Here is a 144179-nt window from a genome sequence, read left to right as displayed (position 1 = left end):
AAACATAGACTGATGCCAGCATTATTAGAAATGTTTAAGGAATCTTTTCTCAATGGAATCCTTCCAACATCTTTAAGGGGAGCACTAATTACTTTGTTGCCAAAACCGGGCAAACTGAATGACAAATGTGAAAACTTTACGCCAATTAGTCTTCTAAATGTGGATTTAAAAATTTGAGTACAATAATAGCCAGAAGACTGGAGAAAATAATACCGAATATTATTGACAAAGATCAAAATGGCTTTGTACAAGGTAGGCAAGGCTTCCATATTGTTAGGAGAATTCTAAATATATTATTTGAGGAAAGAGCAGCAGCAGATACAGCATTACTGTCACTAGACCCTGAAAAAGCTTTCGACAGAGTGGAATGGCTCTATTTATTTGAAATCCTCACGTTTTGGCTTTGGAGAAAACTTTAATGAATGGATAAAAATACTTTACACAGAACCTGTTGAAATCATGACTAACCACAATATATCCAAAACTATTAAGATACGAAGAGGATGTAGACAAGGGGATCCCCTATCCCCCCTGCTGTTCATTATTGCTATAGAACCACTGGCAATAGGGGTAAGAACACACCGAAATATAACAGGCATATCAATCGGACAACAAGAACACCGTCTTGCTCTATTTGCGGATGATATAATAATGTTTCTTAAGGAAGGTAGCTTAAGTTGAGATGTAAGGACCAGTTGTAGTACAGGAGCGACAAAATCATGCCAGATTGTGCACAAACACCCACACTTTAAGTGGTGAAATTTCCGATTTCCACGTAGCACTGTGAATGCCTCACAGTGTCCGCTGGCAATGGTGTCCGGTTCTGCTGGCTCACCTGCTGGACCCAGCACACAGGTGAGAAAAGTAAGGTTGGGAAATCGTGATAAATATCAAAATGAGAGGTCGTTTTGTGTTTTTTGTTCTGTAGCCAGTGTTCGTTTACCATTAACATAGCAACTGTTGCTAGGGTTCTTGTTTGTTGGCATCAAGCTTAATTCTTAATTCTATGCTTAACCTCTAGCTTTGACAATTCACCACTTAAAAAATGTCAGAAACATTGTATGTTGTTACAAAACGACCTCTCATTTTGATATTTATCACGATTTCCCAACCTTACTTTTCTCACCTGTGTGCTGGGTCCAGCAGGTGAGCCAGCAGAACCGGACACCATTGCCAGCGGACACTGCGAGGCATTCAGAGTGCTACGTGGAAATCGGACATTTCACTACTTAAAGTGTGGGTGTCTGTGCACAATCTGGCGTGATTTTGTCGCTCCTGTACTACAACTGGTCCTCAGTGTTGTCTAAAACAGCTTCCACATCTCACATGTAATCAGCCTTGGGAATTAAAACAGTTTTAGCCGTGCAGGATATTCGTGCATGGTGTGCTAATGGAAGTTTGTCACTGACAGCAGTTCTTTCACTGCCAATCATGTGCCGTAGCCGAATCGTTTTAGATCCTACGTCCCCTGAAGGCAACATGATAGGGGAAGGTCTGTAGCCTTTTGGTTAAATGTCTGTCATGATGCCACACCCCTCTCAGTTGATGCCCACACTAGATCAGGGTCAAAAGTCTGTAACTGAAAAAAAGATCTGAAACTGTAAAAAAACTAAGATCTGAATCTGAAAAGATAAAACATCCAAGTGAAAGAAATAGGATCCCAAATATCAAAACAAAGTGAAAAATGAAAATAAATGATTTATTCAAAATAATTACCAGAGTTGATCATAATTATTTTTAACCTGAAAAAACTTTTTGTACATTTATTTTTATTTTGAATGCGTTGATGTATTTTTCAAAATTCAAGATCAAAACTTGAAATTTCAGTTTCAAATTTTACTTTTTCAAGTACAAAACATGTGACCCCGATTTAGCTCCATATAGGAAAACATTAAAAATATATATCATTCAGATTGTTTCCTGTGGAGGAAACTAGATTAATATGAATGCTGAACACTGAACTGACCAGTGCTTCATCATGTATTCATCCATAAAGCCTGGCCCACACTGTTGCAGTGTCACAGGCTTCAAGGCCGGGATGAGCTCAAGCACATCATCAAAAAAGGCCAGAAGAAGCTGTTTGGTCCAACCCGGTGCAGACTTGAACGTGGGTCTGATCTGCATCAAGGATAATTCCTGGATACTAATCTTCATCATATCTGATCATGCACCACTGCCCTGAGCACCTCTGGATCTCCCTTCTGGACTTGTCTCCTTCTGTGGCACAGCATTTGGAAACTTTCTGTTAAAGCTGAAGCGCTGTGTGTTGAAGCACTTGTAATCTATTTACAGCTGACATCCTGGTAGACTCTCTCTCCTGGAGCAGGGGTAACCATCTGATGTAGCTTCACTGTTGATGGGACTGTGGGTTACAGACTCCTTTTGTAAAACCCTTTTAAAAAGTGACAATAATTAATCTGGATTATAATAGACCTCATTTGGGTAAGGGTCCCTTTAGGGGGTCATAACATTGAATCTGTCTTTGAGGGGGGGTCTCCAATTTTTGTTGTGTAACCAGTTTATCAGTGAGAGTTAACAAAATATTTAACACATCCAGTATAACTGAGTTCAGCAGTACAACAAACACCCTCCAAAAGGCTGTTGAGACCGCACCCCTCTGAAACAGCTTCAACAAAACTAAACAAGAGAACCTTTTTCATAAACTGTGACTGTTGTGTTAGACTGCATTAGATTTAACCAGGTGGCCATGATGAAGTACACCTGTAAGAAAAGAAATGTAACTGTGGGGTCAATGTGACTGCGTGTGTCTGAAAAAGGTAAAATGATCACTTTTTCATTGCCTTTTGTTAATTAATATTAAAGAAACATTTTAAATGAAAGACACAGGTACCAGCTGCACTGCCATTTTTAATTTAAAAGTTATGGTACATATACATTTTAAAATCCAAATGTATTGGCATGTCCATTCGTTAAGTCCAGATTTTGATAACAAATACATATAAAATTCATTTTGTTTTGGTTTGACCAAGAGAACGATTTTTTAAAAAAATTATTCAAAGAGATTTCACCACATTTGGACTAGTCTCAGACAGTAACAAGGGGAAATTAACAACATTAAACATCCAACAAATTTATAATATTTATACAAATTTATACATTTTTAATACTCATATTTGTTATTTATTGTTTGTAAATAAAAATACCAAACTGTTCATACTTACACTGTTCATATTGTAAATTCTAAGTTCATATTGTAAATACTAAGTTCATATTGTAAATACTATGTATATACGAGTTAATTCTATTTCTTATTATATTGTTTATTTTTTACTTTTTATTATTGTTTAGTGTGACACTGTCCTTTGGCTGCTGTGACTAAGAAATTTCCCCATTTGCGGGACAAATAAAGGAATTCTGATTCTGATACTGATTTAAAGATATTCAAATATAAACATTAACTTTTAAAAGGAATTTGAATGAGAGTGCAGCTGGTGTCAGTGCTGGATGGTGGACGTCTGTCAGTGGGTAGCCATCTCTTCAGTTTGATCCAGATGTTCCTGTATTCAAAAGAGAGACAAGGAGGAGAGAAAGGAAAAAAGGGGTCGAGTTGGGTTGTGACAACAGTTTCAACAGGAGGGAAATGTATCAGGTGAGCTTTTAATACTTTCTGTGTAGAAATGGGATGTTTGAGATGTGAACTCCTCTGTTCTCTATACACCTGCACTCATAAGATAGACTGTACTGAGGCTGTGATGTAACTGACCTAAAGCTGTCATGCTACAATACAGAGACAGGTAAGAAATAAAGACAAAGGCTAAATAAAGAAATTGAAAAATACTCGTTTGGCCAGGTACATACCAGCTACAGACGCCTCAGCCGTCTAGCGATCCAGAGCCTCAGAGCCTTGGTCATCCGGCGTCCCAGAGCCTTGGTCGCCCAGGATACCAGAACACCAGCTTCATTGCTCCCTAGAACCTCAGATGCATAGCTCCTCATAGCCTCAGCCACCTGGTTTACCAGAGCCTCAGCTGCATAGCTCACCAGAACCTCAACCACCCAGTGTATTGGTGACACTAATACACAGAGAGCCTGTCGACCACGTCCTCTGCCATCTCTGTTGGCCACATTCACTCTGAAATACAGACAGTAGGGAGTCAGTTAAGAGGACTGAAGGGTGATAATCCATGGTAGTTTAGACTGACATGATAGATGAAGAAATCTTCCACAATAAAACACTGTGATAAAATGATGATGAAATGTTAATAAATGGGATAGAAAAGGTTGATGACCTGCAGACTGTCAGCACTGAGTTTATAGAGACACACTGTATCAGTCAGGGACCTTCATCAAGCATCAAAGTTAGGATGATTAAAAAAAAAAAAAAATAATCAGAATGAGAAACAACATGAAACATCTTTGTACCAATCTACAGGGAACCAAACCGATCCAAAAATTACACCAAATATTGATTCAACATTGGTCAACAGGATGGAAGAAAAGAAATTATTGTAAAATATACGTCAAAATGGGAAAAATAAGCCATTTTTATCTCCCCGAAAATGATAAAAGGTTGAGGTTGAGTGAATATCTTAACAAATCATACATCTATTAATGGAGAGAAGGCCAATGGAATCAACTTTGATTCAGAAATATCAAGTAGATACTGTATATAACGTGAAATATCCAGGCGTTTTTAAATGAAAACTTTCAAGGAAATAGTCTGGTCAAATGTAAAAATAGGCACCACGAACAATTCATTAAAAAAAAAGAAAGAAAATTAAAACACTATGAGGCCATGATGGTTTTCAAAGATGAAAATAAATGTAAAATATCAGAACAGCACCATTTTTTAATTATTTTTTTTAAATATCAAGTGCTGACAGAGTGCAGACATTCAGTCATGAGTCCAGCCACGATATCACTTCTGTGGTAGGTTCTGTTACCATGTCCTGTCCCCAGAAACACATTTTACCATGATTCACAAGGTGAGAACATCACCAGCTGACGCCGTCTCAGCTGGTAAAAACTCCTGTTAGCATAAAACCCTGCTGCAGACCTGAAGCAGAGCTGGGCTGCTGTGTTTTCTTACTGTGGCAGAGTTCAGTACTCCTGCTTACTCTTACTCAGGCAGGGTCAGCACAGTTTGCTGGACAGATGAAATTAACTCTTTCCCTTCTCATTACTTGCTGCGCAACATTATTAATAAGCCACAGCCATGTTTTCTTTATGTGTGTAGTTTGGTGCCACTGGTCAGCAGGTGGCTCCTGAGACTGGCCCTACACCACAGACCAGTCTGAACTCTGTCAGACCGACCCCTGGTATAAATTATATAACTCTGAGTTTCACATTTAATGGGATAAAACGGACTAAAATACCAAAGTACACTAAATTGTACTTTATTAATAAACTGCAAATGACTGTAATACACTGTTCTGTGCTGATAATGTGTTGCTTTTGGGGTTATCTGTGAGTACTGTGGAGCTCATGTCTACACTGTGAAGTATGAACTAACACTGATATTACCTGGGGACAGGTGGGGCCTCATCTCCAGGCTGCTGGTTCCCATCCTGGGGTCAGGAGCACAACAGAGGACAGCAAGACAAATCAGAGGGGTTATTAGATATTAATTACATAATCCTTTAATTATTCCCCCTTTTTCTGAGGAGTTACTGATCATTTCCTTCAGGACTCAGACATGAAACAAACTAACAAAGTTTAGACTGAACTGTAAACATCCAGTTACAAGGCTTTAACACACTTTAATGGAATAGTTCACTCTAGAACAAAATTCAGTCATTATCGACTCACCCTCATGCTGATGAGAAGTCCGGTGTAGTTTCTTGTTACTCAAAGTGCAGCTGGAGACCCACAGGGGTACCTCCTGCAGCAAAAATCCATATAACGGGCGTCAGTGGTGTCCGAGGCGAAAAGGTCCAAAACTACACAAAAACTTTGTAATATTCCTCCATACTGCTCGTCCGCTGCAATCCAAGTGTCCTGAAGTGGCGACATCCAGAGTTTACTTGAAACAACGTCATTTAGTACATTTTTAAAACCTAAACAGTCACAATGCTATATCTGCCTGGAGGCACGCTCCACATTCATGCGAGTCTCGCTGCGCCAGACAAGATCAACGAAAACTCGTGATAGACACACACCGGTATTTACATCCTGCTGTGAGCGACCGAGCAATACATTTTTCAAATCACTAGTGCAGGCAGATCCCTCTTGTGTTTGTGTGTCACTTGTCGCTCACAGCTGGATGTAAATACCGGTGTATTTACACGCAAGCGTGCCTCTAGGCAGATATAGCATAGTGACTGTTTAGGCTGTAAAAATTTACTAAATGACGTCGTTTCGAGTAAACTCTGGATGTCGCCACTTCAGGACACTTGGATTGCAGCAGACGAGCAGTATGGAGGAATATTACAAAGTTTTCGTGTAGTTTTATGGACCTTTTCTTCTCGGACACTTTTTACGCTCGTTATATGGATTTTTGCTGCAGGACGGTACCCACGTGGGTCAGTCTGATGACTGAATTTCGTTCTAGAGTGAACTATTCCTTTAATGGACTTTTCCATTCCATCTGAACCAGTGGGATTATTCTCACTCTGGACCAAGGAAAGGAATGACAATAAGCACAGATATGTACTTTTAAAATGTAAAACTGCAGGAAACTGTTTTTAAGTAGTAAAAATAATTGGGAGGGTTAGAGGGGCTCCCTGAATAATGATATCACAACAGTCTAATCTTAATATAGACGTCTTTATAGTCACTAATTTACCGATAATATTACTGAATGTTCTCTGGTATATTCATAGGAAAGAAGCAGAAGAAGAGAGCACGAGGCTAACAGGACAGGGAGAGAGGACAGGGAGAGAGGACGAGGCTAACAGGACAGGGAGAGAGGACAGGGAGAGAGGACGAGGCTAACAGGACAGGGAGAGAGGACAGGGAGAGAGGACGAGGCTAACAGGACAGGGAGAGGGGACAGGGAGAGAGGACGAGGCTAACAGGACAGGGAGAGGGGACAGGGAGAGAGGACGAGGCTAACAGGACAGGGAGAGAGGACAGGGAGAGAGGACGAGGCTAACAGGACAGGGAGAGGGGACAGGGGGAGAGAGCACCAGGCTAACAGGACAGGGAGAGGGGACGAGGCTAACAGGACAGGGAGAGGGGACAGGGAGAGAGGACGAGGCTAACAGGACAGGGAGAGGGGACAGGGGGAGAGAGCACCAGGCTAACAGGACAGGGAGAGGGGACGAGGCTAACAGGACAGGGAGAGGGGACAGGGAGAGAGGACGAGGCTAACAGGACAGGGAGAGAGGACGAGGCTAACAGGACAGGGAGAGAGGACGAGGCTAACAGGATAGGGAGAGAGGACGAGGCTAACAGGACAGGGAGAGGGGACAGGGAGAGAGGACGAGGCTAACAGGACAGGGAGAGGGGACAGGGAGAGAGGACCAGGCTAACAGGACAGGGAGAGAGGACGAGGCTAACAGGACAGGGACAGGGGACAGGGAGAGAGGACGAGGCTAACAGGACAGGGAGAGGGGACGAGGCTAACAGGACAGGGAGAGGGGACAGGGAGAGAGGACGAGGCTAACAGGACAGGGAGAGGGGACAGGGAGAGAGGACGAGGCTAACAGGACAGGGAGAGAGGACAGGGAGAGAGCACCAGGCTAACAGGACAGGGAGAGAGGACGAGGCTAACAGGACAGGGAGAGGGGACAGGGAGAGAGGACGAGGCTAACAGGACAGGGAGAGGGGACAGGGGGAGAGAGCACCAGGCTAACAGGACAGGGAGAGGGGATGAGGCTAACAGGACAGGGAGAGGGGACAGGGAGAGAGGACAAGGCTAACAGGATAGGGAGAGAGGACGAGGCTAACAGGACAGGGAGAGGGGACAGGGAGAGAGGACCAGGCTAACAGGACAGGGAGAGAGGACGAGGCTAACAGGACAGGGACAGGGGACAGGGAGAGAGGACGAGGCTAACAGGACAGGGAGAGGGGACAGGGAGAGAGGACGAGGCTAACAGGATAGGGAGAGAGGACGAGGCTAACAGGACAGGGAGAGGGGACAAGGAGAGAGGACGAGGCTAACAGGACAGGGAGAGAGGACGAGGCTAACAGGACACAGAGAGAGGACAGGGAGAGAGCACCAGGCTAACAGGACAGGGAGAGAGGACGAGGCTAACAGGACAGGGAGAGGGGACAGGGAGAGAGGACGAGGCTAACAGGACAGGGAGAGGGGACAGGGGGAGAGAGCACCAGGCTAACAGGACAGGGAGAGAGGACGAGGCTAACAGGACAGGGAGAGGGGACAGGGAGAGAGGACGAGGCTAACAGGATAGGGAGAGAGGACGAGGCTAACAGGACAGGGAGAGGGGACAGGGAGAGAGGACCAGGCTAACAGGACAGGGAGAGAGGACAGGGAGAGAGGACCAGGCTAACAGGACAGGGAGAGAGGACGAGGCTAACAGGACAGGGAGAGGGGACAGGGAGAGAGGACCAGGCTAACAGGACAGGGAGAGAGGACAGGGAGAGAGGACCAGGCTAACAGGACAGGGAGAGGGGACAGGGAGAGAGGACAGGGAGAGAGGACCAGGCTAACAGGACAGGGAGAGAGGACGAGGCTAACAGGACAGGGACAGGGGACAGGGAGAGAGGACCAGGCTAACAGGACAGGGAGAGAGGACGAGGCTAACAGGACAGGGACAGGGGACAGGGAGAGAGGACGAGGCTAACAGGACAGGGAGAGGGGACGAGGCTAACAGGACAGGGAGAGGGGACAGGGAGAGAGGACGAGGCTAACAGGACAGGGAGAGGGGACAGGGAGAGAGGACGAGGCTAACAGGACAGGGAGAGAGGACAGGGAGAGAGGACGAGGCTAACAGGACAGGGAGAGGGGACAGGGAGAGAGGACGAGGCTAACAGGACAGGGAGAGGGGACAGGGAGAGAGGACGAGGCTAACAGGACAGGGAGAGGGGACAGGGGGAGAGAGCACCAGGCTAACAGGACAGGGAGAGGGGATGAGGCTAACAGGACAGGGAGAGGGGACAGGGAGAGAGGACAAGGCTAACAGGATAGGGAGAGAGGACGAGGCTAACAGGACAGGGAGAGGGGACAGGGAGAGAGGACCAGGCTAACAGGACAGGGAGAGAGGACGAGGCTAACAGGACAGGGACAGGGGACAGGGAGAGAGGACGAGGCTAACAGGACAGGGAGAGGGGACAGGGAGAGAGGACGAGGCTAACAGGATAGGGAGAGAGGACGAGGCTAACAGGACAGGGAGAGGGGACAAGGAGAGAGGACGAGGCTAACAGGACAGGGAGAGAGGACGAGGCTAACAGGACAGGGAGAGAGGACGAGGCTAACAGGACACAGAGAGAGGACAGGGAGAGAGCACCAGGCTAACAGGACAGGGAGAGAGGACGAGGCTAACAGGACAGGGAGAGGGGACAGGGAGAGAGGACGAGGCTAACAGGACAGGGAGAGGGGACAGGGGGAGAGAGCACCAGGCTAACAGGACAGGGAGAGAGGACGAGGCTAACAGGACAGGGAGAGGGGACAGGGAGAGAGGACGAGGCTAACAGGATAGGGAGAGAGGACGAGGCTAACAGGACAGGGAGAGGGGACAGGGAGAGAGGACCAGGCTAACAGGACAGGGAGAGAGGACGAGGCTAACAGGACAGGGAGAGAGGACAGGGAGAGAGGACCAGGCTAACAGGACAGGGAGAGAGGACAGGGAGAGAGGACAGGGAGAGAGGACCAGGCTAACAGGACAGGGAGAGAGGACAGGGAGAGAGGACCAGGCTAACAGGACAGGGAGAGAGGACAGGGAGAGAGGACAGGGAGAGAGGACCAGGCTAACAGGACAGAGAGAGAGGACGAACCCTCTCTGCCTGCATACAACAACTGTTGCCCGGGTTCATTGAGACCAATGGTGCATCTACTAAATACTGACCTGAAGGGGTAGAATTCTTATGCAGTCACTTATCTTACATTATGTATTTTCAATTAATTGACATTACTTTGGAAATTTATTTATTCTTTTTGGTGTCAATTGTGTCAAAAAAGTCAAATTATATTGATCATGATTTAATTTATCAAAGCAATAAAAGGGGAGAGCATCCAAGGGGGTGAATACTTTTTATAGGCACTGTATATTATTTTTTACAACAACATCATGAACTTTTAACCATCTGCCTGTCCTGAGCGAGCTACCATGACACCCGTCTCCCTCAAATCCTTGATCCCTCAATGCACTGCTTGAGAACCCACCCTGACAGTCACCTTTTGAAAATACTTGCCAGGCCAGGTACATACCAGTCTACGGAGCCAGAGACTCAGTTGCTCGGTCACCCACCCTCCCAGAGCCTTGGTCGCCCAGGATACCAGAACACCAGCTGTATCGCTCCCCAGAGCCGCAGCTGCATAGCTCCTCATAGCCTCAGCCACCTGGTTTATCAGAGCCACAGCTGCATAGCTCCTCATAGCCTCAGTCACCTGGTTTATCAGAGCCTCAGCTGCATAGCTCACCAGAGCCTCAGCCACCCAGCGTATTAGTGACACTAATACATGGAGAGCCTGTCCACGACGTCCTCTGCCATCTCTGTTGGCCCCGTTCACTCTTAAATACAGATAGTAGGGAGTCAGTTAAGAGAACTGAAGAAAGTCTCTTTCCCTTCTCATTACTTGCTGCACAACATTATTAATAAGCCACAGCCATGTTTTCTTTATGTGTGTAGTTTGGTGCCACTGGTCAGCAGGTGGCTCCTGAGACTGGCCCTACACCACAGACCAGTCTGAACTCTGTCAGACCGACCCCTGGTATAAGTGATATAACTCTGAGTTTCACATTTAATGGGATAAAACAGACTAAAATACCAAAGTACACTAAATTGTACTTTATTAATAAACTGCAAATGACTGTAATACACTGTACTGTGCTGATAATGTGTTGCTTTTGGGGTTATCTGTGAGTACTGTGGAGCTCATGTCTACACTGTGAAGTATGAACTAACACTGATATTACCTGGGGACAGGTGGGGCCTCATCTCCAGGCTGCTGGTTCCCATCCTGGGGTCAGGAGCACAACAGAGGACAGCAAGACAAATCAGAGGGGTTATTAGATATTAATTACATAATCCTTTAATTATTCCCCCTTTTTCTGAGGAATTACTGATCATTTCCTTCAGGACTCAGACATGAAACAAACTAACAAAGTTTAGACTGAACTGTAAACATCCAGTTACAAGGCTTTAACACACTTTAATGGACTTTTCTCAGTTATCAGCCGTCACTAACTGAAAAGGCTGGGCTACACTGCTCTGCTCTGAGTAACTGTAAAATAAATAACAGCGGACATCTTTAGGTCCAGTGGATGTTCATCTCAGTGTGCAAGTACTTACAGAAGGTATGAGATAGATTGCATCATCATGAAGTCCATCTGAACCAGTGGGATTATTCTCAGTCTGGATCTAGGAAGGGGATGACAATGAGCAGAGAGCAGGTGAATACTTTTATTTTATTCTAATGAAATTTAAATAATCAATATTTCATGGTTCAATATTAGATTTGTAATGTCAAAGACATTTGGACTGGTGTGTGTTTGAAACTGAAACAGTGTAGTGTCACTATACAACATATTTTTTTCATGTTTCAAAGATCTGAAGGAAGGAGAGAAAGACCTGCTTTCATTCTGGGCAGCGAGACTTTGTCTGAATTGTTCTTGTTTTATCTGATTTTACAATGATTCTCACTTCTGCTTGTCCTTTATGAACAACATGTAAAACTGAGGGAAACTGTTTTTAAGTTGTAAAAATAATTGGGAAAAATGACAGAATCAGACTGAATAATGACACAACAGTCTAATCTTAATATAGACTATGTATGAACATCTTTATAGTCACTAATTTACTGATAATATTACTGAATGAATCCTCTGGTATATTCAGAGTAAAGACACAGAAGAAGAGAGCACGAGGCTGACGGACAGGGAGCTAGCACATGGCTAACAGGTATCATCGGTAACAACGGAGATTAAACTATGTACAAAGCTCAGTCATCAATTGTTACACCAGTCAAGTACTGTACAGGTAAAGACAAAAAAGACATCACCTACCATTTTATTGGTGTTTCAGCCTATTCAAAAGCTATTCAACTTTTACTGTTAGGCTAGCTTATCTTTTGCTGACCGGGAATCTAAATGGCGGTTAATAAGGAAATGGCCGGTGTATGGCGCCACTACGTGACGTTACGTACACCAAACTAAACCATATTCAAACACACAAGTTTAAGTTTTTTCAAGGTACCAAATAATAATAATAATAATAATAATAATAATAATAATAACACATTTATTTCAAGGGACTCAAATAAATCAAACTTTTGCATTCGTTCAGACAGAGAACCAAAGCTCATTCAGAAGCTGACATCAACATGTAAATTCACAGCTATCTGCCTGTACCATGATTCACTAGAGGCAGTTTATTTGTGGCAACATAAGTCATTTCTGCTCAGATTCTTTGAGATATTTGTCCATGAATACATTGACTGTACTTCAAGGTACCTCTTAACCCTCCTGTTGCCTTTATATCGCAGCCACACCCCTTGTCTTTTGGGGGTGAGAGAGGAGAGGAGAGGACAGGAGAGAGGAGGGAGGAGAGAGAAGAAGGGAGGGGCGGGCATGTGCAGCACGGGGCAGGATCAGACTGACTCACGGAGGCAACGGGAGGGTTAATAAATAAAACCAGTCAGTAAACAATGTCAGCTTACCTGTGATGTTTGGTTGTCTCCTCTTCTTTTGTTTCAAAGTGATTGGAAATACATGGCTGTGTAAAAAGGATGTCCATGCCATGTTTTGTTCAATCTCCTTGTTAGTTGCTTCCACAGAAACCAAAAAGACTTCACTGGTTAAGTGAGATCCTAATTGTATGATCCTACATTAGTTAAAGAGGCAGAACTGACACAGCTGAGTGCAGTTGTGGTGTTACTGGCAGTAAAATGCTTACAAGCCAGAACCAACCTACATACAAATATAGACTAAAAACATGTAAATCTATAGGGGATGCCCAATGTCCACTACTTGGACAATAAACCAATAAACAGATGCCTCTTCAGGGATAATCAATCTGAAATGTGCTCCTACAAGCCCCAGTGAAATAAAATGTCCAAACTGAAGGTGTATATAAGGTTTTGGGTTTCAAGGGGTTCAAGAATGAACAGAGATTCCCTCACAAGATTGACATGAGGCAGCCAAGAAAACACAACAGGGCCTAAACAGACCAGAGTTTCTGGCTGGCAAGCTAATGGGACGAGGTGCTCAGTGAGTCAGGGACAGATTCAGAAGGATTGTGAGCCCCACCTGGTGCCTCTACCTAATTTTAGCCTTCACAAAAGGGCGACGTCACACCATAATTGACTGGGAGGGGAATGCCCCAAGCTGCTTCCTCTCCTCAATCATGAGTCAGTCTCACCCTGCACACAGGTGATCTGAATCCACTGCAATTAGTCCAGAAGGATTTTAAAAATCAGCCCAAAACAATGAAAGATAGCAAGTCTTCAACAATGGGACTGCTACAAAGTCAAGTCCTGAGGAGTCGAACTGCAGAAGAATTGTAGTATCCACATTTGTAGTCCAAACGGGTCCCTTGTCTGTAAGAAATTGAAGAAAATATTATTTCAGTGTGACTGAGAAGAATAAAGTTAATCTGCTTTCAAGATGACCTGACCCAGTCGACTGTCTGTGCTTGATTAACACTGACTCATGTATTGAAATACTTTTGTCTGTTGCTCATGAATGTGACTGTTCGAGGACACTATCTGTACACAATCTCCACTGAAGCAGCAGCTTTACAGATATGTGACAATTAGTTTCAGTGTTACCTCAGTGTAACAGAGCATTAATTACTATTTATCCAGTTTATTTCTCACAATACATATTAATAAACATGCCAGCCCAAGAGCTAGTTTTATAATGTAGCATCAAAATACACGGAAGACAACCACCAGTAAAAAACTCTAGGGTAAAATCACTGCTATCCAATGCTGATGAATCTGAACTGTCAGCTATTCACTAGAGATGAATTGTTCACTTCTTTGTATCCTAGCTTCTAAAATCACAAATAACACTCAGCAAAAACTTAAACATATGATTAATATATGGCCCCTTCAAAATATAAAATGATTTACCTCAAAGAGAAATCCTGTTCCCATCAGTGTCTGTCCTTTCTGGACTCAGGTGTGGCACAATCAGGGAAGGTATCTGCAGCACAGATTTCCGTGTCAGTTTCCTGCATCTATCAGGTGGGTTGGACCAATTTAACCACCAGTGCTATACAAATCTAAGTTGAACCAGTTCAGAGTTTGTTCTGTTTGTATTGTTTAAATTACTTTACATTTTGTCTGATCTCTCTCTTTGTCTCATTGAGCCTGGGCTGTTACACAGAATCCTTGTTAGGTGCAATATGTAAGAATTTTAGTTCAAAACAATACAAAAGAAAAAAAAAAACTATTGAGTGAAGGTGAAGAAATAACACTTTTGACATGTTGTTGTGGTGCAGCTCCCTGCCAGCATTCCCCGCTGGGTAATACCTGTCCCAGACCTGAACACCTTCTGCTCCTGGTGGTACAAAGCTCCCCTGTTTGCAGTATAAACAACACTAACACTCACTCAGTGCTGCTGGCTCACAGTACTGACTTCTAGCTGCACTGCTAACTGAGCTAACTTGCTGAAGGTAGCTACAGTAGTAGCAGTAGTTAGTGGTTACTCTGTTACCCCCTGTTTGTTTGGAGCCCCCGCAAACAGCAGAGCCTTTCCCACCAAGTTAGATTTGGATTTGCTAACATTTTGAAGTTCCCAGATAAACATCATAAAACAAGGATCAGTTGGTCTACAGTCTTATTCAGTGGTTTTATTGAAGCCGTATAAGTTGAGGATGCTTTGACCCACTCTCCAAATGATCACTGATACCTTCAGTACCTTCATCACATGCTCAACAATCAATATGCCTGGCCTTATCAATTCACTGTGTTGCAGCAGTGTTTCCCCCTCACGACAAGAACTAACAACAAAGTATTCTTCATCCTCCTCTCTAGATAAAACACCTCTACCTGCATTACGACAGTTTGACAAGAGAATGTCTGAGCACTCAGTTTTCATATCATGGTAGAAAAAAAATCAGCATTTTAATTGCTGTTTAAACACAATACCGAGAACATCTGGAACATGGAAGCTTATGGCTGAGATGTTACAAAGTGGACTAAAATGAAAACTGACATCTGAGATTGAGTTGACTCTTACTGTATCTTGTCATATCAGTGTCTATCGTGTTTGTAACTGTCTAGAATGGCTGAACATTCTGCTCCATCATCATCCACGACTATAATGCATTGCATGGCGCACCCAAACCAGTTGATGCCCTTTGTCTGCTCGAGGTCAGTTGCCTATGCACACATCCAGCAGAAAAAGGGCATCATGAGAACTCATCTGATGAATATAAGTTCATAAAAATAGTTTATATGAGGATTTTCAATCAGGTTTTAGAGCACATCATAGCACAGAGACGGCACTGGTGAAAGTTACAAATGACCTCCTAATCGCTTCTGACAAAGGACTTGTCTCTGTCCTGGTCTTACTAGATCTTAGTGCTGCATTTGATACCATTGATCATCACATTCTACTACAGAGACTGGAACACTTAATTGGCATTAAAGGACCCGCATTAAACTGGTTTAAGTCCTATTTATCGGATCGATTTCAGTTTGTACATGTTAATGATGAGTCATCCCTGTATACCAAGGTTAGTCATGGTGTTCCTCAAGGCTCCGTGCTTGGACCCATACTATTCACCTTATATATGCTCCCTCTAGGAAATATAATTCGGAAACACTCCATAAACTTTCATTGTTATGCAGATGATACACAGTTATACCTATCAATAAAGCCAAATGAAACTAATCAGCTTACTAAACTCCATGCATGTCTCAAGGACATTAAGACCTGGATGACCTGCAATTTTCTGCTGTTAAACTCAGATAAAACCGAAGTTATAGTACTTGGTCCTAAACACCTTAGAGATGCATTATCTAATGATATAGCGAGTTTGGATGGCATTAACTTGGCCTCCAGCACCACCGTCAGGAATCTGGGAGTTATCTTTGATCAAGATATGTCCTTAAACTCCCACATAAAACAAATTTCAAGGTCTGCATTTTTTCATCTACGTAACATTGCAAAAATCAGGCCCATCCTGTCTCAAAAAGACGCAGAAAAGCTAGTCCATGCATTTGTCACTTCCAGACTGGACTATTGTAATTCTCTATTATCAGGCTGCCCTAACAAGTCTCTAAAGAGTCTCCAGCTGGTCCAGAATGCTGCAGCACGTGTACTGACAGGAACTAAGAAAAGAGATCATATTACTCCTGTACTGGCCTCTCTGCACTGGCTCCCTGTAAAATCAAGAATAGAGTTTAAAATCCTTCTCCTCACTTACAAAGCTGTCAATGGTCAGGCACCATCATATCTCCAGGAGCTCATATTACCCTATCACCCAACTAGAGCATTACGCTCCCAGAACGCAGGATTACTTGTAGTTCCTAAAGTCTCCAAAAGTAGAATGGGAGCCAGAGCCTTCAGTTATCAAGCTCCTCTTCTGTGGAACCATCTTCCTGTTTTGGTCCGGGAGGCGGACACCCTCTCTACCTTTAAGAGTAGACTTAAGACCCTTCCTCTTCGATAGAGCTTATAGTTAGGGCTGGGCCAGGACAGGCCCAGGCCTGTCCTGGCCCAGCTCTTAGTTATGCTGCTATAGGCCTAGTCCGGGGGACAATGACACACTGAGCTTCTCTCTCCTCCCCTCTCCTCTCCTCTCCATCTGTATACATTATGCCTGTATACATGCCCCATCTCTGCATGTCACTGACTTACTTCTTCCCCGGAGTCCTTGTGCTTTCTAGTCCTACAGGCTCCCTTGGATCCTGGCCGCGCCCGGGTCGTGGATCATGGATGCGCCCACTGCTATGGCCCTGCCTGATCGTGGATGCGCCCACTGCTATGGCCCTGCCTGATCGTGGATGCGCCTACTGCTATGGCCCTGCCTGATCGTGGATGCACCTACTGCCATGACCCTGCCTGACACCCACCACTACTGTCGCTAATATTAGTCACATCTCTGTTACATACGTTCCACTACTATTATCGTACTGCATTGCTACATACCATCCTTGCCATTGATCACTACTACTGTTATCACTAGTAATCACATTTCCATGTGCATTTCATCATTATTGCTGTAATACATCTTTGTGTACTTTCACTCCTGTCAACCATCGCTTATAATTGAATACATTGTGATCTCGTTGATCTGCTCTGTACATGCGACATCTATTGCACGTCTGTCCGTCCTGGGAGAGGGATCCCTCCTCTGTGGCTCTCCCTGAGGTTTCTTCCGCATTTTTTTTCCCTGTTAAAAGGGCTTTTTTTTTGGGGCAAGTTTTTCCTCACTCGAATCGAGGGTCGAAGGACAGAGGGTGTCGTCTCTGTACAGATTGTAAAGCCCTCTGAGGCAAACTGTGATTTGTGAATTTGGGCTATACAAATAAAATTTGATTTGATTTGATTTAGTATTTACTCTTCTTTTAGCTGTGGTTTGATCACCATTAAAAATGTCTGGCTCTTCAGCTGATATATGATCCACTGTTACATTAGCTTTGTACTAAACTGGTCCGTCTGCTGTCGGTGGGAATAGTGTACAGTAGGACAACCAGGGGCGTTTCCTCATTTGGGCAATATGGGCAGTCACCCAGTGCGGCATTTGTGGAGGGGCGGCATGAGCACCCACAAAAACAAAAAAAGAAAAGAGCGGACAGTCGCCCACAGCAACCAGCTCTTTGGCAGCCACCTCTGGGCTTATCTCGTCATCTCGGCGGATCGGCCCCGGTGCCAACCCATACCGGCTGCCTTAAACTTGTTTGCATTCATTTCATCTGGTTTTTGTATCGCTCATTTACACGTCAAGTCAATGATGTCGTGTTGCTGTGTGGGGAGTGGGCGGCTGGGCGCCCTCTGTTGTGTCAAGGTGCGTCTGCTGCTGCTGAGAAAGTCTCACATACAGAGGTTGTGGAAGAGGAGTAGGTTCACCTACTGAAGGTGAGGTTCGCCCAGGGTGTCTTGCAAGCTAGGACCGCCACTGAGGACAACTGAGTGTTGACGATTTCAACAGTTAAGCTGACGTGTCTGATGAAATAGATTTAGTCTGTTTTATATGCCACTAGTATAACCTCAGAGTGGTAGAGTGAACCTGAGTGAAACCTTAAACCTGTTGCCTAATTTGCCTGATATCTGAATACTGACTGCACGCTCTCCTGCCTCCTTTGCATGACACAAGGATGTAGCTTATCAGACAAGGTTAGTCTACATCAAAGCAATACAGAACAAAGGGGAGATGAGTCATAAACTCATCTTTCATGAGCTAAAGCATGAACTGTACCTCTGTTCATCAAACCATTCATTATTTATTTTATATAGCTATTTTGCTGAAGTGCAGTGGCGCCACCAGAGACTTTGGGCCCCACGAAACAATATCACATTTGGCCCCATCACCGTAGGCCACATGAACCCTGTGCAACTGCTGTGACCACGTCTCCAGGACCCAATCGACCCATTCAGAGCTCTACATAACTCTACCTTTGCAACTGTCTTGTCTCTTGTAGTCCAATACTGACAGTATGATGTTTACTGTGCAACTATAACACTCTGCAGATACACATGCAACAGTCTGCATACAGTGGATCCACTATTTGATGCAAGACTAATACGCTCTATTAAATATCTGCTAAAGGCCATCTGCAGCAGTCTGAACGTAATTTTTGTTGTAAAATTATTGAATGGATATCACTGTTTGTTTTGTGTTCAACAAGCTGCTCAATCAAATGGCCCCTGATGGGATTAATAAAGTCTATATCTGTAGATGTCATTAAACTTCAGTCTGCATCAAAGCATCTGAAGGTTATTACTTTAGTATTGGCTGTAACTTCAGTACAGACTGAGTCACTTAATGCTTCACTGTCAGCATCCAGTACAGACTGTAGGCTGCTTTGTTTCATATAATTATCAATATGTGGAAAAATAATTAGTTTGTTTACTTTTTTTCATAATAGTAAAAGAGCAATAATTCCCACAGACCCCCACAATGATGCTAACTGACATGTCATTCAACACAGTGTTGCTCACCTGGCTGAGATGGTTCACTGGGTTGGGGTCTGTTGTTGAGTCTGGTAGGAGGGCCGGGGACAACTGACTGAGTGAAATGTAGCTTATTTCCCTGTGGACATCAAGCATTAAAACTGAACAAACCTTCAGAGGAGGAGAGAAGAAGAAACAGTCTTTTCATACATTAAACTAAAATTTAGATTTATCTAATTTCTGTTCAATCAATCAGTTCTCACAGTTTGTCAACAATCAAATTATAATTATTAAAGTAGAACTCAAATATTTGATGACGTCCGGAGGCCAGGTTTAGAAGTGAATCCAGAGTCAATACAAAAGGTTTGAATCAGGAGCTGGTCTGATGTACGGAGGACTGAATCTAACAACATCACAGATCAACTGTAGCAGTCCCACTGAGTAAGACTGGCTATCTCTCTGTGTTTGGGCCAGAAACTCTGGTCTGTTTAGGCTCTTATTGAGATTTCTTTGCTGCCCCGTCTCATTCTAGTGAGGGAAACTGTGTTTATTCTCAAGCTCCCTGCATCAGGCTGTCTTTATTTGTACAAGTGTTTCTTTGCCTTGCAAACAGCCAGACGCCTGCAGGTTTTCTTTTCTTTCTTTATATCTGGTTGATCTTAACTGAACCCTTTGAAACCCCGGCCCCCCTGTACACCTTCAGTTTTTAACATTTTATTTCACTTGTAAAAACACAGCACAGTTTGATTGTTACCTGAACAGGATTTGTTCATTATCCAAGTAGTTGACACTGGGCTTTCTCTGTAGATGTACACATTTTGTTGATATTTTTACGTAGGTCGTGGCGGGTTTGTAAGCATTTTACTGCCAGAACCGCCACAACATGAACAAACATATCAATCAATCAATCAATAAATGTTGTAAAAGGCAAAAAAAGTGTGCGTCATGAAGAGAAACAGGAGTTAAATAATTCATATCAAATGTGATATGAGTTGATTTTTCTGTTTGAATCAGAGTTTTTGTCTGACTGTTTGTTTATTAAACTAAATAATGAAACCAATCTGGCTGTTTGTTTGTTTGTTTGTTTGCAATGAGCGAGCAATGAACCGACAGACAAAGTTTGATCGACGTGATTTTAAAGTCACGTTACACTGTAACCTCATGACCTCCACACACACACTTCCTGTGGACCATGAACTTTACCCAAGCTGCTGTGTCCCAATTCAGGGGCTGCATCCTTCGAAGGGCGCATTTGAAGGCCAATTACGTCACAACGCCGCGCAAAGGCTGTCCCAATTCGAAGGCTTCTCCAAATGCACCCCACAAATGCGGCCTTCTTTTCCTTCTTTTTGGAGGATGCACCGCTACTATCCTTCACGGCCTCCCATATCCCAAGATCCTTTGCGTGCTCAAAAAAGAAGAAAGGTGGACAGAGTACACAACTTCACTACTTGAGTTAAGTACAGATACTCCTTGTCAAATATTACTCCAATACAAGTAAAAGTAGCTTAGTCAAAATATTACTTAAGTAAAAGTACTAAAGTATTTGCTTAAAAAATTACTTAAGTGAAAGTATTTAAAAATATCTCAGGAAATACAGGAAAGGAAAGTAGCTTAATGTCATCACTGATGCGATTCTGCTACAGACATGTTTATAGCTCAAAAATAAAAAATAAAGGCAAGAAGCCTCAGAACACAGACTGAGCTGCATTCATCAACAAGTGAAATATATACTATACTCACTCTATGCTACTCTCTCTCACACACACCCTCTCTCTCTCTCTCAATTCAATTCAATTCAATGCAATTCAATTTTCTTTATTTGCATGAATAAACACCCTCTCTCTCTCTCACACACACACACACACACACACACACTCTCTCTCTCTCTCTCTCACACACACACACACACACATCCACTCACTCTCTATCACACAAACACACACACACACACACACACACACACACACACACACTCTCTCTCTATCTCTCTAACACACACACACACACACACACACATCCACTCACTCTCTATCACACAAACACACACACACACACACACACACACTCTCTCTCTATCTCTCTAACACACACACACACACACACACACATCCACTCACTCTCTATCTATCACACAAACACACACACACACACACACACACACACACTCTCTCTCTCTATCTCTCTAACACACACACACACACACACACATGCACACACACACACCCACACACACACACACACACACACACACCTAACCCCAGCCTTGGACTCTTTGATATGAATTGTATAAAAAACATGAACAGAAAGTCAACTCAACCATTCAACTGCACTGCAACAGTTGCCATATTTTTAAACCGTTTAAAAATGGCAACTATGATACTACAAACACATACAATTACGTTTAAAATGTTCATCTGCAATTTAACCAACATTAAGCTAGCTAACGTCAGTAACAACTTTACATACCGCGACGTGCTTTTTCAGGTTGGAAGACGAGTTTTTGTCGGCCGTGATATAATTTGTTCGCGGTAAACACAACAAACATGTAAACTGAAACTAATCAAACATGGGTTTGAGATAAGGCCACGGGTGCTCGGTGGGAGTTTCCCCCGTGTTTTTTTTTTTTTTTTTTTAACAATTTTATTGAACAATTTCAGTGTACAAAAATACAAGGTATACAATAACACACAGCACATAGGTTACAAACAGTAAATAAAACAAAGACAGTACAAATATATATATCTATATAAAATAATAATAATAAATAAATAGTTCAGGCAGGGGTTTCAGGAAAAAACTTTTCATAATGACTCAGTAAGGTATTACTTTTTTTTGTTATTTAACAAAATCAGGGATTTGAGCAAAGAGCTCAGTTCCAGGAGAAAAGGAGCAAATCTAGGTAACGATTTTGCAAATTTTTGTTTGTGAATGAAAAATTTTGCATATAGAATAACAAAGTTCATCAAGTGTTCAAGAGCATTGTCTTTTGGGTTAACATAGTAGCAAATAACATCTTTAAGGGTAAGAGTGTAGACAGAATTGGCAGCATCAAAAAAGTGAGATTCAAGATCACTCCAAAACCTTTTAGATATATCACAATAAAAAAACAAATGTGAAATTGTTTCCGTATTATGATTACAAAAAGTACAGGAATCATCAACATCTATAAATTTAGCAATAATACTACTAACTGGGTATATCTTATGCAGTATTTTAAAATGCACTTCTTTAGCTTTGTTAGATATGCAATATTTGTGGGGTAGAAGCCAAGCTTTTCTCCAATTTATGTTCTCTATTTGGGATCTCCAGTAAAACTTGCCTCTAGGCACAACTCTGTTCATTCTTTGAAAACACTGGCGAATATGTTTATTATTACACTTTCTATCTGTTAGTTCTATTCCACTCAACATCAGTACAGGTTGCCTTGTTTTATAGTCACAGTAAGTCAAATGGCTTTTTATAAGTTGAATTAACTCTGTTGGTATAGCACGAGTTACAGATATAAATTCTCTGGAGGGAACAGGAAAACTGTGTACAGACATAAAACGTTCATAAGACAAAATATTACCAGCATTATCAAAAAGATCGAGGATATGGATGATACCTCTTTCAAACCATTTTGGCAAGAATAATGATTTGTTTCTTATAAGAATATTGCTATTGTTCCAGAGAAAAGCTTTGTGGGGTGAGAAATTGTGGACAAAAGCCAGCTTCCACGCTAGAAGGGTTTATTGATGAAATTTTGATAGTTTGAATGGTAATCTATTAGGTAAATAATTACATTTTAAAAGAAAGGAAAGACCTCCAATTTTATTAAAGATGTGGTTTGGGATGAAGAACCAGATAGAGTCAGGGTTTCTGAGACACTTTCTCAACCACTTAACCTTAAAGGTATTGACAGTGTCACTAAAATCTAGGACTTCAAGACCTCCTTCTGCCTTACTGTTGGAGAGTACACATTTCTTAAGTTTATGCGATTTATTTTTCCAGATGAAATCTAAGAAAATTTTATTGATTTGTGTGGTTGTTGGTTCACTTACAAATAGGGACAATGCTGGATATACGAAGCGAGACAAGCCTTCTGCTTTGGAGAGAAGAACTCTACCTAGGACAGACAAGTCCCTTTGAAGCCAAAGGTTAAAAATAGATTTGGTCTTTTTTAGTCTGTTTGAGAAATTTAAATGTTGCCTAGCTGTAAGATCTTTAGTTATGAATATTCCTAAATATTTGATAGAAGTCTTTACTGGGATATTTTCAATAGTAGAATCACTGAAATCATGCAAAGACAAAATGTCACATTTGGACATATTAAGTCTTAGACCTGAGGCGTTAGAAAATTGGTTAATTAGAGTTATAGCATTAGAGAGTTGATTCTTGTCTTTTAGAAAAAGTGTAGTGTCATCTGCCAGTTGGGAGATTTTTAATTCTCTGCCAAAAATTGAGATACCCTCAAATTTCTCATTATTTACTATATTGATTGACAATAATTCAGTGACTAAAAGAAATAAAAAGGGAGATATAGGGCAGCCTTGTCGGACACCTCTGTTAATTTGAAATCTCTTAGACGTGTTCAAATTGATTATCACAGAGCTGTTAATGTCTTTATAGAACATACTGACTATATCAATAAAGTTATTTCCAAAACCGAAAACTTTGAGGGACTGAAAAAGAAAGTTGTGTTCAATCGTATCAAAGGCCTTGTAAAAGTCTAAGAACAAAATAAGAGCCTCGGTGTTAACTTCATTAGCATAGTCCAATAAATCTAAAATGAGTCTAATGTTATTGCTAATGTGTCGATTTTTCATAAAACCTGTTTGAGTTTCTGCAATAATCATGTCTAGCCCTACTTTTAATCTGTTGGCATAGACTAAGGCCAGTATTTTATAATCAATTGTTAGGAGAGTAATAGGACGCCAATTCTCTATTATTAAGGGGTCTTTATCCGGCTTGGGAATAAGAGATATAATACCCTGTTTCATTGTAGCCGTCATCTCTCCTTGACTGATGCATTCTGTGTACATACATAATAGTGAGTTTTGTATAGATTCCCAAAAGTGAGTATAGAATTCGACAGATAGGCCGTCAATACCTGGTGACTTTCCTTTCTTCATTGAGAATAATGCATTTTTGAGTTCAGTAATTGATAGGTCAGAGTCACATGTAGATTTGAAATCTTCAGTAATTAAGGGAATATTAGTCTGAATTTTCCTTAGAAAACATGCACAATCCTTAGCATTAAAGTTAGAATTATACAATTTTCCGTAAAAGTCAGAAACAAACTCATTTATCAAATTTGGATCTTTCGAGGGTACTCCATTAATATTAAGGGCAGTTAATGACTTTCTTTTCACATTTCTTTTTTCTAGAGCAAAAAAGTAATTAGTATTCCTTTCTCCCTCCTCTAGCCATTTTGCCCTTGATCTAACAAATGCACCTTTTGCCAAATCTAGATAAAATTGATCCAGTTGTAACTGGATGTTCTTTACTTCGAGCTCTTCTTCCAAAGAAATATGTTCTTTACTAAGTAAAAGGCTAAGATTGCACATCAGATCTGTTTCTAGCTTGTGTTTTTCATTCTTTAATTCTTTACTTCTTTTGATAGCAATATACCTGACTTTATATTTAAAGAACTCCCATTTTTTCCTATAATTATCATTAAGGCCATCTTTAAGAATATCTTGTACAAGTTTTTTAATAGCATTATTGAAAGACACATCTTTTAGAAGAGAATTATTGAATTTCCAATAACCTCGCATACCAAAGGTTTCCTGATTAGAAGCTAGCTTCAGAATGATTTGCTTATGATCTGATAAGGGGGCATATAGATGGCTAACATCTTTTACATATTGGAGGGAAGAGGATGAAATTAGGAATAAGTCAATTCTAGATTTTAAGGATAGTCCTCTATTACACCAAGTGAAATCTTTTATAGAGGGATTAAAAAAACGCCACACATCAGTCAAGGAGAGGTTGGAACAAAGTAGTGAAATGAGGTTATTATTCTGAGAAGTTTGGTTTAATCTAGGTGGGTATCTATCTATCATAACATCTGGACATTCATTAAAGTCACCACACAAAATTATATGTGAACCAGTGTATTTCCTTTGTAATTCTGTCAGTTTTGCTATTATTTCATTAAATAAGATCTTGTTGGAGGCATGAGAATTAAACCCATATATATTGCAAACGATGAAGATAGCATTGTCTTGTTTAATTATTAGAGCAATCCATCTACCATTATCAGAAGGCACTGCTTCAAGAACATCCCCTTTAAATTTGTGTAGAAAAATTAGCACCCCTGCTGAGTGATTAGTGCCATGACTAAAGTGAACTACGTTACCCCATTGTATTTTCCAAAACTTCGTATCTGACTTGCAAGAATGTGTTTCTTGAAGTAAAATTAAGTCAGCCTCAGTTCTCCTGCAAAGCAAAAAAATCGCTTTCCTCTTAGTGATGTCCCTAATACCCCTGACATTTAACGACATGACATTAAGAGAGTTAAACTTAAAGTCCATAAGACAGAAAAATAGGAGAGAAAGAAAAAAAAGAGTACCTTTAAACAATTAAACACTGAAAAAAACCTTGGAATGTGCTGAAGAAAAACCACCAGAAGTGAGGTGGTGATTAACAACCGTATAAACAGGCCAACGCCAAGAAGTAAAGTCATTCTGTAGCATTAACTATCATGAACTTGAGATTAGAGTAAATCAAGTTTCAACATAGGCAGAATCTATAAGCATATAGGATTCTTAACATTATGAAATATATTAAATGTAACAGTGGAAAAGTTTCCCCCGTGTTTCTCCAGTTTCTTCGTATGGCATGACGTAGTACAGGTACGGCAATACGACTAAGACAAACCATACGCAAATCAGCAGAAACAGTTTATTTTCTCAGAATTTTGCAAAAAAAAAAAAAAAAACATCAGCTGACGTAAGCTCAAAAGTAGCGAGTAACGAGAGCATCAATAGAAATGTAGTGGAGTAAAAAGTACAATATTTGTCCTTCAAATGTAAGTATCCCCCCAAAATAATACTCAAGTAAAGTACAGATACTCAAAAACTGTACTTACAGTTTTTCTCGATTGTTTACACACATTTTCTGAAAGCATGCCTCATACTCTCAGAACTCTACACACAAATCAAAAAACACACACACAATGAACCCCTCACTTCTCCTGCAAAATGAAACTTTACATTCAAAACAATGTTATTTCTTCTCAAAATGATATTTTGTTTTCAAATGACACACACAAACCATCATATGAATAGACATTTATAAGAACCAGTTGAACTCTGGTGTGCTCAATGTAAAACACTATGATGAATGGAAAACACTTCTTCTCCATTCATCATTCACCTTTTTTGTTCAGTGTTACACTTACTACAGACAGTGCATACATAAGTGTGTTGTAAAATATTTTAGAATATTGTTTTTATACTCAGAACACACAAATACACAGTAACAAATATATTTTATTTTTCCCACAAAAACAATGTACATCCCAACCAACACAAAGTTGCACACACAGTGGTCGACATACAAAACAACAGAAGAATTTGCAGTTACAGTAAAAAAAAAAAAAACTATGCTGCATCCTCTCTTCTGTTTCGGTCGGGCCACAGCACCTCATCCACATTGCATCATCATGTTGCCCTTTTATGCTAAAGCTCTGATTGCTAATTGTAAAACTGTGTGACAGGTGTTTGCCCATGTGATGAGTCAGTGTGCATAGTAGGGCAATTAACTTTAGAATTTTGAATAACAGTGTGTTCCTTGTGAAAACAAGAGATTTTCTTCATGGAAATTGTGCCAAATGCAGAGAATTGTGCGTAGTGTTCTGAAAAAGTGTGTTTTAGAACTGCAATTTGAGTGTAAAGCAGGAATTGTGCTTGTAGTTTAGCAGAATTGGTTCAGGGGGTTGGTGCACAAGTTTCATGTTGAGGTCATTGTGTCCCAAGTACCAGAAATTGTGTGTAAACAATTGAGAAAAACTGTAAGTACAGTACTCAAGTAAATTTACTTTGTTACTGTCCACCACTGCATAAGGGTAAGGGGTGGGAACATCTGGTGACGCAACCAGGAAATGCTCCGAAGGCTAGACTGTCCCATTTAACAACGGTGGACGCGGCTTTCTAAGGTACCTCTGAAGGACTCGCCTTCGGAGGAGGCGCAAAGGCCGCGTCCTTCTAAGGATGCAGCCCCTGAATTGAGACATGTGTCAGCTGTGGTCAGTGGTAGAGGAAATGACACATGAGGTAACAGACAACATTATACATTTTATTAACGCTACTTTCATTCTTGGAAACGTATCTAAATATTCTATTCACTAGAGTGATACAAATACTGTAGTCTGCAAATACATCCAACCCCCTCCTCCTCTCCTGTCATTCTGCCCTCTCCTCCCTTGACATTCAGGCACCTCCTCTTCTTCTCCTGTCATTCAGTGTACTCCTCCTCTCTTTTCATTCAGCCTCCTCCTCCTCCTCTGACCTCCACACACACACACACACACACACACACACACACACACACACACACACACAGTATATCAGGTGTTTCTGCAGTCAAACTTTTATCTGCACATGAATTCAAACTGTTTGTTTGTGCCTGAAGTCAGTCAGTGGTCATGTGTGTCGGTCCAGTGTCAGCATGTGTGTGTTGTGTTGTTGGACATCAGGTGCAGTGAACAGCTCAGTGGGTAACACATCCTGACACATGTTCACTGATCAACAAGTTGTGAGTTTGATGCCCACATTGAGCTGTTGTGCTGTCGGATCAGAAGCTGCACAGACTCTGGCTCACAGCTGTGACGTGTTTCAATAGGCTCGTTCGAGATGAGCAAGGCCTGCGCAGAATCGATCACCGGCGACCACCGCACAATGCATGCCGGTTAGATTTGTGTCCGACTTGATCCCGACTTGCTGTGACTTCATGGACGCGCCTGCAACGATAACCTCGCGAGATCAAGGCGGCCGCAGTTGTTAGAGCCAGGCACCGCAGTTGCTCTCCACCAACTGCAAGACCTCAGGGCATGATGGGAAACGCCTGGCTGTCACCTGATCAAAGAGCTGATTGGCTCTAAGTTAGGACGACAAATACAACGTTTTGTTGACAATCCTTATTTTCTGTGTAATGGTTATATTTAATGCTAGATTATATGAATCTCATGTGCAATGAAGGTTTAATCTGTTAACAAACATATTTTGTGTGGTTGATATACTGTATATAATTACAAATATAAATAGCCTACATCAATAAATAAAGATCATAAGAAACCTTTGCTGCTTGTCCTCCCCATGTGTAGCCTATATATGTAGCTGTGAGAACGTTTGGACTGTTAATTCAGTAGCCTAGTTCAATTTCTGGGGATTTAGGGATTGTATGATTCATAAATGACAGTGCCTTTACATAAATCTACTTTGTAGGCAATTCTTATTCAATAAATATTACTTCCGAGGGCTGACATCTGCCCAGTCGTTATGATTCTCACCTCAATCATAACAGTGGCATCGTTAAACAAATAAAAAGTTGGCAAATTTAGACCACAGTGAAAAGTAGTTATCATTTTAGAAAAATCCACTTTGTATGAGCTCAAAACCGTGAACCTAAAAAGTATGATCAATGCATTGGTACAACGTTTGTATTTCTATTTGTTACATTTGTGAGATTAAATAGTAAAAATCACACCACATCCCATCTGCCCACTAAGAGGATTAACAAAGGGGAATTTATGTGCAAAGTGGAAAAGTAGGGGGATCTCTTCTGCTTCAATTTCATCAGCGATCAAGAACGCATGCGCAATTTCTTCAGCCATAGCTATCCGAACATGTTCTGCAAACTACAGGTAGCCTACAGATGGATCTAACAGGACGGACATATTTCTGTGACTTCCTGTATATTCTTTGACGGCGGCTGGACACTGTCCGACTGGACTGCAGCTTTTTGTCACTGCCCCCTGCTGCTGCCGCCTGGTCTCGTCCGCCTTCCAGGCGAGGCGCAGTTCATCTCGAACGAGCCTATTAATGATGACTGTGATGTGGAGCTTCTACTAGAGTGCCCTCTGGTGGTGCTTCAGCTGTACTGCAGCAGAGTCTCTACATGCTGACAGACACATGAAGGAGTTCGTGTGTCAGCTGTGGTCAGTGGTAGATGAGGTAACAGACGACATTATACATTTTATTAACGCTAATCTCATTTTTGGAAACGTATGTAAATATTGTATTTACTAGACTAATACACATACTGTAGTCTGCAAATACATCCAACCCCCTCCTCCTCCTCTCTTTTCATTCAGCCTCACATATTGATGGATCTGAATAGTCATAACCTGGGCTCTGCCGGATCATTGCTCATATATGTACTTCTGTAAAATGTGATGCCTCTTCACTCTGATCTCTCTGTTTTACTGCTAATCATCTAGTGTGTATTGCCCTCTTCCAGCTCACCACAGTGGAGAGGAGATTGTGTGGCTCGGGCACCACTTGGTGATGTCTCGTCCTGCTCAGTCGTCTCCTGGATCCACACTTTACATATATTATAATTCGTATCAGATATTCTGTCAATGCAAACTGTAAACTGTGATTGTGTTGTTCTTTTCTGCACATGCGATATCTATTACATGTCTGTCCGTCCTGGGAGAGGGATCCTCCTCTGTGGCTCCTCCTGAGGTTTCTAACATCTTTTCTTTCCCCTGTTACTTTTTTTTTTTCTCAACATGGCAAGTTTTTCCTCACTTGAATCGAGGGTCTAAGGACAGAGGATGTTGTTCATTGTACAGATTGTAAAGCTCACTGAGGCAATGTGATTGTGATTTTGGTCTATATCAAATTGATTTAATTCTTATCATGTATATGTCCCTTGTTTCAAATCACTTATTCCAATTAGAAATATGATTTGATGATCCACACTGTTTGACCACCAGAGCCTGTCAGCACTACTCTATGATACAATTTTTAATAAATATATGCATTAAAATAAGAAAATGGTAATAATTTCATGTTATAGTGATTACACATTCTACACAACACTGAACAACAATAAATTACATTTTTATTTTTGTTAACAGTTTATCCATAAAAATGTATATGTGTGTTGAACACAGTGTGATGGGGTTGAACATGATAACAGGGTTGAAGGGACATCAGTATTTCAATATGTCATTGATTTGTTTACTCTTAACCACTGACACATTGTATTAAAACTCATTATTTAACAGTCAATAAAGAAAATGGACATTCAATTTAGTTGAAATGAGGTTTATTAAAACTGATAATGAGCTGTAGAAAACAAGCCGAACATACTGAAGCGTTCATTATCAGAATAGGCTTCATATTTTTTAATTAAAAAAATGAACAAATTTATCAGAAACACCAATGAACTGATTTTTGAAAATATGGAAAACATTAAAGAAATATATACTTCAGATTGTTTCCTGTGGAGGAAACTAGATCAATACGAATGCTGAACACTGAACTCTACGAATGCTTCATCATGTATTCATCCATAAAGCCTGGCCCACACTTCTTTTTGTATTTCTAAATGTTGCAGTGTCACAGGCTTCAAGGCCGGATGAGCTCAAGCACATCATCAAAACAATACCACAGTACGTCCTCACGAGCAGGCCAGAAGAAGCTGTTTGGTCCAACCCGGTGCAGACATTTTAATTAAACCTGGTCTTATCTGCAGCACGGATAATTCCTGGATACTAATCTTCATCATATCTGATCATGCACCACTGCCCGAGCACCTCTGGATCTCCCTTCTGGACTTGTGTCTCCTTCTGTGGCACAGCATTTGGAAACTTTCTGTTAAAGCTGAAGCGCTGTGTGTTGAAGCACTTGTAATCCATTTACAGCTGACATCCTGATAGACTCTCTCTCCTGGAGCAGGGGTAACCATCTGATGTAGCTTCACTGTTGATGGGACTGCTGGATTGTTTGATGGTATTCTTTCAGATTCAAGCTCCACTGCTTCTGAGTCACAAAAAACAACTTCACGGTTGTGTTGGTCTCCACCAGGGCCTTGAAGAGTCCATGTGCATCTGGGATGTCCTGGTCTCTGCTTACAAGCATGTCTGCAGTCCTCTTCAAGGCTGCTCCAACACCATCGGGTGCCCCCTCACCATGACTGTCCTAAAAAAAACAATTCCAACAACCTGAAGCTCTTTTCTCCAGCTCAGAGCTAAAAAGGAAAAGAAAAATCCCCTTTTGTTTATACTGGGTTCAAGGCCCGTCACTGAAAAAGTATATCACAGAGACTTCTGGGTGTGTCGCTGGCAGGTAGTCCAGCACAGGCTTCAGGTGTTCCCATATTGCTGCCGGACTTTTGTTCTTCGATTGGGATATCGTGCTGAAGCAGGTTGGTTCTTGGTTCCCACCCACATACAGAACCCCTGTATGGAGTGTAGCTGGTGACAAGATCCAAAGTGCACTGCCTGTCATGTTACAGGGTTGTACACAAACTGGGGGATCCAACTTGCACATGCACGTCTCTCGATCAGACATGGAGGGGTGCACAACCCAAGCACCCACCCTCAGAGGACACCATGCAGTTCAGCTCCTGCATGATGACATTCCAACATATGACCACTTGATGTCAGTGTTACCCAAGGATTACAAAAAAGCAGCAGGCATTAAATTTGCCTTTTCATCCTTTAACACATACTCACTCACACACAGTGTCCAGTCAAGTGTCTGCTGTTTACATATTGTATTTTGTGTGCGAGACTAATTGGCTCTCCAGCCAGTCTCTGGTTCAACAAGTCATGCAAACTGGATCCCAAATTAATTTTCAGACTGACTGAATTATTTAATCTGTGTCTGTGCATACTGTGCCCACCCAAAGAGTGGCAGCCTCTCGAAGCAAATGTAATACAGATAACACTTAAGTTGATTACCTGTCTGTCTTTTAAAGAGCTGAGGATTTAAATTTGAAAGGGCCCTCTAAACCACACAACAGTTGGGGTTAGAGAAAGAAACCTTTTTTTCCCCACCTTGTTATACAGAAGAACACGTTGTATGTTTAAGGCGGATGAAAGGTGTAATAGCAGTCAGTGAAATGATGAGGTATTTGCATACCGTGACATTTCAGAACTGGGTTAGTGTGTGTAGAGGCTGCAGCCTTCATGGCAACCTGTCAAGAACCTGAAGGCTGTGGGGTGACTCCCTACATGGAAAACTAAAGTCACCCCTTCACTGTGACTTGGCTGTGCCTTTGTCTCTCCTTCATTTTTCTCATTAAAGGCTGTTTCTTTCAGCAAATCGAGAACATTTACATTTTCATTCAGAGTCTGCCTTGTCAGAGGTTTGATGAGCTAAGTGGCTGAAGTTGTATTCATAAAGCGAACTGGTGTTGAGGAGAGTGAGTTTTACTGATTTCTTTTGTTGCTTCTGTCAGTTTTCACTGAGATCTTAACTATGAATGATGCAGTCCGATGGTTATGAATACATACTAAAGGTTTAAAGAAACACAACACGTTTGTACTGTAAGATTAATTGATCTTCACAAGTCATCAGGTTGTTTCAGACCTTGAAAATCTGGGACTGAAATCCCTCCACTTGTATTCAGTGCAATACTTGAGCAGTTTCCCAGAAGTGAGTATGATTTATTTGGAACAAGACAGAATAAGGACTTGTTCTCTGACTGAGCTGATTCAGTATAGTCTGTTCAGTTCAAACATCCATAGTTACAGATGCGTCTCTACGTGTACTAAGCTCCTCTACAGCATCAGATACTATTGTATATTGTACAGTGCGCTAACAAACTATGACAGGCACACTGTGATAAAGACAGATGAACTATGAACTACTGTATTAAATACTAAGAATACAGAAAACTACAGATAAGACAGAACTGTCTGAACTGAACAGCTTCAGTCTTGGAGAGAGTCAGAACTCTTCTGTCTGCTCTTCGACACTCTGCTTGTGTCTGTCTTCGTCTTACCTCTAACTTTTCCATCTTCTCCAAATTCTCCTCGTCTTTTCTTCGCTCATGATCCTTCACTCTCTTCATTTCTTTCTAATTTTTCTGCCTCAATCTTCTATGCTTTCTGAACTTCATTGATTTTACTCTCTGAATTTACCCATCTCACCCTCTTCTTCTCCACCCCACACAATTTAAGAACTGCATTCTCTGATTTTAATGAAACATATAAGATTGAGCCTGTCCTCATGCGACAAAAGAGCTAATAGTATATATATTTAAATTTGTTGGTAGGCGGTGTACTCTAGTGGTTGTACTAAAAAGTCTGTATAGAGTGGAGGTCGGAGATGGTTGATTGTGTTCAGTTGAGACTGCTGTTCATGTCCAGTGTGAAACCAGTGTCATAACTTACTAACGTAGTGACGCAATGTCATGTACATAACCTAACATGAATTACTTTGGTAACATACAGTAGGTACATTTGTAACTAAAGTTACAGAAGTAACCGAGTGATTTAAATCTAACACAATGTTTTCCTAACCCTAACCAAGTAGTTTTCTAACCAAACAGTGAGCGTACAATGGAGGTCCGGTACATCTGCCACTGGTATGCTGCATTGGTCAGGTTGTTTTGGGACACGCTAACACTATACATAATTAATGAAGATGTGTTGATGAAATTTAATGGAGAAAATAATTCAGTGAGTTTCCTGATGTCAGGCAGCTTTACTTTTTCCCAAAGTAAGCTATTTAGCTCAGTTAGCAATGCAACTGATGGAAAAACTGACCGAATGACACTTCATGCCAACATTCATAAAGCCTCCATCATGACAGATGTCACCTCCTGGTTATGTTAGAGTCATGTCAGTCTTGTGCATGTCGCTTCCAATAAAGTGTTACTTAATTTAGTGTTAGCTACACTGTTATTATAAAAGTGTGAACCTAGTGTCTTTTATTTCACCAAACCAAGATATTGTAGCATTCAAGCCCAAATTTGAACCACCCTGATCTTATAACATCATTGAGTTGACTTCCAGATGATTCTGCTGCACGTTATTTCTGTGTGATAGGAGAGTGTCTCACAGTACAATCCTGATGTCAGTGATGAATGAGGGGGCAGTCTGTGAATGATGCTGCTGTGTGGGAATGTGTCACTTTACCTGCAAGGTGAGGCCCATCTATGATGACTATATTCTTGAAATAGTCTAACCTATAATAAGAGAGAAGTCCTGCAGAGAGGAATGACAGATGAGCTGCTCTGCTATCCTCTGGGGGCTGGGAAGGACCACAGCTCCCTGAGGAGGAGCAGGTCTGCTGCAGACTGATCTACTGTTCCCTCTGGGAGGATGTGAGGCAGGTGAAGAGCTTTGGAGCACTGGTTTTATCACTGCTGTTTATCAACCGTTTGTTGTGCTCATGACAAGATACATTTAAGAAAAAGAAAGAGTGGCCTAATTATAATAATAAAATGATAATAGATGGACAGCAATTGTAGCCATTTGGTAGCCAAACCAACAGTTTGATGATACTGTAGTAAACTTTGCTGAGGGATATTTCACCTGGCTCTAAAACAAAATCAGTGAGATTGAGGATTACATTATGGATGTAACACCAAATTGAATTTTGCGATATCGTGTTGATACCATCGTGGGACTGTAACACTAGGGTGCAATCATACTGTTCAAGAAGACAGACTCCCTTTAATATAGGTCCCACCTGAGTTCTCATAAGACTCACCCCACTCCGCCTCTGATTGGTTGGCTTTGTTGGTGCGTTCTCAAAGCTTGACTCAAACTGTAAACGCCCACAGCTGCTCTGGTAATGTCTGTTTTCATGTTTCATGATGTAGTTTTGTTTTTGTTCTTGTTTGTCTCTTTAGGATGAGTTGCAGATTGGAAAGCTGTTCTTTTACTCTATCAAACACATTCTGAAGGTATGCAAAAGCCTTAGCAGGGGTGTCTGCAAAGGAGTAAACAACAGTGTCATCAGCATAAAAATTAAATGCTGAGTAAGGAATATTCTGTCTAAGAAAATGTATGTATAATGCTGAGCCTTGGGGGACCCCCTTGTGGACTTGCCCTCCTTCACTGAAACTAAATGCTTCTTCCACAAAACAAATAGCTATTAGATGTCCCATTAAAGTCTTGTGGTCAGCGGTATCAAAGGCCTTAGAAAGGTTTATAATTCTAAGTCTATAACTATGGAGAGCTTCAGTATATCATTTATTACCTTCATGGCAGCAGTAATAGGTCTGTGGTTTGTGCAAAAATCCTGACTGACATGTAGACAGTGCAGTGTTGGTCGCCAGATATAGTATTTTCCTTGTTCACCGACCAGAGATTTAAGCACCTCGCCAAAACAAGAGAGTTTAGAAATTGGTCTACAATTATTTATTGGTCTTATTGGTTATTGGTCTACCTTTCAAGAGGGAAATAAGAAAGGCATGTTTCCAGTCGATGGGGAATTCATTTGTTGACAGGGTAAGATTAAAACTGTGATGCAATGTTTCCACGATAAATTCTAATGCTAAGGCTCTAAATTATCTGGACCAACTGGTTTTCTAGGGTGCTGTGGTAGAGGGATTGAAATGAAAAACCTGAATTTGCCATTAGCTCTAAAAAAATCTGAAAATTAAGAGTTAAACAAATAAACCAGAGGAAATAAAATTCATATTGAATTGGATGAATCAACATATCAGTTATATCAGTGACCCTGAGACCAACAATGCAAATACTGTGTGGAAGATTAAGTTACTAATAAATAACGATTTGATGGTCTTGATTTTTGATGCTTGCCCTGTTTGTGGACAAGTAAAACTCTGAGAAGAGTACATTTATTTCTTAATTACCTAAAGCGGAGCCAGTCAGCCTGTGTTCCTGACTCCATGCTCTTGCCCATGCATAGTTAATTTCAAGAAGCAGTTATGACAGTTCGGTGGGGGGCATGTTTGTTTACAATCGCAATTACATTTTTATGGAAGTAATCTAGTAAGCTAGCTCAACGCAGTCGAAATAAATAATATAATCTTTTCCACTTAAAATAATCACAACTGTTATCACACAATGATCAGTGGTGGACAGTAACGAAGTAAATTTACTTGAGTACTGTACTTAAGTACAGTTTTTGAGTATCTGTACTTTACTTGAGTATTATTTTGGGGGGATACTTTTACTTTCACTCCACTACATTTGAAGGACAAATATTGTACTTTTTACTCCACTACATTTCTATTAATGCTCTCGTTACTCGCTACTTTTGATCTTACGTCAGCTGATGATTTTTTTTTTTTTTTGCAAAATTCAGAGAAAATAAACTGTTTCTGCTGATTCGCGTATGGTTTGTCTTAGCCGTATTGCCGTACCTGTACAACGTCATGAGCACCCGTGGCCTTATTTCAAACCCATGTTTGAGATTTATGTCACAAAAACTGATTCGTTTCAGTTTAAATGTTGGTTGTGCTTACCGCGGACCAATTATATCACGGACTACAAAGACTCGTCTTCCAACCTGAAAAAGCACGTCGGTATGTAAAGTAGCTACTAACGTTAGCTAGCTTAATGTTTGTGAAAGAGAGAGTGTGTGTGTGTGTCTGTGTGTCTGTGTGTGTGTGTGTGCGCGCGCATGTGTGTGTGTGTGTGTGTGTGTGTGTGTGTCTGTGTGTGAGAGAGAGAGAGAGTGGATGTGCACGCGTTAGTGAGGTGCGGCTGTCTTTGATGTGGGTTATCCGGCTCATTTTTGGCTATGATGTATGATATAAGTAAAGTAAACTAGCCAATAAGTTGTTTATCTGTAAATGTCAATATCAGTTCTTGTAGTGCCTGCATCTACATCTTTTTTATGTAGAGAAAGCATGGATGTCAGATGCAAAAATATACTGAACTGACCGCAGCTGTCTGCAATATATTTCATGTGTTGATGAATGCAGCTGAGTCTGTGTTCTGAGGCTTCTTGCCTTTATTTGCTTATTTTTGAGCTATAAACACGTCTGTAGCAGAATCGCATCAGTGTATTGTATAATGACATTAAGCTACTTTCCTTTCCTGTATTTCCTGAGATATTTTTTAAATACTTTTACTTAAGTAATTTTTTAAACAAATACTTTAGTACTTTTACTTAAGTAATATTTTGACTAAGCTACTTTTACTTGTATTGGAGTAATATTTGACAAGGAGTATCTGTACTTTTACTCAAGTAGTGAAGTTGTGTACTCTGTCCACCTCTGACAATGATCAACCACATCATTTGGGAAAACACCTGATGCAACAAATTTAACAGACGTATTTACAATGAGCCAATTTTGGGAAACACCTGTCAGCCCATTTTTATTCCTATAAGAGGTAGAATCATATCTCAGTGGAGTATTCATTTTGTTTTTGTAATACCGTGATATAATAAAAAGGAAATACTGTAAAATAAATTCATATCACCCAACCTTAAGTCCATCCCCTTTATGTCGATGAGTGTTGATATAATATTTCACACCTCTCAGTTTAACTGGGTTCAGCAGCACCACAAACTGAATCCTCCAATAGGCAGTTCAATCAGCACCTCTCCACAACAGCTTCAACAGCCAACCTTTTTATAACCTTTATTTCAGGACCGTTTGTATGCGACTGCATTCAATTGAGCCAGGTGAAAATAACAAAGTGGAAAATAAGGTTTCATTCATTGAAAAGTTACATGTTGTATGTTAAAAGGAAAGCTGGTAAGGACAGAAATGTATCTGTTAATGCCAGAAGTGAGAACAAATAAAACAAAAAACGATCATCCAAATGTTGGTTGATCCAGCTCCATTCACATATAGTAGCATTTACTTCTCCAAATTAAAAGTATATGACTGCAATTTGTAGGAGACATGGTGAGCTGTGATGAGTTTCAGTGCAAATAATATGCAGTGTAGTGTCTTTTCTGCACAGACTGCAGGCTTTATAATCAGCGTCTTTCAACAGTCATCACCCTCCATTAATAAGTGACTTGATGCATGAAAAACTGAAAAACATTCATTTTCCCTGACTTTGGATTAGGGTAGTGAGAAAACCAGGCAGGTGGTCAAACAGTTGGTGAAGCATTCAGTCTCCCTTAAGGATGTAATTTTCGATAACTGGTGAGATATGAAGCAGAAAAGTGGAGGTGGGAGGGCAGGAATGAGTCTGCTGATAAGAAGGATACAAACTGAGAGACTCCAGAGATCGCAATTGCTTTAGAGGTCAAAAGCTGGTGCCTCGAGCGCCGAGGGAAAAGGCCAGTGTACATCATCCCAATGATCTCTCTCATTACACACACTGTCTCGCTTGCCTGCTCGCTGTGGGAATAAATATGACAATATGTCTGCTGCGCTGTGGATGCGACATCTCGGCCGCTGAAAGTGACCAGGGCTGAAAGAAATAATAAAAATGTTTCAGGATTGCATGTCTCAACAGCCAACTGAGATGAGAGATGGAAATGAGGCTTTGAAAAAGCTATACTTGAATTTATTGACAGTGGTCTGATTGTACATATACAGCTGGATGATGAACAGTCTTGATGAAACTGCATGAAATTCCCTCTGCGGGATGGGAAATAGAGAGATGATGCAGAGAGGAAGCGCAGCGGGACAGTCTGAAATTACATTACAATCTGTTTTGTGGTATATGATTCAAGCTGTTTTCAGTGAGCAGAGATTAAAGTCTTTAGAACTGTCAATTATTTAAATTCTGCACAGGCTGCACTGGAACTCACTTCCACATTTATTGTTGGTAATGTTCACCTTCAGTCACAGGTACTCTTAACCAGCAGCAACACACTACCCACCTGGGGCTGATTCATAAAGCTTCCTAGTAAGTTGATCCTAGTGAACATGCTCAGAATTATTAAACATTTTAAAAAAACAGTTGGAAAAAACAGAGGAGAAATATTCTCCTAATGCTGAATGACGATGAGTTAATGGAAAGCTATAGTTTAGATTGCGCAGGGATCGTCTTTGTGGTCGATCTCATTTCAGATGGCATATTTGGCAATGGGAAAATTTCAGTGCACTTCTGCTTTTTGCACTCTGGTTAGACTGAATTGCATTGCAATGACGATAAAGTTGGATAATTATTATTATATTATATATAGCTACATATATATATATACAGTATATACACACATATATTTATTATTATTAAACTATATATCTGTTTTTTTTAGTAAAATGTAACATCCAGTGGTCACATACAGTATACTTCTCTTCTCTCTTCAGATGCACAAATATTTCACCACCACCACCAGTGACACAGCATCAGGTGCTCCTGTCCTCTACCTCAGCACAGCAGAGTGACAATATTCTTTAATATGTTTGTGGAATACCTTATTTGTATTGTATTTTTAATTTATCACTTGTTTCTTTCTTCAGTTTTTATTTGGTGTGATATTTTTGACTTAAAAGAAATAAAATATTGAATACATACATGCAGTTGTGAGTGTATGAAAATTGATTGCGATGTAAGAGGGCGCCAGCTAAAATCTTGCCTAGGGCACCAAATTGGTAAGTGCTGGCACTGGTTGGTTATGTGGTCATGTGGCTTCAGGCCCATCATTGTCAAAGACTGACAGAGAGGTGAGGGAAGTGTCCAGTACAATGTTATCAAATGTCCTTTATTGAAGCAACTGACAGACTGAGAAGACTGCAGCACCCAACCAAAGCTGAGTGAACTATCTTCAGCCTACTGTACTGCTGGAGCATCAGTACAAACAGTGCACTCCAGGGTCTGAGAGATGAAGCTCTCGGCCCACAGTCTGTGCGGTACCGCCCACAGTCCTCCAACCTTCCAGCACATTGCTCTTTGATGCTTAGCTGCACAGTTCCACCGCTTCCTGTTTTACCACCAAACATGAGGGGATTCTTTGCATCTTTACTTGCTGTTGGACAGTAGAATGGAGAAAGCAACAGATTATCAACAGATTTGATCCTTTTTGAGCCTAACTGGCATTAGTGTTGTATTATTGATCATGCAGAGCTGATGGTGTGCTCAAAAGCTAAAAAAGCCTTTACAGACAGAGAGAAGAATCCTTAATTTGTCCTGTCAAACAAACAATAAATAAAAGTGGTGCTGACAGAGTCAAAGCTTAACAGCTTTTTTGCCATGAGTGGGTCTGTGTATTGATCGGTGCCCAGAGAAGCCTCATTGATCGCTCACAGGAAAAACCTCAAAGTTTCCTTTTTGTCACTGTTAAATGGAGGGAATATGCTCAGACAGACATTCTGGATCATATTAGCCATCTTCTCACTGGTGTTGTCTCAGAGGGTTAGAGCAGTCAAGGTTCTGCTTGTTGCGGGCTGTGGTGGTAGTGTGTGAGATTGTATGGCCACAGGGACACAGCTGAACAACCAGCCGGGTCACCCAAGGGTTCCTTGTCTGTGTACCTGTGAGCCACATAGTGCCAGGCATTAATTAGAGGAAGCTGTGTGTACTCCAAACTCTGTGAGAAATTGTGCTTTCATTGAACAAACAAAAGTCTTGACCAGTGCACATATTCTGCTGTGTTCGTCATAGGTTCTGAACTACAGGACAATGAACAACAAAAAAAGGGGATTGAGGTCAGGCCCAACAGTCCCCTTTAATTCAATCAAACCTAGCCCAGTATCAAACTCCATAGTCCTGTATCACCAACTTGTCTTGGTTTTATGATAAAAGGCAAGAACCCAAAATGGTTTTGTGTTATTAAAAGTTCTCTGATCTCATCTTGATGATAACTACTGGGCACTTCCAGAAATGATGCTGGAGGGGTAAATACAGCATCAAAGTAAAAAGCGCAGGGCGACTGATCAGACTGCTGTATTTGAGCTGTTGGGTCGAGAACTGGCTGCCAAAGTCAGGAGGAACTGAACGTGATCATAACATGTCATGACACACAAGCAACTTTTAACCTGATGATGAAGTGATGAAAAAATAATTAAATACCCTAACCCTAACCCATTTAATATCCACAGTGAATGCATCTGCTACTCCAGTGTCATTGCCTCCATACAGTCAACATAATGTCACATAATGCTTAACAAGCAGATAACTGCAGCAGGCATGTCTTTAATGTTTGTTGATGTCACGTATGCACATCTTTCTTTCATGTCCTTCTATCAGCCTGAGGGCACTTTCTGCTGTGAAGTTCTTATTTATCTCATCATTGGTCCCAAGGAAACACAATACAAAGGCTTAGAAGACAATGTCATTAAAGTGACATTGATTTCTGGGGCCTCCAGACAATTTTTCAGCAGCCATAGTGGAACACATCAGGACCACTGCATTATGAATGGAAATAGCTTTACCAATCAGGCGTTTTCCTCAAATCGAGGCCTCAGATTGCTTCATCATCTCGTCTTGTCTGCCATTTCCTGACGAGCAAACACCAACCAGATTACTCTCTTGCACTGGGTGTTTCTCTGGCAAAGCATGAATGAACAGACTGCACAGTAACAGTACATCTCACACAACACAGACCTCAGCGCTTCCTGTCTGAATTTAGTGCATTTAGACTGAGCTTCATTAACTGCAGTCTTTCATGTAATTCTCTGCCTAATTACCCCAGAAATGCTTTTGATGGCTCATATTAAAGAGCCATGTCAAAATAATCTATTTAATTTAGAATGGGACAATAATGAATCTCTAACACAGAGCGGGGTCAGAGAGAAGAATCACTGGGTGATGTCATTTTTGTGTTTTGAGAGTGTCTAACACACTCTGACAAATGTCATCCATCAGTAAGGTAATTCACTCGTTCAGACGATCCACGAACAAAGAATTTAAAAGACAAATAAAAACAATAATAAAAGATGTAAAAAGATTGACAGTGGCAGAAGTGAGGGATATAATTACATTTAATCATGAATCAAATTCAGATTAGTTTTACTTCACCTTGGCTGGAACTGACTTCATCACATTCTTGGTGACTAAGATGATTATTATAGTTTGGAAAAGTTTCAGGATATTCCAGGAATTCCAGGACAGAAAACAACATTTAATTTGAATATCTTTTACGTGTTACATATTTTGGAGACATACCAAACAATGCACTGTCACTAGACATCAACTCAAGTAGAAATGTGATTGTTTAAACTTTTTGGCGCTCTTTATACGCTAAAAGTATCATTTAAGTAGGGAAAACTATAACACACTGGACTATCACTTGGGTAGAGATAGGGGAACATTGTGTTTTGGATTTATTTAAACAAGAGCACATTCCTTTAATCACTGTGGTGTTGGACTGAGCTGAACCCTGTTGTCCTGAGTTATGTGTGTGTGCTACCGCAAAGTTAACTCCAAATGTTCCGTTCACTAGAGGGTGAGTGTGGCTGTGTGGGTTAGTAGAGAGGAGAGACGGAGGCAGAGAGAGAAAAGGACAGAGAGGGACATAATCATCGCTCTTCTATCACTCAGAGGAAGGTGAAGAACCTTGGGCTCGATCACCTTCCTCTGGTCCTTGTTCCAAGTGGAAATACGGCTTGTTGTGCGCTCACATGGCGGTACAGCTAACACGGTTGATGGCTTTGAAAATGAATAGCTCTATTTTGAGTTTTGATTTTCTCCACTGTTGTCTGTCTTCCTACAAAGTCTGTTGACAGAAAGACAAGTTTCTATAACATGTGTTTTTTTATTGCTCATTTCTGTTGAATTTTCAGCAAAAATCTACCCCCCCAAGAAAAGGCTGCATGGAACGGACTGAGAGAGGCCGAAGCTGCAGTGACACATTTTCCGAGGCTGTTGTGTTTGCCTCTGGGGGCCTACATTAGGCTCTCAGCTATAGACAGTCAATATCTCTTCCTTATTCTCTTCCTGTTTTTTTGGCAGGGGCAGGACTGCTGAGCTATGGCCACTGTGTCCACAGGGGCCAACAGACCAGGCAGCAGTAATGAGCAGCACAGCCTCTCTGCTCTCCGTTCCAAATTACCCCACTGAGGCTGGAGAAGGGGATGGGCGGGAGGAGGAAGACCCAGAGGCAGCGTTATGCTTGTTGAACCCCTCAATCACCTCACATTAACATCTTAAAACTCGGTGCTAGCCTCTGGCGATCTCCCTGCAAATGCTGCTACTCAGCAATTAAAGCCATACTTGTGGAGAGCTGACAAACTGCTACCTCTTCACTGATTTACTTGCAGTCCTACTTGCTGTTTGTACCCTGATTCCCTGGCCAGTCACTCTTGCTCACTCGACTTAAAAATCACCACATGTCTATATGGGCCTACTGTTGGGCCTTATTTGTCTTTCAACAGTATGTTATCTACATATTAATGATTAACCTTTATGTAACTAGGAGTGAAGTGTCACTGAGATCTATGTTCAGGAGAGTCCTGGTCCTGACAGGCAGCAGCACAGTTACATGACTGCATATAAACAAACATATAACAATTACAGCAAAGACAAAGACCAAGCTGTAAAATATGAATGAGCCTTCAGAACATCTTCAGTTAGACGTCCTCACTTCCAAGTCACTTTTCTTATTAATGCATTCACAGTGAGACAAGCTCACAAAGACTCAGCAGATGATTACAAGCTGCAGGAGCAGCATACTTATTCCATTATTAGTTCAGCAGAGACTTCAGGGACAGTTACCCCCAGATTCCACTGCGCCTGTCTGCATCGTGTTACATCAGCTCACTGCTCTGCTCTGCGAGAATACGCACCAACCGAAGCTGCGTCAATCTGCACAGAGCGGATGGAGAAAGGAAGTCAAACAGCAGAACGGCATAGCACATCTGGTTAATTTTCAAAATAAAACACCCAGGGTCAATAGCACAACAAAGTCTGGAATATTAACAATAAACACACGTAAATCAGACAAATAACTAAATGATTTAACTACGTGGCCTATTCAACCACAGGGGAAGCACAAAAACAAGAAGGAATGATGAAATAGAGTCTGAGCAAGTCAACAACATCAGGCATGTGGAGACGCCAGCGGAGACAGGCCCAGTGGAATCAAGGGGTTAGAGGAAATAAGCCCTTCGAGCAAAGACAATGACTTCCTGTAACTTTTTTAAGGACGTAGTTCTGTAGATAAGGTGGAAGACACAATCAAACTTATAACATGCTATCTCTATTGTCTCTGCCCAGACAAGCCTCATCCACCTCGTTAATCCAACGTGATCCTCTGGGTGGGATGAGCGCTGTAGCGTCCTCACTCAGTTAGTGGAGGTGGACTGGCTGAGTATTGCTGCTACCATAGCACATCAGAAAATGTACCTACTATACCCCACACTAACTGAAATATACCTTAAACTGTACATTGAATGAAAGTGTTTTGAAATTACTCCTGAAAAAAAAAAAGAAAAGAAAACTTTTGTTAAATTTTGCACTTCATTAAAGGACCAGGGCATACTCCTGGTGAGGTAGCATGTCTTAAGCAAAGCAAGAGAAAGATACTCTAAAACGAAACTCCAGATCAGGGTCAGAATATTTCCTCAGCCTCGTGAGAGAGCAGCCTGTACAGGATTACAGGAAATGATTACCTCAATGTTGAAAAATGTTCCTGGAGGGTTCTCATACATCTCTCTCATCGCGTCTCTCTTTACAAGATATTGTAAATGCACTTTAATAGTCTTATCCTACGTTGTAGCAGGAAAAGGTCAGGAGTAAAATTCTGCCTGACACTGAAGGTTTTTGTGGGATAATTTAAAGACATGTCAAGAGAGACCTTTTGCCTGGTGAGCAGAGAAACGTTCCATATTTATGACACTCCTGTTTGAAGGGTATTAGAGGAATAGGTATGAGGGTGCTCACTGAGTTGAAAAAGAAACAGGATGTGCTTATTCCTCAGAGGCTCAGGAGGAGCTCAGGATCATGAAACTAGAGAGGATCCTGAATCACACACTGACAGGAGCTCAGTATGGAAGACAAGTTGAAAATGTGTATAAACAAGACAGATCTCCATCATGACCCCTCCGCTGTCAACACCACACTGAGATATGAGCTCCTCTGCTGTAAGTGAATTTCAGATTGACTCTGCTTTGACATGTTGGTGAGCTCTGTTTTCTAAAAGGAAGTGTTTTCTGTAGCTGTCTGTGTCAGCCTGAGCACATCCTCGCTTTGCTATCTGAAGAAACTACACATTTATTTAGGGTTGAGCTCCTCATGTTCTCAAATACAGATGGACCAAAAGTAAAAAATAAAAACATGATATATGTTTAGGGACTTACACTTACACTGACTACACAGTCAGGATTTAAAGGTCTTCTATCGAGCTCATTCTTAGCCTCATACTTTCATTTCTTGTCTGTGTCTCGTCTTGTTTACAGGCTTTAATCTCAACGCTCTGCTTTAGTGCCTGTCTTATTAAAGCACAATCCTCAAAAATCTTGGTCTGCTCTGATTGGTCAGCTCCGACAGGCCTGCACGGTCAGGCGGGGGTATGGCTGAGGGCGGTGACTGTATATTTGTGACTTCATAACCCGACAGGAGTGCTGATGGCTCGCTTGAAGGCACAGTTTCTGAATATGGACTCTGCGTTTATCTTTGGATTGAGTGTTTTGATATTTTAGTATTTATCTAGCACATAGACCTGTGTCACTGCCATTAGCTAGTTAGCTCAGTTAGCCGTGCAGCTAGCAGCACAGACTGAGAGTTCGGTGCACCAGGGGAGTGTTGATGTTCACACCACTATCACAGGAGCACTGGACTGGTATGGGTCGAGGCTAGCTGGTTAGCATGCTAGCATGACTTGACATGACTTCAACTGCGGTCCCTTCCTTCATTCTGCTGATAATTATAGTTATTTTTGAATGTTTTGAACTAAAAATTCTTACATGGTTCAGCTGAACGCTCGCTCGTTTTTACACAGCGATCAGATCCATCTCAGCTCACAGCTGCTTTTGTTCAGCTCAGCCAGTCAGGTGCGAAGTGACTGCAACAGTCCTGGAGCTCTTCTGATTTTTAACGTTTGAGCTAGATCGCAGCAACATCAAACTATTGTCTTCCTTTTTTCTCCCTGATTTTATCTTCAAAAACACTTTTCCTCAGTGCTGCAAAAGAGCAAAACTGCCTGAAGCAGCTGAAAAAATAAAACACAGCTTAGAAAGTAAAATTGAGGTGTGAGCAACAAAGCATGAGTCTGTCTGAGCACAGAGTAACTGAGGCTCTAATCAGACCACCAGATCCCACAATGACAGATTTGGAGGAGCAAAATAAGTTTTAATGGTCCCATATTGTGGAAAGTGAGATTTTTTTTTGTCTTTTTAGATTATTGGCAGCAGTTAACGGTTATTCTTTTTTCATATACATTCAGTGGCAGTTAATTCTTCCATAGTGCACCCTTATTTATTTTCAGTAGTTATTTATTTCCAACAAGTGGTGTGATTCAGAAACCAGTCCTCTGGCTGTTATAATACTGAATCTGCCAGTCACACACCACACCACCAACCACTATAAGTAAATTCTCTTAGACTGTAATCTGCCTTGATTCGTTTTTTTTTATTAGCATTTCTCTATTTGCACAGCATATGTTCTCCTTCTCTATTTGAAAGTAATCTAAAAGTAAAGATTTCAGGGAAAAGTTATCTTAATATTCAGGGAAATCTGGCAGAATTATTACGCAAACACCACCAGTTATTATTCCACCAAAATAAATGCCTGGTCCACCTGATAATATCAACTGTTCTTCAGGCCTGTTGATGCACAGATTTATTTTGGAAAATAAAATTATTTTGAATTCAGTACATGGAGAACGGTAAGATGGTAGTGGGAGGAACATGGTGGACTCTGAGGCTCTGCTCCCTCTGTGGATATAAAAGGCTCGTTCTAAGGTAACACATTTAAACATGATTATTAGTTTCAAGTGATACACTAATTAAAACATAATAATGAATGTTATATTCCATTTTAGACCCTTAATCACACACACTGCACCTGAAAATGTAAAAAATGGGCTTCGAATCCCAAACTGTTGTTTGCTGGATAGCTCTTTAACAGTTGCCAGTTGATGGCAAGCAGGGCTAATGTTAGCTTTAAATGTGCTGTTGATGAGGCAGCCTAGAGTTTTTGCAGCGCTCGCCTCTGCCTCCCCCCTTCCCTCCCTGCCTGCCTCCCCTGTGATGGAAGCATCCTGACAGGCCTCGGGGCTCTGCCGCAGCACTGCTGACCCCTCTGCAAATGCTGCTCTTTTTTTTTGCGAGGATGTTTTGTCCACGGTCTGACAATAACACATCCGTTCCCCGAGCCTCGTCTTCACACATCTGAAGGAAAAAGCCATTTGATTTATGCTCGGCTCCCTGCGCTGCTCGTCCAGCTATTATTTTTAGATGTAATTTTTCTATAGTCCAACTCCTGAGTGCTGCTGCCCACATATTGATTGACTGTTGAGCTTACCACGGGGGAGTTGCATGAGGTAGATGAGTTGAGTTATGAAAATATGCGGTATGTGGACTTTGGATGGAGTTTAGTCATGGACAGCAGTCACTCTCTGTCAGGAGTTGGGTTAGATATTGTCTCAGTCCTAGAGGTCTTGCATGAAAACTGCTTTTAAAATGTGTGATTCATTAAATTAGATTTTTACAAAGTGAGTTTAATTACATAGTATATGCAGACATTTGTCCTGTTAAGTATTAAAAAGTATGATAGTGGCATGTGGTAAAATACATTTCAAATTGATATTCAAACCTTCACACAACTTTTCATTCAACTCAGAGTCTTCAAAAAAGATTAGTTGGATGCAGCTGATTGAATGAATGAGTATTTTCATCAGTCAAAGAAAGCAGAATCTCCTCTTAAATGACTGCATTTGAAATCTGCTATTTGACCTTGTATTTAATTTAACTTTATTAAAATTAGAATAATCTCAGTCTTATTCTAACAGCCTCACACAGAAATTCTAAATATGCCTTATACTCATTCTTAGATTAAATCTAACCTAAAAAATTATGTAACATTTCAATTTCTGAAATGCAAATTTGGGTTAACCAAATGTTGCAATGGTACATTCCGGGGGATGGGCCATTGTCACCTGCAGTGCACCTGATCAGACCACCTGTTATCCCCTGTATAGCTGATCTTCTCCCACACAGCCAGTCTTTGTCCCTCAGCATGGTGTGTGTACATGTTTACGTGAGAAATGTCATGACTTGGTGATCTTTGATGTGATGTTTACTGTAGGTTTGTGCACATTATGGGAACTGGTGTTGGGTTTGTTGATCACATAAGTTGGGATGTTGGTTCACAGGGTGCTCCGTTTGTTTAATGATAATTATGGTCACCTATGATGTGCAAAAGCTGGACAATTCAACCATTTATCATTCACCTTAATTCTTTATTTAACAGTTCAACCATTACTTTTAGTTAATTATTTCAATTATTTATCCAATTAGTACCATTGGTGTATAGGTTTAAAAGCCAGTTTAGACCAAAAATAACTAATAGCTGCTCCCTGTTTAGTGGCTGGTAGTTTGCTTCTCTTAACCCTCTCTGGGACATTTTCGATTCCAATAATATCCTTCCTGAACATTTTTCCCTGCTGTAACACAGCACCTGAGGTCATGGTGAAAGAACATGTCAGTATGAAGTCTTGCTCTGTCGCTCTTGTCTCCTCTTTATTCCCATACACCAAGAGAGAAAAACAACAGCATCACGCCAGAGGAGGCAGCAGAAAGGACGGTGGGAGATGTTAGCCACTCAGCATGCAAACATCTGATTTACAGCTTGGTGTGTCTGCACTGCACCTTGATCAAGTGCTATTGACTGAGTCATGAATGAAGCTGAATCAATGACCAGAGACCCTCAGCAGGACCTGATGTTAATAAATGTGTTGGAGCAGTGGGTGGCCAAGGTTCAGCTCTCTGCAGGTCATGTCCCTTCTCTCACTACTCTTTGTTCTCTTGCTTTTAATTCTACTTAACCTTCTCCCACCCTTGCTCCATGTATATGAGCGTGTAGGTGGCAGGAAAAAAGAAAGGTAGTGGGTGTTCACAATGTCACGGTGTAGGCGTTTCTCTTTTAGAGCGAAGGAAATAAAGGAAGAAATACAGCGTTACCCTGCAGAACAGACATGAATGTATTTTTACAGCTTTGGTTTTGCTTTATAGAATGCTACACTATTTTGAAGAGTTAACATCTAATTAATGCAGCTGACTGTACCTCACACACTGACAGGGACAGTGGAAATACATGTTAGATTTCATTTCTCAGCTCTAATTAACTTACTCACAGGGTAAAAACCTTTCTGCACCGTAGTGATTTGTTTCCATTCCCAAACTTCAGTCTAAAATACAGCTCGACCAGGCACCAGATTGGTACTGTAGGCCAGCGGAACAGCACTGAGTGCTGCAGCTATTGGTGTACGTGAGATTAGAATAATGCAAAGTCACTGTCCTGGATTGAGGACCAGTTAATGTGATCTGCTAATGTCTGTAGGGAACATAACCTGTGAGGAGTTCTCTGGTTTCGTCTAGTGCTTTGACGACGATAAGATGCACGTCACAATCAATTCTGTCGCATAAAGGGAGCCAGTGGAGAGATTTTATAATGGGGTGACATGTTTTTGTGAGGTCCTGGCTGCAGACTTTGGAACCAATTGTAGATCTTTGAACAAGTGCTTATTGAGAATTACATTAATCAAGCTGACAGTAAAAACAAACACGGTGTAAATGAGTTATAAAGCTGTGAACTTGGCAATGATCTTGGTGACGTTCTGAATGTGTCAAGATTTACACTCAACAAAAATATAAGTGCAGCGCTTTTTTATGCTCCCATTTTTTACAAGTAGCAGTAAAGATTTAAGACGTTTTTATGCACACAAAATAATTATTCCTCAGATTGTGAGAACAAATTTATTACAATCTATATGAGTGACCACTTCTTGACAAAGATAATCCCTCCACCTGACAGGTGTAACATATCAAAATGGTGATTAAACAGCATGCTCAGTGCACAGGTGTGCTTTGGACTGTCACAATAAAAGGCTAATGTGCAGCTTTATCTTAAAGAAGGCACTGAATTATGGACTTCACATGTCTAATGTTACAGATATGCTGTCAGTATCTGGTGTGACCACCATGTGTCTCATGCAGTATGACACATCTGTTACACACCTGTCAGGTGTCACTAACACAAACTAATTTGTGCTCGAGATCTGAAGGTCTTGGTCCTGTTCCCTAACAGCAAAAACACCTATATTTCTTATTCAAATCTCTCTTTTTTGGCCAACCCCATCACTGATTTCTGAAATGCAATGTGCAGGGTTGTGAACAGGGCTCTTGTTATTAGGTAAGCAAGACAAACAGATGCCATATCGAGGATGAGTTTGTGTCATACACAATCAATTCTGTCTGAACAATGAAGAACATTTCATGAGCATCACAGACACTCCAAAACTATTCTTTGTACAATCACAATTTAAGTCATCGGTTCTGACAGAAAAAACTGAATATTATGTTTGTAAAATGTGTGCAGTGCTAAGCCAGGGAGGAACACTAATGCACATTGTCTCTTGGCCCAGAAATGCCAATAGTTCTTAATACCAATACAGCAAAATATTTGAATTGTCACTCCAAAACAGCTGATATGAGTGCTTTCCAGCCCTGTTGGCAGGCGGACGACCTCTCTGTGCCTTTCAAAAGTGAACCAAATGACTGTGACAATGGTTCAAATGACCATTTTCCGATCTGCCACGTCTATGGTAATTAAATTCTTTCAACTTGAGTTTATTTATAGTGCACATCACCAAAAGAGTCTCTGGGCACTTTACAGGTTCAAGGTCAATATATGACACAACTGCTAGAACTTACTTTTACACATACGCAAAGATGGTGGTCAGGGTTAAAAGCATCAGCGTCAACACGCTCACATACAGATTCCAGATGTCAAAAGTCCAAATAAACTATCATTGTGATTTTTTTTCTTAAAAATGTAACTAAGAAGTTCAAGCCTGGAGTTGATTAGCTTAGCTCATCTCTGGCTCTGTCCATACAGTAGTTGAAAAACACATGAATAACTCATACTTAACACATTTGGTGATAATATTGTTCTTATTTCACTCATAGCAGGAACGTGAATAAGCATATTTCCTAAAATGTCAAAACATTGTAATTAAATGTCATAACAACAAGATGCAGGAAACAGTCCATTGAAAAATCAAAGTTAGATGTGGTGAATGTTAACTGCTGGTAGGAGACAGGATGTGACAACTGAACTCAAACGTAGACACTTTGCTCGTCCAACCCCTGCGAGGCTTTGTAATGCTGCAGTGACATGCCCTTGTGAGAGAGGACATCACTTGTTGGTAAATGTAGACATAAGCTTTCAGAATTTGAACAAATTGCTAATATTGTCGTGCTTCTGGTGAGGACAGGTATATGCGCATGCCTGTGGAACTTATTCAGGACCAAATGATCAGTGTCTCACTTGCAGCTGTGAGCAGCTCTTCTCTCCACTCTGATATCTTTACATGGCTGCTCTATTTTTGCCCGCAAAGCTCAAGTCTCTGAAGCATGAAATTGTACTTGTGAATGTATATAACTGTCTTTATTTAATGAACATTGACACTTAATATTTAATTATGCATTTTATTTATTATTGACTGTGTCTTTATTGCGTATAGCAAAATTATTTTTTTTATTTCATTGGGACATCAATCGTAAATGGGCTACAGCAAATTCAATATGCTATAGAATAACTGTTTAACTGATTTACAGCACATGTAGCAACATATACTCAGTTAAATAAGGGAACTGAATTTGGGAGTCTCTTTTTTTATTGGTAAAGTTTCAGCTCTTTGGCTGTTCACAGAAGTTGTTGAAGGCTCTAATAGGCCTTCTGTCTCGTCAGTGGAGACTGTACTTGGACAACTATGACCTGCAAGGTGAGGTCCATGTTGACCAATGCTAATAGGCAAGTAAGCTACTTTTTTTAGTAGCCTTGCTAGCGAGGGGAAACAATGAGATGCATGCATTTTAACATTAGTAATACTCTTTAAGGCAAAGAGAAAATCACAGGAATGCTGTTCACCTGCTGCATTATTCACCTCTACTTAGTTTTGTCAAATTGCGTCAAATGTCACAGTTTAGGGTTTTTTGTTGGTTATTTCCTGTTTTATTGTGTAGTTTATATCCTCATGTGTTACATTTCACTCTCCGTTTCCTCACTTAGTTTGGTTGCCCGCCATTTTTCTGTGTTCACCTGTGTCTCAGTAGTTAATCACCCCGTGTCAGTGTTTTCCCCTTACTCTTCATTGGTTCATCTGTCTTACCCTTGTGTTTCCTGTGTTCCTGTCTTTTCATCAGGTTTTCATGCATTCTCTTCCCAATTCCTTGTGTTATTTCTTGTTTGCACTTTGTTTTGCTCTTGGATTAGTCCTGTTTTGTTGTCTGCCTTTTATTGCTTTTATTTTGGGTTTTGGCATTTTGGATGTTCAGCTTTCATTAAAGCTTGCTTATTGTTGTGAATCTGCCTGCCTCTGTGTCTGCATTTGAGTCCAGTTTTTGTTGAACCCGACCGCAAAAACTTTATTAACTTTATTTTCCAGTTGGATCCTCCCTCTACTTTTTCTGTACTATGTTTTTATATTTGACATCAGTCTCTATCACTGTAGGTTTTTACTATTATGTTTTATTTGTCATTATTTAACACACAGTTGCATAACAACATGAAAGTTAGTAAACTGAACATACATACCCAGGAATTACCCAGGAAGTCATTCTGTTCATTTATTTATTTTTTTACATTTAAGTCAGATTGAATGTAAACAGCAGCAACAAAATGATAATATGGTCAGCAGCTTCACATTAATGTTTGACAATCACTGTCCATCAACTTTGACTCTATGTGAGCACCAAGCATCAATGATGTAAACACACAGTCCACAACTCCTCATCCTGCTGTAGTCCTGCACTCTGTCAGCTCGGAACGCAGAGTCTCCCATCTCTTCAACACACATTGCCGGGGCAGAAGGGTTCATAAGAAAGAAAATATATTTACATAGAAGGCTGCATTTGGTACCTTTTAAAATGTAAAGATTCAGTGTTGTTTCTCTACTGCTGCAGATGATGAGTTCTGTTTACACGATTGTCTCTTTCCCAGCTGATAATATCTTTCCAGCCACATATGAAAACCACTCACCAAATAGTAAACGAGTAAAACAAAGCTGAAGCTGTGCCAGGCAACAAAGAACTTACTGCTGTGATCAGTCCAACAGTCCTCACAGCTGCCTCTCCAGAACTTTCTGACAGCACTCCATTGTTTTTTTGCTCCGTTTTTATTTGCCAGCCTCCTTACTTGTCAAGCCAACATTTGCTTTGAAAGAGCTTGAAGGGAAATCAAAGCCAAACTCAAACCTCATTCACCGTTGTTCAAGAACATCTGTTATAGCAATTTTCAGGGAAGCCTATTATCGACTCAAGTGACTGAGATATTGTTGAAAAAGTGAAGGTCAAAGAAAACTCTCTTTTCAAAGCTATACATGTATTGTGTCAAACATGGATGCCACTTGTCCAAACCTCCCACAAGTCTAACTTTGATTTCGAGAAACAGAGCATATTTCTTTGTTCGTGCACAGTTACAGAACAGCAGTCTAACTTACCAACCAGATTTTAGAAGACAGGAATCTTGAGACACACTTTATCTGCTGGGGCATTATCCCAAAGAGCTGAAGCGACAGTATTGTTCCCCCAACTGTGTCTCAAGGCAGAGTTTTTGCATGTTTTAACATTAATGAGATCCATGGAAGGATAGAGACGCTCAAAAGAGGAACTTCAGGCCAAAAAAGTGATTTGCTTCCTGTAACGCTTCCTTTTTTTTATTGAGGAAGATCACCTTCAAAACTGATATGCTGCAGCAGCACATTTGACAATTAAAAGGATGGCATCGGAGGTACAATAGTATGTAGCAGACAAAAGAGGGTGATTAAAGGACATATTTTCTCCATCGCTGTGACATTAAGAACAGGGGATTTTGTTGTCCATTAATGTCATTTACACTGGGGATGCTGGAGATATGTTTCCACCACTTTTGAAAAGAGTCATTTGTTAAAAAAGGTTCTGAAAACTAAGGCTAAGCAACATGAATGTAATATGGACTAGCCAGATTAGCTTATATAGCTACATTATAACAGGGGAAGTCCAAAATAAATGTGTAATTCACCCCGGTAGATGTGAAAATGTCTGGAGAGGAGCAAGAGTCAGACATCAGAGGAGCCGCATGTACTGTAGAAAAAGTGTAGAGGCAGAATATTTTCAGGTCAAACTTGTTTTTGTTGGAACAGTAGAAAGTGAGCTAAGGTGGTTCCGCTGAGAACCCTTTTACATTCAAAGGGTTTCATCTAGAAATTACCGAGGTTCTACCTTGAACAATCTTATATTCTTATGTTTAAATTGAGAAAACATTCACACACTTTTTAATCTCCAACAGTCCAGTCCAACATTTATTTAAAAATCTTGGAACAATGACGAATAAGAAGGGGGGACTCTGAGGATGAGCCAACAGAACAGGAGAGGCTGTGTAGGACTCACAGTCTTCAGCAGCTGAACTCATCTGTTCTCTATCGTATTGAGACTATCTTTCCACCCAACTACATATTCCACATGTACGGGGAATGCCCTCACCTAACAGATGATGTGGATATTTATTTAAGACACACCAGGTGGATTAGCACGCACAGGTATATAAGGCCCTGGTTTGTGGATCACTCTGATTTGAAAGATCTCCACTAAGCAGTTCAGATGTACATTTCAGTAGAGAAGAAAGAAAGAAAAAACAATCTACTGACAGGTTATACAGTCATTTAAATCCACAGATGAGAGCTGGCTCCTCTCTGGATTTCTGTTGTCTCGTTTTTTTAGATTTTTCAGGGTTTTTCTTGCAGTCCACGCACACTGGTGGCATATTGTGTGGCGGGCCCACTGATGCACCCAGGTGAATCGGGCATTGTCTGTGTGAAGCAGCGGAGCGTGCTGAGCCTGCCAGGGTTGATAAGTGCACCATAAGGACGTATGGCGTGGCTGTACCCGCTACCACATCCTGTAATCCTGGGGCAGAAAATGTCGTCTTTTATATCATTAAAAACAATACCGTGTTGTATAAAGATGTTTCATTTACACTAGCTATCTTAAATTAAAATAGAGCAAAACTGGCTAATAATGCTAGATAATGAAGCTATGTTAGCCGCTAAGCATGTTTATGAATCATCTGAATGTCAAGCATGTTATCTTATTTGGTTAACTGTTGCTGCTGTTCAGTGTTCCTCCTCCTATCTAGAATGTTTGACATTGTGATGAAATCCGCTGACCAATATGGACAAATAATTACCTGTATTGTTGGGCATGTGTAACTATTGAATTGTAGTGCAACCTCTTTTTTTACTAATGCATAATCACAAGGAGGTAATAATTTGTTAAGTTGAACCACTGGTGTAGTAGTAGTGTGCAGGCTGCAGCAGTTCGTTTAGCTACATGTTTTTGCTTGTACAGTAATAATCAGGCTAATCTACTCTATAACTGTCCAGATGCACTCAGGCCAAGCCTCCAACAGCTGCTGGAGAAGGGCCTTCTAATCTGTCATCTACACCACTCTCTGAAGCATGTAAATTCAGAAAATTATTTGTGGTCTCTGATACACTGCTGTGTTATTATTATTTTAATTATTACTGAATGTTACAGTTAAACATTGTTACTAATTAAATGCAGGTCTTAGTCAAATTAAATAAAGTTCATTTGTACAGTGCCTACTTTATATGAAGTAGAATGACACAGCAGACTTAATGCAGCGGTGCAACAGAATGGATGTACTACTGTATGTTTGAATGCAACTGCAGGTCAGGCAACAAGCAGCAGCACCACCACATCCAGCAAAACACAGCCTAGAGCAGGTGAGTTCTGTTAATTGCATGTTACTGTGGGCATTGTCTACTGTGCTGTTTTATTCAGTGTTTTTGTTTGAGAAGTATTTTAACTGTTGATCGGATGTTTCTGATAGCTGTTGTCCATATTTTGTGGTGGTTGGGGGGCTCTAAATCCTAATCTCGCCTAGGGCACCAAAATATCTAGAGCTGGCCCTGTTCCTCATAGCCTGTTAGGGGCAGTGTAGTAACAGATTATTGGTTTATATTCTATCAACACAGCTAGGTTTATACAGTTTGATCAGAGTTCAGAGACCGCAACCAGCGGCTCTTGCTCTCAAGATCTGTCTGTGCTCTCTGTGTCTGACTTCACATGAAGTCTGCAGATATGTAGTAGCCGACCTAAATCTGTCCGTGGAAAATATTCTTCTTCAGCAGGTATTTTAGTAATAACAACTTCGAGCAAGCTAAGCATTTCTGTGTTTATATGTGCAATATTTATTCAGTTTGGGAAATCCCACGATCTCTGGAGCATTCATGGCGGACTCAACAGGGACTAGGTATCATCTAATGTGTCCTCCACATTTGTAGAAATACGGAAAAAATGAGCAAATGTTTTTGTCTTTGCTTTGTTTTGGGTAGGATCGCTTCTGACTCGTGTAATCTGAACATTTCTAATCATTTCAGAGCATTGAAAAGTCCGAATGTCAAAATATATTGAAAAAAGATTGATGTCTAATAGGATAAAATTATTAAATTATAACATTTGATATCCAAAAGGTCAGAGGTGCACCGTGACATCATAATATTCTGCAAAAAATGTTCTGGTCATTATTCAATGCCACAGCTCTGGAACACCAACGTGACCGTTGCATGGAGGCAAACAGCTGCAATGTGTCTAGTTTCTTATTGTGGTCATACCTGTTTCCGACTGAGAGGCTGTTTCTGAGGGGTTCTATAAATTGATTCTATCATCACTGATTGGTTGAACCTCAACTATGTATTGTCATGTGTGCTATTTCTTAAATGATGGCTTTGAGCTGAAACACCTTCATTTTCTGTACAGCAAATAAAGTAAACTAAGTGAGAAGACAGTAAATAAAAAGACTTGTTCTCTGTGAGCACTGGAGTTTTGTTTATTTTCCATTTATCTTATTTAACAGTTATGTTTCATGTTGTATTTCAGCGGCACCAGTGAATGGTTTGGCATGCAGTATAATGGAGCAAAAGACTGGAAAAAGTGTCACCTTTTCTAATCTTTCAATCAAGAATTGAATTGAAATAATTCTGAAGTAAATTGGCAACAAAAAGATAATCCTATTTCATGTCACAAATTTTATAAAAAGACTGAGTCACATCATTTTTAAAATAGCCTTGTTTTTTGTTTTCTGATTTTTACTTCAGGATATGAAATCCATTGATAAGAAGGTACATGAATTTTCTTTTGATTATTCATTTATAGTAACATTTAAAGGAGTTTAGTAATGTTTATTCTGTTGGTGACATGCTTTACAAATAAGCATTATTTTAATATAATTTTATTTGTTCTTTTCTTTTTATACAGATGCTGAATTTCCAGGAACAAATATGTGAGAGCAAATCACAACTAGCTACTTAATTTTGGTTATCGTCGTGGTCACAATCACATGAAACCATACTGATTGCCAGTGGGAACAGGGAATTGACAGCGGCTTCTCATATTCATGTCACATGACTTGTTTGCCCATCTGTATACCTTAACCTTCTCCCTTCACATTATATACTATTCACCACAGCAACATTTCACTGTGTGCTGCGTTTTCTACATCCTGTGCATTCACCTACATCTCCCTCCATTTTGCGGTCCCACCAGTCTGCCCTTAACCCCCTCAGGCTCTAGTATCTGTAAACAAGTGTGCAAAAAGCTCACTAATAAGAGTAAGAGGGTAAAGTCCCTACAGCAGCCCAGGGGCTGAAAAGTTAATACACAGAGCTAGTGGATGCTTGGGAAAATGTTGTGTCTGCTCCCAGGGACCAGCAGGGATAGTTAAAGTAAAATTACTGCCCCAGCCGCCCGAGGACTCCACCCCTGTGTTGTTTTGTCAAGTACAACACTTGCAGTATTGGTCTTTTTATTCACCTCATAGGAACGGAGCATCCCAGAAGTGTTGTATTGTCTGCTGTGTGTTTGCATCATCATCACAATGTGGATAGTAGTGACAGAGAGGCTCATAGTGTTTAACTGCAGTATTGATTTTACAGGGCTCTTCAGCCATATACTGAGACCTATCTCTGGAACACCAACATGCCCTCTTTGAGTTTGCTGGAAAGCAGCGGCTCACCAACCTTTACTTCTTATATTTCCAAGTTTTCTCAATTAATGTCTCTGCATGTTTATAGGTTTTGCAGGGTTAATTAAGCTCCTGTCTCTCTCCTGTTCGGCCTCATCCAGACAGAATCAGGCTTTGCAGTGCCAGTCCTCCTGTTCATTTGAGTAAGGGTATATGTTCAGGCTGTGTTTTTTCTGGACTGCAGGGCTGCGGGAAAAAGCAGCCAGCTGCAGCAATACAGTTCAAACAAAATCAACCCAATGTCACATTGTGGTGGAAAGTCATGTAAGGCAGTGATCAGATCGCAAGCCTATCAGCATAGCAAATACTTTAGCATGAGTGACCTTAAACCCAATGGGGTCTAATGTAATGTTTCACTTGTAGTCACTTAGTTTGACCTTGTGCACCAGTTTAAACCCACTGTATAATGCAATTAAATGTGTTTTAATCTGTTCATGTGGCCAAACAATCGTTTGTAGGAGGCAAACTGCTTTTAGGTGCATTACCGCCACTTCCTGGGTCAGGGGTTCACTTCATTCTATCACACAAATGGACCATGGCATGACACTCCCACACTGCTCCACAGCCCTGTTTGAATGAGGCTATAGCCAAAGAGCTAAATCTACCAGAGACACTGTTGCTGTGTGAATGTTAGAAAGCAATTAAACCATTTTTTGTTAAAATGCAGTTTTCAAAATAATTTAAAAGTTTACAGCCCTGATCTCCTCCGGCAGGTCGTTCCAAAGTCTACGAACATTAACTGCAAAGGCTTTTTTCAATCTAGACGTTCAATCAAGACGGTAAGACACATTCGCGTCCACTCTCAGGGAGTGGGAAGAGACATAGGGCAATAAAGATCTGTAAATATAACTTGGAGCCTTAGAGATCTATAAAATCTCCAAATCAATTCTTGAAGCAACAGGTAGCCAGTGTAAGTATGCCAAGATCGGACTAAAAGTGACTGCTGTATTTCTCTGTGGATGCATTGTTGATGAACGACAGCGGTGGCACTACATTCTCTCAACCGTATAACATCCTATGGAACTCTAGCGCAGCTGTGCCTGCTGTGCACTGCGATACACCGGGACTGTTTGGGTAGGACTTTGAGCGGTTTGTACGAAAGATCAAATAGGCCTACAAGAACAAAAAATGAGATGTCCAGATGCCCTCCACTGCTGAGACAAGTGGATACTTGTATGTACCAAAGTATACAGAAGAAGGACTTTTGCAGATGGAAACTGAATGGGCTGAAAAAGAGCCGTAGCTACATGACACTGAAAGTGTTACAGATGTGGAAATTGTAAGACCATGCCCACGGAGTCAGAGGATGCCAGCACCACAGACTGTTGTGTGGTGCAGACTTTGTAGGGATGTTGATGTGACACACACAAGTTTTTTTCTTACAGCTCAGGGTCTGGATTACGTTGACACTACACTAAGTTTACGGTCAACCACACATGGACCTGAAAACTTGGCCTGCAGACCAGAGCCAACAACGGGCAACACAACTATTAAATGGCTGCCTGATTTGAATTTCTGCACAACTGACTTTTCTTCTAATTAGTTTTCAGTATTGGTGGCCTAGAGTGATTGACGGGCCAAATCACAGGCAGGATGCACTATCTCTAAATGAACTAACGTAGTCTAAAATGTTTTCACTATAACTAGACTTCTCTAAGGGAAACATTTCTTGCAAAAGGCATAATGGGCCATGCACTGTGTGGCAAAACTACATTGGCTTAGTTGAGCCTGATAGAGTCCTGTAAAGTTTCCCTCACCAACAACAACAGCGCCAACCCACCGTTCCACTCACTTCTGACACGTCTGACTTTGAATTTGTGAGGCATGCTTTTTAGAGTTTGGTGGAATCTCTGGATAATAAGAACTGGAAGTATTGTGTTTAACACTTGGTTTTGTAATGACCTGGGCAAAGATTTTAGACATGACATTTGAACCCAGGGTCACTTTGGATACAGTAATTATTATGTGATATACAGTTATGTGTAAATGTGTCACAATTGATAATGATCATTGTAAAATAGCCTCTCACGGCTTTGTTCAGAAAACCTGGTCTGAATTTGGTCTTGTCTTAATACATGAACGACTGTGCTTCAACGGAAAGGAAAAACATCAAAGTGGGTCAGAGCTGTGCTTTTTTAGTGACTGCTTTATCTATACATAATAGTCTTAAATAGATAGATATAACATATCCAAGATAAATGAGGTAGCAGCAGGTCTGATAAATGGGGAATATTGTGTCACCAGTGAAGAGTTTTGCCTTAGGCCTCAGCAAGTACACGTCTACTCTCCTGGATGCTGACCAGGGGAAGTGGGCCAAATTCATTAGCTTTTTCAAGGCATTTGCCAAAATGGCTGTCTTTCCTGTGTCCCCTAGCAAAACAGTGAGAGGTGTATGTCCAACAAGTTCCCTCGCTCATCAGGCAGCACCCCATGAACTCAGGTTCATCAAGCATTAAATAACTAAGAAAAACTAATACCAAATTAATTAAAAGTGTGTAAAAGCAGGAAGAATAAGGCCAAAAATCCTACTATAGACAGGGGTTAAAGCAAGACTACATAACTTTTGAAAAAAAAATTAACATATTCCTTCATGAAAACTTCAAACATTTATAAGCTATACAACACATTCTTGGTCATTCAGTACTTCTTTTGCTGCAGTAACCATACTTGTTCTGGTAAGATGAAAACAAGATAAAACTGAGTACTAAACCAGCTCTGAACATAATATCAGTCCTCTACAGACAACTCTTCAAACTTCATGTCATGAATTGTGCTGTTGTCAGCACACACTTCCTTTGAAAGTCATTTCCATGCTGTGCAGCAGCTCCTCTAACCTGCCCTGAAAAAAATCCTATGTGAAACAGTGAAATGACATACTTGTAGTTGTGATGCATTCTAATTAAATGTGATTAGTCATGCTGTTGCAGATTTCCAGCTCTTGTTGAAGTATCTCACAGCCAGACTGCAAGGAACATGTCATCTGCGCTGTACTAAACCATCTTTTTAAAACATCCCCATTCCATTTTCTGCACCAGTGAAATGGATGGAAAGAAATTTGACATTGAGTTTGTGGGCACATTGTTGCTGAAATGTCAGCAGAGCACGCTTGCTTTTGATCCAGATACAATTTCCTTGCCATGTGGTCAGGCCTCCACGAGTACTTGTCATTTTTCTCTCTGAATGTGTTTTTTTTTCTTTTCTTTTTCTCGAGGTGCACTGTGACTTTTTACTAGAGAAATACACAGTGTGACAGCACATTATCAGAGTACAGCCAGTGGGTCAGAGGCAGCTTTAGCTGTTTAACAGATGATCCCCTGCAGTGGATGGCCCAGAAAACGGTCGATAGTTTGATTAAAAAATGTCGCCTTCGAGCTCAGCACTTTAACACCATTGTCTGCTTCGGAGGAATGTTGTGACTTTTTAGCACAGACGAGCTCATATATGGTCAAACATCATGTGTGTCAGGCCCCGGCTCTCTAGTCAACGTCATCAGGGCTGCACTAAAAATACGTACGTTACGTTTCATTTTTGTGCCTCTCATCATTTGTTCTGTCAGTAATAACATCTGACAGGCTGTTACGTCTGAATGTTTGATGAACATCAGTGACAAGTTTTGTTTTTTTTTTGCCTATGGTCTGTAGCTATACCAAAAGGATTGACCCATGTACCCTGTTGATTCAGTTATGTACTGTAATTGGTTGCTCTTTTAGTCTGACTGAGCACACCTGACACACATAACTGACTCTCTCCTGTCTGTCCTGACTGACAAAGACTGCAATGTTTCCTAATTGAGAGTTCACTTCTAGACAATGCTCGTGTTTCAGGTTTCAGAAGCAGCTCTCTGCTCAGCTCCACAGAGAATACGCACAACCACGTCAATCTGCACAGAGACGACCGAGCCAGACAGGAAGTCAGACAGCGGAACAGCATAGTGCATCCAGTCAATTTTCAAAATAAAACCCTGTGCTGACTCGGGCTGTGCAGCACAACAAAGTCAGAAATGTTTACAATAGACACTTAAAACAGAAAAATAACAAAACAATTTAACTATTTAGCTACTCAATCACAATAGAAGCACAAAAATCAAGGAGAAATTATGAAATGGTGACCAAAACCCCAGGGCAGTCTCCAAAGGACCACCATTTTTGCTTGACGACCAAAGACTTCTTGTTCAAGACAGCCCGAAATACCACAGTGTGAGAGGGCCTTAGCAACCAGTTTGTTTTTTTGTGTGTGGTATTTAGCTTGACTGCACAATACAGAGTCAAAAATCAATTAGTTAATTTTATTAATTACTTTTATCTTTGCTTCCACAATAGGTAGATTAAGTGACATTACCTTTATTTCTGCTCTAGCAGCAGGTTGTCTTTGAGTTGAGCTTGTGACTGTCAGACTGAAGGTGTTGAACATGTTCCAGTGCAGAGGCAAACCCTCTGCTGACATCTTACAAGAGTTTATATACAACACAAAAAATAAGAACATACCCAACTCCAAACACACACACACACACACACACACACACACACACACACACACACACACACACACAGTGATGCTGACAGTGTGCAGTACATTTGCCTTTAGCTTCATGTGAGCTGCAGTAGTGACTTGAGCACTGAAGTACAGCTGCTGATCTGCTGACACATTGTTGCTAAGCAGGCTGGAATTGTTTTAATGAGACTGTAATGAGAGCTAACAGTTCAAGCAGCTATTCTCAACTGTCTCAACACACAAGTGTTTGAATGCCTTTCTTATGGTGTATGATCAGCAGTATGTTGATTTACCAGCCATGCCAGCAAGTTGACTACGTTTCACAAGCTCTCTTGGCTTTTAGTGTAACGAATAAACAAAATAAACTGCTGCATCTATTTTTCTTACCAAAAAGCAAAAATACGACCGTATATATTCTTTTACCGAAGTAAGATGAGCTTATTTGGCTTCAAATGATAAAACTAACCAAAACAGTTGGTGTGTCTCTCCACAATCATCTCTGGTTTGACTGAAATAAATCCTCATTGTTCTCCCTCGTGTCTGCGGGGGCTGTCTCTGGTTGCTTTGGTTTCCCCCACCATCGAAACATGTTTATTAATCTTCACCTCAACTAGTCACTGGCGCACTGCACTGAGAACAATGTTTACAATGTTGTGTAGAGTATGAATGTATTTGTGTAGAATAGATGTAGAGACATATTCTGTCTATACACGTCATTTTTGCCTGTTGCTGATGTCTGACTCTCTCTCTCTCTCTCCTCTGCTACTTCATGCCCCTGCCGTCCCATCTCCCGTCATCACGTCCCTGGAGTCATAGTCCTGGTCAGAGCCTTTCCTGATCTGTAATTCACCTCTGCACTGTATCCCCTGTCTTCAAACTGGAATCTGTTGCTCTCAGATGTTGTATTCAGTCCCAGCCTGGTGTCCAGCAGTGTTCACTCTCAGACAAACTCGAGGGCCCCTGGCCCCACGGCTTACTGAGCCATGAGCTTATTAGTGGTAGCAAAGAGCAGCAGTAGTTCGTTACTCTGGTGATACACTGCCCCTCTGTTTTTGGAGCTACCCGCCTTCACCTCATCCTCCTCCAGCTCTTCATCCAGTGGCTAAGTCCTAATCACCAGAGTCAACTCCTCCCATTGTCAGATCTCCAGGATCCCTCTTCTCCATCACCACCACCAGTGTCCATTACACGCACAGCTTCATCACGATATAGTCTTAAAGTGTCTAAAGACCTTCTCATTGTCTTTGTACACATGGCAATAAATCTTTGTTCACTCAAAAAAAAATTACGACTCTCTCCTGATTGAAACAGGTGCTGCAGGTCTTTTGTGTTATTCTGCTCTTCTCTGAGTTATGGCTCATCAGGTCTGTGGGATCTTGGTAATTTTCTACCGAACGGTTTTTCATGTCTGCTGTGGCAGTTACAAATAGAAGAAAAAGGAATAAAAAAGTAAGATTGTGAAAGCAAAGGCTGTGTCGAAACGATGGCTCCTTTTCTGGATCATTGAAGCTGGATAATAAGTCAGTAGCTGTTCAGTTGTGGGATGAGGCTGCCCCACTTCTGTAAAGGTTTACTTACTAAACAATAGCGATGACTGTTTTTTTGTAAAACGCTTCTCAACTAAATTCTAATTATTTTGTGGTAGTTGTTCAGTTCCCTCAGTAACACACACATATGCACACACACACACACACAAACACTTCAATCTTGTGTAGGTTTATAGGTTGCCTTTTAAATCTGCCCTCTCTGGTCTCCAGTATGTGCACGGCTTCAAATAAATGGACTGCCTCTCTTGAAAACAATGAGAGTTTCTTCGGCTCTGACAAAGATCAATCTTGGCCGCGAGCGAAGGAAGCACAGTCTGTCTGCCAGCCAGGTGCACTGCTGCTGTGGCCTGTTATATAGACACAAAAATCCACCAAGCAGTCACTCTCTTTTTCTGCCATGAATATTTTTTATTGACAACATAATGTGCTATTTTAAGGATTTATTTTATTCTATTTTATTACAATCTTTTTGAAGATCTGTCCCTCATTTCTGACAGCAATAATGAGATTGTACTCACCAAATTCATTGCAGAGATCTGATAATGCAGCAACATCACTAAGAAGTTCCAGCCCAGTCGCCAGGACAAATTCTTGGCATTGCACAGTTGCAAACTACAGATACATTGAATTTGTACATATCATACATACCATAGGAACGTTTCTACAATATCTAATAATCTGTGTAGATTATGTCTATATGAGGTGGCTGCCAAGTGCCAAGACCATCGTTCAAGTCCAACTCGAGACCACCGTTCACTTCCTGTTTCAATGGGTAATGTTGACCCTTGACTTCAACAAAGCTGGGTACATTTAACATTTTCCAGCCGTCAGTGGCAAAGAACTGGATATTTTAAACAAGACAATGGGAAATTTTTCAACGGCATTCATGCCCACAAACAAAAACATGATATTTTCGGAACACTATCAAAGTGCTTTTTGTGCCTAAATGTAATGAGACCTTAGACACACTGTTGTCACAACATAACATTTAAAATTGAAATGAAAGAAACATTTATTTTGGCAACAGGATTGGAAGTGCATGAAGTCAAGACACAGGAGCATTGAAAAGATCATAAAGTTTGAAAACAAACCACCAAGTGACACAAACTTACTTGAAACAAAAAAATAATTTGTAGCTTTAATCGCTGGTTCTGCTGTGACCCTTTAGTAACACAGTTATCATCGTGACCCCATGTTGTATTTGCATGGTTACAAGCATTTCAAATAAAGATTTTCCCCTCGCAGACTTGTAAGATTGAACCCCTTTTAGGAGTCTAAAAGGGTAAAATTACAACAATTGACAGGAAAGGAGCAAATATTAAAGCAAAGTCCAAACACTAAATGGACTTTGGTATTTAAGATTTTTTTTTTCCTTATTTCCTCTCTGGGTAATTATCGTGCATCCCTGGACTCATTTTGTGACCCTCTTTGCACTCAATGCACTCCAGTAAGAGTAGTTAGGTTACAGTCAAGGTGACAACTAATGTGGTTTCAAATAAATGGAAATCATTCTCCCTCTCTCCATCTTTTGCTTTCCTGTGTGTCTCTTTTACCTGTTTTTCCACTTCAGTTACACTCACTCACTGCTTTTTGCTGTCTTGCATTCAAATAGCTTTTTCAGAATCAAAGATTATTCGATAAGCATATTCTACAGTCTACCAATTCTCACAAACCTTTCCTTCAGTTTAAACACGATATGTGATTTTCAAAAGCATCATACTATGAGTTAAAACACCAGCTGAGTGTTTTGAAATGAAATATTTGAACCCAGGAGGCCTGTGACACACCACTCCTGGCTGGGGAGGAACGATGAAAATCCCACTGCCAAAACTAACTCTTACCAGGTACCGAAAAGCCTGTGAGCCACATTTCAGCTGCTGACTTGTCTTCTAGATAACGGGAGGAAAATTAACCATAAGTTTTACTAAGAAAACAGGGTGAGAGGCTGAGCCGCTCAGCTGCTGCTGGCCCTCCCACATCACTGTGGGATTACAAAAGGCTTTTCTAATGGCATTTTCAGACCTGTCAGTCCATAACTGGATTTTTCACAACACCCCTGATTTCCAGTGATTTACAGTATGCTGTGTGTTGAATGGCTTCTTGGTAACTTTGCAGTAAGTCCACTCTGGAAGACGGGGCAATCTAATTTCAAGGCTCCAACAAGACACAAACACTGAGCAAGGCAGGAATACCAATGAGCGAGTACAGTTAAAAAAACAGTAAGACTTCAAATACAGCAGGACACTGTTTCCAACCGTTTTCAATATCTGCTGGGACACAACCACCTCTTAATTATGACTACACTTGTCAGCAGAGCTTATCGTCAGCCAGGAGGAGATAGAGATTTTGAAGTTTATCTGCAGTGATTGCAGCAACTGTAAGACAAACACAGCTGCTGCAATACAGTCATGTATAAGAAAACAGGTGCACTGCTGCTCGGAACTACAACTCTGCCATTGGCAGACTGCTGGAGCAAGACTGACAACTAGGGGATAAATGTACATTCATGGTCTCCACACAATTAATTCTAGTGACTCTGGTGATCCCATTGCGTTCCCTCTAGCACCGCGAGCTGGTAATATTCATGGTCATGTCATGAATGAAATGTCTAAACTACTAGTTTGCCACAAAAATCTGCACAGACATTTATGTTTGTTCTGCACATGCAGAGTTGTAATAACTCTGCCAACGTCATCAAAATGTATATTAGTCCAACACTTTAATTCATGACCAAAAATCTTGAAAACTAATGATTTCCTTATTAGCACTCTACTGCTCCACATTCTGTCTAGCCTCTGCCTCCAAAAATTCTGTACTCTTACTTACCCATCCCACCCCTTAGACATCCAAGAGCACCAGCCTCAAGAACTTATTTTACCCTAACCAACACGTTCTCACTCCCAAATTGTCAAATACAGCAGCTTGGTCAATGGCCTTAAGCTTCAAACTATGATACTCTACATACCCCTCTAGCGTCAGTTTTGCACATGAAGGGCAACTCAGTCCAGTAAGCAATAATAAATATGCAACGTCCGAGACTTTCAAAATAAAGCTTGCAGACAAACATATCAAACACATGACATTGACGTTTGGACTGTTATTATTGTCGGCAAACAGTTGGTTTGGTTAGGTTTAGGAAAAAAACATACTTTGAGGTAAAACACTTCGCTAAATATTCATGTAAGATTATAATTATAGCTCAATATTTATTTGGGGATTTAAGCATCAAATAAGAACATTCGATTCTTGAAAGTTGTATTTTACATTCGATTCGACCTGTTAGGTCTTCGTCCATCGAGATAACAACCCAGTCCACTCAATAATACCAATAGCTACTCATTTTGTGCAGTCGAGAAAATAGGCCTAACAACCCACCAAAATGTAGGATTATAATTATAGCTCAAAATATTAGTATTAATATGGCATTAATAAAGGTTATTATGCAGACCATTGTTAGTCTCTCGAACAGGGAGATGACCTTATAGTCAGTACAGTAACACAGTGAAACCCCTTCCTGAGCGGGTTAGAGTGGGTCTATTAACACACATATTAATTCAAGGAAAATAATTAATTGTAATTTAAGTAAAGCATTATCAAAATTTCAATGACCAAACTGTAAGATGTACAGAAACCACATACAACGGCTTTATGGTCGAACATTTATGTACTCCAAGACGTGACAACAGCAACACATAAACTAAACTATGATGACAAGAAATTATACAAAGACTAAGAAGTTCAGGGGTTGGACCAAGTGTAAATGGAGCCGTGTTCAGCAACATAATAGGGCGTGAATGGAGGAACCTTAAAACAGACTGTGCTTACATCTTTCAAAGCTGAAAGTATTGACAATACCCGAAAAGAAACCAGGAAACCTAAGTTTGGACTTAGTGTTTCCTTATCATGGACAGGAGGTCGCTACCACCTGGCCGAAGGCAGAAGCCCTCCGAGGCCGAGGCTGATGCTGAGGCCGGCGGCAAAAGCGGAAGCCCTGTAGAGGATGAGCAGGAGCTTGAGTTGGCTGGAGGATGTCGGTCGGGACCCCTAACGCCAGTGCGGGGGCGCTTGGAGGGCTTGGCTCGGGTGCATTGGGCAGGCTTGGCTCGGGCGCGCTGGGAAGGCTTGGTCCAGGTGCACTGGGCAGTGGCAAGCCACTGCATTTGACATGTGGCACAAGCCACTTTGTAATGAACACTATAAAACTGCTAATGACTCCTGGGAGTGGTATATTAGTTGTGCATGTTTTTCAAGAGTATAGGTTTACATGTACATATGGACAGTAGGAACTCAACTAATATTTTTGAGAAAATAATTGTCCCTACCATTATTTGAGCAAAGTCATTCATTATTTTTGGAGTGAAGCCATATTAGATCATTCTGCTGTGCCCAAACAGAGGAGACATCTTCAAGTCAGTTAACGCTGTTTCTTCATAAATGCAAAAACATATTTACCACTCTGCTTGTGCTTCCTTCTTATGTGGGTGCTCTGATTAACAAATGTATTGGTCATGCTGATAAAGTACTCTTAGGGCTTGGGATATTTATCCTTGAAAAATCCTACCATTAGTTGTTGAAATACCATGTCATGGATTTATCAATAGATATATTTATCAAAGGGAAATCATAAATAAAGAATTGCCCTCCAGGCACCATAAACATGTGGTCTGTAGGTGTTGTTGACTGACAACAGCATTGTCAGCTTTGCTAATTTGGGTTTAAGTTTAAATATATTATCCTCCTATTTCATAAAGGTGAACACTGCTGTACACTATGATCAAATAAATAATGCAAGAAAGTACTTGTCTAATTTCCAATGATTAATGGAGTTGCTGGAAGTGGAAAATGAGGAGTTGAGCAGTCCAGAGGAAACACTCTGATGTACTTCCACTTCATTATTGTCAAAGTGTGTCTTCTTGGCTGTCAGAAAAAATTACACTGAAGAGCTTCAAACGATGAGAGTTAGTTTGCAGAGATTAACAGCACTTTAAAGTTTGAACATCATGCACACTGTGGGTATTACGTTCTGAGTCATCAAAACAAACCCAAACAAATGGCAGAAACACAGGTGGAGTTAAGACTCCAGTGTGCTGTTAATATAAATCGCACTGACAAAGCAATACACATTTTCAGCTCACATAAGACACAATAGATATAGCATTTCAGAAAAGATTGACATATAAAACCTACAGCTGGACTGATCTGTTAACTTGTCAAAATTGATAAAAAAAATGAAAAAAGGGAGCAACTGAAGCAACTGTCTTGTAAAGGGAGTTTCATTTCCTCTGGGCTTCTCAGCTAATGCTTGGTAATGTTATGAGACACTATGAAACACTCCAGCAGCTCTAAATCTGCCAACGCAATGGAAGGTTTGGCCAACCATAAAATTCCTCAAGATATAAAATACCAAGGATGGGTGCAGAATGAAGACCTTAGGTGCCCCCCGTCACCCCCACCCATCTCTTCTTCCACTAAGTGAAAGTTTAATTAAAAGATACAATCTTTATTCCAAGCCCACTCCCGCTAAGTCAGGAGGTTATCTTTGGTGACTGCTACTCAGAGGCCGCTGCAATGACTGTGGGTTGCGGCTCAATGTGTGGACCATTACATCTGCTCAGGGAGTCTGTTGAACTTTTACTGACAGTAACCAGTGAAATAAGCTTGTTCTGTTTCTGCACTTTGCATGTTAAGTGTAAGAAGAATATAAATGTCAGTTAAGACAGGAGAAACACAACATCTCTGTTAGAATTAAGCTGCCAGCAACACCTAGAAGGCCATGTGAGCATTGACTGGGCAGGTGTAGATCATGCCCATGTCGACTGCTGCTTGGTGCAGATCTGCGGACAGATCTACATTCTTAAACAATCTGGAAACAACACAAGAGGAAAGAATGGAATATAGTGAACAGTCAGTGTGTGTGTGTGTATGAGTTTCTTTAACAGATGCTTACCTGAGGCAAACAAGTATCTCTCTGGAGAGGGTTTCTCTGCCAGCTGCCGGATTTCCATATATTGATGTCAAAAGGCCAGTGCTGTCTGATTTGGCCTGTTGACTCCCACCATGACATATTGGGGCATATGGCCTGTATTTAACCCTTAGATGCGTAAGTGGGTCAAAAATGACCTGTGAGGTCGTTTTCTTGCAAAATCTTCATGATGAAAAGTTGTTATCATTTCATATTCCAGCTATTCCAGCAAAAACATGTGTTTGATGTTGATGTGAGATTTTTACCTTATCTTTATACATTTTAAGAAATTTTAGTGTTTGTATTACTACCCCAAGCTTCCATAAGTAAGTCAAAATGACCCACATGCATTTCCTATGGAATCTCATGAGATTCTTTGATTCTTAACTGTGGCTGCCAGGAATATATTTATTGTGGACCACACACTTTACATGTAATTATTATCTTTATCTTTTACTTCAGAAAATATTTGATATGTTTCAACAACATACTTGCACATTCAAGTGTGGGTGTGTTTTATCCATATTGTGTGGATGAGTAACGTTATGCGTTATTATCATGTATGAACACATTTGCCAATTTTATAGTAAGCTACCACTAGCTAGCGAGTGTTAATGATTTAGATAACATTACTGTATGTATTGCTTATGGGTGTCATTCATGACTATTGTGTAAAAGAGTATGTGATATTATCATGAATAAACAAATTTGCCAATTTTAAAGTAAGCTTTTTATATGTATTTATTGTCTGTAAGGGCAGCTACGACTATGCACTATGCACTTTGAGTCCATGACAAATTTCTCCTAGGGGACAATAAAGTCTATTCTATTCTATTCTGTTCTAAGCTAGTAAGTTTTTAACATTCAAAATTTTCTAAAGATTAAAAAGTGAAAAAAATAAAGAACTAGTGTGGGCCAAAATACAAAACAAAATATAATATAAATCATTATTCTTAACATATCGTAAAAATGGCATAAAAACACATCACTCACACAACACTCCTGTCTGGCTTCAAGGCGATTTGGATATGTGCTTTGTTTCTGTTAAGATCCCTATCTATCTCGACTGTAGTATTTACATCAGGCCTGCTAACTTTAAGGCTAACAATCTAGACATGTATCAGTATAGATTGCCTGTCCACAGAAGGTACAATTAGAGAAGCAAGTCTCATGAAATCACAGAAACAAATTGGTCTTTGAAGCATATTTTACAAATCATATTGTAACGTTATGATCTGCCTTCTGTGGAAGTGATATGTAGCTTATTTTTAAGAGACTTTGTTGTGCAAAAGGAAGAAAATTAAAATGTCATAGCAGCACGAAGCATGGAAGTATTAAAAAAGCAATAGCATTAGCAGTAAAGAAACTAAAAACTAGAATGGCTCTCAGTGGAGTGCAAACTTCCACCAAGGCCCGACAGTCCCCTTTAATTCAATCAAGCCTTTAAATGGAAAATTGGGACATGTCATTAAACAGAATATTGGGACATCATAAAACGGAATTTTGGGATGTGTCATGAAAAGTTTTGTTGGTAAGTGTCCTGGAATGGAATGTTTGAATGTGTCATGGAATGGAATGTTGGATCGTGTCATGGAATGGAATATTGGGACGTGTCATGACATGGAGTGAGTGGAAGCCTCATTGAATAGAATGTAAGCATGTGTCATGGAATGGAATGTTGGAACGTGTCATATAATGGAATGTTGGGTAGGGTCATGGAATGGAATGAGCAGAAGTCTCATGGAATGGAATGTTTGCCAGTGTCAAGTAATGACCAACATTCCATTGTTTGACATGTCTGACCATTCCATGAGACTTCTGCTCATTCCATTTCATGACACGTCCCACATTCCATTCCATGACCCTGCCCAACATTCCATTCTATGACACATCCCAACATTCCATTCCATAAAACATCTGAAAATTCCATTCTTTTACACCCCCCAACAATCCTTTCCATGAGGCTAAAGAAAGGAATGTTCGGAATGTTGGAATGTTAGAATGTGTCACGGAATGGAATGTTGGGACGTGTCAGGGAATGGAATGTTTGCAGTTGTCATGGAATGGAATGTTGGATTGTGTCATGGAATGGAATGTTCGGCAGTGTCATGGAATGGAATGAGGGGAAGTCTCAGGGAATGGGATGTTAGTATGTGTTATGGAATGGAATGTTGGGACATGTCATGAAATGGAGTGTTGTGAGGTGTGACAGACTGGAATGTTGGTAAGTGTCATGGAATGGAATGTTGGAAGTGTGACTGAATGTTGGGACGTGGCGCAGAATATAACGTTGGAACCTGTCTTGGAATGGAATGTTTGGCAGTATCATGGAATGGATTGTTGGGACATTTCGTACAATGGAATGTTTGGAGAATGTAATGGTGGGATCAGGTGCCTTAGAATAAAATGTTTGGACATGTCAGGGAATGAAATGTTGGGAGGTATAATAGACTGGAATGTCGATAAGTGTCATGGAATATTATGACATGTAATGGCAGCAGTGCTGGGACATGTCATAGAATGAAATGTAGGTGCTGAAATACGTACTGCCTACTGCCGAAATTCTGTCATCATCACTGAAGAAGAAAGTTGGTGTTCTGGATTAACAGCAGTAGACTTTGAGACCATCATGGCCCATGGTGTCTTTCGACCATCCAACCTAAGCATTTAAGAGTCGGAATAAGAGTCATGCTAATCTAGCTTAGTTTAAGGCTTCTCCTGGAAGATGTCGACCACACTAACATCACCTTCTTGTTGCTGCTGCTTACATACACCCTGATACAGATTTCAAAGATACTCAATAAAGATCCTTCATTAGAGTGAAAGGAATGAATGAAAAAAACTGATTTTGTCTCCTCCCCCCATTAGTGATCAGTACTGATCAATAAATCCTATTTGTCATGCTTATGTGCACATCCTTTTGCTCTGTCAGTACATGCATTCATGCAAGTGGACCTGCAGCTCCTGTACCCTCTCATCACCACAGTCAGCAAAAAGCTGTGAGCTTACACCATTCAAATGCCTGTTGGTTCTGTACATCGCCTTAAAATTGATAACTCAGGCATGCTTGCCGTAAATTACACTCATAAATCTGGCCAAGCTGCTTTTAATGTGCTCATTGAGAAGCTAATGTTTCCTCCTCCTTCACAGGAACAACATTAACTTGGAGATTGGATGAGACAGGATTATTGATTATGGCTGATTGGAATATGGGAATGAGGTGTGAGGAAAGTGTCTTCTAGGCAAGGTTTGGTTACTGTCTGATAAGATAAGATAAGATAAGATAAGACATGACTGCATTGGGGGAAATTCAATTGTTACAGCGGTTCAAGAGTGCCAGGCAGTGGAAAGATGTGATTGTGCGATAGATAAATATGACACAAGCTAAGAAGACAATATACTAGAAAAGGTAAGTTAAAAGATAAAAAATATAAAGACTATATACTGTATACACATAATACAATATATCAGTTATCTTAGCTTGCTTTCTACATTGGCCTAAACACTCAATTTGAGACACTATGGGGGAACATTAGTCATTGGATTATTAGAAACACTCGAACTACACTGATTATGAGCTGATTTCCTATTTTTATTCCAGCAGGCAAAACTAATCTTGAGATGGACATAGTGTACTAATGAAAAGGGTGTGATAATAATGAGATGATGATCACTAACAAACAGTATTTTCTGCAGCAAAGTTCTTTGCTCTCTTCAATTAACCTGACAGGAGGCCCTTCCCCCAGGTGGGCTGAGAATAAAGCAGAGAGCAGTGACACAGGAAGCGGACGACACAAACAGGGCATCAGCACAAAGGCCTCTGGAGAGAAGCTATCCTTGGCTAGCCGGCCGTTAGCGAGGTGGCATTGACCTTATCCGCTGCACCATTGACTGTAGAGGAATTAGATATAAGATGTGGACAGAGCAGAGCCTGGTGGGGTCAGAGAAATAAAGTCATCGCTCACACAGTGGTTGCCTTTGTGCCTTTGTTTCTAACGCAAGGTGTTGATACTCAGAAATTAGAAGTCATAATTGCCTTGGTATGACCTTGGTGTGAACAGAAAGAATAATAGGGTTCAGTCACAATACTGGATTCCTGAATAGAAAGACTTAAACAGTGATATGCACTTATTGATGATGGATTATATAAGGGTTGTACATTTATGACAGCAATGAATAGTTTGCTCAAACGTACCTCAAGGAGTTTTCAATTACGAATGAGTCTCATTTTGACGATACTTGAAGCTCGTCTTCATCAGAAAAACAACTATGTAGGTCGACTGTGAAAGTGGCTTATTATGACCCATATTTACGCTTCTTGTTAGGCAGCGACATCTAGCTGTAGTAATTATTATGACAGTGAAGGAGGACGTCAAGTTAATTAGTATAAAGACCGAGGTCCACAAAGTGCACATCAGGAACGGATGACCACTGGACCCAGGAGACCGCTGAAATTAGCTCCACCTTTAAGAGCAGCAACAAACACATTATAATCCAATAATATACGTTATTCTAAAAGAAATCATAATTCTGAATAATGATTACTTTGACTTTTGGTACTTTAAACTGGACCACCTCAGCCTTAATTTTCCCTGATCCCTTGATATTTTGTGCCTGGTCATAGACACAATTGTTTAATGAAAGTGCAGTTTATAGGGAACCAATCTAAATGTTGATGGTGTCAGTATTCTATAGCCATTATATAGTGTATCCAACATTTACTTCATAATGGTACATTAAAGTATACAACTTGTTTATTGGCAGTAAGTTTATTTTGATGCTAATACTTATGCCCTTTGTTCAAATAAAATTCTGAATGCAGGACTTTTTACTTTTAACATTTCTACACTGTATTGTTACTTTTACTTAAGTGCCATATGTGGGGCAGATGAACGTGTCTGGTGTGGGCCAGATCTGGACCACAACAATTTTGCTATGGATACTCCATTAGTGCCTTTACTAAGCCCAGCTCAATCACATTGTCTATAGCACATGTAGGAATAGAATGGGACATTATTGTTCGACAAGCAGTTTTAGAAAGTATACATTAATGTCACACCACGGTGAGGGATGTCTTGTCATGGGTTTTTTGTCTTGTGAATTTCTTGTTTTATTTTGAAAAGTAACTCTCCTCTTGTTTCAGGTCACTTGCCCTTCCTCTTGTGTCACCGGTCTGACGTCTCCCCTGATCCCTGATTTTTTCCACTTGTTCCCCATCAACCTCATGTGTCTTATAGTCTGCGTCTCCCTTTGTCCTGTGCCAGAGTGTCGTTTGTCAATGCGCCTCAAGCCCCACGTCCACAGCCTCGTCTTGTTACTTCGATCACGTTTGTATTCTGAATTATCTCTTGTTTCCTCTTTAGTAGAGAGATTTTCTTTTGTAAAGTTTTTCCCTGTTTATTTTCTAGGTAAAGTGTATTTTTTCATAGCCTTGTTTCTTTCCTCCCTTTTGGAGTGATTTTACTTTCGTACAGTTTTTTCTAGCCTTTTGCATAGTGCAGTTAAGTTTAAAGCCTTTCTTTGTTTTCCTCCTTTTGGAGCGCTTTTCTTTGTACCTTTTTATAGTTATTCCTCCGAAGAGTAGAGAAGATCAGCTTATTATTTTATCCTCCCTTTTTGGAGTGAATTTTTGTTTCAGTCTTGATTTGTTTTATTTTCTGTGTTTTGCCTGTGCGCCCTAAGTCTAGTCATTGAAGGTTTTCATAGCCTATTGATTTGTCACGCTGTCTAAAGAGCAAAGAAGACGATTCTTCAAAATAAAAGCTTGGTTGTTCGTTAACTCTCTGCATCTGAGTCTTCCTTTTAAGTCCAGGCCTGACAGTACACTCTGGCCAGTATGGACTCAGCAGAGGCAGGACAGTTGTCGGCGATCCTACAGGCTCAGGAAGCCCGCATCTCTCACCAAGAGGAGTTCCAGACGGCGATGGCTGAGCATATGGGTCATCTCACTTCCCAGCTACAGGAGATGGTCGCGCGGCTTCCTCAACCCACCGCCCCAGCTCCCGTACCCACTCCGCCTGCGTCATACGTCGGAGCCGGAAGTAAGTTGGCTCCTCCAGCTCAGTATTCAAGAGAACCAGGACTATGTAAGACATTCATTATAGACTGTTCAATTCATTTTGAATTAAAACCTCACGCTTTCCCTACTGACCGAGCGAAGATCGCCTTCATGATTTCACACCTGACGGAGAGAGCCAAAGCCTGGGCGTCAGCTGAATGGGGCAGGCGATCAGCGATCTGCAGCTCCCTCACGGAGTTTCAGGCGGCCCTAAGAAGGACTTTTGATCCAGTGACAGATGACCGGGAGAAAGCACAGGAGCTGAGCAGGCTAAGACAAGGCAGAGACTCGGTGTGTGACTACGCCATCCGTTTTTTTCGCACTTTATCGGCGGAGAGCGGGTGGAACTCCACGGCTCTCTATGATGTGTTTTTGAAGGGGCTAGCCGCCCCGATTCAAGATATCCTCGTCCCATTAGATCTACCTGCAGGTTTGGACGAGCTCATCGCGCTCGCCATCCGGACCGACAACAGGCTCACCCAGCTCAGGCGACACCGGAGCGCGAGGACCACGACGACAGAAGCCCCGCACTCCCAGACGCAGAGCCGGCCGGCTCTCCACCACTTCTCGCCGGAGCCGCAACATCACCTTTCCGCGGAGGGAGAGGAGGACCCCACACAGCTGGGGAGAGCGCGGCTGACGCACGAGGAACGACGGAGACGACAGCTAGAAGGAAGGTGCTTTTACTGCGGAGAGACTGGTCACCTCGTCATTACCTGCCCAGCTAAGCGACAGGGCTTTGACATTTGCCCAAAAAATCATATTCGAACTTCGTTTGTTCATTAATATTAATATTCGAATATATTCGAATATTTATTGATAATATTTTGATCATTAAATGCCTCCAGTAAGACCTATATTAGTATCAAAAGAAAGTCGTTTTTCTGTTGTTCTATGTTCTGTCCACCAGAGGGCAGTGTATCAATCAATAGACAGAAAAGTGTTGACAGGTGGGCTCTCAAGTTGCTGGTCGTGGAGTGGTCGATAAGTTTAGTCTTACATATTTTACAAATAACTTTGTCCTTTCTCATTATTTTTCCTTGTTTCAGGAAACCAAAGAAGCGCCACACATTACTCCTTAAATTTTCCGGCGTGTATAGTTCTCCTTCCGCACTCGCAGCCTTTTGCTCCGCCATTGTTTTTCTGTGAAAGAATGTAAACAGGTGTCAGGCGCTAACGACGTGATAACGTACAGAAGCCCCAGGTGATCAATGCTCATGAGCTCGCGTTTCACAAAACAGGCTGAAAAAAGCCTCGAATCTGGATTGAAAACTACGTTTTCAGGCAAACACATTTACCAAAAATAATGCTTATTATAGGTTCGAATATTTAGAAGCTGCCCGATATTCGTTCGAATATCTATTTTTTTTTAATATTCGAATTATATTCGAATACCGAAGTTCGATGTCAAAGCCCTACTAAGCGATCTATGAGAGTGAGTCAAGTCACCGCGTCTAGCTCCGTTCCTCGCGCTTTCACTAAGGTCAAGGTAATGCACCACACCGTCACAGATCTCGGGGCACTTATTGACTCAGGGGCCGATGAAAGTTTAATGGACTGGGGATTAGCTGCTGAACTGGGCATCAAGTCAGAGCTCTTAGCCAGACCCATCAGGGCCAGAGCCCTCGATGGGAAAGAACTATTTGTCATCACACACATCACAGAACCCCTCCACATGTGCATAAATGACCATGAAGAGCACATTCGCTTATATCTGTTCAAAGCCTCCTCTCACACAATGATTTTGGGACAACCGTGGCTGAAATCAAAGCGTGGGGAGAAGACTGTGTCAAGGACTGTTTTTCCATTTCTCCCCAGAACAAGGATGTAGCGGAACTAAATTTGTTTTCTGTCAACCCTACCACAGAATCCGAGTACCTGGACCTGAACTCGGTGCCTCCGTGCTACCACCAGCTACGAGAGGTTTTTAGCAAAACCAAGGCTATGTCTCTTCCCCCACACCGTCCCTCTGACCGCGCCATTGACCTGATCCCAGGATCCACCATTCCCAAGGGACGTCTGTACTCAGTTTCCGGACCAGAGAGAGAGGCCATGAGGGAGTACCTCACAGCCTCGCTAAGAGCGGGCCGGATTCTTCTTCGTGGGCAAAAAGGATGGATCCCTAACCCACAGATTCCACTGGATACGGTACAGCTACGGTACGGCTGCGTTACGGCCCCGGTACGATTGTGCTCCGTCGTCCTCGTCCGGCAACCCCCACCAGTTGCGTTTTGAGTCCGCTACGGCGCAGCTCCGCCGATCAGCTGGAGAAACGAAACCGAGGAATTCCCACGATAATTACATTATCACACACGAACGCAGTTATATGTATGTGTTATAAACACAACAACACGAAGTGTTCCCGACCGACAGATTAGAAGAGGAGCTTGTATTTGTCTCTTTTTTGAGGTTTTTGTGTTTGTATCAACACGGAGTGTTTTATTTTGAAAATCAACCGGATTTCTTGTTGTTGTTTCGTGTCTGACTTCCTGTCTGCTCTGTGCTAAATTCGGCTGAATTGCTGCGTTGTGTTGCGGCGTCCGCCAGAATAGAAGTCCTGCGTATCTGCTCCGCAGGGCTGCGGACTGCCGGAGCTGGCACGCAGCAGACACGCAGCGCAGCGGACCTGGTGGAAGTTAACACATAGACTAAAGTGCTACGGATCAGCTCCGCCGCCGTGGCGGAGCCGTAACGCAGCCGTACCGTATCCAGTGGAATCTGCGGGTAAGACCATGCATAGACTACAGCCCGCTAAACGACATCACAATAAAGAACCGGTACCCTCTAGATCTTAGAGCTAGATCTTCGTAACGCCTACCATCTTATCCGCATAAGGGAGGGGGATGAGTGGAAGACTGGGTTTAACACCCCTAGTGGCCACTACGAGTACCTAGTCATGCCATTCGGACTCACCAACGCCCCTGCTGTTTTCCAAGCCATGATCAATGATGTGCTAAGAGACTTCCTAGATCATTTTGTTTACATGTATTTGGATGACATTTTAATCTACTCTCCAGATATCGAGACACATCAAGATCACGTAACCAGAGTTCTCAAAAGACTACTAGAAAACCAGCTGTATGTCAAAGCAGAAAAGAGTGAGTTTCATGCCGACACCATCTCCTTCCTAGGCTTTATCGTAGCCCCTGGAAGAGTTCAGATGGACCCGGCCAAAATTAGCGCTGTAGCCGACTGTCCTACTCCTGATAGCCGCAAGAAAGTTCAGCAGTTCTTGGGATTTGCTAACTTTTACAGGCGGTTTATCAGAGGCTTTAGCGCAATAGCTGCCCCTCTCCATGCTCTTACCTCCACTCAGGTGCAGTTCTCGCTGGTCTCCTGAGGCGGAGAGGGCATTCCAGGACCTCAAGCATCGTTACACTTCGGCTCCTATCCTCACCATGCCTGATCCACTGTAGGAATCCAAGAAGACGATTCTTCAAAATAAAAGCTTGGTTGTTCGTTAACTCTCTGCATCTCAGTCCTCCTTTTAAGTCCAGGCCTGACAATTAACAGCTTGCTTTATGCTAACCCTAGTGACTACACACAGCTCCAGAGATCCTGTCCTCACAGTGAAGTGAGTGGGGTTCACACACCCTCCAACTCTGAAAAGAATTCAAGTCACGCTTGAAAGCAAGCTTAGTAGTGGCTAGGAGTAGCTAACTAAGAAACATGTACAAACAAAACTTTGGATTTACAGCAAGCACATTGCTTAGGGGGCAATGCATCTCAATCAATAACAAAATAGAAATGTAGCTTTCAACCAACAGCAGCTTTTTTTGTGCGAAACATAGTTTTGTGTGACTTTGTGCTGTAGGTGTAGATAGATAGATAGATAGATAAGATAAGATAACAATAAAGTACTATATACAATAAAATGCTGAAGTAGTTATAAGATAAAATACTGAGGCAAATAAAATAAAATGCTGAGGTATCGAGGAGTAAAGGTAAGTGGAACATAAGGTGCAAGAGGATAAGGTGCAGTTTTATTTACAGTAATAATAATGTAACTACAGTAATAATAGTGTAGTTATCTTGATAAAGTACTGGTGGTGTGCGTATTGATACGGAAATATTCATACTTCTGATCTTAAACATTTCTGTCCCGAGATCAATTTTCATATTAAAAGATCAATGGCTAAAGTCAGCAATTGAGGCTCAATGTAGAAGTAATCATCAACAGGGGCACAGTAAAAAGTAGCTTTGCTATCACCAGGATCTAGTCTAAATAATGCCTGATTGATAGAAACTACTTGTTCTTCAGAATATGACAAGTTCTGAAGAATAGGAGAAGAAAGGTGCTGCTAGGGTAGACTTCAATCACTGAGTCCTTTGGCATAGGCAGGTATTATCCAGGTACAGAGAGAGATTTTCAAACAACGGGAGTTCCCAGCAATGCCATTTTAGCCTTTTTTAAAAAGTATGGGTGTTATTGGTATGGGTATGGCCTTAAAGGAGGTATGTATATATACGTATATATATGCGTGTGTGTGTGTGTGTGTGTGTATATATGTATACACAGACACCCCATATGGTGTGAACAGAAAGTCCCATATAGTCATCTCCAGCTGAATGGCATGTATTTTGTTATAAAACATTTTAAACCTATTAGTGTACCTTTCCATTTCTGAGGTACTCTACCCCTCAACACCTCCACTTATACTTTGTAGTGTTAATTGCAACACTTACTCAGTATATGTTGAATGCAGCTTCACTTTCGGCATTTTATTGAGATGGAGCCAAAATAATAACAGCTTTGTACAATCTAAGTTGCACCAAGTATATTTAACAATGTAGGTTTTTAAAATAAAAAAAACATGATACAGTACTAGTATGCTGGTATATTCTACCATTTTTTTTTTCCATTTTTTTTATCCTGTGTCAACAATTCTGTGTTTCAGTGAAATGACTTGTACCTTGTATGTAGGCAACGGATAATGATCCATTTTGAGCTCTGCTTTCCGAGACTTCAATGATTTTCATTGCGTCTTTCACTTGATATTGTCCAACCTCTGGCAGATATGGCACATCATCAGGTATAACATCAAATGAGCCTAATTTGTCTGAATTAAGCAGACTCACCATGACTCAGATGAAGAAAGAACTGCTTTTTGACTCCTGTGCGTTTCTACTTGTAGCAGACTAAACACAGGAATATATGAAGAAACATAAAAAGTTTAATGGTTTCCTCTGAGGCCTCAGAAAGGCCTTGTCTGAGCCTGGATTCATCATCCTGAAGTAGTGAGACCAGCCTGCTCACTAGAGCATGACACGGGAGTGGATTTTCACTCCCGTCCCATCCCACTCCCAGAGAAAAAATCCCATCCCATCCCAATCCCGGGCCGGAGTAAAAAAAAAAATCCCATCCCGTCCCACTCCTGTAGAATGACTCCCGCTCCAATCCCGCTCCCACTCAAAATTACTCCCACTCCCATCCCACTCCGTTTTTTAGTGGCCTGCCCGGCCGGAAGTCAAAACACTGTTGGATGTGTAGTTCTAACGCAAGTCAAAATAGTTTTGGCTCACTGAAAGATGACTACAAAAATGGACGTGTCAGTCCTTTTGGTTGTTTAACACGGCTGAAAATCATCATCTATTAATGGCGTTCCCGCTCCTGCCCGCTCCCGTTGATTTTTATTCCCATCCCGTCCCAATCACGGGATTAATAAAACTTTGACTCCCATCCCGCGGGAATCCCACGGGAATCACGTGACCCGCGGGAATTCCCGAAAAATGTCATGCTCTACTGCTCACCATGCCCATCCATCTCCACAAAAAAAGTAGGAAAGAATCATCTTCATGTGTTCTGTTGGAGAGTTGATGCAGAGCTAATTCTTGATTTTTCATGATTTTTGCTATTATTGATCCCAGTGAAGAGATTTCCTTATTGCGTTTTTGAATCATTTTTTATAACATTCAGTCAGTGATTCATTCATTGTGTCGGCAATAGTTTAATAAATACATTTACGTTTCATTCATGACTAATCATTCATCCACTCTAGTTGTATATACAGTGCCTATAAGAAGTATTCACCCCCTTAGATGTTTTCCCCTTTTATAAATGGAATCACGGTCAATATACAAAAAAATAAAATTTACAAACAAACTCTTTTTAATGTGTAAGTGAAAAAAGGTATCTATAAAGTAATGATAATTGATTGAATATATATAATGTAAAATAAGTTATTGCATAAGTATTCACTGCCTTCAAGTCAGTATTTAGTAGATGCACCTTTGGCCTCAATCACAGCACTGAGTCTGTGTGGATCGGTCTTAAACAGGCCTGAACACCTGGACACTGCAGTTTTACTCCATCCTTCTTTGCAAAACTGCTCAGGCTCTGCCAGGTTGCATGAGGAATCGGGCATGAACAGCCCTTTTCAAGTCCAGCCACAAATTCTCTATTGGATTGAGGTCTGGGCTTTGACTCAGCCACTCCAGAACATTCACCTTGTTGTCTTTAAACCATTTCTGTGTATCTTTTGCTGTATGCTCCCAAGTTGTAGTTCTCTTGCAGACTGAATCAGGTTGTCCTCCAGGATTTCCCTATATTTTGCATTCATTTTACCCTCTACCTTTAAAAGCCTTCCAGGACTTGCTGAGAAGCATCCCCACAGTATGATGGTGCCACCGCCATGCTTCACGGTGGGGATGGTGTGTTTGTGGTGATGTGCAGTGTTTGGTGTCCGCCCAAACATAGTGTCTAGTCTGATGGCCCTTAAGCTCCATTTTGGTCTCATCAGATCAAAGAACCCTCTTCCAGTTGGCCTTGGAGTCTCCCACATGTCTCTGGGTGAACTCTAGCTGAGATTTAATGAGCTTTCTTCAACAGCGGCTTTCTCTTGTCCACTCTAACCATAAAGCTTTGACTGGTGAAGAACCCAGGCAGCAGTTGTTGTATGCAGAGTCTCTACCAGCTCAGTTGCTGAAGCTTTTAACTCCTTCAGAGTAGTCATAGGTGTCTTGGTGGCCTCCCTCACTAGTCTGCTACGTACTACGGTAAGCGTGTTGCGTCATTGCGTCATTTCCTGTTGTTGTGTTACTGACTGATAGCGTAACTGTGCTTCTCCGGCTCGTCCGAGCAGATTATTGTTGTATTCCTTCTGCAGCGACCGAGATCCCGCTTGTGATCGGGCACTTGCTGGTCCACTAAGGCATTCAACAATACTCTGTGTTTATAGCTTGGTCGCCGGGCTTGCTGCTGTTTGTAGCTCTCTTAGCTCTGCTGGCTAATCTATCGTGTCCTAGCTTAGCCACTATCAGCTAGCGATGGCTTCTCTCTCTCCCTCTCGCTCTCCTCTTTTCTCTTGCTCAGTGTGCCAGATGTTCAGTTACACCTCTGCCTCCCTTAGTGATACTGGTACATGTATTAAGTGTAGTTTATTTGTAGCGTTGGAGGCGAGGCTCAGTGAGTTGGAGGCTCGGCTCCGCAGCATGGAAACTCCGACTGTAACTGCTGCAGTTAGCCACTTAGCTAGTGCGGACCGAGCAACCGTAGCTTCAGCTAGCCGTCCCTCGGCAACTCCCGAGCAGCCGGGACAGCAGGGCGGCTGGGTGACTGAACGAAGGAAGCATAATACCAAGCCAAAGCACACGTTACACCACCTGCCGCTTCACGTTTCAAACAAATTTTCCCCACTCAGCGACACACCCGCTGAGAAACCAACTCTGGTTATTGGCAGCTCCATAGTACGAAACGTGAAGTTAGCGGCACCAGCGACCATAGTGAAATGCATCCCAGGGGCCAGAGCGGGCGACATCGAATCAAACCTGAAACTGCTGGCTAAAGCTAAACGTAAATATAGTAAGATCATAATACATGTCGGCGGTAATGACTCCCGGCTACGCCAGTCGGAAGTCACTAAGATTAATGTTGAGTCGGTGTGTAACTATGCCAAAACAATGTCGGACTCCGTAGTTTTCTCTGGGCCCCTGCCAAATCTAACCAGTGATGACATGTTCAGCCGCATGTCATCATTCAACCGCTGGCTGTCGAGGTGGTGTCCAGCAAACGATGTGGGCTTTGTTGATAATTGGCGGACTTTCTGGGGAAAACCTGGTCTCATTAGGAGAGACGGCATCCATCCCACTTTGGACGGAGCGGCTCTCATCTCTAGAAATTTAACCCATTTCATTAGCCAACAACCAGCCTGACAACATAGAGTTGAGACCAGGAGGCAGAGCTGCAGTCTTACACGCTTCTCTGAGCTTCCATTAGATCAGTTGCACACCCAAAACTTCATTGAGACTGTGTCTGCCCCCCGACCACCTAAATTAATTAAATTAATCAAATCAAAAGTCCACAGAAGAGGAGTTGTGCATGAAAATCTAATAAAAATTAACAGCAACTCTGCAATCTCAAAACAAGACAAGAGAATTAAATGCGGACTCCTAAACATCAGATCCCTGTCATCGAAAGCTGTACTAGTAAATGACTTAATTTCAGACTGTAATATTGATTTATTCTGTCTTACTGAAACTTGGCTGCATCCTGAAGAATATGTCAGCCTGAACGAATCCACTCCACCCAGTCACATTAATACTCACATTCCTCGAGGCTCCGGCCGAGGAGGTGGTGTTGCAGCTATTTATGACTTAAGTCTGTCAATCATTCCTAAACCTAAATTAAATTATAACTCATTTGAAAGCCTTGTTCTGAGTCTTTCACATCCAACGTGGAAAACTTTACAGCCAGTTCTATTTGTTGTAGTGTATCGAGCACCTGGTCCTTACTCAGAGTTTTTATCAAGTCTAGTCCTCAAATCAGATAAAGTAATTATTGTAGGTGATTTTAATATTCATGTGGATGTCGTTAATGATAGCCTTAGTACTGCATTTATCTCATTATTAGAGTCTATTGGCTTCTCTCAGTGTGTACATAAACCAACTCACTGTTTTGACCACACCCTTGACCTTGTTCTAGCTTATGGTATCGAGATTGAAAATCTAACAGTTTCTCCACAGAATCCTCTTTTATCAGACCATCACCTAATAACTTTTGAAGTTCTATTACTGGACTACACACCATTAGGCAAAAACTCCTTCACTAGATGTCTATCTGATAGTGCTGTAGCTAAATTTAAGGAAATTATACCGCTGGCACTAAACTCAATGCCATGTCTTAATATAATAGAGGACTCCTCCGCTAACCTCAGTTCCTCAAAAATCGATCATCTTGTTGATAGCACTGCAGGCTCATTGCGAACAACACTGGACTCTATTGCCCCCCTGAAAAGGAAACCTATAAAGCACAGGAGGTTAGCACCCTGGTATAACTCGGATACCCGCAAATTGAAGCAAACATCACGGAAATTTGAAAGGAAATGGCGTTCCACCAACTTGGAAGAATCCCGCTTAGCCTGGAAAGATAGCCTTAAAATATATAGGAAGGCCCTCGCAATGCCAGAGCAAGCTATTACTCGTCATTAATAGAGGAAAACAAAAACAACACCAGGTTTCTTTTCAGCACTGTAGCCAGGCTGACAGAAAGTCACAGCTCTACTGAACCATGTATTCCTACAACGCTCAGTAGTAATGACTTCATGAGCTTCTTTAATGATAAAATTTTAACTATTAGAGACAAAATCCATCATCGCTTGCCCTCAACTGGCACTATTGTATCTTTAAACACAGGAACCTCAGAAACAGTTGTAAATTCTGACTTATATTTAGACTGCTTCTCGCCCATCGACCTCCACCAACTAACTTCGATGGTTTCTTTATCTAGACCAACAACTTGTCTCCTAGACCCCATCCCAACTAGGTTGCTGAAAGAAACTTTACCTTTAATTAGCACATCTTTACTAGAAATGATCAACCTGTCTCTATTAACAGGATACGTACCACAATCCTTTGAACTAGCTGTAATTAGACCGCTCCTTAAAAAGCCTAATCTTGATCCAGAAGCTTTAGCCAACTATAGACCTATATCCAACCTCCCTTTCCTCTCCAAGATCCTTGAGAAAGCAGTCGCCAACCAGCTATGTGACTTCCTTCATAAAAATAGTTTATATGAGGATTTTCAATCAGGTTTTAGAGCACATCATAGCACAGAAACGGCACTGGTGAAAGTTACAAATGACCTCCTAATCGCTTCTGACAAAGGACTTGTCTCTGTCCTGGTCTTACTAGATCTTAGTGCTGCATTTGATACCATTGATCATCACATTCTACTACAGAGACTGGAGCACTTAATTGGCATTAAAGGACCCGCATTAAACTGGTTTAAGTCCTATTTATCGGATCGATTTCAGTTTGTACATGTTAACGATGAGTCATCCCTGTATACCAAGGTTAGTCATGGTGTTCCTCAAGGCTCTGTGCTTGGACCCATACTATTCACCTTATATATGCTCCCTCTAGGAAATATAATTCGGAAACACTCCATAAACTTTCATTGTTATGCAGATGATACACAGTTATACCTATCAATAAAGCCAAATGAAACTAATCAGCTTACTAAACTCCATGCATGTCTCAAGGACATTAAGACCTGGATGACCTGCAATTTTCTGCTGTTAAACTCAGATAAAACCGAAGTTATAGTACTTGGTCCTAAACACCTTAGAGATGCATTGTCTAATGATATAGCGAGTTTGGATGGCATTAACTTGGCCTCCAGCACCACCGTCAGGAATCTGGGAGTTATCTTTGATCAAGATATGTCCTTCAACTCCCACATAAAACAAATTTCAAGGTCTGCATTTTTTCATCTACGTAACATTGCAAAAATCAGGCCCGTCCTGTCTCAAAAAGACGCAGAAAAGCTAGTCCATGCATTTGTTACTTCCAGACTGGACTACTGTAATTCTCTATTATCAGGCTGCCCTAACAAGTCTCTAAAGAGTCTCCAGCTGGTCCAGAATGCTGCAGCACGTGTACTGACAGGAACTAAGAAAATAGATCATATTACTCCTGTATTGGCCTCTCTGCACTGGCTCCCTGTAAAATCAAGAATAGAGTTTAAAATCCTTCTCCTCACTTACAAAGCTGTTAATGGTCAGGCACCATCATATCTCCAGGAGCTCATATTACCCTATCACCCAACTAGAGCATTACGCTCCCAGAACGCAGGATTACTTGTAGTTCCTAAAGTCTCCAAAAGTAGAATGGGAGCCAGAGCCTTCAGCTATCAAGCTCCTCTTCTGTGGAACCATCTTCCTGTTTTGGTCCGGGAGGCGGACACCCTCTCTACCTTTAAGAGTAGACTTAAGACCTTCCTCTTCGATAGAGCTTATAGTTAGGGCTGGTCCTGTCCTGGACCAGCTCTTAGTTATGCTGCTATAGGCCTAATCCGGGGGACAATGACACACTGAGCTTCTCTCTCCTCCCCTCTCCTCTCCTCTCCATCTGTATACATTATGCCTGTATACATGCCCCATCTCTGCATGTCACTGACTTACTTCTTCCCCGGAGTCCTTGTGCTTTCTAGTCCTACAGGCTCCCTTGGATCCTGGCCGCGCCCGGGTCGTGGATCGTGGATGCGCCCACTGCTATGGCCCTGCCTGATCGTGGATGCGCGTACTGCTATGGCCCTGCCTGATCGTGGATGCGCCTACTGCCATGACCCTGCCTAACACCCACCACTACTGTCGCTAATATTAGTCACATCTCTGTTACATACGTTACACTACTATTATCGTACTGCATTACTACATACCATCCTTACCATTAATCACTACTACTGTTATCACTAGTAATCACATTTCCATGTGCATTTCATCATTATTGCTGTAATACATCTTTATGTACTTTCACTCCTGTCAACCATCGCTTATAATCGAATACATTGTGATCTCGTTGATCTGCTCTGTACATGCGACATCTATTGCACGTCTGTCCGTCCTGGGAGAGGGATCCCTCCTCTGTGGCTCTCCCTGAGGTTTCTTCCGCATTTTTTTTCCCTGTTAAAAGGGCCTTTTTTTGGGGGGGCAAGTTTTTCCTCACTCGAATCGAGGGTCGAAGGACAGAGGGTGTCGTCTCTGTACAGATTGTAAAGCCCTCTGAGGCAAACTGTGATTTGTGAATTTGGGCTATACAAATAAAATTTGATTTTGATTTGATTTGATTAGTCTCCTTCTTGCATGGTCACTCAGTTTGTGAGGATGGCCTGCTCTAGGCAGATTTACACATGTGCCATAGTCCTTCCATTTCTTAATGATAGATTTAACCGAACTCTGGGGGATGTTCAGTGACTTGGAAATGTTTTTGTATCCATCCCCTGACTTCTACTTTTCAAAAATCTTTTCACAGAGTTGCTTGGAGTGTTCTTTTGTTTTCTTGGTGTAATTGTAGCCAGGAGTACTGATTAACCAATGAGTGGACATTCCAGACACAGGTGTCGTTATACTAAAATCACTTGAGACACATTCAATGCACTCAGCCTCAGGTGATATCCATTTCACTAATTGTGAGACAACTAGCACCAATTGGCTGGACCTCTGTTGAATTAGGTCCATCACTTTAAAGGGGGTTAATAATTCCATTTATAAAAGCAATTAAAGGGGAAAACATCCAAAAGGGTGAATACTTTCTATAGGCACTGTATGTACAGATGTTTATGTTTACTGGTTCTTATTCATCATCCATGTCCCTTAGTAGTTCAATAAATATTTTGAATTAAGTTGTTGTATTCGTGTTTTCCTTTATGACAGAGGTCAGTATAATCAGAATTTACAAATTTCAGATATAGGACTGATTCGTTTTATATAATTAATTTTCCTCCTAATTAATTAATCAGTTGATTAATAAAGCAATGGAGGTGGTGTCCCTTCAAACGAGTGCTTAATAATATCTCATATATGTGGTGCTAATGGTAAGGAAAATTCAAAGGGGATCAAAAAATGCAAACCAATGTCAGTATCCAAACTTTTTTTTTCTTCACTCCCTGTCAAAGAAATATGAAAGACCATGCAATTTCACTTAAACTACATGAAAACAGCAAAATATTTCTTAATGATCTGAGGGCCTTTTCAGAGCTCTACAGCCTGAATGTGATCCTCCAGCCAAAATCCCAGAGCTTAGCTCCCCCTTCTCCTGCTTTATCTCATCGTCCCACTCTGAATAGCTTTATTTAAGTCCACTGGGTATGCCAGATTTACAGCAGAGAGCTTGAGTAAAAGTGTGCAAAGTTAGATTAATGTGCTTGTTTTACACAGACACAAGATGCTCAACTATCATTTCACCGGAGCTGAATGAAGTTGGTCTGTCCAGTACAGATTTAATGATCGTCTGGAGTTTGTTAATCAAGACATCTTAACCTTTGGGTATTTAACAGTGATGGAGGTTTGGGTGGTTGTGAAAACTGCTACAGTATGAAGATATCGTGTAGAATTAGGCAACAGCAACTGTTTTTTCCCAGGTTTAGCTCGAGGGAATATTGGGTTGTAAAGGGCCATAAACTGATGTCAGCCAAATCCCTAAGTTACAGATCAGCAACTCTGACTTCCCATCAAACCATAGCTGGATGCATCCACAGACTGATCATTTCACACAGTTAATTGAGCCAATCTTTCACTATCCACACACAATTACTGCTGCAAATCATATTTTTATCAGAACATTACCATGCACACTCAGATAGACCTTGGAATTATTTACTCAGGAGAGGGGCTTGAGCTGCTGTTAATTGAGACACAGAAATGATTCCCCTGACTGTATTCAGCAACATTCCTTCAGTATGGAAGCTTTTTATTTTTGGTCTCTTGGGTTTTAGCAGCCATATGGTGCTGCAAATACTTTTATTAACAGCAACGACAACAAGAGAAGGGATCTACAGCTTGTGATAAGTGCTATTGTTAAAATGGAGGATAACGATCTGACTGATTTGTCACATTGGGCTGATGACACATCACCGTCACACCGGTCCAATAGCACAGTGACACACTGTCAGTGTTGCCTATCATCTTGCTGCTTTTTAAATGTGATGCTGTTTCTTCCTTTAGTTCATTCATGCTACTGTTTTGGGCCCCATCCACCTCCCCATCACTGTCCAGTCTTCACAGTTTCAACAGTTACATCAGCTTCATCATCTCATCAGCCTTCTGGTCTCAGAAGAGTCTTCTGACAAGACTCAATTATAGCATCTTCTGCTGTAATAAACATTTTCTTTATTTCATTCACTAGTCTCTCCTGATTTAAATGGACAGTGTTGCTCTTCAACTGCTGAATTTGCAAAGAAGCAACTATTTGTCTGTACCTCCTCAGCGGGGATGTTGTTCTCACAGCCTACTCAGGAGCTCATCTGGTTGAAATTGGCTGCATTTGAGTCTTGTTTGCTTAGGAAGGTTCAAAACTGAGTGAAGTGACCCGGATCTTGGATGTAGTTGAGTGTCAGCCATGATAAGAGCTGTTTAAAAGTCTCAAAATGCTAAGAAAAGGTGCTTTAATGCCTCTCTTCTTATTTCAATTGACCTAGGATACATTGGACCATCTGATTGGTCATCAATCGTCTGTGTTCTGATGTAGGATTTCCCAAACTACGAGCATTTACTCAAGCAAAGCCTGTTTCCTTCTTGTATTAAGCAACAATAACAGCGTGTGCTGTGTAAAGATTGTGTGGTTGAGCAAGAGTGAGTGAGCAGCAGTCTAGCGATGGTGAATGCGAGCAGAGCAGAGGAAGAAGGTTATCAGTTTGTATATGTTGACGGTCGGCCAGTGATGTACAGTACAGTCACGGTGTGTTTATAAATGTAGCAGCTTCTCGAGAGCTATGACCTGTTGGGACCTCATCACATGGTCCTAACAATAGAGATGCCTGCATGTAAAACCAAAAGCCTAACATGCTGCCCCATGCACAAGCAGAGCCTGCAAATAAAGAAGTGTGCGTCCAGTAAGTCACACCTTGATACATTTCTCCAAATTCAAAACTTTCTTCTCCCATTGGCTCTTGAATACACTGCATTTCTGGCAGAAAAGCCATGATGTCAGGAGAGTTAAGTATCACTGCCCACTGCAGTCCCACTGTGACGCGTTGCTGAAAGCGCAAGCGCCCAGAACAGCCACTGTCAGCCCACTTATGGGACACCGCATCCATGCCAAGGAAACAAGCTGGATTAACGAGGTGGACAGACACATGCTGATCGCCACCAGTGATTAAGGTTAAGTGCTGAAACCATTTAATATTTTGCCCACAATAAAACCTTTTGAGAGTGCCAGAGTTTAGTTCTCTGTTGATTCCAGCCACTTCCGTGCACGCACCGTATATGTTTAAACTCTGGAGTAGTGCGGGCTGGTATTTTTTCACTATCTGTCTGTTTGTCACTCTTAACAGAGACTTTAGCCTGCAGTATATTCATACACTGCGCAGATAAACCACATAATTGTACAGTATATATTAGTTGTTATATCACACTGTCACAGATATTATTTAGGCCATTTTAAGCCAAAATCCTGACTGTAGCTGTTAAGCTACAAGTGTTAGTGCACACCCCTTCTGAAGTGGGTGCACAAACTCGTTCGCTCAGCTCCCCTGTCTGTTAGTGGACAGCCTCAGCTCCATTCAAAGTTTGTTTGCGAGGCGCTCTTATTTCTATCAGTGTGTTCTTTCTCCTCTCCTGCCTTTCTTATCACCTATCTCATATCATTTAACAAGGTACATTGTCATGTGTCGCCCAATCCAGTCTTGTGGGGTATGTTGTCTATTTTACACAGCTTTCCCTCATAACCTCGATCCTCAGTCCACACCATGTAACATGTAACACACTTGACTACATGGATGCACTGTTGATTGATTGATTGATTGATATACATTGATATACATAAACACAGTGCATTGTATTTTAACTTGCATTAGGGTGAATGTAATAAGATGTTGATGAAAATATGGTCATGGTCAGTAAGTATGACATCAGGTAACCACTGTCCATCAACTTTGACCGTGTTACAGCATTGATGCTAACAGAGAGTCTACTTCCCCTCATACTGCTGTAGTCCTGTGCTCTGGCTGGTCAGGTTGAATGGTTGAAAGATCATCTCAGTCTGCTGCTCTTGATCTAAAACCTACGCTTTCTCTTTTCTTCTCTAATGTTGATGAATGTATTTCTATCATAGCTAACCATTGTTTCAGCTATAAAGCAGAAAAAAATAACTGTAAAATGTATCAAATTTTGAAGGTGCTGCTGGCCACTGCATCTGCATGTACCACCGATGCCATTTTCACATCTCTATGATAATATGAATTGATATTATTCAAAATACATCATCCATATTAATGAGTTCAATGGAATTATTTACATAACATTGACTTCCAGTTTTTCCTTTCTTCATATTGTAGTCACTTAATTCTTATAATGATTACATATGTTCTTTTTTTACTTTTGCTGCTACGAGCATCTAATTCCTTCACGGGTTCATTTTAAGTTCCAGCTCATCTTGATTTATTTCACAAGGAGTTGATTTTCAGTTGCATGTAGGTTACCAATCCAGCTGCTTTTTGCCCATAAATCTTCAAAATGCAGCACTGTATAGAACAATGGTTGCGTTGCCTCAGGGGTCACTCCCACATAGCCCTGTGCTTTTTATCCCAGCCAACATCATCTTTGTTCTCAGACCATAGAACCCACATTTATGTAAAGCCGACAGGCTGAGACTGCCAAAGTGCTGTCACAAAGAACAAAGAGCACAGTAAAGAAAAGATATTGATTGTTGCAGATATGGTATTCACTTGTTTTAAATTCTAGGTCACAGCCCACAGACTTCCTCTCAGACGCTTTTACTCAAGAGTTGCAGGGATGTGAACATGTGAATGCAACATAAAGAGCTGGAAACATTGGAGAAAAGAAACGAAACAGAAGTACCAAGTGAAAATGAGGGAATGTTTGAAAATTAAATCTATCAAAAAATACTAGACATATAGGCTTATGAGTGACAGTAATAATGGTTACCTTATTTACACTGGAAAGAGGTCTGGGTGTCATTGGATAATCCGTAATTCAATTGTAATTTAAAAACAACATAAACGTTAACTTTTTTTAAAGTGCTGTAATCAAGTTTTAGTTCCTCCCAGATTGCATTGCAGTTTATAGTGTAGCACTGTATGACAGTAAGTTGTTTTCTGATTTTTCTGCTTCTTTTTTTACAAGTTGATTACTTCTATAATGCTGGTTGTAAGGGCAATGTTTGCACCTTTACTTCTTGTGTCCATTCCTGACATTTAGCAACAACTACACAAACACATAAATTTTATCTTGTATTAAAGCGAGATTTGACTAAATATGTTATTTTAATCTTTTAAGAAACAAGTTATTTTGTTTTCAGGGATAACTTTCCTTTCAGTAAACTTTAATTTAAAGCTTTTAAAAGCCTTAATCCTTGTCATCATCCTTTCTTTTCATTATGGCTAAAATTGATATTTGCTTTACAGCGAACTGATGGATGCACCTGTCATCCCAGGAAACTAAGACATTTCTGTAGAGACACTACAAACACTGCTAAACACACATGGACACACACACAAACACTACACAAGTATAACAGATACTATGAACACAGTGCGGTGAAGTTGGATGTTTAGCCTTGAGTGTCTGACTCTTCCATCCCACATGTTCCCACGAGATTACAGAGAGAGACAGTAATGGTTTCTAAAAGCATGATTGATGAACACAGCACACAATGTGTCCTCACCTTGGAAACAGACATGCTTTTCCCAAACACACACACACACACACACACATTTCATTTTAAAGAAAATTGGTAAATGGAGGTTTTTTACTCCTTATCATAATAGCAGCATGAATAGATTTTGTCAAATAGAACAAACCCTGTAGATTCTTAACTGATTCTTCTTTCATATAACTGAAATGGTAGTTTGGATCCTCGCACAGCTTCGTGTATACCCCTCACAAGGCTGTGCCTCAGCACCTGAAAAAGAATTATGTACTCACAGCCATATAGGAGGGTAGCACCCACGCAGCATCTGCCTCCCTATAAAGCCTCAGTGCATGTGTAGGTCATTTCCATTTTTTACTCAGTCACCTTGAGGATAGATTGTACTGATAATTTCCCTACCACCCAGTGTCACAGGAGATAAGGACTACATAATGTCTACTTGCAAGCTGTGCTTCTCCTGTGCCTTGCCAGGGTCAGTGGCATAAGACCAAGACCGACTCCTGCGCCGCCAGTCTTGTGCTGCTATGGGAGGAGAATCAACTGTGCCTCTCCACTTGCTCCCTCCACACTAGCCAGCGGTTGCGACAACTCCAAAAGGGGCACTGTTGTATTCATGAAATGGAGGGACCATGCTTCCTTCAAATCACTATCCTCTGCAGGACCTGCCCATTCTGTCAGTCCCGGCCTTCCCAGCTGCCCTCCAAGGCCACAGCCATGGATTTAAAATGGTTAGGGTTACCTCCCTGCTCATCCTTGCGGGAAGCCTCTCCCTTATGTTGTTACAAAGATGGAGCCCATTTTCAAATGTGCATGCCCACCTCACCCACCAGAGGACTGAGTTGTCGAAAAACATCACCATGTGAGATATTAAGGTCAAGTGCAGGCACCTTTGACTGGTCCTGTCCTTCCTATAGGAAAAGGAGCAACGCTACTCCTCTCTCCACAGATTGGACTTGGGCCTAACTAAGGTGAGTCCCTCCTCATTGGTTGGTAATACCTCAAGCTCCGCATTTACTGCCAATGGGCGAGTCATGTCACATCGGCGATGTGCTCTCTAAGTGAGAGGGAGGACATTCGCTTAGCCATGAAAGCAGGTCTACCCTGCTGCCCACCAGGACAGGCTTGCTGGGGGACGAAGTGAAAAGGGGTACATGCTATCCCACCTTGCAGCCCCAAAGGTAAATGGCTGCCAAAACGCTGAGCCACTCAGCAGTTTCCCAGACAAAGCATACAACAGGTCAGGAGACCTAATTGAAAGAGGCAATATGATGTCTGACCCAATGCATGAGATCCACAGTTACAGAATGTACAGAATGGAGGATTGGGGCCACAGTAGCTGATGTTGGTGGGTTAGTGGCTGGTCAGTGCCATCCTCTCGCGCCTGATCCTGTGACAGCGCCTCATGATCTGTAGGTTGACAGGGTAGACTGATGAGCTTGTGTCCACCTCTAGGTCCTACATGGCACACTGGTACTGTAGGTGTATGCGGACTGGTGCAAGTTCAGAGATCCTCTGTTTGTATTTATGCCCTATGCAGGGAATTCTATAATTGCTGTAGTGCTTGTTCGATGGTGGTCATGCTGCATGCATCAAAGGGGTGTTTGCAGCAGCATTTACAACAAGCCTGGCATCATACTGGCATTGGCCGATGGTGGCGGGGGACCTGTGTGACCTGTCTGTGCACTCCTTCTGTATGTTTACCAGTGATGACAGAGGGTTGGTGAATCTATGTACAAATCTGTCCTTCTGGCCAATGCTCATCACTTCCTCATTCAGGTTGAGAGCTGACTGAAGGCTTTCTTCCCCTCTCTTCACATCAACCTGTAGGAGAGTTGCCTTCACACATTGTGCTCCGTGTGGAAGGGGTGAATTACGCCCCTCTCGCAGGCCTAAGGGTGCACTCCAACAAGGCATGACATTATCAAAGGCATTTTTTAATGGGTGTATCAGTGGAGGACAGCCGTCTCTTGGTCACTCATGTAAACTTACTTTGCGTCTCAGCCAGTGCTTGGTGAGCTGTCAAAGGCTGTCTGGAGCAGACTGAGGTGCCTTCTAGCTTTTGCCGGTATTGTTGCAGTTCACCCTCGGGTGGGCATTGCTCAGCCGCTGGACTGCTGTCATTAGTTTAAATTTTTATTTTCCAGCATGGAAGGGTAATTATGTTATCACCTGTTGTTATTTGAATAGTTATAGTAATCTGGAGTCATTATATGAACAACTTGCACTGTGGCTATGTGCAGAGTTTGTGTCAGCACGCTGTGATGAGAGAGGATGAGGCTAGAGTGGATCTGTTATTTTAGTTTGGAGTGGTGTGGGTCAAATGTACTTAGACCTGAATGGTGTTGTCGCCGTGTGTCTGTGTGTGTGTGTGTGTGTGTGTGTGAGATAATTGCTGTGGGACACAGCCAACCAAAGAACACACATATCGATCAGGGTGTTAGATGAGAGTGTTTCCTTTCATGCAGCGGCCAACTGCTCAGAGTGTCGGGGCGGCCTTGTTTTGCACTTAGCTAATTGCCTCGGTGAGAAGCCAAGCTTTCATCAGCCCTACCACTGTCTTCTCTTCATTGATATTTGCTCAGCATGTTTGGATAGAGGAGTACAAATACCTTTAAAAAATAATAATACAAGAAATATACATTATGTGGTGTTACTCACCAAGGGAGCAATATTAATGTTAAAGGAGAGGAAGAAAACTTTTTTTCCATGAGGAAAATTCAACAAAAAATTGCATGTACACTATTTGCATTGAATTTAGGGCAGCATGCGCCTTCAAGTCCCCATATTTATCATTTATAAGCAGTGTATCAATATTTAATAAATGGTTTGTATCACACTATAATGTAGTTGTAAACAAATATGTGTTAATGTGTTTCTCCTCCTCTTGGCACCCATAACTGGAGCCCTGCTGAATAAATACAAAAAAGACACTCTACACTAATTGGAAAGGCACCGACATTGAATAAAATTTTCCTGCACCATTAAAATTTCGGAACTAAAAATACCATATTTCCCCCCTGGAAAACCTTGCCCTGTAGCTATACCCCAGTGGATTACATTAATATACATATTATATAAATCATAACCCCAACCACTGACATCACTGTTGTTGTGCATGTGTGTGTGTGTACCGAGCATCGCAAGATTAAACTCTTGAGGGGACCAACATTTTTTTTAAATGACGTTCTTTAACGCTCCTCCAACTCATATTTCTTATTGTCAAACCCAGCTGCTCTCATTTATTTTACATCACTACCAATTTCTTTGACTGCATGTGGACGTTAAACCCTAACCACCACTAAACCCTTACAATGAGTCCAAACTCTATTTTTTTTCTATAGATCCCTGTGAGCATTTTCCTGATATAATGCTGTGTAAAACAATGGAATATGTTCACCAGTGAAGAGCTGTCCAGTTGTTTCACATTTACAAATGTTAAAATGCAGTCTCGAACTGCTGTTACTAGTAAGCAGCCTTCTCCTCCTGTAACTCATATCAGCCTCCTGATATGACAGTCTGGTCATGAAACATGTAAGGTGAACATGACATGACACTTATTGTAGAAATGTATGACTGTATTCACTCTACCTCAGAAGATGTACTCACATCAACTTCTCCAAACTTCTGTACCACTCCTTCCCTAGCAGTGCAGCCACTGCTGCAGAGGCAACAGGAGGGCGTTTTGGAGCCAAAAGGCAGAATGGATGCATTTATCTTTACTATGTTCAGTTCCACTCAGCGGCTTATGTCCTCCATGCTGTCTACCTGATGGATCTTACAGGCTCCAAAAGCTGGCATCAGCTTCAAAGCTGAATCTGTTCCATGCCCGCCCAGTGAGCTGACAACCTTTCTCACTGTAGTTTTTGTTTATCCACAAATTGCTGTCAGGCTGTGTTTTTCCAGCTCTTAAATTGTGATTCCCATCAGTCCTACCTTTCTTTATCCATCATTTAAGAATGAATTACTTCTTTGCTTTTGAGAAAGGTCAGGAGTGGACACAACCCTACCCCCCAGGTGAAGTTTTGCATTCATTTTAAACTAAGAACTATATCAGACACATAATGCCCTACTGAAGTGATTTTTTGTATCATTCTTGCAACTGAGCACAAGAAAATGTGTCAGTCATCAATATGCTTCAAGTGAGATACACCCAATGCGGATACGCACACACACACACATACACACACACACACACACACACACACACACACACACACACACACACACACATCCCAACACTTGTTTCCAATCTTCCATTCACATGAGACACAAGTATGTGTTTGCATTGTGTGGAGATGCTATCCACCTGCAGCCTTTAATTAAGGTATCTGCTAGCTGACCGGCTGCTGAGTGGGAGCTTTCAGTCGCTGGTAACTTCAGACGGTGAGGCAGAGTGAATGTCAGAGACAACACAGTGGCAGACAGACAAGCTGTCTGGAGCCTGTGGTTATTGGCCTTATTGATTGAGACAGATGCTTTGCTGAGCTGAGGGACACTCTGGCAAATGGAAGCTGAAATCCACAGAAGGCTCGGCAGCTAGAAAGGTGGCTCAGTTCTGTCTGGTCATCAGTTCTGGTCAGGGGTGTTCGATGTTCTCACCTTGCCGATGTGACTTTGCCCTGGACAGCTGGCATCGATTTAACATGGGATGACGGCGTGATGACAGATGAGGTTAATTCTCTCTCTTATTTTGGACTCAAATTCTACACATGTAAGAAAGCTTTGTCTCAACATCAACAGCTACCAACCATTAACTGTAACAATCGTGGACAGAGCCACTGTGATGTCACCCATAAGTTTCTGAAGAACCAAAATGAAGCTCAAAATGGGTGGTACAGGTCACCGCTATCTTGGCATTACCTGCGCCGCCTAACTCCCAGCAAATCAAAAATGGTGAGGTGGAGGTAAAGTGTGGGCGGAGCTGAAGCAAGCCTGGTTAGTCAAATGAGTCCACCTAGCTGGAAGCTACAAAGCAAGCAAGGGCTAACCGGCTATCTGTGTTCATACATAAAAGAAGCACATTTCGCCTCATGTCATTCACATGAGTTTGATCACAGGATCATTTGTGTTTATTTGATTTACAAAGAAACTCAGAAGATCGTACCTTGTCTTAAAACTATCTAATGTACCTTACTGTACGTTAGTTGCAACATAGTGAGCAAAAACAGGCACAGAGGGTGTCTGTGTTTGTGTTCAGTTTTGCCTCTGATTAAGACTCAACTTTGGTCAATATATTATCTTCCAGAGGCTTCTCTTTTTCCCATCTCTTCTCTGTACGTTCATAAAGTGAACTACATTTTCTCTCCATTCAGCAGTCAAAAAGGAGAAAATTGCAGTACATTACAGTGGGTTTCGGCACATCTGCGGCTTGTTGCTGCAGACGGGTTGAGAAGCGAGAGTGAAGAGAAATCCATTTGTCAATCCCAATAGTTTGCAGAACAAACGCTGTGATCTCTTCCAGTCTGGTGTTAAGTCCCCTTCAAGCTCCAGGCTCTCAACCATCATCTACGCACCACAGCAAATTGAGCACAAATACAATTGCAATTGAGTCATTTTGTATTGAAATCAAAGTGGGATCATCTTAAATCTTAAATGAGGCTTAAAGATATGTGACAGCATAAGGGAAAAAGTCTATAGAGGGATGAGGTCAGGGTTGATGGATGTGTCAACAAAACACACGTCCCCTGGCATTAACCAAGCATTTAATACTATAACCATGATGATGAATCAGAATGCAGAACACCATTGGTACCCATCTACTGAGCATCAGTGCTATCAGTGAGGTAAGATGTCTGCACGGAGTCCGAATGATACTAGAAGACAACACCCACCTGCTGCCATCAGACAAAAGATACAGAAGTATCCGCTGCCATACCACCATACAACAGAGCAGCTTCTTTCCAAATTCCAGAACACGTTAACAATGTACATTTCTGCAGAACCGCAGATAAGTTCTAATTAGGGCCGGGACTTTAACGCGTTAATTAAGATTAATTAATTACACAAAAATTATCGCGTTAAAAAAATTTACGCATTTTAATCGCACTTATATTTGCACCGCGGAACGTTTCTCACTGGATGAGTTTCAGGCATACCGATTATACTGGAGCACAATTATGAGTTACGAGTTAAAAAGCCGCCGACACTTGGGGTGCGTCTCAGCTCGGGTCAGTAAAATTTACAGGCTGACAGTGACAATCACGTGAAACTGAGGCGAACTCATTCATGGTTGCCTCTGACTATACCGATAATAGCCTACCTATTAGCTTCCAATGTAGACGCGCGACATGCGCGCTCACAAGCCAAAGCAGCGCGTAGCCGCGTGCATTCGGTGCGACGGCGACGCCGTTTTTTCCCCCCGTGCACGTCCGTGGAGCTGTGCGCCACGGACGTGCACGGTTCCCTACGTTGCTGTGTCAGGCAGGTGTTTCCCACGGAGCTCTGCCCTGTTTCAAAGGTGAAGGAAGCCCTAAGTGGAAAGACGTTGCCTCCGCGATGTAGAATGTGTTTTATAGAAGAGAAACACACATTTCAGGACCGCTGACTTGTATCATCAAAACAGACAAATGTAAACACATAAAGCTGAAAATCACTGGACATGTCTGTTGGGATTATACAAATCAACAGTGTAAAGTAGAGCTGTCAAGATGTATGCAGTAGTTAATTATTGCATATCCTACTGTACCTATCACTCCTATTGTTTCTGATGTATAATATAATACATTATATATATATGTCCATTACACACCGAATGAAACATCCCATGTCTTTATTTATTCAGTTTATTTTAATAGTAATAATTATGGCTAACATTCAATGAAGACCTAAAATTCAGTATCCCCAAAAATGTAAATATTACAAAGGAACTTTTTTTTTTTCTTTCTTTTTTTTTTCTTCAGTCATTATTCAATGGTATACTAAAACCTATATGAAAAAAATTGCTTCTCACTGTTCTCACGTCAAATATTTATATGCGATTAAAAATGCGATTAATTTCGATTAATTAATTACAAAGCCTCTAATTAATTAGATTTTTTTTTTTAATCGAGTCCCGGCCCTAGTTCTAACATTATGTTTCTTAAGGTTCAATTTTCATTAGGTTAGGATTAGACAAAAAAAAAAAAAAAAGAACTTGGTTAAGGTCAGGAAAACATCATGGTTTGACTTAAAATACCTGTTTCGTTACCACAGACTCAGCTGGAAATGTCCTGAGGTCTCACTAAAAACATCTGGTTTTGTCCCTACAAACACAGCTGGAAGTTGTTCTGAGTTCTCCTTTAAAATATCCAGTGGTGTCACTCTTACAATTACTGACACGCAGACTGAACTGCAGTGACTGGTTTGGCAGCCTTGTCACTGTTAAGTTGTATTAATTCCACTTTGATTTGATTTGATTCCTGAAGTGTCGTCAGTATGAAAAGATTTTCCAAATTCAAATCTAGCAGTATGGTGCTGTCTTTCTGGGTTCATTATAGGGGAGTTAAATGATATTTCAGTTGTTTATGATTCAGTCTTTTTAACCTGTCATCAGCAATGAGAGGTAAGAGTTATCTTACTGAAACTTAAACATCAGCTAAACAAGAATACACACTATATACTATACATATATATGCAGGGGCGGCTGTGGCTCAGGAGGTAGAGCAGGTCGTCCATTAATGGGAAGGTCGCCGTATAAAATCGTTAGTTCCTGCCATCTACGTGTTGAAATGTCCTTGGACAACATACCGCTCCGGATGACTGTTCCATCGGTATGTAAGTGTGCATGGTGAACACTGCATGGTAGCTTTTGCCACCAGTGTATGAACGTGTGTGAGAATGGTTGAATGCTGACCAGTGTTGTAAAGTGCTTTGAGTGGTTGGTAAGACTAGAAAAGCACTACATAAATACGGTCCATTTACCTCACATCCCTTTACAGCTCCAATAACAATCATACACATTTGCACACATACAGCACCATATACATGAACACAAGCAACAGTAATCTCTGTGGTACACTGGGCTACTTCCTTTAGTAGACAACAACTTTGATGAAATTCTATTTCCACTCACTTCAATCTAACATGGTCACCGGGTGAAGATATTAAAACAATTAATCACAATTTCCTAATTAGTAATATGTTAAAACACTGAAAAACACTTTTAATAATACAAGTGTCAATATTATATCTGTTTAATCAATATAATATAAGATCTTTTGCAGCCTGGCCGTTTTTGTATGTGTGCCATTTCCTGTTTGTCTGTACACTCCTGGGTCCTCATGTACTAAGACTTGCGTGGATTTCCTACTGAAACATGGCGTACGCTAGAATCCAGAAACTGTCGTACGCACAAAAGAAATCAGATGTATCAAAGTGTGCGTACGCATCGATCCAAGCACTTTTCCTTTGTACATCCCAATCAACGTGGAATTGAGCGCACATGTAGAAGTGCTAAACTCCTCCCTGTCCACGCCCCCATTTAAATATGCAAATGTATTTAAATAGGGCCTGCACCGGGGATTCCCCTCTCTGCACCATCAGATTTACAAAATGAATAAAGGTAAGAAGCGGAACTTTACAGATTCTGAGCTCGAAACGCTCCTAAGCGAAGTCGAGACAAGACGACCGGTATTATTTGGCAGCCTTTCTACAGGCATAAACACTAAAAGAAAGAAGTGTGAGTGGGAGCGTGTGTGTGAGGCAGTTAACGCTGTGGGGTCGGAGAAGCGCACACTCCCAGAAATTAAAAAGAAATGGTCCGACGTGAAGGTGGAGGTGAAGCGGAGGATTTCGGCCCACCGCCGAAGCGTGACCGCAACGGGCGGGGGGACAGGAGGGGAGGAACTGACCCGCTTTGAGCAGAGAGTGGCGGCCATTGTGGGTAACACAGCCCTAACTGGAGTTGTGGGGGCCCATGAAGGCGACACAGATCATCCCCAAGGTAAATGTGTGAAACTCAGAAATGTTGTCATTATACTGGTCGTACAATAGGCTGCTCACATTACACATGCTCGTGCGTAGAGTTGCCAGGATATAAACACATTGACCCATGTTTAATTATTTAATTTTTTATTATCATTTGTAATAGACGATGAGCCAGGAGAGGGCACCCCCACCAGCACCGCGCGCCCTGGCGTCTCCACCGGCTCCTCCACCACCTCCACCAGCACCACGCGCCCTGGCGTCTCCACCGGCTCCTCCACCACCTCCACCAGCACCACGCGCCCTGGCGTCTCCACCGGCTCCTCCAGCACCGCGCGCCCTGGCGTCTCCACCGGCTCCTCCACCAGCACCGCGCGCCCTGGCGTCTCCACCGGCTCCTCCACCACCTCCACCAGCACCACGCGCCCTGGCGTCTCCACCGGCTCCTCCACCAGCACCGCGCGCCCTGGCGTCTCCACCGGCTCCTCCACCAGCACCGCGCGCCCTGGCGTCTCCACCACCGCCACGCGCCCTGGCGTCTCCACCGGCTCCTCCACCACCTCCACCAGCACCACGCACCCCGGCGACTCCACGCCAGCTGCTGACGCCCGCCCAACTGGCCGTGTCCTCACAAACACAGGAGGAAATTATAAGGGCAATCAATGGCGTCAGTGATCGTCTCGATCAACTGATCAATGTGCTAGAAAATGTGTGTCATGCAATAAATGCACTTAAACAGTAAATTGTGTCCTTGCCTCTTTACATCGTTGAAATCAGATGCTGCCGGGCCCGTATCGCTTCCCGGGGTGGGTCGAGGTTGACGGGTCCGGCATCTGGTTCCTCTGGTGGGGGGATGTGTTCTGGCAGTGGTATGCCATGGCGGTGTGCCACGTTGTGCAGGACACCACAGGCCAGCACAATGCGGCACACCTTCTCTGGTGTATACAGCAACACCCCCCCCGACCTGTCCAGACAGCGCCAGCGCCCCTTTAATAGGCCAATTGCCCTCTCCACCACTGCCCGAGTTCGGGAATGGAGGTCGTTGTACCTCCTCTCTTGCTCGGTGCTGGGGTTAGTGAGAGGGGTCAACAGCCACGTTCTCAGGGGGTAGCCACGGTCCCCTGGAGTCAAATGAAGAATATAACATGTGAAATAGACAAGACGGATCACACTTATATTAATGACTGCAGAAGTGCGCCGTGGCTACTGCAATGTGACATTTCCAACTTTACGCACGCGTTTGACACAAATACTGAACACAAGGAGACAATAAAGGGCTTGTTAGATAGCTCTATCACTATTTTCACCAGGGAAAACAAATGCACATATTTGAATGCACGTGCCCAAATGGGCATTGTGCTGGTTTACATTCGGGGCGCAACTAAACGGATTTACTCACCGAGAAGCCACCCATCGCGCACCGTGCCAGCCTCCAGCCTGTTACCAACCATGCTATTGGTAAGAATGAACGAGTCATGCGTTGAACCAGGCCACCTTGCCACGATGTTGGTGAGCTGCATTTGCGCATCACATATTATTTGAACATTAATTGAATGAAAATGTTTCCTGTTGACAAAAACAAATTCATCCTGTGATGGCGCTTTTATAGCAACATGTGTGCAGTCAATAGCTCCGATTACATTAGGGAAACCGGCTCTTGCTGCAAATTGCGCTTTATTGTCGGCCTGTTCAACAGCATTGTATGGGAATTTGATGTACCTGGATGACATTCTTATGATCCCGTCCCACACAGCTGGCATGGCTCGGCTCAGAGTGGACTGGCACACTCCTGACCGGTCGGCCAGTTCCCTCTGGAAGGCTCCTGTTGCCAGGAACCCCAGAGTGGTCAGCACCTGTGTGGGCAGGGACAACCCCTGGCTCCTGGCTGTGTGTCGTTCTAGGGCCGGCCGCAGCTCTGCGCACAGCTCCAGTAACACTGGCCTCGGCAACCTAAAACGACTCATGAGCCAGTTGTCGTCATTTGCCAACAGATCTTCCCGTTCTCTAAACACCCTCTCACGTCTGATATTACCATTTGCGATGTCTTCCAATAAGGCCAAGGCTGCCATTGTTGATGCCATTTTTTCATCACTTTGCGCATGCTTTTATATCCATCCATATGATTGCAAACACGTGTGTGTTCATTGTCCATTAATGTGTCTCTGATGTGCACATTACTCTGAGGACTAATCGTTTTCACATAATAAACAGTTTCCCAGCATCACCTCAAAGTGTCGCCAAAGGCACAATAGCTGTAGAAACGTGCGTACGCCAGCCATGAAGCTGGCGTGGGGCACCGCACATTTCCACAGTCATTTCACTTTTGATACATCTGAACGTTGGCGTGGAAAATGACGTACGCCACTTTTTTGTGCGTACGCAACATTGATACATGAGGCCCCTGGTGTTTATGACTATTGCTCCTATTTTTTTAAACTTGTTTTAATGTTTTGTTTCTTGATGTCTTTCTACTTGTTTTTAATGTATTTTAAATGCAATTTTTAATGTCCTTTAATGTAATTTTATGTCCCTGTAAAGCACTTTGACTTGCCTTGTGTCTGAATTGTGCTACACAAAATAAACTTGCCTTGCCTTGGCTATAGTAAATGCAAGTCAGATGTAATTGTCCTGATTGGTTCACTGAGCCTTCCCAAAGTTGAGAACATGTGCACATTTATTAAGAAGTCGCATTATCTGACACATCCACCACAAATATCAATATATATGTATATATATTTATATATATATATATATATATATATACATATATGGTATGTGTATAACCTCGTGAGCCTCCACAGTGGTCACTTGCCACCTCTCCAGTGGAATCTAAATGGCTGTTATAACGCTTATCTAAACACTATATCTCCTTAGCCAGTGGTGTGCAGCGAAGAGTTACCCTTAACTCTCCTCATTTCTTCCCAAGAACCTTTACATAGCCTCATCAGCCAATCAGATGGCCTCGTACAGAGCTTCACGGCTCTGCTCCACTTCCCCTCTTCCGTCCTGAGAGCAGGACACTATTGCCTTTCATTTTTCACCTTGCTCAGGAATGAAGGGAAAAAAAGTGTAAAAGGTTTGCCAGCCTCACAGAGGAAGAGATGAGGAGGAATAGTTGTCAGCTGCAAGGGACCATGGAAGACGCTCTCTTTATGGACATTTTTAATAGTGACATTTTATATGCGGACGCACCTCATATACTCTCTATTGAGCAGTGGCTTTTAAAAAGACATCAGGGAGCAAAAGTGTTAAAGCACAAGCTGATGAAATGGAATTCATCATTGTGGCATCAAAGGTCTAGTGATAAAATGTTAACGGTTCTGTGATCCCTTGAGAGCAGTCAAGCTGTAGACGACACCATTGTGAGTGGATGGTTAGGTTACCTTATTACAGTAGAGATACAGGCCTTTGAGTGGAAACGCCCCTTAATGTACTATGTACTGCTGGGCTGTGTTGTGTTCTACAAAGCAGTAAACATTGAACTGAGCAGTGTTGATGAGTTTTGATTTTGTGGTAAAATAATATAAGTGTAGTAAACACTGACATAATGGTCATTTTTAAACCTTAAGACTTAAGTCATTGTAGATATGCTGTAAGTGATCATGAAATAATGGGTCATGACACATCTGATAGATAGTACTTCTAGCTCCAGTGTCACCTTAAAGTGTTGAAGGGTCTCCTCTTGACTTGTTTAAAACTAATGGTATAAGGTCTGACCCAGTCCATCTTTATCCGTCTACAAACCAAGGCTGTCCAGCATTACCAATTATTTTTATACTTGCCCTCAAACCCCTTGCAAGACAAACATTGTATATTGGTAAATATTAATGTATAGCCTCTCTTTATGCGAATGATATATTGTTACCTTTAGCAATTCCTGCTATGGAAGACTAGCTGCTAAATATTCCACTATGTTCACTAGCTCTAAGAATGTGTCTGCTGTTGGCTATAAGCAGGTAGTGCAAACGTTTTTTTTAGAGGTTTTTCGATGACAACTGCTTGCCTACTGATGGAGAGGCGAATGTGCACTGTGCTGCACGAATTGTATCTACAGCTATGTTCAAGCAAATTCAATTTGTCTTGCAAATCAGATCTAAAAGACGGAGTGTCCGCACAGTTATATGTAAATGTATCTGCCTTGGTTGCCATGGTAACAACATAAGCATCAGTGAGTCCATACGCCTCCAACCACGGAAGCATGATCAGTCATACTGCTCTCCAAACAATCACACTGTCAAGTCATGGAGCATGTAGTTTAAGTGAGACTCCACAGACTGTTGTTCTGTGTTGTCTTTCATACCATTCTGCTGGTGGCAGCATGGATTCTGCTCAGTGGCACGGACGCGCTTCTGTCTCTCTGGGTTTTTTCGTCGATGTGTATCACACTGTCTTCTGGTTTACGGTAACAGAGTCGCTCGTTAATCCAAAACACAGGTGTCTGTCGCCCCGCTGGATTTAGCTGAGGTGAATCTGAGCAGAGAAGCTTGTGGCTACCTGTCACTCATAGCAGCCACTCCCCTAATTATGCATAACTTTAAGCCTAATTATAATTTAATACAGTGAGTTATAAAAAAATTCACCTCTGTACAGTTGCCATGAAGGGATAAATTAGGTGGCTAAGGAAATGAGTTTCCTTTCCTTTTCTGACTCTGCTAAATATTTACTTACTCAGTCATCTCTGAAAAAGGTGTTTTTGTTACCTGTGGTCCCTGTGGTATCTGCCAGTGTAATGGAGGCTTGAGATTTCCTGGACTCATTGTTCAGGATTTCACTTCTTCCCTCATCTTTGCTGCTGTGAAAACTGTTGCCGTGCATCACATCATTGTAAGCAAATCTAATGTGCATCAGTTACGATTAAATTCACATCCCTCTGCAAAGAGATCCCAAACTCATTAAATGCTCCTCTGACAAGAAATAGCTTGTAGATTCATCGCCTCAGTCTCCCAATGAAACAGAGGCCACACCATGAGTCCTTTGTACCATCCACCCTCCAGATCCTGCTCTGATTATCTCAGGTGTGTGTGTAGGTGGAAAATGACATGGATACATCCAACTTGACACTGAGCTATTTTTTACAGCAGGTTCCTATGGTATAAGGTGACTCCAAGGTTCCTCTGTGGCTTCTTATTCCCCAGACCACCTGTGTAATCAGGCCGCCACTTCTGATTAGCAAGCACACCAATCACAGAGCCCAGGGGTCAGGTGGATGCAGCCCTGCAGGGGTAAACTACCCAATCAGGATTGTTCCCTTGGACCTCTGAAGATGCGTGGGCACTCACACAGACAGGGGAAGTGAATCCCACAATTAGATTTAATAGCCATTTGCAATTAAGTTTTCAAAGTTTGTGCTAAATGTGAGAATGCTGCTGTTGCTTTTGTCCCTGGATCTTTAGCTCTTCCACAGTGTTCACAGTGTGAGTGGAGTGGCTGATGGATTGCTCTATTCTGACACATGGTGGGTGGTGTGAGAGGCTCTGATTGCATCTGTATGGTGGTGTGCTAGAAAGTTTTCAACAGGCATATGGATTGTTCACAGCTTTACTATCTCTATGCCCCCAAGAGTTCATCTTGTAAATGCTTAACGTCACTTCAGAACACCTTTGCAATCCATTTCAATAATTTTGTCAGTTGCTTTAAGCTTCAAACTATGATGCTTTGTTGTGGTTAAATTAGCAATTATACATATGCAATGTCCGGTTTGACTTTCAAAATAAAGCTTGCTGGCAAACATTTCAAATTACTTGGTGAGGTTTAGCAAAAGGGTTAAAATAACTACGTTCAGTCAAGTCACTAACATAACTTAGGTTCATATTAACATTCTGAGTAATGGTGGTGAGTGGTGATGCGGGTGGGAGAATTAATACACCCATAAGGAGAAAAAGATTAATTCAGCAACAGTCCCAGAAAAAGCAGAAACAATACTTTCATCCTCCCATTGAGTTAATCCTAACATTCATGCATGTAGCAGCTTTACTCAATTGATTACTGAAATCTCCCAACAAGCAACAGGACACACACATAGTCCAGTTTCATACAGTGAAATTATATGAGGAGCAGTCCTCCTGATAAATCCTGAACTCCATCAGAGGTGTCGAAAAATTTATATATTTTAAAGCTATACGTTGCATTCTGTTTCCTCTTTCCTGACAAGTTCATAACTTGAGTTGTAAGATCGGCACTGTGATCATCCAAATCCGCATGTACGATACACCATTTACGTTGATTTGGCGACCCAAATGGACAGTTGTTTCCACTCTGCTCCAGCTGTCCAGGTGATTTCTTACATGCATGGTGGAATCAAGGCGTTAAATTAATGCCGTTTGTTATTTAAAATAAAAGCAGTCAATGAAAGCACAGACTAAACATAGAATATACAGTACTTCATATGTGTGTCTGCACAGCCATACAGAAATTAGACAGTGCAAGTCCTGTTCGATAATTAATGTCCTCCTAGTCACCATGGAGGAACGCCACTCTGGTGAAAGCTCAAAAAAGAGTCTGTAGGCAGGCTGAACGCAGATGGCGAAAAACCAAACTCCAGGTACATTATGACATTTATAAAGAGAGTCTTCACATCTATAACCAAGAATTGAAAAAGGCAAGGCAGCCTTTTTTACAGATAAAAGTCAGAGGATAAGACAAACAGTAAGTGGCTCCTTCACAGGAAACTTGGTTATGTCACCAGTTCCTCCTCAATCTTCTAGACATCTAGAAAAGTTTCAACTCGTAGACCATGCATCTCTGACAGTAACGGTTAAGAATTTAAAATCCACGACCTGCTGCCTTGATATGCTGCCTACAAATTCGTTGAAAAATGTTTTTAATTGTGTTGCACCAGAAATATTGAGGATAGTAAATACTTCCCTTCTATCAGGACAATTTCCCAAGGCCTTGAAAACTGCAGTAATCAAACCTCTTTTAAAAAAGCCTAATCTGGATGCTTCAGTATTAAGTAACTACAGACCCATATCAAACCTTGCATTTTTGTCAAAGATCATTGAGAGAGTTGTTTATCAACAAATTCACTCTTTCTTGACCCAAAACGATCTCTTCAATGCTTTCCAGTCTGGTTTTCGACCACACCACAGCACTAAAACTGCACTTATTAAGGTGTTAAATGACATACGCCTTAATACTGATGCATCAAAAACTTCAGTGTTGGTATTACTGGATCTTAGTGCTGCATTCGACACAGTTGATCACAACATGTTGCTCGACAGACTGGAGCAGTGGGTCAGAGTTTCTGGTACGATGCTAAATTGGCTCAAATCTTATTTAGCAGATCGAGACTTCTTTGTGTCGCTAGGTAATTGTGAATCTGAGCGAATAAAGATGACATGTGGAATCCCCCAAGGCTCTATTCTTGGGCCACTTTTGTCTAATATCTATATGCTCCCACTGGCCCAGATCATGGAGTATCATAACATCTCTTACCACTCATATGCTGATGACACACAGCTCTACATCACAGTGTCACCATATGACTACAGTCCATTACAGTCACTGAGTGAATGTATCCAACAAGTCACTCAGTGGATGGGCCAGAACTTTCTTCAGCTCAATGCTGAAAAGACAGAAGTCATTGTTTTTGGTCCCAAAAACGTAAGGCTTGAGGTCAGTGGCCAACTTCACTCAATTACACTAAAAACCACTGACCAAGCCAGAAATCTGGGTGTAGTTATTGACTCAGACCTAAATTTTAACAGCCACATAAAGACTATCACTAAATCAGCCTATTATCATCTCAAAAACATTGTCTCAGTAAAAAATCAATCAGGCAGCTGCAACTCATCCAGAATGCTGCTGCCAGAGTCCTGACCAACAGCAGGAAAATGGACCATATCACACCTGTCCTTAAATCCATGCACTGGCTCCCTGTGAGCCAAAGGATAGAGTTTAAAATCCTGTTACTGGTCTACAAATCACTAAATGGCCTTGGACCTAAATACATGTCAGAGCTGCTGGTGGGATATGAACCATCCAGGGCCCTCAGGTCATCAGGGGCAGGTCTACTCAGTGTCCCCAGGGTCAGAACCAAGCAGGGTGAAGCTGCATTTAGCTTCCATGGTCCTCATCTGTGGAACAAACTCCCTGAACACCTGAGGTGTGCACAAACTGTCAGCTCATTTAAATCAGGGCTGAAGACATTACTGTTTACTGCAGCTTTCATATAGTGTAAGACCTTTCTGTTTGCCACTGCCTTTCACCGAAGCAATTTTAAGGCTTTGAACTGCACTGTAACTTTTATTTTCTCTGTGACTTTTGTTTTCTATTATTGTGCGTAGGAAATCTATTCTATTTTAGCCTACTTGCCTATTTCTTAACTTGTTTTAATGTTTTGTTTTAATGTATTTTAAATGCTTTTATGCGCCTGTAAAGCACTTTGAGTTGCCTTGTGTCTGAATTGTGCTATACAAATAAACTTGCCTTGCCTTGCCTTGCCTATTGCATTTAATGACTCTGACTGTCAAAATCTGTCTTGTTCTTGTTTTTAACAAACACTGATTGTTAGGAAGTTTATTCATCAGGTCACTGAATTATGAAGCTTTAAATACCTAAAATGAACACTTGCAAGGTATAAGGTACTTATGCAGTCTGATTGGCTGCTGTGGTCAGTGAGCATAAATCACATTATCTCAATTCCCCTGATCGCTCAGTGACTTGGACACTAATAGCATGTGGGTATGCTCCTAAAGCTGCACATCACACAATGATCACCTTGTCTCTGGCCAATATCCAACTTTATACAGAAGTTAAAATAAGGTGGAAACTTTTATGTGATCCCAACTCTGGCATGATGGAGGTTCTGTGTGCTCAGAGGCCAAGATAGCAATCAGCTAGCTCTAAAAGGTCCCTGCTGGAATCCTCCATAATCTCTGAGGAAGACTTCTATCAACCATAAAATCTTAATAGCTTATAAAAATCATCTGTGTGACCTTCAGGGAGCGTATCACTTTAGATTAGATGTGCTAGTGTTTGTTCTGCCCACATTCGCAGTAAAAAAAGAAAGAAAAAACAGCTGCAGAAGCATTTTGCTGCTGTTCATTTTTCTCATTCCATCATGTATGCAAGACAAACAGGGCTAAAAATGTCCTAATCAAGCTCGTCTTTATATAGCCCTGCACTAAAGGGCAACAGGAAAAGTAGGCCAGCCCGGACAGTAAAGCTTTAATTGTAAGGATTTGTGTACATGCCACACAGCCAAGATGAGCTATAAATCTCAGCCTTTTGTGGTTCTACAGAAGGAGTGGCAAGGAGTTTCTATAAGGACTAGGAGTAAAGACATGTTCTCCATGTAGGGAACCAATCCTGTCTCTGCTGATATTTAAGAGAGCAGCGCATGTATCCTAACCTGTCCATATTGAACTACTGAAACAATCGTGTCCACCTACAGCTGGCTATCACCTGCTGAACTGTGAGGGAGCATGTCTCAGCTTAATTACAACAGGTAAAACCCAACAGAAAGTTTTTTTTTAAGTCCAACATTTATTTGAAAATCTTGGGGAAATGATGAATAAGAAGAAGAGACTCTCTGAGTATAAGCTAATGGAACAGGCTGCGTAGGTCTCAGCTGATGGTGTTTACAACAGCTTCAAGTTTATTGTTATGTGTTCAAAAATGCAAATGTTACTTTTTGTTAGTGTTTCCATTTGTAATGTGTCCCAGGTGTCTGTCCTGTAATCATGGTGGTTTATGTTGGTAATTGTAATTTATGTGCTGGTTTATAATTTTTACCATTAGAGAGGGGACTACATTTCTTGACCACAGCTGTATTTTTCTAATCTGTTTTTCAGTACTTGAGCCCTATAGGAGATGCTTTAGAGTAGTGAATGTCACAGAGAGCTACGTCTTGCTAATTGTCAGCAATTTTAATAATGACATATACATAGTCAGGTCAAATTAAATCCATTTGTTTCAGCTTGTACACTTGAGCAGCAAAACCCAGACCTAAAATTGACATATGAAAGTATGTAAGACACATTTTACACGTTCACAGAAACACACCAACAAATGCATGTAGAGCAGAATTAGGCAGATACCCACTGATAATTAACATTCAACAGAGAACGCTCAACTTCTTTAACCACCTGAAATCCAGCCCCTGAGACACCCTCCACTCCAAAGCCCTCCAAACTTAAGAGCTGAGCCCAGAAAAGAGTATGTCAGTTGGTACTGAGGCTAACTGCCCCCTCTCAGACACAGTCTGACCAGCCTCACAACAATACTGCTCTCCAAACACCAATCAGAGTGTAAATGTAAAGAAACCTACCTGGAACATTGGAAAGAAGAAACTAAAAGCCAAAGTAGATTAGAATGTTATCTTGCCCTAAAAAGAGATTATGAATTAGCAGAATATCTCTCTACTGTCAGAGATAGAAAGCAGAGACAGATGCTCACCGAGTACAGGCTTAGTGACTACAAACTGACAATCCAAACAGGAAGACACAAACAATCATGGCAACCAAAAGAAAACACAACATGTGGTCACTGCTCGACAGGTGAGGTTGAGACAGAGATGCACTTTCTCCTACAATGTAAAGCATTCAACGAAACCAGGAACATTTATTTGAATATGTTTAATTCAGTAACCTCAGAGTTCAAAGAGCTAAACGACATATCCAAATTAAAAATACTCCTTGGAGAAGGAGACAGGGCATATCTGCTGCCCAATATGTGTCAACATGCCACAACCTGAGGGACAGTGAATGACCCACACACACACACACACACACACACACACACACACACACACACACACACACGCAGGCACACGCACGTACACACACACACATGCACACACACACACACACTGTATATACTGTATATATAATTAATGTAAATCAATCTTGGTGTTGTGTTTGTGTTGTTATTTGTTATGTTCTGTCTGAATGTTTGGACAAGTTGTGTTTTAATGCTTTGGCAACATTGTTGTAAAACTTTCATGCCAATAAAGCCCCTTTGAATTGAAAAAATTGAATTGAATTGAATTGAATTGAATTGAAAGTACTACTTAGAAAAATAGGTAAACGTTCGAGGTTGAGGATCTTTTAATACCAATGCTCCAAAAAACCTCAAAGAACTCTTTCTAGAGTAGGTTCTTTGGGTTGGAATGATTCTTATTGGAACCGTAACTCTTATGGAGGTTCTTCAAGGGTTCTTTTCGAGAGAAAAAAAAGGTTCTTCAGAAGCAAATAGTTCTGGGTAGAACCCTAGCCCTTCAGGATAACCCATTTGGAGCCCTTATTTCTAAGAGTGTACAGGTTGGAAAAATTAAATATATTTATTGTGACAGACTATTGAGAGATAGTGTATGTTGTGACAGAGTGTTTCCCACGAGCCCATAATACTTTATTTGTGTGCATGTGTGTGTGTGTGTGTGGACATGAGAAATAAACAATAAAGCTTGAAAGAAAAAACGGGTTAAAGGAAATGATACAGAAAAGCTGTAAGCATCATAAAAGAAGCCTCATTACATCCAGGGGGAAATTAGTGAGCATTTGATGGATGGCATGCTCCAGCACCACGGTGAATTATTGTGCAGCCAAGGCATAAAATAGTCGTTGGTCTCAGTAGGACACACATGCCATATTATCAATCACAGGCCATATGAACACAATCAGAAATCTGTCACGCAGATGCTGTAGTTAACCTTCAGGATTAATGACACATCTTCCTGGTCATATTCAAAGGTTACAAGCTTTGGTTATAAATTGTACACATGCCATGTGTAATTTTACACATGTCATAATTGTGGATTGGCATCCACAATTATGACATGTGTAAAATTACATATACTATGTGAAGAGCAACAATATTGCCTATGTATAAAGTTCATGGCTGCAATAAATAGATAATGGAAACTAAATGCAGATGGTTATGGAGCCTTCAGCAGGGTCATGATATCAAGTTGGATCCTGTTAAATGACGAAATGTTACCCATTTTAAAAATACAATATAAAGAAAGAAAAGTCCAAATGACCCTATTGATTAATAAATTTCACACTGCACAATACAGCATCACGCAAGGGCCACTTCTATCAAAAGGACATCAATTATGAATGGCACTATATTGGTTACCTTTCCCTTCCTCTAATTTTGTGGAAGTCGAGAAAAATCCAATTTTCTATTCTGCATTATTAAGGAACAGCAAAGGTGCACGTATGCACAGGTCGTCAACCCCCAAAATACATCTGTATAGCTTGTCTGTGCAAGCAGCTTTGTTATTACCGATATTTACATTTATTGGAAGGCGGCAACTTCTAGTGGCGGTGAAGTCAGGTGACATAGAATCAATTGTGACAGAGTCTGCGGGAAAAAGACGGGTCGAATCGATTGGTCAAACACAAGTCTTTGACTCAGGAGGCTGCAGTCAAACCAAAGGTCAGTGGCGACTCAGTTTAACTTGTGTAGGTAAGTTAACTTAAAAACGTATTTAACTTAAGTCACATGTGTAATGTAACCTAACTTACCTTCATATCTAATGTAATTATCCTGAAAACAAAAGTCCAGTGTGCCGAAGGCCCATTTTTATGAAAATACGCTCTCTCCCAGGCTGTTCGGACGTGCAAGACATGAGGAGTATATTAATATTGTGTTTGGTTAGGTTCGGGCACAAAATGGAATAATGGGCATGGCACTGATCTTTTCTAAACCCAATCAAGTAGTTTTGGTGCCTAAACCTAACCTGTTAGTAGAACTCTCAAACATGTCACATGTGGCGGCTGTGGCTCAGGGGTAGAGCCAGTGCCTTGTTAGCGGAAGATAGCTGGTTCGATTCCCCTGGTCTGCATGTCCATGTGTCCTTGGGTAAGATACTGAACCCCAAAACTGCTCCTGATGGGCTGGTTGGCACTTTGCATGGCAGTCATCAGTGAATGAATGTAAATATATTGTTTTGGAGATTGGTCATGTCTGTCACTGACCTACTCTGTCGTTTAGGTACATTGTTAAAATATAAAATACTACATAAGTTACTTTTATTTGAAAGTAATATGCTACTTTAGAATAGTACTCTAAAAATTGCTGGGTTAATTTATCAACCCAACCGCTGAGTTATGAAATCGGTAACCCATTATGGGTTACAATAATGCGGTTCGGGGTTATTTTGTGCAACTCATGTGCTGGGTTAAAATCAATCAAACCCAACATAGATTTTTAAACTCAGTACATGGGTTGTTGTGGCCACTGTTGGGTTGTCAACAGGTCCGTGCGTCACTTCCGTGCGTCGCTTCCGTCTTCTCTTTCTGCGACACAGAAGAACAGAAGTGGTGCTCTGGCTGTCTGACGCAATACAGGTTTGTGCTTATTTGCGTTACATATGTAATTCACATGATGGTGCGGCCTCAACTGAAGATAATGTTATCCACAGAAAAAATTGCTCGCATGAGCGCACTCCATTTGGTTAACGGTAACCAAATAGCTAGCTAACGCGTGTAGCTCGCTAGCATTACATGGCTTGCTAGTTAAAAAAAACAACTTTCGGCGCGCATAAAACACGCTCGCGCCCGTACAAGGACCACTGCGCAGCCAGCGACACAGAATATTTTGCTTGCTCGAGCGTGTTTTACGCCGGCGAACCACATCAGCTATCTAGTTGCTACTTCGTTAACAACGTAGCTCGGTAGCTTAACACACTGCCCGCATAAAACATGCTACAACATGCCAATTGTCTTCCTACAGATTCTTTGGGGGAACTGGCCCTGAGCCAGCTACCATCACTGCTTCCGCCAACAGTGTATAAAGTTGGGCGAAAAGCCGCCACACGATCGAGGAGTCCAGCCAGGCCTTCATTGACCACAAGCCTGTAAGTCTGCCTTCATATCTAAAGTGAAATATTGATTGTAACCACATGAACCCAGCATCCATAAACATGGGGTGGTGTAGGAAATTATTTTTCCTTTGCATGTTCAAATTACGCCAGGAGTCGTTCTACAAAGTTTGGAGTCTCATTTTCACCATTTATTGAGCAGAAACACATGACACTGGGAACATCAGATCTTTGTTACTCTTTGCTTGATTAATTTATCTCGTCTTTTTTCCCGTTTCTCAGGTTGGAACAAACTTGGTGGAGTACCTCCAGGAAGTGAGGGCATCAAGGCCATTCCCCCATGTCCTGGCGCTGGCAAATGACCCCTGGAACACATCTCAATCGTTCGTCATTCTGTGTGGGCAGGCGTTGGAACAGAACACTCTGCTTCAGGCAGTCGATGTCTGTTTAAAGACTTTCTATATCTTCGACATCGAATACCCAAAGCAGTGTGCTTCAGTGTGGCAGTTCTTACAGAATGCAGTGTACATGATGGGCGGAGATGAGTCGAAGCCTGTCAAGTTTCTGCGTGCAGCAATACTTGCATGCAAGTAAGTTGGCACTTGTAGACTTTATTACTTAAATTATTGTGCTGCTCTTTCATTTTTTTCCCTTTTATATATACATATATGTAACATTTACAGTGTATATATGTTCCCATTTTTATAGTTATGTATAGTTGTTTATGTATAGTTGTTATGCTGCTATAATTCTTTAGATTGTTGGACCAGTTTTTGATAACGTTTTCACTGTAAATTATTGTTGAAGGTTTTGCACAATTTTAGAAATTCAAAATAAATACTTTAAACATTGTTTACAAGTGTATTATTGCATATTATATTATTTGCATGACCAAGTATGGGTTGAATTTTAGAAGGGTTTATAATTTTGCTGTTTACAAGATATGCCTATTGTATTAATTAAATTAATTTTTTGATTGATTATTTTTGAAGATTAAACAAATGTGTGTAGTTGAATTAACACAGAATTGTAGTTAATTTGACCCAGAATTTTGGCACATTTAACCAGTTCATATTGTAGAATTGACCCAGGGCTGAAATTAATCTGACCCAACATTGGATTAAATAGGGGTACAACATTTAACCCATTCATTAGTTGAATTGACCCAGGGCTGAAATTAATTTGACCCACCATTTGGGTTAAATATGAGCACAATATTCAACCCAATCATATGGTAGAATCGACCCAGGGCTGAAATTGATTGGACCCAACAATTGGATTAAATTTGTGAACCCATCCATTGGGTTAAAAGTGACCAACCCATTTTGTTGGGTAAAAATAACTACTGTTGGGCTGGTCCAATATTGATTAAGGTGTTGGGTTAAAAAATAAACCAAATTGGGTTATTTTTAACCCATCATACTGTCTACACTACTTTTTGCATTACTTTCACTGAAAAAGTAGTATGTTTTTTGTAGTATGACCAGTCATTATACAATTGAGGGGATGAAACATTGTGTTCTAATCAAAGTACAGAAGCTCAAGTTTATTGCAGTTTATTCAAAAATCCAGTGGGTGCGACAGCCCAATGAAGGCTCTCCACACGCAGATGTGGCTCATTCATGCATTCACATGAGGTGGTTACCCCTTTGTATTAAAATCGCTTGTGTTAGCGTGAACCCTCTCCTTTCTTTATGTCAACTGTGCTATTTCTCACTGCACAGCAGAAGTTTTCCCTTGGTGGGACAAAACTGAAACTGAAATGTGGGCCATGGGCCAAAAGTAAGCACCTATTGTATTGCATTGTGTTGTAAAGATACAAAATGGTGCTCAGACACTTGACCGTCTAGAATGCGGATCCTACATATTTAAAGAGCTTTTTTCTTACTTCACATAAAATCGAAAAGCGTAAACATTATTAACCTTAGACTTGCACCTGTCCTTTTCTGATTGCACACTGTTGGGAGTGATGCAGTGTGGATGAATTCTTTAACAACAACAAAAACAGTAGTAGTCACAGGAGGCCAGTGATGGGGCAACCTCAGACTTTTCTTTGCCTTCCTCTTTTGTTACTTGAATTTTGGATTTCATCAGCTTATCATCAAAGCTAATTTTTTGTTATTCTACAGTACTTGCCTGCCTCTGTGTCTACCTTTGGGTCCTTCTTTGAACGCTGACACGTCTCTATCCCATAAAGAGATTTACAGATTCTACATTAGGGAAAAATCAAACAGTGGTATCAAACTAGTACTCATCAGATGGTCAGGGAACAGAATATGTAATAAGTAGGAATACATGGATCCAACTTTTTCCTCCCCCCAATAAATACAGTAGTTTTCATATTTCTGATGAATATGTCGTAGTGTTTATACGTCTGCATACTATCTTACAGCAGCATGTGGTGAAAATATTCCCAAACCAAGTGAGAGATTGTATAAATAATTCACATGCTGTTGAATTTGTCTGCTTTGTAAGGATTATGTGGGGGCGGATGCTGTAAACTACCTGTATAAACTTGACAACAATTAGTTGATGTGGCAGCGCTGCAGGTTACAGCTCTCTGAAGCTCCCTGGTCTCCAGTCAACAGATGCATTCCGAACTGTTTTATCATCCTCTATTAGCAAAAAATTTACCTCACCTTTTAAAAATATGAACATGATAACAACAAATTGCCGAGAGACCACAAGGCAATATACAAAGACACAGCCAAAACACTTGCTCCCAATTGCAAAATAATGAGCAGGGAGTAGTGTGCTGCTGTGAGTAACAGAAGAACCAGCGCAGCTCTCTCTCTCTGTGCCTCTTGGAAGTTGCTGCCAAACATATCTCCAAGACCACAGCTATTACCTCTGTTCAATGGCATGCAATTTATATGGTGCTCCCTGGGGAAATTAACTTTGTGGTGACAACTCACAAGATCAACAATTCTGAGAGGAATTCAGGCCATTCCTCTGCAGAAAGGAATAGCATAATTACAGGCTGTGAACTTTAGCACAGTCCCTCCCCAGCAGAGGAATTTTCTCTCTCTCTGGACTATTTATATCATTTTGTTTGCAGGGGCACTTTTTCCTCAAAGCAATTGATGCTGAACATTTTGATTTACATGTCAGAACAAAGAATTTGATGTTATAACTTAAAACAAAACGTTTCCTTGCATTTGGAGAGTTGTAACATATGCATTGTCTTCTTTTTGCTCACATCTCTTGTCCTGATGCTGCTGAGCAGGGCTTTTGGCTTCAGAGGGGAGAACTGTGCACACACCATAATGAGACTGAGGCAACGATTATGCCCGGTCAGTGCCGAGAGCCAAATGCATACCAATGGGCTGTGGAAATACACCGATATGCAGAGGAGGTCAGCCAGAAGAAGAGAAGTGAGCAGTCTTGCCTGCCAATGTCTCAGCTGTCCGGCGTTCCAAACCACGTCTTGTTGTGTAATGACAAGAAGCACACAAAAGCCTCTAATCCACCGAGCTGTTACAGCTCCACTGAGAGGAAATCAAAGTTTATCCAGCAATGTTCATATCTAGCTTGCAACATTTTAAATAAATTAAGGAATTGTAGCAGTTAAAATCCCTCTCGATTAATTGCAGTGGATTCAGATCACCTGTGCTCAGGGTCGGGAAGACTGGCTTCTAATTAATGAGTGAAAGCAGTTTCCAGCCAATCAGGGTTTGACAGCGCCCTTTTGTGAAGGCTTCAGAGAGGTGGGGAATGGCACCAAGGTCATTGTCCTTTTTGCTCTTTTGTTAATAAAAGACAAAAATGTGAATTGCATTAAACTAACCTTTTTAGCTTGAGCCACAGTTCTGTCTCTCTGACCCACGTCATTCACTGCAGCAGCCACACACTCCCAAGCTGCCATTTGACTTTGTTTGTCGACCCACTATTTAGTCCACTGAATAATACATGTCGCCAGGCTTCGGTCTGCTCTACCATCGCTGTGATCTTGTCTTCCAAACAGTCTGATTATCTCTTTTGGTCCAAGGTTATTCCTTACTAAACCCTCATTTGTGCTGCATTATATAAAGTGAAATCACAAGGCAGGTGCCGTCACCTTAAACTGACATGGGATTTATAGATCACATGTGTGTAAGTTACAAATGTCATTCTTCGAACTTGCTTCAAAAATGTTTTATGTTGTCCAAAAGTGAGATGTGACGTTCTAACCAGGCTGGGGTGCAAAAACATTTGCCCATTGACTCTCGTTATACATTGTACATGTGCAGTTTGCTCCTCTTCAAAACAAGAGATGGGAGTTTGTCGGGTGCAGCTTTACAGCGCTCCAACAGCATTTAGCTGAGTTACACACCAGTTGGCAGCAGAGAGCGAGTGGCACGTTGTGGCAGCCTGACCAGGCGGACGTCAACTCAGATGAAAACAAAACAAATTTTTTTCCTGCCTCATTTTCCAAACATCAGGATCAGACACAGCTTGGATTCCAGGAGTGTACAACTTGTACACACGTGTATGTAAATGATCAGGTTTTACTCCCAGGTCAATTAACCCTGCAGTAGTCATGTGTTGTAGTTGCCTCAGCTTGGCTGTGATGAACACAAGACCTGGATGAACACGTTTTTAAAACAAGTTTAACGTCCTCTTGATGTAGTCTGATGAGGTGCATAATCTGCTGCTTTCTACTGTTCACATGTTAACGAACGGGACACAAGAAAAAAAAACTGAAACCCCCTCAAAGACTGCAGGAATGACATAGTTTGCCAATATAAAGGAGTCATGGCTTGATCTTGTTTAAGATGTGTAATCTTACAGGCTGGACACACTGGATAACTGTGTATGTGCGTGGTGGCTGCGTTACTGAGCTGCTGCTCAGCGTGACCCCTGTCACTTTTTGCCAAGAACTGCGTGCGTGTCGCAGTAGAAATATGACTCCAAATCTTTAGATGACGTGACGCAGCAGTCACACTTGACACGCGTGTGAGAAGCGCGTCTTTGAACCCAAATTTTGCCCAAAACTCCCAGCTTAACTGTTTCTTGGCTGGAAGGTGTAAAGAATAATGTAATCAAATCATTAGCATGTTGGACAAGTCTTAATGTAACTGCATGTATGGCCAAATTTATGGTAGATTGTGACATGCCTCCAATAGAACTCAGGGGTTGCATAAGGACAGCTGGAATTAGTCTCCAAATCATCTGACAAGAGTCTCCAGATGTCTGTGACAGCCAGATTGGATAATCCAAGTTTACAGCGACACAGGTATGTGGTTTTAGGCCTGTAGATGTGTTGCTTCTGCTGCCTCCCAATCCTCTGTGCTATCAACTGTAAAATCACCAATATCTAGCTGAAGAGGAGGAGTGCTGCTGCTAGTTGAAAAAGAGTCAGTCGGAAACGAGCAATGATGCTGGCACTGTGTGCCACTGTGCACTGGGCCCATGATATCTTTGCTGCTTTCCACAAAGAATAGTGGTCAAGGATCTCTCTCACACAATGTAATATTATGGCATAAGAATCTAGTCAGCTGAGACATTTTGAATTTACAAGTTGCAACTGGGTGGAAACTTGATGAAATAATCACAGATTTCAACATTATTAGGCACATAGCCTGTCATCAATAACCAGAACTGGAAATAAACTAAATATACAACACAAAATGCAGGACTTTATTATCTGTGTTTTGATGATTTCAAAAGCAACAGGTGCTCCTGGGCGCTGTAGTGACATATAGGGGCACTATAAGGTCTAAAATTAAAGCACCTTCTTGTGATGTTTGTGATGTCTCAGCCTAAAAACCTATAGGTTATTTACGAGGTACAAGGTAATTAATTTGTCTTTACACAACACAGGATTGCATAACGAAACTAAAGTTCATAAACTCCTTCATGCTACACAAATTAAAGAACATAGATGCAGGTTTTTATCTACAAATATACATAAACACGTAGCACATCTTTTTTGCATCTGTGTCAGTGTGAATGTTAGCAGCAGCAACAAGATGGTGATGGTAATGTGGTCGGCATCATATCAAAAGTTTGAAATCAAGTAAACACTGTTCATCTTCTTTGACTGTGTGTGAGCACCAAGCATCGATGTTATAAACACAGACTCCACCTCTCCTCATCCAGCTGTAGTCCTGCGCTCTGTCGGCTCAGAACACGGTCCACCTGTCAAATTCAACAGCTTAATCCGAAGTGTTGTGGTGGAAAAAGGTCTCTGTGAGCACAGCAGTCTCTGATTTCATGTTGTTTTGCCAGTCCCATTTGTCCATTTCCTGTGACCAAACAGTCAGGAGCAGCTTTAAACCTTTACTACTTCCTCAGACTACCTTTACTAATGTTTAAATGCTCAGTGGGTTGTTTACATTGGGATTCTGTGATATTTTTATTACCTGAAAATCACTAAACAACCCTAAGTTACTAAGTAACCCTGGTCCCACAATTATAGAGTTCAAGACAAACAAAAAGTGTAAATGGTGCTCTGTTGCTCGAACACACAGCAGTGGATAGAGGCAGCTCTCTGTTTGACCACCCATGAATACCAGAGGACAATGAGTTTGTGAAAGGCAAACAGATCAATACTTGATCACTTCACACTTTGTCAACTCCACCCACCTGCTCCTTCATTGAGCCCCACTCTTTAACACCCATCAACCCACACAATCCTTGAGGCCAGTGAAGTATCTCCCTGTGTTGTCTGTCACAGCCTGTGACAAGTGCCATTCTGTACACTGTGTTCTTGAGGCGGATGCCCATTAGAGGGTACCCCACTGCTTTGATAACTTACTTTGTTAAAGTGAACTGACAGTAAATAGATTTGGTCGATCCGTATTTCATTTCCTGTGCGCTCTCCAGGGAGCCTTCCCCTGTCCTTGTCGCGGCCGGCATCCTCGGTCCCAGAGAAACTGCCGCCAGCCTCCAGAGGCCTCACAAACACATCCTCCCTCCATTTGACAGCATCATTGCCAAAGGCCAAAAAAAAATTCACCATAGCTTGATTGAAAACATCAATCACTTTGTTGCCTTGAACTGGATGCTGCAGAGAAACACTGTTATCAATATGATCAATAATATCAAATCATGATCGTGGTGAATGGATGGCAACTTGACTCTTGATACAAGGCTAGTCCCAGAAGTTTCTCAGTTTGGAGGTAACTTCAGAGGCACAATGTCAAGTGTACAATTAACTGGTGCTAATACAGGCTACATTTAAACCATGGATTACTGAATTGATTTAGCAAGTCACAGTTTAGAAGATAATCTTTCTATTGCAAAGTGTGGAAACATGTCCACATTACTACAGCAAAATCCAGAAGGGCAAAAAGCATGAGCAGCCGGTTTAGTCAGATCATTTAAACTATTTGAATGTAAAGGCAAGGCAAGGCAAGTTTATTTGTATAGCACAATTCAGACACAGGGCAACTCAAAGTGCTTTACAGGCGCATGCAATTACAGTAAAACATTTAAAATACATTAAAACAAAACATTAAAACAAGTTGAGAAATAGACATTTAAACAAAACATTAAAACAAGTTAAGAAATAGACATTAAAACAAAACATTAAAACAAGTTAAGAAATAGGAAAGTAGGCTAAATAGAATAGGTTTCTTACACCAGCTTCCTGGTTTTTTGCTGGATTTATCTCCCATTGTTCTACTTGTCACTCGTCCCAGTGCACTTTATCCTTAAGACCCGGTCGTCACCGTGAATTCAGGCTTTTTACGCTACAAATTCTGAAAAAGCAGCCAACCAGCGGTGATAACCTTAAGAGACATCTTGTCTCCACTTGGTTCCATTCGGCCCTGAGTTGGCCCCAATCCAGCGGTAAAACAGCTTAATAGGAAAAAACACCTTTTCTTCCTATTAGCTCCGGCGTTCCCAGAATCCGGTATTACTCTGCCCTCAATTGGTTCGAGTCGCCCAACTATAACAATGCACTTTTAGTTTTTAGACCCGGTCGTCACCGTGAATTCAGTTTGTTTAAACCCAAAAATGATGTCACAGTTGGCAATAGTCACATATTACACAGTAAAAGTGTTTGCACAAGTACAATAGGTCAGCGTTGAAGCATGAGTTGGGCTTGTGAACTGTGATGGATGGAAGGTACCGGACCTTGGGTCGTTCAGTACCATGTGCCGTGAAAACCCAGTAGGAACTAAGGGTGCTTATGTAATTGCCATTTATGCCCCTGCCCTAGATAAGTCCAATGTAAATTACAGTGCTGATCCGTCCTAGCGTTTAGGTAGGATTTATAAAGAGGACAGGATGACTCAAAGTTAGCTCACTTATTTCCAGTCAGTTCATTTATTGTTCAGTGCGGTCTCCATTCTTTTAATGTTGAGGTGATCTCTTGAACTCCTGAAGCTTTTCTCTCACTCTTGTCTCTATTCATTTTCCTCCATCCCTGGTGTCTGCTTGTTGCCATGGAAACGCCTACAGTATTCTCCGCTCCAGGCTGGAGCTCCAGTGGATCCGAATCCTCGTGAACAGAGTTTGGAAGCAAATGCCTCTCTCTTCTAGCACTTTTTAATCCCCCCATAGACTCTGCGCTTCTCCATCACCTCATAAGCATAATCATGGTTGAAGAAAATCTGCTTGATAATTGTCACCACCTTCTTCTTCCAAGCCAACTTCTGTAAGGTGTCTTTGACATCAAGGAAGTATACTGAGAGCAGAGGCAGGGCATTTGAAAGACTGGACCTTAGACTTAGACCTAGACCTAGACTTTTCTTTATTGCCATTCAAAAGTACACCTCACAGAGCAGATCAGATCGAAATTTCTTTGCATTTGGCTCAGTGTAGCATAGGATATTGACAGCAGCATAAAAATATACAGACCCTTTCCAAAAAATTATAATATCATGGAAAAGTTTATTTATTTCCAAAATTCCATTCAAAAAGTTAAACCTTCATAGATTATAGATTCAGGGCCCACAATTTTAATGATTTCAAGTATTTATTTGTTTATTTGTACATAATTTGGACTTCCAGCTCATAAAACCCACAAAAACAGGAATTCAAAAAATTTGAATACTGTGAAGAAATCAGCCCAAAATTTAAATTGCTTCACTTTCGTTCAATTGTCTCAGTTCGGTTCAATATGGGGAAGATTGCAGACTTGACAACTGGCCAGAAGACCATCATTGATACCCTCCATAGGATGGGTAAGCCACAAAAGTTCATAGCTAAGGAGGCTGGCTGTTCACAGAGTGCTGTGTCCAAGCATATCAATGGAAAGTCTAGTGGAAGGGCAAAATGTGGCAGGAGAAGATGCACCAGCAGAAGACATGACCATGGGCTTCAGCAGATTATCAAACAGAGAAGAGTCAAGAATCTGGCAGGGATCCAGAAAGAGTGGAATGAGGCGGGAGTCACAGATTCAAAAACCACCACATTCAGATGCATCCGGGAGATGGGCTACAACTGTCGGGTTCCTCGGGTCAAGCCACTTCTGAGCCTGAGCCAATGTAGGAAGCGTCTGAACTGGGCCAAGGAGAAGGACTGGACTGTTGGCCAGTGGTCCAAGGTCCTCTTTTCCAATGAAAGTAAAGTGTGCCTTTCATTCGGGAATCAAGGTCCAAGGGTTTGGAGGAAGACGGGTGAGGAACAGAACCCAAGCTGCTTGAGGTCCAGTGTGAAATATCCACAGTCAGTCATGATTTGGGGTGCAATGTCCGTTGCAGGTGTTGGTAAACTCTGCTTTCTCAAATCCAAGGTCACTGCAACAGTCTACCAGAATGTTTTAGAGGACTTCATGATTCCTTCTGCTGAGGATCTGTATGGAGATGCAGATTTCATCTTCCAGCAGGACCTGGCCCCTGCCCATACCGCCAGAAGCACCAAAACCTGGTTTGATGCCCATGCCATCACAGTGCTTGACTGGCCAGCCAACTCGCCGGACCTAAACCCCATTGAGAATCTATGGGGTATTATCAAGAGGAAAATGAGGGGTACCAGACCCAAAAACAAAGAAGAGCTGACAGCAAGGACTTCCAGTCAGAGGCACTGCAGGCTCCAGACCAGACAGGGATGCAGCTGGTCAGTATGCTCTCTATAGTGCCTCAGTAGAAGGTTGTCAGAATTGGAGGGGTGAGGTGTGCTCTCTTCATCTGGTGCAGAAAGTGCACTTCTGAGCTCTCTTTACAAGAGCTCCGATGTGGTGGGACCAGGTCAGAGTGTCTGTTATCTGCACCCCCAGGACCTTGGTGCTGCTGACTCTCCCTACTGCTGTGTTGTTGATGAGGAGTGGTGTGTGACTGGGCTGGCTCTTCCTGAAGTCGACGATGATCTCCTTGGTTTTGTCAAAGTTCAGGGCGAGGTTGTTGATTTTGCACCAGTCCACATGCTGTTTCACCTCCTCTCTGTAGGCCGTGTCGTTGTCATCACTGATAAGGCCCACTACTGTTGTGTCATCCGCAAACTTCACTATGTGGTTAGTAGTGGATCTGGCACAACAGTCGTGGGTCATCAGGGTGAACAAAAGTGGGCTGAGGACGCAGCCTTGAGGAGAGCCGGTGCTGAGGGAGATGACACTGGAGGCGTTGTTGCCCACCTGCACATACTGGGGTCTGTTTGAGAGGAAGTCAAGCAGCCAGTTACACAGAGGGGTGCTGAAGCCAAGGGGGGTCAGTTTGCTCACCAGATGCTGCGGGATGATGGTATTGAATGCTGAGCTGAAGTCCAGAAACAACATTTGCACATGCGTGTTCCTCCTTTCCAGACGTTCTAAGCTCGGGTATAGTGCAGAGGAGATGGCGTCCTTTGTGGAGTGTTTAGGCCTATAAGCAAACTGGTATGGGTCAAATGTGGGGGGGAGTCTGAAGACAATGTGGTCCTTTACCAGCCTCTCGAAGCGCTTCATCATGATGGGTGTGCTACGAGGCGGTAATCATTGAGGGAGGAGATTGTGTTTTTTTTAGGCACTGGCACAATTGTAGCAGTCTTTAAAAATGTTGGTACCACAGCCTGGATCAGCGAGGTGTTAAAGATGTTTGTGAGAACCCCTGCCAGCTGGTCAGCACATTCCTTGAGCACCCGTCCTAGTATGTCGTCCGGGCCTGCTGCTTTCCGGGTGTTTACTCTCCTCAGGGTTCTACGGACATCAGCTGTGTCCAGGCTGAGTGGCTGCTCATCCGGGTGAGGAATAGATTTCCTTGCAGGTGTGGTGTTGAGTTCCTCAAACCTCCCAAAGTGGTTGTTGAGTTGTTTAGGAGGTTGATGTTGTCGTCGCAGGGGGGAGGAGAAGCTTTATAGTCTGTGATGACTTGAATACCCTGCCACATTCGTCTGGTGTTCGTGGGGTCGTGGAAAATGTCCTGTACTTTCTGACCATGAGCACGCTTTTCAACCCATATGGCATGGTTTAGTGCCACCATGTCATCAGATTTAAAAGCGACATTCCGTGTTTTCAGCATTGCACGTACCTCTCTGGTCATCCAGGGTTTTTCGTTGGCCCGTGTGTAGATGTTATTGACCACGCTAACATCCTCCATGCACTTCTGAATATATGTAGACACAGACTCAGCATACTCCTCTACCCATGTGTGTTTATTGTCCATAGCAGCTGTCTTGAACATGTCCCAGTCCGTGCAATCGAAGTAGTCCTGTAATGCATCCATAGCAGGGGCTTGTATGCAGGAATTAGCATTACAGACAGATGGTCTGAGGAGCCTTTTTGATGTTACTGTGGGCCAGGTCCAGCATGCTCTCTCCCCTGGTTGCAAAATCCACATACTGATGGAAGTGAGGAAACACAGTTTTCATTTTGGCCTGATTGAAGTCCCCGGCCACAATGAAAACTCCCTCTGGGTGTGTAGACTGCAGTCCACTGATAGAGCGGTATAGAATATTCAGGGCTTCTCTGGGGTTAGCACTGGGGGGAATGTACACTGCTGTGAGGATGATAACAGTGAATTCACGGGGTAGATAAAAAGGCCTGCATTTTACAGTCAGTGGTTCTATATCAGGAGAGCAGTGACTTGAGACCAACTCCCCGTTGTTGCACCAGTTGTTGTTGGTGTATATGCAGACACCGCCGCCCCAGGATTTACCGGTGAGAGAGCTGCTCCTATCCGACCGGAATGTTGTTAGCCCTTCTATGCTAACAGCGTCATCTGGAACGGATGGTTTTAGCCATGTTTCTGTGAGTTTCTTAGAGGTCTGTGAGCACTTTGAATTTGTAGGGACATAATGTTGGGTAAGGGGTGCTCAGTAGTGTTCTACTTTGAGTCAGCCTTGGTGTACGCGGGCACACCATGAATCTGAATGTTCTTTCTTCTGGATCTGCTTTCAATATCAGTAGCATTTTCCTGCTGCCTGCTTTGTTCTTTCAGCAGACAGAGCATGGCCTCTTTGGTTGCAGTGCTGCTTGCTCCCAGGCTTGAAATGCACTCCTCTGCCTCAGTGATAGCATTGCCTTGAGCTTGGAGTGTTGCCCCTACCTCTGGTAGCTTCTGGTTATGGTCATGTTTTAGCATTGGCAGCTCCTCCAACTACTTAAATCTGTCTTAAGTATGTAAATAGTGAATATGCTTTATAAAGTCGCAGTCTTTCACTCCACAGAGCAGCTCATCTCCAGGCTCAGTTACTTCTTCTCTAATAGTTACCAAGACACTATCTTGCTCATAAGAGGACTCATTTTGTCTTTTTAAGTGTTAGTCATTCAGTCAACCCCTTATTTGAATTCCTCTGACCTCTTTGTGCAACCCCCATCCGTCAACCCACCCATTTTAAAACATAACGTTTTCAACAAGGGCATTTGAAAGAGAGTAAATAACTATGGTCAATCCTAAGCATGGCCTCACCGGATGACCCCTCACAGCTATTTCTGATTAAATCATACATCTCAGTGTAAATAATCCCTGATGCCGGAGCGTAATTTTAAGGAAAGTAACTTCTGCCATATATGAATTCATTATATAAACAGTGTCTGAGCCAACGCACTCTCAATTTACACCTGTTCCAGTTTTGGAGAGGATTCACATAAACACATTACACACATCCTAAAACATCCCTAAAACATCCTTAAACCAGTGCGATGGAAAATGATTAAATGCTTCTGAAATGAAAGGCTGGGCAAATATCACAGCAGCCTTGAGGTTTTTTGTGGATTCATTGTTTTGTCATTCAGTTCTTGGAAGCTTTGATAAACACAGATATATGTTGCTTGTATAATGCAAACAACTGGCACAAGGTGACAAGAGCTGTTTTTTTCCATCACACTGCCCTGATGACATGATGAGCTGTTGACTATTTGTCACTTGCCAGAGCCAGGACCTCACAGCTGGGATTATGAGTAGATCAAAATCCATCCCTGTCACAGCATTCATTTCTACTCAGTCCTCAAAAGCTGAGACATACAGTTGAAGTAGCAATCATCCTGCAGCCTCACCAACTCTCCACGGAGAAAGTCTGACATAGAGGAGGAGAGCAATAGCAGCTGCAGCAGACAGAGAGAGTGGAAGATTGACAGTTTTGCACTAATGCCTCCTGACACCAGCGAACGCTTTCTGAGGAAAATAAAGTACATTACACAAACAAGGTGCCTCGACTTAATCCACTGCTAACCTGATTTTTCCTGAGTGGGCAGCACCAAGACGGCTGCTCAACATGCTTTGAGAAGAAGTGATAAAGACGCTCTGTTGTCAAGGTGATACAATCACTTCTCCCACAGATGTCTGACAGCATGTATGCTAAGCCTTCAGGTGTGTTTACTACTTGGTGAGAGTTTCTGAGTGACTGTGGGAGAGGCTGCACTTTCATCTGTGCAGCAGTCTGCTATGAGGTTTTGATCAGGCAGTAACATACTTAACTACTTGTTTTGCCCTTAATGACATTTAGTTTTGATGACTTGATACTTGACAGCGGTGACGGGATGTAACTCAGTACATTTACTCAAGTAGTGTACTAAAGTACAATTTTGAGGAACTTGTAGTTTACTTTTTACTACATCATCTGCTACTTTATACTTCCACTCCACTACATTCATTTGATAACTTTAGTTACTAGTTACCTTGTAGATTACACATTGCATCAGAGCCAAAGAAGCACATTTTTAAATTCAATACATTTTATTTGCTATCAGATAAAACAAATCGCTGATTCTAGCTGATAACCAGCTGATAACCAGCCAGGATGTTAATCAGTTGACCCACAGTGTACAGCACATACATGTAAATGTTTGTATTATTTGCTTTTCCTTGTTGTTTTAATAATTGAGTACATTTATTTCCAGAAAATTACTTTTCAGTAAGTGTGGGCAGATCAAAATGTGGAAATACTTCACAAATTACATACAATCCTATTGCAAAAGTCATGCTCATACTCAAGTCATCACATATGCTAAATGAGCAAGCACACTAACTATTGGCTGCTGCTGCTGCTTACATTTTAGCCCCCTCCTGGCAGGACGACCCCTTTACAGCACTGCACTGAAGTTATTACAATTCATCTTGACCTAGAAATTGAAAGTGTAAACCAAATTTTAAGGCAAGCCACCATACAGCTGTCAAGACAGTTTGTGCAAAGCTAAAAATGTCAACCTGATTGTTGCTCTAAAGGAAAAGTTGGGTTATCACTAATTAGTTACGGTACATTGCCTCAGCACCATGGCTGTACAGAGTTTGTACAGGGGACGCTGCCATGAGGGGGTGTACTTGGTCTGCAATGGTGTTTGGGTGGGTGGAATTTGTCAAGTGGCGCCCTAATGAATGAAAGGGACCAAGTTTTCCCAGCAGAACACTGCATTGTAATGAGATGATCGATCTCATTCACTGTCAGTAGTGTTGATATTGACCCAATATAATCTGGAGACTTTTTGACACTTCTGAGTGATGATCCAGAACGAAACTCTGTGGAATTCAGCAGAATGTTTCTTTACTTGTAAAGAGTGTGATAGACAATATTCATTTAATACGAGAAAGATTGATTTTGAGCAAAAATAAGGAAACACAACACATTAAAACAACCTAAAATTATTTGAAGCAGGTTAAAATAAATGTTTTGGACTCATTCTAATTTTTGACATATTGTCACACTGCCCCACAAACTTTGATCTTAATGTGAACTGAAAATGAAACACGACTGTCCCACACATGCACAGTGGGGTGGAGAATGCCCTGCAGCCTGCCATCGATGTATAAACACCTAGCAGAGGACTCAACACCACTTCTGTGGTAGTTCGTGCTACAGTAGCCCCCCTCCAGGACCACATGACACACACATACACACACAGACTCACAAGGTAAAAAAAAAAAAAAATACAGACATGCAGTTGTAGCTGGAAACAAAGTAGTACTAGAAAGAACTTCTGGATACTTCAGCAGTGCAAACCAGTGTTTTTTAGCCTGTTGAAGTAAAATGTCCCCTCCGACAGGCAGATGTATTCAGAGTTGTTGACCATCCCAGAGGTCAATTAGTATTATAGATGCATTTCTCTGAAAATGCTTTACTGCACGTCAGCCTTCAGTATTTTTGATGAGGTTTTGAGCGTCCTTGAGTGTGGCCATCAAAACAGGATGGGGGACATTCTGAGCGCACACCTCATATGACCCTGACAATCTATTTCTGTTAGTGAGAGCTTTAAATATTCATCAGTGATTGCCTTGCCAAGGAGAGGAGCTCTGAGCAAACAGAGTGATAGGCATTTGGCATTGCTCTGTAATGATCACACCGCATATCTGTGCAATAATCAGAAATTAAACAGAAACACAGAGCAGGGGAGCATGTCTACCTTCAGATGACTTTCTCACTGCGGTTTCTGCTGTTTGATCTCTGTGAGCATCACACTTTCTCTGTGTGTTTTCTCTCTGTGTTCAGTCAGATAATCTTGGTGTAGACTAGATTTATTTGAAATGTACTCCACATAGACAAAGCTTTTTTATTTATGATGTTTGAATACCCCCCAAGCCACATGCTAATATGAAAGTGAGGCATGATATTTCGATGGGAGCAATTAACTTGCTCTATTCAGCCTATAAAGTCTTGTTTTTGCACTCCAGAGGCAAGACTATTAAACTTCTCAATGTCACTCATCAAATACATACATAATTTCATATTATGGGAGGTCGACTTACATGTTAGCATGCATAATGGAACTGGAAAAAGTACAAACTACAAAACGTTAAAGCAGAGAAGGATCTTACCTGGAGTTCCATGTATTAACAGCAGCCATTCTGCTGCTTTTAATCATATGACATGATGTCAGAACCAACTTTGAAACTGAACTGGAGATTTACCAAGACATCCTAATACCCGATTGCCTATGGTCCCAAAACGACATACATCAAATTTCCCAAAATAACTGCAACAGCTTACCAGCTACAGGCAAACTGGACCTTGTCATTTGCTCACAGTCAACTTAGGTTTAGGAAACACTGTGTTGACCACCTAAACTAAGACCAAGTCATAACCAAGACCAGAGTGCGTCAGGTAAAGTAACACATGCACAGTTACGTAGCAGGGGTGAGTTTTTTTTTTTTATTAAAAAGTAATGTCACACTAACTTACATCCACTTTGTGTTCACAAGCTCAACTTTGAATGAACTCTATTTATATGTCAGCAAGAAAGCAATGAGACCTTATAGTGTCATATAAGTCCAACCACAACTAATATCTAATAACCCTCCACCAATTAAATTACATATCATATATAATAACACATACAAAAAAAGAAAAAAATCAGTGTGTCAGCTATGATTTTCAGAAAACAGACAAAAACAATAGCAGCCACAGCTGTGCTCTTCACTGTACACCTCATCCTGCAGCTTCCCAGCTGCACAATACATCTTGTTTGTTTCTGTAGAACTTATTCTGCATTATTCTTTTCATCAATCCATTATCCAAGCCAAGACCCATACATTGAACAAATGTGTCAGTCCGTCTCTCAAAATCACGGACCCCCCTACCTTGTCTGTCTGGGGCTCTCAGCTCCAAGCCCATTGAGTCCAACTTAAGACATATTAAATAAACACTTATCAGATAAATCGGAATTAGAAAATAGTGCAATTTGGGGGGACTATTTCCAGCAGCAGATTAATCCAATTTTGGTTGTGTGGTGTGTGAGTGTGTGTGTGTGTGTTTGTGTGTTGTTGTTGGTAATTGAGAACCTTCATCAACACATCAGTGAGTCACTCTGTTGCACTGGATGACATTTTTCTCCGTCATCCAGGTCATGCTCACTCTGAGTGCTGTATCATAGGCAACTGGACGTGTTTCAGTTTCTTGAAGACTTCAGTTCTTCCTTGATATGGTTTTAATAGTTGTTGGACAACAATATAGCTCTTTGGCACACACAACGCATTTAATGTTGGTTTGGGTCTTTTAGGGTTGTTGATAATGTCAAAAATATAGAACATTGACAGACTTATCCCTTAATGCAGGAGCCCAAATGGCTAGGCAAACACATTATTTCCTCTGTTGAAAACGAGTTACAGTTTTTTTTCTTGAGAACAAAGTTATTTATGTCATTATCACATAATGGCACATGTTGTATTCCTGAGATGATGAGACAATTCATCAATAAAAATGTTGAATGGTATAATAATAATAATCTGATATTATATGTGTATAAATAAATAATACTATAGCAGTCTGATGTGTTGATGTGATCAATAATGGGTACTCCTCGATCTGACGTTTTCACCTTGTAGCTGCTACACATGTTAAGATGCCATGTTTGCATGCTGGCATGGCACTGCTGATCTAATTAACATTAGGCTATAAGTAATGAGAAGAATTACCTTTTTTCCATGATTACACGTGAATTTATCTTGTTATTTTGGGATAAAAAAAAACTTGTTTTTGAGAGATAAATTCATGAAAATGATCTTTGTTATCTCAAGATAATGTAACAAGTAAGCTGTGATCTCAAGATGAACCCATTAAAAGAATAATGGCCTTTAGGGCCTCTGTTAAAGTTACATACATCATAATAGTTTTACCAACTCTCTGCATCGTATTATTTTCAGAGTGTGTTCTTGATGTTGTGTGACCCACCTTGATGGAATGGTACAAAGTAACTTTTGTAGCTGGTGACATCAGTCGATTTTGATCCCAGAGCTTATGTGACATTGTCTTTGAGCTGTCATTCATTTCTGAGGCTTCAAATAGTGCAGCAGAATGAAAGAGCTGGACAGATCAATTTGAAGTGAAGCCTCAATCCCTGTCACTGGCTGCTCTCTGTCAGTGAGCAGACTGGGTATGCTCTGGAGAATGAAAAGGGTTTTAAAAATGTAATGAAAAGATATTGGAAATTTAAAAGATATAACGGCAAATTGTTTTTCATTCGACTACATAGGTAGTAAGTTTGGTAGAGAAGAAAGGGAATGGTGATTTTGTTAACTGATGTCTGAATATGCAGTTTGAACCTGCTGCATTTCCATCTGCATCACCAGTTAATCACATATCAAAGAAAATGTGTTGTGATGACATTTATAAGTGAAGCTGTGTTTCACTAAAGACAGTATAGTGGCAGAACAAAATGTGGTCACTGCGAAAAGAAAAGAATCACTTTCAAATTGCACAAAAGAATGCAGTGTTTTTGACAAGCTTCTCACAAGACCCAGAATCAGCAAACACTATCAAATTCAACTTCATGGAAAGATATATGCTGTATTTTTCTTTTCTGTCTTTTGCCTTCAACATAGATTGGTTTCTTTCTTATTCAAATAAAAATCTGGTCAATAATTCCACAAGAAAGAGAAACCATGACCATGACCGAGCCTGTTCTCACTCTCAACTTGTCAAATACAGCAGCCTGGTCAGGATCCTACACTTATAAGTTTGATGCTGTTACGGGCTGAACACGTGTGTATGTGCGGCAGAATGTCTTGCTTGCGTCCATGTTAACAGCCACACTGTGGTCCAGTTAGCTTCTCACACGGGTCAAGTTAGCCTGCAGCGGCGTGTCATCCTGAGTTTCAGAGTCTCCTATTTTTACCACAATATGTGTGCCATTCTCTGCAAAAATAGACCTGAAAACCACCTGTAGTCATATCAATACCAGCGTTTCACTACAGCTTTAAATTCTGTATCTGTAGACTATATCACAGACATGAAGAGAATACACACAACAAGATGGATTGCTTTTATGTAAATATATTTTATCTGGATTTGTATTTTCATTTAGATCACACTGGATGATATTAAAAAGCTAAAACTACTAATTTATAGGCTAATCTCTTTGTGGCATGGGCCACTGATATGTATCTTTTTTTTTTTGTGGCTAAAAATACTTATCGCAAAACCCACCCTACTCCGCCTGTGATTGGGTGGCTTTGTTTGTTGTGTTCTCTACGCTTGACTCAAACTGTTAACTCACAAAGTACCTTTGGTAATGTCTGTTTTTGGAGGTTAATAAGCTATAGTTTTTTTGCAGGTAAACACATGACCCGGCCCTAATGAGCCCAGAGACTGCAACTGTGGCAGCCAGTCGTGGTGGTGTGTTTACTGGGACAACTACAGCCCACAGTCTGCTGCATCAGCTCCACCGCTAGCTGCCATCCACGAGATAAACACAAGCACAACCCAGACGGCCACTGAACATACAGTTTGGAAATAATAACATGTCTGACTGAGATTTTCGTGGCTCTGGTAGTCCACTCAACACCAGGGAGGAAGATCAGTGTGTGTTCTTGGCTGTCCTCCTGTGTCCACACCCCCCTGGGTGACCTGGTATTCTGCTGTACAAGCAGAGAGAGGGAGGAAGCTAAGTAGTTCCCTTCTATGATAGTGAATGGACAGAGACAAATAATATTTTGTTCTGTTTGAATTGTGCCATGAATTACACATATGATGTTCGTCAATTTAAAAAAATAGTTTTTCAACTTGAGAAGTCGCAGTTTGTCAAAAAAGTTGTTTAAAATATCTAACTATAGACTACACAGCCAACAGCCATATTAGTGTCGTCGTCTTGTTGAACGCGCTGTAACCCAGTGACCAAAAAGTGGTCTAGATCACGTCTTTAAGACATCATTTATGGACATCCAAGACGTCTAAAAGACGTCCTCTGGGGAGCCAGAATGAAAGTTTGTCTTTTCTGGACGTTGTATAGACGTTTATATGTAGTTTGTCGACTAATTCTGGCTGTCAATGGACAAACAGATCACGGCCTGGCCCGACAGACATGATATCAAACTGTTTTGGACGTCCACAGACATTGCCTGCTCAGTGGGAACATTCTCAAGCTGCTCCTGTATATTAGCAGCTCACAGTACTGACCAACTCTCCGTTCACATAACTGCAATTGTCAGTGTGGAGAAATTTATTGTGATTTTCATCTTTTTTACTACCTTTTCTGAGCCAAGGCAGCGGCCATGTTGGTGTTGGCGACGTGTGTTGAGCAAGACGATGAAGTTCACTGAGCGGCTTAACACAAAACTACATGACAAACAGTGACTTTATTGACTTGAAAACATATCTTTTTAATTCAAACATAATTTGTGGCACAATTCAAAAAGGACCAAAAAGGACCTTGCTTGACTACTGTACAAATTTTTCAGAAATAAGTTCCCATGAGGTCCACCAGAAGCGACTTTGGCACTCACACTAACAAGTTCCCACCTGGCCTGTGGACTATACATTGTGATGATGTCACATATTTTTTAAATCGCTTTTCTGGGTTGAAGGACAGTTTTTAAAACAAAATCTATATCAGAAAGAGTTGTTGTGGACCTTGTTTGCAGTTGAAGGTGTCCTGTCAACAGTTTTACAGACCTCTCTTTTATAATGGGGCTATACGGGGAAAATGCTTTTGGGGCAGCTGCAATACTGCGAGTGGCCACTGGGCAAGCATGAGCCCCTAGTATCTGTCTATAATAGATTCATGGGAAGAACCAGTATGCTTTGTTTAAAACAAAATGCCCTCCCCTGTCTGCCTTTAAGCTCCTCCTCATAAGGGGCAGCGTCATCTTGAAACTGAGAGTATAGATGGAGACGTTTTTAAAATTGAAAAGATCAAATAAAACACAATATCAAGTAATGTATTTTCAAATGCAAATGTCCTTTTTTAGAAAACTTCCATTTTCTTTTTAACAGTTTCTGTTATGACCTGATTATCTCTGGAGAAAAGTGAAATAACACAAGAAATTATCTTTCAGTTTTCCTAATACATTGTTCATATTAATTCAATTGTTTCTGCAAAATAACACAATTATGAAAATTCCCGAGAGTGGAGAATGAAGTGTAAATAAATGAGATCTTCACAGAGGCTCGTCTAGCAGGACGGCAGGCGGTTGACCTTCTCTCCATGTAAATGAGCTGAGCAGTGTGAGGCCACAGGCTTTGGTCCAGACACACACTCTGTTATGTTTTGACAAGGTTATATTGGAAGATTGTAGCTGGAGCCATGACTGACATGCTGAGTGAAAATAAAAGTAACATATTAACATCATTCTTGATAGCTGTATGTAATGTAAGGTATTGACTTTATGTGAAATCAAAGAAATGCATCAACAAATCTCACAGGATTCTGAGCAGATGAGAGCTGTTTCTATTGGGGAGACAGCAGGAAGCTGTGCTGAGGCAGAGCTGCTGAACTCAGTTTTGATCTGCACACTTTGATCGCCACATTTCAGAGACAGGAAGAAACTTAATCTGATTGATAGTATTGCAGGAACTCTCTTCCTTTCTGCTTTTTTTTTTTTAGGTGATACCAAAGCTCTGTGTCAAGGAGGCATTGTGATTAATCTGCAGGTTTTGCCTTTTCGGCACTCATGTTGCAGGGCTCAGGGAAAAGGAAAGGTCATGGCTGTACTGAAATGGCTGTTATGCATCCAAGGGGAGGCGTGAATGTATGCATGCGGTGGGATTTGACACAGGTACTGCTTGCTCGACACTGAGAGCTTGTATTACATGATAATCATACTGTTCATATTTTTATTCCCACAGTCTTTAGCCCTATTTTAAAGCTTTTCTACACTTTAATGTCAAGCTTTTCATGGAACTTTTGCAGTGCTTCTAAATATATAAATAAATGCATGATGTGTTGAATTGTTCCTCTATTCAGGTGGTAGTAGACTTTATCAGACATGGTCATATTTCAGTAGAGAACATTATTTAGGCTTGCAGGATCGGTAACTTCTTTTAAATCTCTTCTTAAAACCCATTTTTATAGACTTGCTTTTATGTGATGTCTTCCTTTTACTTTGCTCCTGCCGTCTGAGTTGACTATATTGATGTTCTTGTTTTGTTGATTTAACCCATTTCTTTTTATTCTTTTTCTTATTCTTACTTATGTTCTTCTACTACTTCTCTCAAACCTGTTCTGTTTGTCCTCTACAATTTTGCTTTGTCTTTGTCAAAGCACTTTGTAAAACTCTGTTTTTAAAAAGTGCTATATAAATAAAGTTTATTATTATTATTATTATTATTATTATTATTTCACACGATGTGGATAGAAAATCTATCTGACATGACCATGGCACCAATATTCACAGACAAAGTAATGGTTTACTTGGTTTAATGGTTGTATTTACGTTAGGTAACTCACCTTAAGTGATAGCTACAGGGGACAAAATGAGAGACTCCTTGACTTCAAGCAAACGTATACATTTTTTAGACATTTAATGCAGGAATTTCATTATAACTTACAAGTTTATGTTTTATGATGCAGCTGGTGCTGAAACATATGACCCTGCAGAATCCTTGTTCTACACACTGCTACTCTCATCATATCATTGTTATCAACTTGAACTAAAGGGTGCTTGACATCAAACTAACATACATCTCACATCAATGCCTCCTGTGTCTCCCAGCAGTGAAGCTCTTCACCTGTCCTCGAGCTGTTTGACTTGTGATTAAGCTACTGAAGCTGCTGTGTGAGCTGCGAGCCGTGGCATCGCTGCAGGCGTCCAATAGGAGGTCCAGTTTAAACTTGCAGAGGCAGTAATGTAGCACCACTTTTCTTCCCTCCCTCACCATGACCCACTGCAGACACCCACTTGGTATTGTAGGCACACTCCCAAACAGTTTAATTTCTCTCAGATAGTTTGAAGGTCTAATGGCTCAATCAATAGCCATCATTTAAATTAACACCCTGCCCTTTTTCACTTACTAAAGTTAGCTGGATTAGACATATTATGGGGGCTATATCAAGCTACACTCTTGGGTCCTTTTTAGTTGTGCATTTCTTATGGAGGACTTTACTCATGCAAAAATGTCATGATTTGGTGATGATGTCTTACAAGCTTCACACATTAAATCCAAACTATACATGTGGCCCAAATTAATTTGAAATATGAAAGAATTGTGTTAGTGTGGAGTCACAGGTATAGTCAAAATGGAACATTTGTACGTTGATGGAGGCAAAGCATAAATACATTCCTCTATGCTCTGGAGTGCACAGAGACAGATGTATTATTTACCTCTGATTGTCCAATGAGAGGCTCTTTGTTTAAGTGCTTCATCTGTTAAACATGTCAATCAGGCTGGGAGGAGGTCCTCGAGCTATGTTATCACTGAGGAGCAGGAGAGCTGGTTAAGAGGCATCTGGACAGACTGATTCTGTTAAATACAATACAAAAAATATACAAGTCAAATGTTTCTGTAAGTTATGTATACATTTATGACAGTGGGAGTGCATGATGATATGAACATGTTAAAAATGACACATCTTAAACTGTAAATAAATAAACTGTGGATCTGAAATGGAAATAAGTGGATGTCTTTGTGTTACTGCACTGGGATTGTTTCTGATACCATATGACTGATTCATCAGAGTGGTGGCCTGTGGGAAGAAACCACTCTGGTGTCCACAGTGTATGAAACAGGTAGTGTCCAGATTGTGATGAGTCTGCAGAAGTGTTGAGGTCCTCACTAAAAATATATTATTTAATTAATGGATTACACATTACTTGTTACTTTTTTAAAAAGTAATGCATTTTTTAGTCACACTCTAGTGAAAGTTTGTTACACTACTCTTTACATTGCTTTTGCTTTACCTCACAACATCACCTGAGATGTTTTATCATGTTCATTATCAGACCAGTTAAACAGTTTTCTCATATGTGATAAATAGATATTTTATTTGCACTTGTCAAATACCATCCACCCACCCATCCATCTTAATTATGACCTCACAGAGGCTCTCAGATGGCTATGGACTCCTCTTGTGTGTATTCTTGTGTCTTGTTTATCATTGTTTGCCGTCTAAAAAGATGAATTCTTAGTTATGTCATATTTTATTTCTGATGCCCAAAATCATGAATCAGAATTTTTGCCTTGTACAGCATTCGACAACCTCTGTCCTTAGACCCTAAAACTCCCCAAAATACCCTTTAACAGAAAAAAACGAAAATTGGAATAAACCTTGAGCAGCACCTTAGCGGAGGGGTCCCTCCCTAGAGACTAAAAAATATAGTATGTCAAGAATGTGGTTCCTGAAGGACACTGAGCAGGTGTGAACAAGTAGGACCTGAGCCACAGGACCACCTGTCCACCATGAAGACCTGGAAGGACAGGCCACACAAACAGATTTTCTAAAATAACTTAATTTCATACGCAGAAGAAAAAGTCCTTTACTGTCAATTAAAATTGTGGTTGTTTCACAGAGTTCAGGATCTGATGTAACTGTGCAAGAAGTGCAAGAACATTATATTGATTGTTCCGAGGAGAAAAAAGAAGAAATAAAACAATAATAAGTTACTGGAGCACGGCACAAGAAACTCTCCATTTCACATAACATACAAGTCATTTATTGCTGGTCTTTATATTATTTTATTATTTTATTTTATTTTATTTTATTTATTTATTTATTTCGGCATGTTATTAGACAGTCATCATCACACATCATCTTAGTTAAAATCAGGTAGTACACATGGCCGAAAGGGAAAGCGGGAGAAGCAGATGCTTATCTAGTCCCGCCCCCGTTACCCACAGAATACATTATTTCCACAAATTATATTTCTTTTGTATTTTGACGTACATGTTACAGCAGCATGCAGTGAACAGAGCTGCAGTCCAGCTCTAGACAGTCAACAGACTACGTGTGTGTCTGCACAGTGTCTATATTGGTCCATCATGAGTGAACAACAGTCTCTACTTGTTGCCTGGAGTGTAACACAGTCATAAGGTGATCCAATCGATATAGGTTAGTTTCAGTTATTTGGTTGTTAACTGGGATGGTGTGAGAGCCCTTATTGCCGTCTTTATTCATCCATCTCTTCTGTAGCTTTCGCCGCGCTTAGCTTCACCAAGACCTCTTGGTTAGAAGCCACGTCTGCTCGCATCTTTCCCATGTACTCGCACATTGTGGAGATGCCAGATCGCATCTCCACCACAGCACTCCAAGTTTTGGCGTTGTTGTTTATATTGTGGTGTATTGTACATTTTTAATATATTTGTCAGTTGGCCAAATGTCTCTTTTTCTCACCCAGATGTATTAATCTAATCCAAAGGGTATTAGCCAGTAACCACATCCCTTATTGCACTGGGCTACATAACAGAGTAACAGCATTCTAATATCTTCATTGAGTATTGATTGAATCTAAATGACTTTCTTCTGATTCCGCCCTGGTAAAGTTTCTCATTAAGTGTCCCAGCAGTGATGGATGATTGCCTGGATTGAAGGAGTGGCACAAGGGCAGGAGGGAGGGAGGAAAGCGAGGTCATTACTGAGCAGCACATTTGAAAGGACATGAGGGCTTCACAAATGTCAGAGGAAGATTTTTTTTTTTTTTCTGAGAGAGGGAATGAGAGAGAAAATAGAGTGCAGGCTGGGTTGGGGAATGAGAGATGTGCTGAGAGTTTGTAATGCTGTGGCCAATCACTCATCTGTACTGCAACTCCTATTCTCTCTCAACAGTGAATGAGATGTTTTCTTCCCTCCCCTCTTCTTACTTCACTGCCTCTCCTCAGTGCTGAGCAGCTACATGTCTTAAGTTTTAATACTGTACAGAAGACCTGAAAAAAGCAAGACGCCTCAATCTGCATTCATCCCAATTACTACTAAATCATGTAAAGTTCCAAAAATACAATTGCTGACATTTTCAAGTAAAAAAGGGTTTTTTTTGCTGGCAGTTAAAGCATTTTAAAGTTAGCCTGCTGAAAAATCTTCTATAATCTGCTGGATTACTCCAATGTTAATTCATTAGCTGGAGTTAGTTTTAGGTTTTCCCAACAAAATTGCTTTTGAATTGAATTGTTGCATGGCTGAGCTTAACCATTTTTGTAGCAACACTGCACTAGATAGTATTTCTTCTAATATCAGTGTCAAAGGCAAAACATTCAACATTCACAACCACTAGATACACCACTGGACAAGGAACAGAGCAAGTTCTGAGCAAACACATTTCTAAAATAGTCTATAGTCATGTAGCACTGACTCATAAGTTAGAAATAATAATGTTCTGGACCTTTGCTCGAGTAAATCTTCTCTAACTGGACTTCTTTGAGTTATTCTTTTTTCCTCTGAATCCGGCTGTGCTGTCAGTTTTGCCTTGGATATATGATATTCTCTAATGTTTAGGGCTAGCTGTAATATGATACGTTTTTTACCAGACCATGTTGCATGCGTGCACGCTCACATGCTGTAAAATGCATACTTAACCAGCCCAACTACCAAAACAAAAAGAAAGAGAGGCTTTGATTATAACAAATGATTGAATGAAACAAATCAGTCCAGGCTAAAGTGGTTCCATAAAGCTCAGTCCAAGCTGACAAAGCCAGAATAATAACAAGTTCAAGTATTCAGGCTAAATGCATGTGCACGCTTTTCAGAAGTAGCACTGAACACAGGTCAATCTGATCCAACATTGCAAAAAGAAATGTTAAAGAACAAGCAGCAATATCCACAGCCAAGGAGCAGCACTTGGTGGACATGGGCCCTAAGTCATGTAACAAGTTGCACATGTAGAGCTGTTTAGTTCTGCTACCGAGATGATGACAACCTTTGTTCAAAACACGCCATACAACTTAGTAGTTTTAGCAAGTGGCCACTGTGTTTAAAAAGACAAAACATTGACCCCATAGGCTATGGTTATCTTACCAACAGTCAACATTTGTCATTTGTCAACATGGCGGATCATAAGCAGTCATATGAATTGTTGTTGACCATCATATGAGTTTTTATAAAAAAAACAACCAACCTGTTTTGTTGTATAAGTTGGAGGTCATGTTGGAATTGGTTGGTCCTCCAGGGACTATAAATACCACACCACCAATACTTGCCAGTACTTCTGATATCTTGCTGTGAACCAAATGCCCAGACAGAAAGTCTTTTTTTACCATTAGAGTCTGAGCAAGTGACAAAATACAAACCACAGGCTTTTACTTAGAAAAATATCAGAAATTCTGTGTCACCTATTGCAACAGCTACAGTAGTGTGGTAACCCAGGCCAGTTAACAACCAGTCAGCAACAGTCAGTGTTTATTGATGGGTGACGAGAGATGATAGGTATCTTCTCTGTAGCATTAGACTGAATTGTGAGACTTCCGTATGTCATCGTTGGGCAATAAAGGAGCGTCAATTGGCTATTAAGGTGGAAGGGGGGTTGAACAGATTAACACTGTAGCAATAACAACTCGTCAGGTAGGGTTAATGCCAGATACTTGTCTAATGAATCAGAAAATATTCAATTCTGCTACGTATCTATCAAGGTTGTCTGTCTATATATGAGGCTGTGTACGCTTGGGAGAAGACACTGGATTGGGAATCAATAGGTGCACACACAGCAGTTCATCCCTGTTGTGTGTGGATGCAGTGTGAAGCAGGTGCTCTTACTGGGCATTACT

Source organism: Pagrus pagrus (assembly GCF_965226575.1).
Source record: "Pagrus pagrus genome assembly, chromosome: 18".
NCBI lineage: Eukaryota > Metazoa > Chordata > Actinopteri > Spariformes > Sparidae > Pagrus > Pagrus pagrus.
This window is presented reverse-complemented; position numbering follows the sequence as displayed.